Source organism: Pipistrellus hanaki, assembly GCF_964339955.1.
Source record: "Pipistrellus hanaki genome assembly, chromosome: 1".
Classification (NCBI taxonomy): domain Eukaryota; kingdom Metazoa; phylum Chordata; class Mammalia; order Chiroptera; family Vespertilionidae; genus Pipistrellus; species Pipistrellus hanaki.
The window spans coordinates 56,928,487-57,072,665 of NC_140503.1; the positions used below are offsets into that span (position 1 = coordinate 56,928,487).

Consider the following 144,179-nt stretch of genomic DNA (forward strand, 5'->3'; position numbering starts at 1 on the left):
GCAACCATCAAGATAGTCTCTGTATTTATGTGTCTGTTTCTGTTCTGCTTATTCATTTATTCTGAGATATATGTTATCTGCTGTAAGTATTGCTACTCCAATTTTTGTTTGTTTGTTTGTTTCCATTTTCATAAAATGTCTTTTTCCATCACTTTACTTTCAGTTTGTGTCTTTGGATCTGAAATGAGTTTTTGTAGACAGAATATGTAAGGGTTTTGTTTTGTTATCCATTCAGCCTCCTTATGTCTTCCGATTGGAGCATTTAATTCATTTGTGTTTAAAGTAATTGTTGATAGATATGTATTTATTAGCATTTTATTATTCATATTTCCTCCTCCTCCTCCTTCTTCCAGAAGTCCCTTTAATATTTTTTTATGATACTGGTGTGGTGGTGATGAACCACTTTAGCTCTTTCTTATCTAGGAAGTTCTTTATCTGTCCTTTGATTCTAAAGGATAGCTTTGCTGGGTAATATAACTTTTTTTTTCTAATTTATCTTTATTGTTGAAAGTATTACAGATGTCCCTTTTTCTTTCCCCATGTACCACTTTCACCTCCCTGTCCCATTTCACCTACCAGGTCTTCACCACACTTGTCTGTGTCCATGGGTTATGCATATATGCATATAAATTATTTGGTTACTCCCCACCCCCAGTTTGTCTTTGTCTTAAGCAAATCCTGTCCATTGTTCAGTTTAAAATCTTAGAAATGGCTCTTTTTAGACCCCTCAACAGAGCATGGTATCTTGGTAACGATCCTGTAATTCAATCCCCACCTTGCTTCCTGCATCTTCATTTAATCTTTCTTACATTCCTTCCTTAATTCCAAATGCATAAAATAAACTGTAAACTGCTTTATCTGGAGCATTTGTTTCCCAGGAATTTTGTTTGGGCTCAAGTAAACTCTAATAAATATTTTCTACATTTTGGACATTTTTTCTCTGTTTTTATGTTAAAGATCTGATTGGCTTTATTAAACAATTAATGAATCGGGCGACATTCCATCTAATAAATAGAAAGGTGCTCCCCAGATTTGGACATTTCTTATCTGGAGACCACTCAAAGAAGCTATCACCTCTCATTGACTTTGCCATTCCCTCCTCAGTATGACATCCATATATGCTATAAAAGACATACCTGGTAGGTGATTCTAATATACATCTATCATTTTATCTTCATAAGCTGACACACTCATACAATTCAATAGCAAAAAAAAAAAAAAAAAAAAAAATCTGTTTAAAAATAGGCAGAAGACTTGAATAGACATTTTCCCAAAGACATACAAGTAGCTAACAGCTACATGAAATGATACTCAGCATCACTAATCATCAGGGAAATGCAAATCAAAACCACAGTGAGATATCACCTCATCCATGTCAGAATAGCTATTATAAAACATAAGAGACAACAAGTGGTGAAAAGAAGACCCTTGTATGTTGTTGGTGCAGCCACTATGAGAAATGGTATGAAGGTTTCTCAAAATACTAAAATTAGAATATGAATCACCAATTCCACTTCTGGGAATATATCTGAATAAAATGAAATTGCTACCTTGAAGAGATATTTAGACTGCTATGCTCATTACTGTCAAGACAAGGGGACAACCTGTTTCTATTGACAGATGAATGGATAAAGATGTACACACACACACACACACACACACACACACACATTACTCAGGCATAAAAAATAAGGAGCTCCCACTATTTGTGACAAGATGGATGGACCAAGAGAGCATTATGATAAATGAAATAAGTTAGACGAAGAAAGACAAATACTTATATATGGAATCTAAAAAAAAGTCAAACTCATAGAAATAGAGTAGAATGGTGGTTAGAAGAGGTGGAGAGGTGGGGAAAGGAGGAGTTGTTGAAATGAGATATTGTTCAAAGAGAACAAACTTCCAGTTATAAGATGAGTAAGTTCTGAGGATGGGATGTATAGCACAGTGACTGTATTTAACAATACTGTATTATATACTTGAAAGTTGCTAAGAGAGTAAATAGGCCTTAAATGTTCTCACCATGCACAAAGATAGTTATTCTGTGAGGTAATAGATGTGTTACCAATTTTATTTTGCTAATCATTTCATAACATACTAGAGGCCTGATGTACAAAATTCATGCACTCAAGGGAAGGAGGTCCCTCAGTCTGGTCTGAGCCCTCTTTCAATCTGGGAGCCCTCTGGGCATGTCTGACTGATAGGGAGTGGGCCTAAGCCAGCAGCTGGACATCCTTAGAGCTGCTGCCATGGCAGGAGAGGATCCCACCAATGCCACTGAGCTAGCCAGCCATAAGCCCAGCATCTGACCACCTGAAGGCAGGTCCTACATTGAGCGTCTGTCCCCTGGTAGTCAGTGTGCATCATAGCAACTGGCTGTTCCCCCATTTGGTTGATTTGTATACTAGCCTTTTATTATATAAGATATGTGTATTAAGTCATTACATTGTTCACCTTAAACATATACAATATTACATGATAATTATATGAAATTCATGCACCCCAGGGAGGGAGGGGTCCCTCAGCTCAGTCTGCACCTTCTCCAATCTGAGACCCCTTGTGGGATGTCTAACTGCTCGCTTAGGCCTAAACAGGCAGTCAGACATCCCTTTCACAATCTAGGACTTCTGGCTCCCAATCACTCGCCTACCTGCCTTCCTGATTGCCCCTAACTGCTTCTGCCTGCCAGCCTGATCACCCCCTAACTACTCCCCTGCCAGCATGATTGATGCCTAACTGCTCCCCCTGACAGCCTGTTTGTCCCTAACAGCCATCCCCTGCAGGCCTGGGTTCCCCCAACTGCCTCTCCATTTAGGCCTGGTCTCCACCAACTTCCCTCCTTTGTAGTCTGGTCCCTCCCAATTGCCCTCTCCTGCTGGCCATCTTGTGGTAGCCATCTCGTGTCCACATGGAGGCAGGATCTTTGACCACAAGGGGGCAGCCATCTTGTGTGTTGGAGTGATGGTCAATCTGCATATTACTCTTTTATTAGATAGGATAGAGGCCTGGTACATGGTGGGGGCCAGCTGGTTTGCCCTGAAGGGTGTCCCAGATCAAGGTGGGGCTTCCCTTGGGGCATGGGATGGGCTAGGAGAGGGGCCTGTGGTGGTTTGCAGGCTGGCCACACACCCCAGTGACCCAAACAGAGGCCCTGGTATCTGAGATTTATTTATCTTCTACAATTGAAACTTTGTAGCCTAGTGCGCAGCCAAACCTTCTGCTCACTGTGTGTCAGCAGCCATTTCTGTTGGGATTTATTTACCTTCTATAATTGCAACTTTATAGCCTTAAGCTAAGATGACCAGACAGTCCCGATTTTTAACAATTTGTCCCATGTCCCATGGTATTTTAAAAAAGTCCAAAAGATTTAAAAGATTCTTTCCAAAAATTGGGACTTTTTAAAAAATGCTGCGGGATGTGGGACAAATTGTTAAAAATCAGGACTGTCTGGCCAAAAGTGGGACATCTGGTCACCTTACCAAGTGGAGGCCTGGGCCAGCAAGGGCAAGAGGTGGAAAGCTTGGCTTCCTCCATTGCAGGGGAAACCCAAGCCTCCCTCCTACTCTCCGTGGCCTCAGGCATCTTGGTTGGGTTTATTTGCATATTCACTCCTGATTGGCTGGTGGGCATGGCTTGTGGGTGTATCAGAGGTATGATCAATTTGCATATTACTCTCTTATTAGATAGGGTAAATTATTTGGAAATATTCTACATATTCAACTTCTATCTACACAATGACTCATGGTTTCTTATTTTCCTCAGTTTTTATTTTTTTTAAGAGATGAATTAACTTTTAATCATGTTATCTGTGAGATTTAGTTTTATAAAAAGGGTAGTTAAATTGGTTGTTAAGATTTTTCTTTAATATATACACATGGTTGCAGTATCTTTAATATACACACATATTCTCTCTTATATTGGAACATTTAATTAAATGAGATCATTTTTAATTTAAACAATTTATTCTCTTCTTAGCAATGTAGCTGTTTTAAGTTAAAGATCTAATTGGTTTTACTAAACAATTAACAGATGTACTTAAATAGTACATCTAAATATTATAGTTGTGTTTTGTTTTTTTTACTTCTATAAAAAATCATCTTAAAATGGAGTAAGGAAAGAAAACATTAATCAGCGTTTGCTTCAAGTACATTGGAATTTACAACAACTATGATTAAAAGTTTTTACCTCATTAAGGGACATGGAGTTACATTCAATAATGATATAATCTTGTTGGATATACAGTGGCTCATGGTTAAATTCTTCCAAGTTTGTTGTATGCTTAAAACTTCCAGCACAAAAAGTTGAAGAAAAAAAGGAGGAGGGGGAGAAAGAGGTGGAGAATGTAGTAGATCAAATAGCTCTCTTTATTAATTTCTCCCTTTATAAAAGTACCATTTCTTGATTTCTGAGAAGAGGGAAATAGCAAAAGGTGACTGTAAGTGATGCTCCCGTGAATAATTTCCATTCCTTTCAAGTTTCAGGTTCACAATTTGAACACTTACAACCCAAGGGTAAACGGATCCGAGGGGTGCCCAGCCCCAGTTTCCAGCCTGAAGCATGACCATTCTGTGGGGGCCCCAGGGACCGCTGCAAAGGCCTGTAACTGGAGCTCCGGACAGTAAGCACCTCTCCCTCCTGGGATGAAATAGGAGCGGAGCGGTAAGGTGGGTGGAGTGGAATAAAGGAGATTGACTTTTCGTCATTCTTCCATTGTTTTCGGCTTTTCTTTTGCTTAGTCAGGTGACAGTAGCTAGCTGATTTAAATTTGTTCACTGAAAAAGTCCTATCTATGCCATGTGCCCCCTCATGCCTTACCAGCCAGAAAGCACAGATTGAGTTTGAATATCCAAAGCTCCATGACCACCAGTCCCTTACACATTGAAGGGCCTACCCTGCCCCACCCACCCCCAGGGTAGGGGCCTTGTGGCTTATCTCTACTGCTTTCTAAGCGCCTGGAGACTCTGCAGCCCTGCCCTGAGGCGTCTGGGAGAGGCCATTCTGATTCTAGCCTGCTGCACCTGTGTCTGCTGCTGCAGCCTGAATCTTGCAAGAATTGAAGATCATTGGTTGTCCATGTTAGGAAACTGGACCGCTGTCTCCAGCAGGACTGCCCGAGGTCCTTATCACCTTTCCTGCAGAGCCAGAGGGTTAGGGAGACAGGTCTTCCCACAAAAATTCAGCTCCAGGCCTCAAAATGCCACAGCAGCCAGTGAGCTAGCTCTTTCCTCCTTCCTGGATGGGGGCTCTGAGCCTGGATCAGCGGCCTCCGGGCACACAGTTCCTCAGAGACCCAGCTCCCGGGTGGATACCTGCTTGTATCACCACACAATGAGCACGGCTGTTACCTACTGCTGTCGGGGGAAGTGTGGGACGTGCTCAGGGCAACACTTTTGTAAGGAGGGTAGAAAAAACGTTATTTTTATCTTGGAAAGAGAGCCCAGTTCCTAGATTATATCAGCAGCCCTCAGGTATTTAGAGACATGTTCTTAAAAACAGACACACACACACACACACACACACACACACACACACACACACTGCTAGGGTAGCTGGGTGGTAGATTAGAGGATGAAGCAAATTCTTTGACACACTCCCCATGGAGAGGGGGCTGGCCTGTGAGTGACTGAGAGGACAGTAGAGGAGGTGAGTGTTCCCTGGACCTGCCCACAGTGGTTAGAGGACTGGCAGCATCTGCCCTGACCTCCGGGAGCACCACATCACCCAGAGCAAGTCAACTACCTGCTTGAGAAACTGAGGGGAGGCTGCACAGGGGGCGGGGCTCAGCTGAGCTCAGCCTTCCCCTCATCCCTGCCCCAGTCCAGGCCCTGAGTATGGAGCCCATCACCAGCTGAGTGACCTCAGACAACTCCACAGGGTGCAGAGACACCAGCCATCCTGACGGGTGTACAGTGGCTGCTGTTTGCATTTAGTGAGCTAGAGAATGTTCTGCTATGCAGCCATGGATCCATGAAGGCCTATAGGACACATTCTGTAGGAACCCCCACGCCTGTTCAGAGCTCTCATTCTCTCTGAATACCCAGGCCCCATTTCTGTCCGTCCCTCCTTCAGACTTCTTCCCGCTGGTTGCGCACTTCTGCGGCTGTCAGAAATATCACCATCATGGGACCCACCAGGTCCATTCGGCGAGTTTCAGGTTCTTTCTTACTAGAGTTTGTAGGTATAGTGACTATAGGAAAGAGGTACACTCAAAACATCAGATCCGCATTGCTCCCCACCCAGGACACCTGTTACACTTCCTTTACTAGTTGCTAGTTGCCAGGATTGTTATTTTAAAGTTCAAAACTAAGGTTAGGATGTGAAGATTAAGTTGGAGAAAAACTACATAGTTTCCTTTTTTTTTTAAAAAAAATTTTGGTGGGAAGAAAGTGCATAAATAATTACTGTACTTTAATCCTTTTTTTTTTTTCCCCCTCGTTGTAATCGTTCTTTCTCTTTCCCAAGTTTCAGCTCTTAAGTCTGTGTTGCATTTCAGGATATGAATCCAAAAATTGCCCATTATTACTCTCCGTTAGAGCTTATTTTCTCTTTCTCTGCCCTGCTAAAATTAGTGTTCCCAGCTTGGAACCCTAGTTGCTCCAGCTCTGAGTCAGATGCCAAGAACACTTTTTCAATCTGGTTCCTGGGGTGTTGCCATTGGTGTGCAGTACAAGGGCATCAGTACATGCTTAGTGTGGCAGTTCTTTCCATTCTAAGGCTGCATTTGACTGTTTATAGAGCAGCATGGAACAGCTTAGTCTTCCCTGGCTGACAGAAAGAAGGTGGGGGAGATGCTTCTAGATTCAAGGCATCGACACAGTGATCAGCTGAGTTCAGGTGCAGCTGAGAGCTGGTTGATGCTTACTGATGGTCATTAGCTGTGGGCATGAAGAGACCTTTTCTTATCTGGCTAAAGCATGAAAGTTTAAGAATTTGCTGTGTTGCCCTGCAACATTGCTCAGTGGTTGAGCGTTGACCTATGAACCAGGAGGTCATGATTCGATTCACGGTCAGGGCACAAGCCCAGTTGTGGGCTCTATCCCCAATTGGGGGCTTGCAGGAGGCAGCCAGTCAATGATTCTCTCATCATTGATGTTTCTATCTCTCTTTCCCTCTTCTCCATATCTATATCTATATCTATATCTATATCTATATCTATATCTATATCTATATCTATATCCATATCCATATCCATATCCATATCTATATCTATATTTATATCTATATCTATATCTATCATCTATATCTATCATCTATATCTATCTATCTATCTATCTATATCTATCTATCTATCTATCTAAACAACAAGTTGCAGGGTGTTGGGAAAAGCATAAAAATATTTAAACCTGACTGAATTGGAATCGAATGGATTAGTTAGGACTTGTTTCAAGTTATAGAAAAACTAGGGTGGCCATAGGATTTATTATTCAGACTTTGAGAATGAAAGGAGGCATTGCTAATAACTATATCAGGACAACAGGTATACACTTGGACTGTCCTAGGCAAACGGGACATAGTCCACCCTTAAAATACTCCAGTGAAGTTGGTTTAAAAAATAAAAAGCCCACATAAACAGCTCAACCAGTTTCTTCCAGTCTCCATTCTGTTTCTGGGATGGCAGCTTCATCCTGAGACAGGGTCTTCCTGGGCTCACAGGGTGATGTCAGTAGCAATTGGAGCTCCAGGTGGCTTCTTGCCCATTCCGCAGCAGGGAGCAGGGATCTCCCCTTGCCCCAGCATTCCAAGCAAGCATTTCAAGGTTCATACACTGTCCCACGCTCATGCTCACCACTGCATAAATGACATGACCAAGGAATGGAATGACTCGACTGGGTTCAACCAACAAGAGCCCAGCTGTGAGTGGAATCACTTTCTCACAAGAACTGGGGCAGTTTGTGGGAGAGTGGCTTTTTTCAAAATTAAAACCTGGGTAATAATAATGTCGGCAAAAGAATGTCCAACCCAAGAAAAAATGTTGTGTCAGTTTATTTGCGCCAAACTGACCACAATTGCTGGGAAACAAAATCTTATGGATTGTGAAAATGCTCCAAATAATGGCAGTTTTGCAGCTTAATTTATGCATTACAATCAAAGGAGGAGACATCAGATGGTTATGTGATATTCATTTGGTGGTAGATTAGGGAGGTAGGAGAAAGCAAAGCTGGGAAATCTCTGGATTGCTAAACAATAAAAAGGAGAGGCACGTAGTTCTTTAACATAGATGGGTACCGGATAGTTCACATTTACAGCCCATGGAGATGGTATGTGGGTAACAAGATAATCAAATGCTCTGGTGCCTGAGGTTGTTCCTTTAAGGGTTCTGGAAAAAAATATGATGCTATCATTTCAAAGGTATGTTATCTTAGATGCACAAAAGCAATAGACAATCTCTAAGGTAAAGATTCGCGTTCTTGCAGATAGCTAGACACGAGGACGTGACTACTCACCATGACCCACTTTGAGCTGGACATTTTTACATTCAGCCCACCCTGTGGTTATGTTGTCTCTGGGTAAGGTCAGCCATGTGGGCCTCCCCTGACCTTGTCAGGTTTCCTATGAGACCCCTTTTTATCCACTTTAAGAAAGAGGTGAATGCTGCTTAGGTAAACAACAAACATCTGCTCTAACGGAAATAAGCCCAAAATTCAGTAAGTGACTTCCTTTTTGCTGTGGTAGCTAAGGAGGGAACTCCTAGGTGTAAATCCAGGTTTTACCACTTAGTAGCCATGTGACTTTGCACAAGTTATTTAACTTAAGTCTCATTTTTCCAACTTGGGAAAATAAGATAATAGTAACTTCCTTATATGGTTATTATGGGATTAAATGAGATAATATATGCAAACTGCTTATAACATTGTCTGGCATGTAGTAAGTGCTTAATAAATACGTGTCAGACTCTATTGTAATATTTATTTAAGTGCTTGTCAAGGGGAATATTGATGGGAATGTGTAAAGAAATGCTAATGTATTCAGAGAGAGAGAGAAAGGAAGGGAGGAAGAGGGGAGAGAGAAAGAGAGAGTGGTTGTGAGAGAGACACATGGAGTGGTTGCCTCCCCCATAAACCCTGACCTGGAGCGGGGGTAAACCCTCAATCGAGGTATAAGCCCTTGACAGGGAATCAATGTTTGCTAAGTGGTTAGAGCAGGCCACGGCTCTAACCACTTAGCAAACAGGCCAGAGCAAGTCTGCCCTTCTTAAAGATTACAACAGGCTCTTCAGAGCCTTTTCCAGTATTTCATGATCAGGAAGTTCTCCCTTATATTTAAGATAAATCACTCTGGTTGACCCATTAAGCCCGTTTTATGTCTTCACACAGGATGAAACACGGGTAAGGATCTAACAGACATGGAGGGCTGAGGTGGAGTCAGAGATGTTGCAGAGGGAACATGACACGCCTCAGTGATGTCCGTTTCCGAGCCGCAAGGAGGAAGGGCAGTGGCAGTGCTGGTCTGTGACAATGAGCATTAAAGACCGGGCGGGGACCAACAAAGAGGAGTTGGCCTGCTAGAAAGAAGTTGGATTTATAAATATAAGGTATTACCAGGGCTTTGATAATAAAATCAAAATGGTGCCAGAATGGTAAGGAAGACATTTTCCCTTTCTCTCTGTCCCCGGGCAGATAAGTAGGCTGGTAAAAAGAGAGGAGAGGGGAACTTCTAGCAATCTGTACACTTTCTGGCAAGTTTACTCACTAGAAAAACATCCAAGTGGAGATTATCAAGCCCTACTTTTTGGTGAGTGTGGGAGTGGGAGTGGGGGTCAGGAGTTGGCTTTTCTTTGCCTTCCAGGGACTTCGGTAACAAAGTGGTACTTCATTGCAGGAGTGGTCAATCTAGTGATCCTTCTACCTTATAAATACAATCTGAACCATCCATAACCACATGTGCATAGCCATTTTATTATTTTTAAATACATTTTTTATTGATTTTTAAAGAGAGAAGAAGGGGAAGGAGAGAATGAGAAAGAGGGAGAGAGAGAGAAACAGTGTAGGAGAGAAGCATGGATCAACTGCCTCCCTCGCTGCCCTAACCGGGAATCAGACCTGAAACCTGGGCATGTGCCCTGACTTGGAATCAAACAAAGACCTTTTGGTGCACAGGACGAAGCTCGACCAACTGAGCCGCACTGGCCAGGGCATGTGTAGTCATTTTAGTTTTTTATTTTCTGTATTTCCTGTAGATTTTTTGGAAGCCTAGTCTATTGTAGTTAAAGATAAATTATACATTTTTTATATTAGTTTCAAAAAAAGACAAACTAGATTATCCAAATTTTGGTTGTTTATTAATATAATCACATTAAATGTAATTCTACAAAACTTTAAATGCATTATAAAGGTTATCTGAGGTTTAATTTTTTTTCTACACAGAGCACCTGGTAATCATTTTACATAAAAAAGTAATGAATATTAAGGGTCTGCCTCAGAAGTTTGTGCTTGATTTGGGAAGTGGAACTATCAAGTTGCATCAGATAAAAAATTAAAATCCAAAGAGGATGGTGTCCCACAGGAAAAATATCAAAAGGCTTTGCTTTTTTATGTCTGTTCTTGCTCTCCCAGAATATTTTGCTTGTGTCAGAAATTATGGAATTTTCTTATGTAACTATCTCCATGATCAAATTGATGGTAAATAACATGCTTTTCCTCCCTAAATAACAGTTGCTTAAAAGGTAACTGCAAATGAATGAATGCATGAATCTATTATACTTGAAAAAATAATTCAGAATCCTGAATTGGTTCACAAGAAGCATCGAAATAATATGTGGATTGATGCAAATTTAGGGATACAATAAAGTTACATTTCATATTTTAAAATATATCTGACCCTAATTTATTAATATGTCTAAGAACTTAATTCTTGCTTAGCCACTTGACCTACTATTGTCCACTAGTCTGAGTTGTTTAACAACTAAAACTGACACTTAATAAGTATGTAAATGAAAATACCCTAACGTAATACAGGTATCTTCCCAAGTACCAATTATATGCCTCAACATTCCCTTCAATTTGAATGTGTTAGTAAGAATCTAATTACACTGGTTTATAGCTGATGGAATTACAGAAGGAGAAGATTTCTCTCCTCCATACTTATTAGACCTCAATAAGTGTTCCTTTGCAATCTGTTGCTATTCAATTACCAAGTAATAACTGTCTTAATGAATCTAATTGAAATGCTTATTTCAGAACGCTATCACACGCAAAAGGGAGGCTTCTCTTGGAATGCTGCCACTCCATGGGCCTGGCTTATTTACCCAGAAAGAAGTGACTTCCCTAGGAAGGGGTTCACCTTGCAAAAGCTTTTGCAGAGTTTCAGGGCATTCCTTTCTCCATTGTTCAGATATCATAAAACTTAAGCTCCTTCACAAAGCCTTACTACACCAGCCCATATATCTATATAAAGAGCTAGGGACCATCACATCTGAAACAACTGAACGAACCACCGAACAGGCTGAGTGGGGCCACAAGGCCGGCAGGGAGGTTAGTGAGGGAAGACCAAACAACTGAGCAGCAGGCTGAGTGGGGTGACCAGGTTATAGGAGGGGGGGGGGGGGTTCAGTTGGGAGAGACCAGGCCGTTGGGGGCTGGCAGTGAGGGGCAACCAGGCCAGCGGGGGGGGGGGGGGGGCAGTTGGGGGAGACCATACTGGTAGAGGGGGACTGTTGGGGTCAATCATGCTGGCAGGGGACAGTTAGGGGTGGCCAGGCCAGCAAGGAGGGGGGAAGTGGGGGTGACCAGGCCAGTAGGCGTGGCAATTAGGGGCGATCAGGCAGGCAGGCAGGTTAGCAGTTAGGAGCCAGTGGTCCTAGATTGTGAGGAGGTGCAGGCTGGGCTGAGGGGACCTCCCCACCACCACCACCACCTGCATGAATTTCATGCACTGGGTCTCTAGTGTTTAAATATGTTTTTATTGATTTTATTTTTTTTAGAGAGAAAGGAAGGGAGATGGAGAAAGAGAGAGATACATCAATCTGCATGCCCCCTACCATGGATAGAACTAGAAACCCAGGCATGTGCTCTGACCTGGAATTGAACCCAGGACTTCTTGACGTCTGGGTGCCTGGGAGGATGCCCAGCCAACTGGGCCACACCCACCAGTGCACTCCAGCCCATGTTTACATGAACAGTCACACTACCATTTGGCTTGAATTATCCCTTATAATAAAAAACATTGGTTTAGCTTTTCTCAACAAAGACAGAACAATAATAAAAATTAAAATATGTATAATATGTATAGTGTTCTTCCTAGTGCCAATGCTGCCTAAACACTTCACATGTAGAAATGCATTCAGTCTCGACAAACTCCCTAAGAGGGATATATAGTGTGATTGATTGTACCCATTTAACAGATGACTAAACTGAGGATAGTTTATTTTTTGGAGAAGGGCAAACTCATACAGTATATAGGCTAACAAATGATAGAGGCGGGCGCAGCCCAAGGTCAACGGGCTCTCACTGCAAAAACAAGGCTTGGCATGAAGTTTAGTTGATGCAACCTCTGGTTACTCAGGAATTGAGGCTACAAGTTCACACAGCTAAGAAGGGACTAGATTCTGAGCCCTAGCCATGTGTACTTTGAGCTAAACCATGATTCACTGTTTAAAAACAACAACAACAAAATAAAATAGTTGCAAAACAAAATACCAATAAAACTTCTTGAATTATTGTAGGGCTGACTGTACTTGACATTTTTAAGCTTTATAAAGATATTTAACTGTGGTGATATCACATGGTACCATTCCTCTAGAGATCTCTCTTCTTTCCCTGGTAGTGACTAATCTAAAACCAAGAGACACAAATCCAGTTCTGCGATCACTAGTAATTTAAAATTTTCAACAAGGGGGTAATTTTCTCCCATTTGCATCCTAAGCTTATTTTCAGAGAATAAAATCTTTCTCTTGAATTGTCTTGCCTATTGATAGTCTTTTTATCATTGTTGTTGTTACCCTCACCCAAGGATATTTTTTTCCATTGATTTTTAGAGAGTGTGGAAGGGAGGGGGAGAGACAGAGAGAGAGAAACATTGATGTGAGGGACACATCGATTGGTTGCCTCCCTAACCTGGGAGGGATCAAGCCTGCAACCCAGGTATGCGTGGCCTTGACCAGAATTGAACTCTTGACCTTTCAGTCCAAGGCTGAAGCTCCATCTACTGAGCCAAATGGGCTAGGGCTTGACTCTCTTTATGTAAGTTAGAACAGTGGAAACACCAAGGAAAACAGTATGGTGAAAAGCTAGGCCCCTTAATGCCAATTTAGAACTTGAATTCCATTTGGGCTGCCTGGTGGTTATGATTTCCTTAAAAAAACAAAAAAACAAAAAAAAAACACACACAAATTTAATCTCTTCAAGGTGGTATGCAGCTACAACAGAGAGGAGGGCAAAGTCACCTTTTCAAAGGGAAAACTTGTTGAGAAAATTCACTTTTTAAAAAGTGAGAAGAGGGGAGGACCCCTGAGGGAACACTGCAAAGGGGCGTGTTCCTTTCCTGACAGCCTGAACTGGCATGCTGTCAGAGAGGAGAGAATTCTGCTCCACTAGTTATTTCCCACTCTCACACGTTGTCATTACTGTCACAATCTCATTGTATTCAGACCTGCCCGCTCTCCATTCATCGGCTTCCTTGCTTTTTGTTATTTTGGAATCCAGGGACCAGAAGACAAAGGAGAAAATCTGGCTTTGCAGGTTTCCGAGTTCCTGCCCTGTCCCTGCCCTTGGAGACAGGAAGAAGACAGAGTTGACACAGGTCCTCCACTCTGAGTCCCAGCTCTGGACCCTCAGCCGTCTCCTCCACGCCCCGCTCAGCTGCCAGTTGCTGTCCCGGCTATTCTGCGTGGATTGTAGTTCTGCTCTTCAGAAACCTCTCTTCTGCCTTCGCTATTTCTAAAATTGCCGTATTTCATCAGTTGAGTCCTTGGATCTCCAGCAAAACAAAACACATTGTTTACACACTTTAGAAACCTAAAGACTTCAAGGATGATCCTAACCAGTGACATCTCCCTTTTAGCTAAATTAAATCTCTAGGCAGTTCGTTTTCAGCAATGAGCAGACTTCAACTTTTCTTGAGACCATTTAACTGAAATCAAGTCAGGGGCTATTTCTAGGATTTCTTCTTCTTCTTCTTCTTTTTTTTTTTTTTTTTTTTAAACAAACTCAGAATTGATCTCTCTTCTATGTGTATATTGAGATTTAAAATAATTTGAATTCTATTATTTTCTTCAGTTTAGTATTTTTCTATTTTCATTAAGTAATTTTATGATAGTTACGCAAATTAAACATAGTATATCAAAAGTTCAGCTATTTCTTCCTCTCTGGAGGTGAGTTGCATAGGTCATCGGGAATAACAGCTTACTAAACTAAGTTCTGAAATCCAGATGGACTTATTCACAGAGCAGCATTCACTTAGGCTGTCTGAGAAGGCCATCACATCAGGTTTACTCTTAAGTTTTTTTTGTTGTTGTTTTTAAAAAAATATATTTTATTGATTTTTTAAAGAGAGGAAGGAAGAGGGATAGAAAGTTAGAAACATCAGTGAGAGAGAAACATCGATTAGCTGCCTCCTCCCCCCCCCCCCCCCCCACTGGGGATATGCCTGCAACCCAGGTACATGCCCTTGACTGGAATCAAACCTGGGACCCTTGAGTCCACAGGCCGACACTCTATCCATTGAGCCAAACAGGTCTTGGCTACTCTTAAGTTTTGATTTCAATGAGTTGCTGCAGGTACACACTGATCAACAAAGGCCCAGATTGCCTGGACCAGTGAATTGTCCCCTCAACCTGAGATGGCATTGCTTTTTGGAGCCTAATTCAATTTCTAAATGCTCACTAACACCCGAGTTTTCAAATTTGCAGAAGCACCCAAAAGTTCTATTTACTCCTTACACTTCAAAAGCTGTCTCCAACCCATGGAATGCCCCTTTCAGAATGTGGAAAGAATTCTATAATCCTCTTATTTGAGAACCTGATTTGCAAGTGCTAAGAAGAGGGGCATGCTTCTTGTATGCTTATCAGCACCAACAGCTGCAAATATCTGGCCCGGCCCTACCATCAGGACTAAGATAAGACTATGAGAGTCTGTCATCAAATTTACTCTTTCAACAGACATTTTCTCTGTGCATCTGCAGGGCCTCATGAAGACTAGGCAGCTCAAACCACCAGAAAACATTTTCCTCTAAGGTAGTTCCTCTCTTCCCCCCAATAGTAGGGAGCAGTGGGAAAATTACAACTCCCAATCTGTAACCCCAGTTCAACATAAAGAAATTCCAACATAAGAAATAAAGGGAGCTCTTACCAGAGACTCTGACAGCCCACAGATGTAAGTCTGGCAGGATGCCCAGAAACTTACTATAGATGGGTTCAGGTTGGACACATCAGGTTAGCTTCTTCTAACATCACGGAGTCTATCACTTTGGTTGCTTTCAACTTACAAATCAACTCAATTCATAGATCCTGCTCCCCCCCTCCAACCCCACCAAATAATTGACTTGGCATGGTCATTACGATGGCCCAACACATGACTGCTCACTGAAAGTTTCATTTTTTCACTGAATGTTTGGCACATACCCCGGATACTATAACTATTCCACCTTTTTTGTTTCTCCTCATTATACATGAAGTGCTGGACAGGGGCCATCCTTTCTGATTGAATACTGATATTCTCTTTTCCTCTTTCATGGAATGCGTTGGTGTGTGCACAGGACATGAATGTGAGAATAGGTGAATTAGCCCTGAGTCTTGACTTGGCCGCCATCTGCATTTCTATAGTTGTCATAGACTCATGGACCTCAGTTTCTGTACCTTAAAAATGGGGATGACAAAGCTTGTCCCATTCCAACAGAAAACATGTTGAGGATGAACTGAGTAGGCTTCAAAAGCTCAAAAAAAGCATCGGAAAAGCAAAAACTTGTCCACACAACCCAAGTGCTGACCCTCTTTTGGATACCAACTGTGCTCATCAGAGTTTCTAAATCGGAGAACACACACAAAACCTCAGACTAGATCTGTGATTGATTGGTGATCAACTGTGAGCCTAGCTGTTGGTAAGGCACAGGGTACATAAATCAAATGTCCAAATCATGCCTCATATATTAATCAGAGCTACATGCCCCATGGAATTGCCGCATTCAGAGCAGTGGCCAGACCTGACCGTGGGGGCAGGAGCAGCAGTGGCTTTCTAGACCAGCGCTGTCCAATGTACAGTAGCTCAGTGGCTCTTGCTACATTCCAGGTGCTCAGAGCCATCCATGCTAGTGGCTGCCATATTGAACAGTCCAGGAAGAGTGCATTTCCACCAGCACAGATGGTCCACTGGACAGGGCTGCTCAACTCTGAAAAACTTCCCCCTTCTGCTCACTCTAACATCAGGGAGTCCATCTCACACAAGTAAAGAACAGTTACAAGGAATAGTGGATAGGAATAAGTGTTATGTTTTCATACTTTCTTTCACTCAAACCTATCATGAGAGGCTAAGAGGAACCAAATAGTGCATGTTACAGAGACATTGATCAACCAGTAATTAATACCTAATTGACTGGTATTAGGTAAAAGGAATAAGGCCTTTTTAAAAAATAAATATATTTTTATTGATTTTGTACAAAGAGGAAGGGAAAAGAGATAGAGAGTTAGAAACATTGATGAGAGAGTCATTGATCAGCTGCCTCTTGCACACCCCCTACTGGTGATATGCCCGCAACCAAGGTACATGCCCTTGACCAAAATCGAACCCGGGACTCTTCAGTCCTCAAGCCGATGCTCTATCCATTGATCCAAACCAGTCTCGGCCAATACCTAATTTTAAAAAGAATCAAATCATTTCCTGGCTGGTGTGGCTCAGTTGGTTGAGTATCATCCCATGCATTGAAAGGTTGCCCGTTGGATTCAAGATCAGAGCACATTCCTGGGTTGTGGGCTCAATTTCCTGAGAGGGGTCTTGCAGGAAGCAGCTGATTCATGTTTCTCTCTCATGTTCATGTTTCTCTCTCTCCCTCTCCCTCTTTCTTTAAATATCAATAAAAATTTTTAAAATCAAGAGAATCAGATCATGGGACAGTGCCCCAAATATTCTATTTTCCTTTATGTGTGAATTTCAGTTGATTCATGGTTCTGCTTATTCAGGATTTGACCACTCTCCCAACCCCCTCTCATCCCTATTCCCTGTGAATTAAAGGTTGATTTTATTTTAGGTCCAATTCTTCCTTGTTTATAGTATCATATCTAGTAGATAAAAGAATGCAACTTTGACAGATTTGTTTTGCATGTTATATATATACAGGAAAGGGTAAACATCACATAGAGACCCAAGCTAAATGGCTTGAAGTGCATTGTTTATCATGCCTTATTTTATTGCAAATTTCACATATATCTCATATCTAACAGGAGCAAACCTCACACATCCATAAAAAGCCCACAAACCAAGCTATTGAAAGAGTAATATTTAAGCATAGCATTCATAAAGTAGGTAATAGAATTATAGAGTTGGCAGGTTGCATAAAACTGTCAGAGATACGGATGTCAAACCATCACTGTTCAAAAATGAGAAAACTGAAGTTGAGAGAGGTATAGTGCCACGAAGTTGCTTGATGAGTGATGGAGTCAGGATTAGAACCCAGCTCCCAGACCTGGACCCAGGGCTTGTTTTGACCCCTTGTTCTTAGCCCTCCTCTGACAAGGAGGATGAAGATGAGCTGGGAAGGGAGGGGAAAAGGGTCGGTCCTTCTGGTACCTACCGGGCCAGCACCTTGGCCACCAGGACACTGCCTTACATGGGAGACCCCTTTCTTCTTAGCCTGCACCAGCATCTCAAGCGTTCCACCTGGTTCCAAAATTGCCACCCCCAGAGTAACCTCAGTGCCTAATCAATGGGACTTCTGAAGCTAGAGGACAGGTGGTCTGTCCTGGTTAATAAATGTGCGCCTTTACAATGTCTTCCTTATGAAAACTCCTTCTTTCAAATGACACCAAAGTGTTCACCTTGAAGAATCATAGTTTTAGGGGGTCTGTAAATCTCCTGAGAAGTGAAATTCAGCTCAGTCTGTAGCACTCATTAAATTATCAAAGATGTCCACAATGGGAAAAGGTTAAGTCTGTCTATCAGGAGAGAAGAGAAAGAAAAATCAAAGAACTCAGGAAATCTGGTATAATGGCCATCAGGTGCAATAAACACCAACTCAATAGAAATAGAGAATGTAAATGAAAGAGATTATAATGCTCAGGAAGCCCACAAAGAAACAATGTCTCTTTCTTTGTTCATTTGCTTAAATTCTGAGAGTTATAAATGGGCGTCTGCAGGTTGGTGAGAAGGTAGGACACCCCCTCCCCCTTCCCCAGCACTTCAGCAGGGCACAGGCTGACTTCCTGCAATGGGGCAAGGCGCCCAATGCCAGTCGGCTCCATGACTAGTGGCACTGTCTTGCTGCCTACACAGCTGTAGTGGTGGTATCTGTTAAAAGAGGGCAATTCGGCCTTCCAGTAACCGAGGTACGTACCCTTGTACAGGATCCCTGCACTCTTCCTCGTATATCTAAACTATAACGTGCCATGAGAAGAATGAAAAGGGAACTCTGATACAATCAACTACCATGGAAATGCAGGCCCTTCATTAGATGACATGTTAAAACCAGGACCAAGTCAGGAATGTGGCAATTTCTGCTTCTGCAGAGATGCGGCTGGGGCTCTGGGGAAAATGTGGCTATGGAGAGGCACAGGTGGGCTGCAGGCAGGAGCAGCAGCTGGGCCCATGAGAAGTCGCTGCAAACATTATATTGTTTCTCCCAGGAGGGAAGTGACACCCTCCACATCACATGTGTCAAACACAAGGCCCTCGGGCCAAATCCAGCCCGCCAGGCCTTGCAATGTGGCCCGCACCGCACTGTCATCACTGCACTCCGCTGTCAGTTTATGACATTGTCAGTTTATGACTGTTCAGTAAACCATTCGGCCCGTGATTTAGGCTGGATTTTAGATTTTGGCCCCTTCTCTGATTGAGTTCGACACCCCTACTCCACATCCACCAGATCCAGCAGCCACCACCTCATTCCATGCTAAGGCAAGAACTAAATGGAATCGTAACTATACCTCCCATTTCCACATTTGGGGAAGATATCTATGCATATATTCTATTCAGTTAAAACAACAGAATTGAGAAATGCCATATATCAAGTCGCAGAAAATGTTCACGGGAATCCGGGATACCAGCTATAAATTTTGGACTTAAAATGACATTGAAAAATGTGGGAATAGAAATCATGAATTTTAAAAATGTCTGTTGGACCAGATTATGAGGACAAGTGAGCCACTGGTATGTTTGCCCTGTAGCTCCTGACTATTGATGCAACACAGTTCCTCTGGTTTTAAAAATCGTTTCTCAGTGTTTCAGGAGTCTGCCCATCGGCACCAGCCCTCTAAAAAGCGAATGCTGGTGTAACCCTGACTGGGCAGCAAACATTCCCGATTAGAATATTTTGGAAGATTTTTAAAAGAGGAATTCTCAATGGTGTTGACTCAAAACTGTTTTGAAAAAAATGTTGTTAAACCTCTTCAATATCAAAAGGCAGGAGATAATTTATATATTTTATTTTGACTTTACATGCGGTGTTAAAAACCCAAAGTACATATTATTTACACATCCACAATACAAGTTTACAAGGTATCTATACATGTTAAAGTACTCTATAAAACAGTATAGAGCCACTTCACTTTAGGGTTACTTTTTATGCCGTAACATTAAAAAAGATACAATCTGTGTTTACCTTTGCACAAATGGATAAAGCATTTAAAAAAAAATTAAATTAACAGGATAGAGACTAGATTTAATGTTAGAAATCTCAACATAAATACTGAAGGAACTCACATTACAAACGACAAGGCAGCACAATGTTATAACATGTTACCGGGAATCACACAGAGTTACTGCTCTGTTTTCCGCACGCCAGGATTAATATGGGTAAGGTGAACTCAAACACGTTTGTTGGCGGTGGACTGAGTAGTGTTTATCGTTGGTTGGTTTAATTTATTATTAATCTGTAATATTTTAGTTGCAAGGATGAAGTATTTCAACAACAGACGTTTTAGCTTTTGAGCTTCCAGAGATCTCAGGGAATTGGGTTCTTCGTAAAACAATATTCTCAAAGGAAAAGCATAACTGTATCAGTATTCTACATCTTATATAAAAATGCTCTGGTCTTCTGACCCATCCTCCCCCAGGAAATGTGTATCATCAGCATTATCACAAGGAATCAGCTGAACCTATTTGTCTGACTTGGTCAGGAGCCCTCCTCTGCCTTGTTACTAACTAGGTTGGGGGGGTCAATGAACCACCGTGTGACTTGCAGCATCATAACTGAGACAGCCATCGGATTGCCCATCAACAACTGCACGTGGCTTCTGCCAAGCTAGGAATCAATGACTCTGAGGTCTCCACAGGTGTCCCGTGACCCAGGAAACCTCATCTGACTTCACAGTATCACTGTTTCATCCTTAGGAAAGCAGGAGTGGAATGTTTATCACAGCAAAGGACATAATGCTGCAATTTGGGTGGGCTGCTTAATGGTTCTAGGCTGTTTATTTGATTTTTTAAAAAGTCTCTTCAGGTGCTGGTTGGAAAAAACATTTACAACTGGCACTCCGTAAATGATGTGCTATACTGAAAACACTTGACATATTTTAGTACTTCTATCATTCTCATGAATAAGGCACAAAATGCACAGATTCAGGTAAACCACATGTAATATTTACAGTATATTGTCATTACCTGCATGACTTAGGAGGAAATTCTCACACAACACAACATAGACGACATGATTGCACCACTGTTAGGTTTTCATAGACTGTCTGTTAAGCCAATTACAATTCTTTTCACTTTTCCCTCTACTTTTTTTTTTTTTTTTTCAATTTTAAATCTTGGGGGTAGGAGGAGTTAAAGGAAGAGAAATTTTACTACATGGGAAAAACTAAACACAATCAAACTAAAACCTTATTAGTGTGTCAAAGGTTAAATAGCGTGACTCAGGCTCGGATTCACAGTGGACAGGTAAGTTTTACTACTGAATACTGTTGGATAAATCAAGGATACCTCTTAACATCTCTATGTCCTTAAGCTGGCAAGACTGTAATAGAAGTTTCAATGAATAGCAGCACAAAATTACTTAGAACTCTTACAATCTGGCGTTGGGTACCAGGTAAGTCAATCATAGTGATGGTTAAGTCAGCCTTCCTTTTATTTATTTCTCAAAGCCGAACACAATGGACTGCTGTGGGAAGTAGTTATTGTCTCTTGTTCAGTCATGCTCAATGTAAACAACTCCATAGCACAAAAAGATGCAATGGGCCCTTAACCACATCCTCGTGGGTACTGGATGCACCCACACACACACACACACACACACACACACACACACACACGCACACACACAGTTCATTGGTGGCATGAAAAAAATTGCCCCACATGAAAAAAAAATGCTACAGTTTGGGTCAGAGACTGAATTTTTAGCAAATTGTTTGGTAATCTACAAGTTTGTTTCTTTGAGACATTACCATTGTTTTTGACATTTGTGCAAGAGGCAAGGTGAATGCATACATCTTAAAATGTTCACATTGAATGGGAAGACCACCCATAATCATGGCAGTCTAAATTGAACCCATTTTCAAGTATTTGCTCACAGATTCTTCTGTGCACTGTATTAGCTCTTTGCCCCGGGAAGGTAGCCCCTCGGAGCCGGAGCTATACTCCTCTTCAGCTTCAAACAAAAGAAATGGAATGGCCAGCACCTTCCTTTGTTTCCGGGCAAGCACACAGAAGCCTCGCTGCAGTAGCTACATGTGGCAAGTTCCGATGTTGCCAAAGTGAGAGAGTTTCTTTGGCCACTTGGTTCTCTTAAAAGACAAGTGAGCCTCTTATCTTAAAGGTACCCTTACAACATCATCCTCGCAACCATGTGGACAGCAAAAAGCCACACGGGGAACAGCACACTGGAGGCCTAGTACGTGTATTTGTTCAGGGGTCTGACAGAGGTGGTTTGAGGGGCAAACGAAGGCTTTGGTGGCACGTCCGGTTTTAAGGACGGTGTCCTCTTTAGCCCCGTCCTCGGAAGGGTGCCGTTACTGGTGTAGCTGCTCTGTCTGGAGAGGGAAGGCTGCAGGTGAACACTCACCGGTGTGCCCTGAATGTAGTCCACCTTCGCCCCTGTGGGTGTGGGCATGTACCCGCCACGGTTCATGCTAGACTGTCTCGATAACAAAACACCGTTGGGTGAGTTTAAGTTTTTAGGCATGGCAGATATAGAGTGCCTCTGGGAGGAGTTTTTGTGGTAACCTCTCTGTCTTTCCAGAGAAGTCATGGGGACCCCAGGAGTGGTGGGCACGTCCACTCGCTTGGTAGGGCTATTTCTAGGGAGAGTGGAAGGAGGAGAGTAGAGTGATGCCTCCCGGTTGGGGACCTTGGGCGGGACCTCCGACATAGGTCCCACGGGATCCAGCATTAGGGTCTGGTGGGCCATCTGGATGTCTCCCATGATGGCTTTGGGGTTACTATTTGGATCATTCAGATGCTTCAGGAGGTCATTGAGGGTATTCCTGGAATCCACGGAACGCCGGTGATCTCTCTTACTGGATGACTTCGTAAGAGGGTGGTCGATGTGTTGAAGTTTCTTCTCAGCTTTGTGAGCATTGGAGTTTGAGAAGGACGTGTTGTAGTCGTGGGTAGCGTTAGGAAGAACAATGGCACTGGGGATGTGCCCATGACTTAGTGGGGAGTGGGGCGGCGGACTGGAAGGGAAAAACTGGGAGGTTTCTTTCCTCGAAGCACCATGGCCATGGGCCTTGTCCGAGTGGCTCTTCATGGCCTGCAGGGTCTTCTGATGCAGCACAGGGGTGGACTCCGGCGTGGGGAGCGCAGCCAGCTCAGGGGGTTGGCCTCGATGGTCCATGACCATGGATTTGGTATCTCCAGTGGGCGGCAGCTCTTTCCGACTGGTTAGCAGGTTACTATACAATTTGGGAGAATCAATATTCTGCTGATATTCCTTGACTGGGCTGTCAAAGAGACCATTCAGTTTGGCAAAACTTCCACTGGAGTCTGTGCACGACTGGGCAGACTCTGCATCTTTGTGGATCTTCCGGTTCTTCCGAACGAACATATCGCGGTAGCAGTACACAGCCACCCCTGCAATGAATGCACCCAAAACAAAAGCTGCAAAGACACAGGTGATGAGGACATTCATGTGGACCATCTGGTTGGACTCTCCAGACTGAACTTCCCACCGTACACCTGCAACAGACACAGGGGAGGGGTCTGAGTGAGGCGCTCTTGAAACAATACCTGCCAGCAACAGCTTCCATTGAGCCAAAGCTGCCTGCACATGGTCCTTAGGCTTAGCTTGGCGGGTGAGGTAGACTCTACACTTCCATTTATTTTTTTTCTTTAATTGCAATGGGATCCCTGGAGACATCTGATTGCTACAAATGCCAGGATAACTGTAATCTCCCATTGATCTGTATTCTCTGCCTTCTTTCCCCCACCTCCTCTTTAACCATTGTTCTATAACAGAAATTGTAAGACTTCCTACCTAAACATTAGAATTATAAAGCGTACATTTTCTAAATGACCTGTTTTAAACTCACAAAATGTTTTATCTCATGGTTTTCTCCTAATCCATAAATCTGGATTAAAAGGCAACTGCTAGGATTAGAGGCATGTATGAATTGGCATCAATATATATTATGCTAACACAATTATACTACCTTAACTGGCATAAAAACCCATAACTTGATCACAAACTAAAAGCATCTGCTTGATCATTGGTAGCTACAAAGACAGACGTTCGTGTTTGCTTTGATTTTTTCCCCCCCTATCCCATTTTGGGGCGAAGCCCTCTTGGACTGCCTGCTATGAAAGAAATCTAAACAGTCTCAGGAAATACACTTTGCATTTGTTAAGTAATATGATTCCAATATCTTGAAATATTTAGAAATCTTTAAGTTAGACTAGAAGAAGAGTAAATTAGTTTTAATTATTGGGATTTTTAATGCAACCACAGACATCTAACAGTCAACCAAAGAGATGTTAGTTTAAGAGGTATCCAAGTCTGTTACATGCTATCAACACAGCTATCCCAGAATCAGGGAAGTCAGAGGGATTCTGAAGGCTCAGGGGCTTTAGGTTAGTACCAAGGCCTTGGAACGTTAGTCATTTTTAATCATGTCCAGGGTTATGAGATTGAGTGGCGTCTGGAGAGACAAAGAATAAAGGTAGAAATGGCACTACGAAAGAAAACAAAGCAGAAAGAATGATGGTAAAATTGTGTACAGTGAAAATATATAAAACCAAAATAAACAGGTATAAATCATAAATGACAATGTACGGTCATAGAAACTGATTAGAAACCTGATTCCAAAGACGAGTAAGCGCCAAAGAATTGGTTTTTCTTTTCTTTCCGGAGTAAGATACCTCATTAGCCTGCTCCATAGGCAGCTATGTTAAAACTGCTTCTATGATCGGCTGCTGTGTTTTATTGCTTGTAGCATTCAAGCAACTTAGCACCTCAAATGTCCTTTTCCTAATGCATTTTGAATGGTAGCTGAACAAAAGGCTGGGACTGTTTCTTAGGCAAAAATAGAATACCTGGGTATTTGCAATTAATGAGTTTTGGTTTCTGATGTGTCTGAATGACCCTCGAAATTCTGATAGCTAGAAGTCTCCAGCATCTTCAGACAGAAATCAACAGATTAGGTTGTCTGAGTGGCCGTTTCACCACCTTCTCTTTAACAGCTTTCCACCTCTTTCATCTTTTAAGGAATGCACTCCAACGTATCCACTGAAAGCCATGGGGACTGCGGCCAGCAGAGGCAATGGTGACGCGGGCAGCAGTCCCTTTGGCTCCCCTCTGGAGAGCCCTCGGTCCTAGACTCCAGAGCTATTAGGAATCAGGTTTCCACTCAGTGAGCAATGAGTCTCCTGGTGAGGCCTTACCCTTTGGGATACCTGATAAAGGATCAGTAAAATCAGAAGTGTTTGGGTCATCTTGAACTACAAATTTCCGGGAGCTCGTCAGTTTAGGTCTCCAGGTATCAACCACTTTGCGTGTGATTTGTGGGGTACTCGCTACTGTGGTAACAGAAGATGAAGATACCTCCATGTCTGTGGTGGCAAACAGATTTTTTTTTTATTAACATGGGAAGTGTCAGCAGATTTTTCTGACTGACCTGTGGCATTTTTAAGTACAGTTTGAGGTCAATTTTAGGAGAAACCAGCTCTAGGATTTTATCAAAACACATCCACCAAGACTACACCAAATCCTGTTCTTGCAAGGAAAAATTAAAAACTAAAAATGGACAATGAAGCTATAGTAAGCAGATTTAAAAATTAAACATCCTCAAACGCTCCTATGGAAGCCCCTGGGGTGATGAATGACACTCAAGGAAAAGGTAATACAAGTCACGAAGATTAATTGCTACTTTTCTCATCCTTTGGTGAGATAACATCATTCCATTTCTTTCTGTGTATATTTTCCAAGCACCTGCATAGATGGTTGGAGGCTGTCTGTCTGTCCTTCACTGGTGAGCCTAAGTGGAGCTTCATCAGAAAGCAGCTGGGCAGGTCCCTGCAAACACCGGGTGTGGGACCTGATACACCAGCTCTGCCTACGCTGTCCTGCTCTGCCAACGACCCCCATCCTCCTGCAGATTATTCACTGCACTGAGGGGGCTCACTGCCCACTGGGAAGCACTGGAGCAGAGATGAACCTTGCCCGTGAATTCCAAAATGCCCAGGGAGTTTCTTCCAAAGAATTAGCAGCAACTCATGCGTTTACAAGCTGAATTAGGATGTTCTGATGCATAAGAACTGCCATCCCTTCTCCTCCCCCCTTTCCCAAGGAATGAAACCGCTGGCGAGTTTTAGAAGCAGCACTAGGATTGGGAGTGACTTAATCTCAACCTGTCTATTACAGATTCCCACCAAATAGGTTTTCCCTCCCAAATGTAAGCAAATGATTTTAGGTTCCAAGTCCAGAGATCCCAATTCAAGCTGGTGTGATGGTCGCAGATAAAGACTCCAAAAAATAGACACAGGGAGAGGAGCGTGGGAAGCTCACCGAGCACCTTAATCCATAGGAAACCAGCTTCATCCCACCAGGAGCCCTTTTCATACCACTGAGACCCCCCAACATTCAATGCTTCCCAGGATTACTGCAAACCATTCCAAAGAGATCTCTAACGTATCAATACACATTTTGGGGAAATGTGTATTTGTTTTCTAGGTCTGAGGGAAGGTGAGGAGAGAAGGGGGAAAACAATGACATTCTGCCATCCATTCCATCTAGATGGCCAGAGGCAACATTCACGATGCACAGGTGAGAAGAAAGCTTGGTGGTCACGTGCAGCTGGAATGCAATGTACGTGAACTCATTTGATTTTTCCTTAGAGGATGTGCCTCAGCCAATGAGGGACTGTTCACATGCTCCACAGGGTGAAGTACTGAGTCAGAAAAAGTCTTTTGGCACCATCAGGGGGGTTATGAGTCAAAGCACAAAAATGAAGGGCTGCCAAACTGCGCAAAAGGAGGGGAGAAGGGACTGAAAATGCTGAACTGAAGGAAAGAAAAGGCAGTTAATTCAAAAAAATTAAAAAAAACTAACCAGATGTTGGACCGCCAAATATTTTGTAATCTGGTGTAGTTGAAGTAGGCAAAATTTCTAAAAGAATTAAAGGAACAAGTAATCAGTAAAAAAGTAACCGAAAGAAAGCAAAAATGTATGAATTCCAATTAACTAAAAAAGTCCAAAGAAAAGGCTACAAATGAAAAGATTAACCTACTGGTTAGACTACCTTTCTCTAGATTTCCTACAAAATTGTAAATGGTAAAGAAAAAAAAAAAAAAAGTAAGATTCTCTAAGGAAAAAAAAGAAAAGTAAGATTCTTCCCTAATGTATCCCCATGACCAAACAGCTCAGCTTTTGCGAAGTTTAAGTTAAATGCTAGGTGGTATGTGTCCTGAGTCATTAAAAGGCTGGTTGTAAAATAATGTTCACGTGCAAATGTGGTCAAAAAGAAGGGCCGGGAGGGCGAGGGCGAGCAGGCTTACCATCGCAGTCCCCGAGGTGGGCCGTGTGGCCGTATTCCGTGTCCTGCTCGTATCCTCCAGCGCTGTGGTTATGGAAAACAAAGGAGTCTTTGGTTAACGGCCTTCACAGCAACACCAGTGACGATCAGAGCAGAACCAAGAACATATATTGATTAGTAGTAGGAATGGGCCAAAAGGGGGGAAATGGACATTTCAGCAGAGCTTGCTAACAAGTATTTCTGTTAAACATTTGGTGACTGGATGTTTAGGAGAGCAGGATAGAACTGCCTGTTTCCCTCAGGTACTATGCTGTCTATAACCTCGCTTCCCTATCACAGTTACAGTTTTCCTTTTGTAAAAAAAAACCAAAAAACAAACAACAAAAAAACAACTCTCCCCTAAAAATAGAAACGGGGGTAAAGGGAGTACAGTGTTATTGGAAATTTTCTAACATTTCTAGCTGTGCAGACCCTGGGGAAGATCAGAGCAGGTGTGGAGCTCTTGGCTAAGGTGGCAAAGCATACTTACAGCGTCCCTGGGGTGACTCTCCCACAGGTCCCCTGGCTTAACCAGCCACAGTAGGGGTCTCGAGATGCAATACAAGACCTGCACAAAACCAAACAGAAGGATACTTGGATTTTCTTGTCATCAAAGGCCTTCATGCTGCACGACCCCAGGGTAAGAACAGAAAGTCAGCTTACTTTTTACAGGATCCGTAGCGCTCGCAGCGGCTGAGGGGCATGCGGATTACGCAGCTCGAGAATGCCACATACAAAGTGTGGTGATCTTTATCCAGCTGTAATGAGATGACCTTCCTGTCCTCCTCGTTCTCAGGATTACACCTGTAAGTGTGGGATGCGTTTTGAAGCTATACGTTTAGTAAGTCAAAAGCTACATGACCTATACACAGCAAGGGAGGTTTGAGTTTTGCAACTACTGAGAACTGGGGAATATTCTAGGTAGCAAACCAAGCAAGTACATAGTTTAGGAAATATTAATCCTGTGATTCATCTTCTACTGCTATGCATGTTTGGTTACATTTCAGGATTACAAAGTATTGTTTTAAGATTGCTCTCCCGTTCTGATGATGGAAGGGAATTATATTTGTGAAGACCATATTGGACTGTAGAGGAAAAAAAGATAATGTTTTAATGCCCTTAAATCTTCCTGTGATAGATGTTTCTCCTTAGTCTCTTTTGCTCTATTTCTCTCATTTATTTCTTGACTGTTTTAATGGACTAAATAATCTTGTCTATCAGTGATTGGAAAAATTATATTCTGTTTGTGCCTGTGTATGTGTGTGTGCTTGCCTCTGTCTGCTGCATGTAGCATCCTAAAATTGATCTACAAGGTAGGAGGGGTGGTGCTGAAATGCTCTCATCTTCCACAGGTGAAATATAGGGGCTGGGTTATTTTTAAACTCATCAGCTGCCCACCTCCAAGCTCCAGCGGACTCAGGAAGAAAACAGAGCCAGGATTTATTTCAGTGAGAGAGAAAAAACACACACAACAAAACCCGAAACACTAATATGCCAAACCACTGCTAATTTAGAGGGCTGAAAGGAAATGACTAGATGAAATAAAGTCCGGAAATTTTTTGAGCAGTGCTGAAGAGTGTTCTCGTAAAATATACCTACTTTGCATGGTTGTATGCTTCAATCTCTTCCAGTAATACGCTGTCATTCAGAGAGAAAGAACTGGTCTTTGCCAAAATTTTAAGTACCACGCCAGCTTCTGAGCCAACAAAGATGACGGTGTAGTTCTGGTGGGGTCCGGCGGAATGGTCCACGGCGATGGCTGTCAGCCTGTACCTGTGGGAGGAGGTGAGCCGGGTCAGAGGAGGAGGCCAACAGGAAGATCAGGGGGGGAGAGGGAGGGGCTGCCGTGCCTGCATAGCCTTACCTGATCCGAGTCTTTGTGAACCAGGGCTCCTCTGCAATGGGTGGGACGGCAGAGTCCATCAAGGGGTGAGATTTGATGAACAATAGCGTTTCATCTGGGAAACCAATAGAGGTTTCATAATCTTCAGCAAGGCCATGCTTTGCACAACAGCCAGGCCTGAAAGGAAAACAGTGTGTGTGTTCCCCCGCATCATCAATGGTATCTAAGAAGTAAGTGTCCGTTCTGCAAGAAGAGGTCAAGAGAGGAAGAAGAGAGAGGGCACCCAGAAAGCAATGCTATTTTCCGACTCGGTGGGTTCTCCACCTGCTCCAGGGAGTGTAGGCCTGACTCCTGCACAGACCTGCACAGAGACCCCTCCCAGCGGGAAGCTGGCCCCGCTGCTCGCTGAGGACAGATGCTTCCAGTGGCCAGGTGGTTTTCTTAAAGATAAAAATCCCTCCCATCCTTTTTCTTTACCTTGGCGTTGGTACTTTGTCTTCCGGGACTGCTGTCCAAACAGAATCTGGAGTTTTCTGTTCTTTAAATCGTCCTTTGAATACTTTTTCAATGTCATCCATGCTAAACGCACAGACCGCAGACCCAGGAATGCTGCAAAAAAGGAAAACCATCAGAAAACTGTCAGAAAACCACAACGGGCCCGTTCCTGGGTCCCACCGGCAAGGACAGAAGGTCTTTTGAGTTGCCCGCGATCTGTCCTCACCTGTTGAGCTGTGTGGTGAATACCCCGACCACCGTGGGGATGCCATTGATTTGCATTATGTTTGTAATGGACTGCAGGACATCAAAGTAGAAAAAGGAATCCCCGGGGACAGAGCAGTTGAGCCGAGCCTTCAGAAACGAAGTCCAGTGTTTCTCCAGGACCCGCTGGGAGCCGCCCATGTCGTTCTTACATATGCGGGCCACACGGGAATAGACAGCCTGCCCGAGGGACAAAGCAGAGGAAGGGGTTGTGAGCATGGAAGGGAATGAAAACCAAAGCTCCTATGCATGGGAGGAACAAGAAAGGCTAAAGATGTATCTGGTTTGAAGAATCTAGCAGTCTTCTCTCTAGGGAGCCATAGACTAGGGGTATAAACTAGATTCACCTGTGAGAAAGGGGCCATTTACCTGTTCTGACAAAAAAGCTCCCTTAGATATGAGCTACTGAACTGGTGGAATGGAAACCATTCCCGCACTTTGTCTCCCACTTTGCTTCTCACACTGCTAATGAAGTGTGCCCTCCTTAAGCCTGACCCAGGACAGGTGGCAAGACTTTACACTCATATGGACTTTTACAGAAGCACCCAAAATTAAACAAGGGCCTCTATTTTCTTTATTTCTTTGTGTCTTTCTTTGTGTCTTTCTTTCTTTCTTTCTTTCTTTCTTTCTTTCTTTCTTTCTTTCTTTCTTTCTTAACATATTTTATTGATTTTTAACAGAGAGGAGGAGAGAGGGATAGAGAGCTAGAAATGTCAATGAGAGAGAAACATCGACCAGCTGCATCTTGCACACCCCCTACCAGGGATGTGCCCACAACCAATGTACATGCCCCTGACCAGAATCGAACCTGGGACCTTTCAGTCCGCAGACCGACGCTCTACCACTGAGCCAAACCGGTTTCAGCAAGGGCCTCTATTTTCCATACTGCCTCTGGCACAGGGAAACACTACACTATCAATGGATTGCTAAGGAGTTAAAGAAGCTACCACAGCTCAAGGGTGCCTGCAATGCCAGAAAACATGTAGTCTTCTCAGGGCCCGAGGCTGCTGTTCCCATCCCAGCCATTGCTCAGGAGTTATTCTCATGATAAGCTGCCCATCTCTCTTCACTTGGCCCTAAGCATAGTGAGAAGAACATGCAAGGCCATATCTCTACCACTGTGGGCTCAATTCCATGCGCAACAAGTCCACAATACAAGTCAAGCGTATATACTTGCCTTGCCTAAGTTATTATGCTCCACAGCAATCTCTCGAAAGAAGAAATAGACATAGTTTCCATATTCTATGGCATGAAGAAAGTGTGGTTCTGGAAGAAAATGAGAAACAAACTGGTTCTTAAAAGGTAATTCAATTAGTGCCTAACCCTGGCGACTAGACGTGACTGACAGACGTCACGTAGCTACATCCAAGCCAATGGGAACTCAGACACGCCGATGAGTTTGAGGAGCCCCGACATGGGTGAGCTGAAGCTCCAGGGGACGCGGAGTCTTTAATGTCAGCTAATGGACTGTAAAAAGCCTACCGGGAACTGAACCATAGCAAAGGTCTTTGTTTCAACAGATTTATTCATTAACCTATTTCAGTAGGGAAGAAAACCTCTCATGTTAAGAATTTAAAAATCTTGATTTCTAGACTCCAAAGAACAAAATGACTCTGCAGATGTGACCTAATTGACTCTCACTGTTGTTACCTTTCCAGGATAAGTAGGTGAGAGTGGGCAAGGAGTATCATGCACATTGAGAGTTCGGCGAATTGGAACACTGAAATGGGATTTTTTTTTTTTTTAAGTCACTTAAGATAAAATCCTGGATGAGTCTACTTTCTTGCCTTGGCTATGGATCTTTTCATTCCTTGTCAATGCCCCAATTCACAATGAAAGGAGCTCATCCTTGCTCTAAATAAACAATATAAACCCATGCATAGAACCTCCTGATGACCAGAGCTCCTGTTCCCACTCAGCCATCCCATTCCCCTTGGTGATCCCACAACACTGCTCTTCAAAGTTACCTTTTATCCATTTGGAATCGTATTTGATTGTGCGAAGGGCAGACCCATCACCCATGCTTCTGTAAATAACAGCATCGCTGGCCAAGAAGTCAGCCACCGTGGCAGAATATAGCTTCCCATCTGAAACCAAGATTATAATTTGAGTAAAATAACCACAATTACTCTGTAGTGTGTTGCCCTGAGTAGTGTGGTATACTCTTTGCAGCTCTTTCATCTGTTATCCCCATATACAGAAATAGAGCTAAATGTGATGATCATAAGCAAACTGTGACAGGTTGGCCCACCGTGTTACCTAATATTACAGAGGAGGAATATAAGCATCAAAAAGTCAAGCCACCTATTCAGGGTCACTAGCCTTGTTAGCAACAGAACCAAGTGTCAGAATACTATATTATAATATGCCTACTTTTAATTATTTTTTTTTAAAAAAATTACATAGCCTTTAGACTTTGAAACACCTATAACAAGGTAGCTAGCCTAGTTATGAGCTCTTTTTCTTCCGTTAAATTCCTCTGCACCTTCAATGTCATTAATCATTTATATTCATTATGCTAAAGAACCTTACCAGCAAAAAGGGCAACATTGGTTTGTTTGGCATCAAATGGGCATCTTGCCAGACCACTAATGTCTTCCCCATCATACTCTAAGGTATTCAACTACAAAAGAAAAATAAATAGTTGGTGTCAAATCTGTTCAATGTACCTGTTGGAAGGCAATACTGCTTTATTTGTACTGAAATTCTATTTGAAGATTTCTGTCTTTATTCTTCCATAGCATTAGCGATAAAACAAATTACTAGGTTATAGCAGAAAGGATTCAACTTTGACAGCAAACTAGTGAAGAAAGGAAAATTGATTGGGAAAAAAGCACAACATATAAAATGTACTTACCCTATAGAATCTACAAATGGGATTAAATGCGTTGGTACCACATACAAAAACCATCTCATCGTTTCTCGGAACAAATACTTTGATAAAGTTGTGGCATTCATCCTAAAGAAAGCAGCAATTACAGTAATATTAGACATTCCGTACTCTGACATTATGGGGTCAAGACCACAGAAAGACACAATGGAGCAGGCACTTGTCTGCTTTACTTACCTTATGTTTGCCTTTCATAGCACAGTTTTCTCGATCCTGTTGCTTTGACCGCCATGTCAGTTTCTGCATTAACCAAGCAAAACCAAAGCTCAGTTTTGAAGTGTGAACATTCTGGGAGGGGAGGGGCGGGAAGGGGGGCATTAGCCAGGTTCGGCGGGAATGCAAGTAAATTTGCAACTGCACTATCTTACCTTGCTCGGTATTACTTCTGTTTTGGGGATTTCGTTTAAGTTTACAGTATAAACTTGATCCCTGTTGGAAACAAGGCAGTAAGTCATAGCATGTGCATGCATAAAAATGTTAAGCCGCTTCTTATTTTATTTTTACAGATCTGCCTTTATTGTGTTTTGGAGATCATTTGGATTTTCTCTGTCTCCAGCAAAGTCAACCAAGGGTACTTTTTCATTAGTGGGAAGCTTTTATATATCACTGTGGTTAGGGAGCAAAGAAAGCTCGTCTCCTCAGGCGTGGGTCAGACTGCGACTAGCATTAGCATAGACATACTTCTAATATTTGCTCGAATAATTCCAAGTTAAAAAAGAATAAAGAAAGATTTTTTTCCCCCCTGCTGCTTTAGGAATAAAGAACGATGTATGATTTCTTGATGGCAGTAATAAAACAGCACCGCTGAAGGTTGCTGCTCTGTATTTTGTTCCTGGCACACAGCACTGGCTCTTCTCGGTGAATATTTTTGGCTACTTGCAATTTTTGATCACAATCACATATTAGTTTTTCATGAACTAGACACATTAATGCAAGCACCACGAGAGAAAAGAATTTTAATCTAATAAACCAACGAGAGGAAAATTACCTGCCAGCAATATAAAGTGTGTCTCGAATTTTCAACATCAGCTGAAAGTCCAGCCGGTGCTGCGATTCATTGCCTGAAGGGCGTCCTCTAAAAACCGGATATTGCCTTGAATCTGCAAGTAAAAATGGGCTAAACCATCAGTCAGGATTACAGAGCTGAAGAATCAATAGACAGCATTGATTAGCTGTATATACTAGTTGTAGAAGGGTTTTAACTAAATTCCTCTCTTCGGGTCTTGAATATAAATGAATCAAAGACGATGGTAAATGTCAGCAAATGGTCTTTTTCTTTTAACAGAAAATATATAACCTGTATATGGGCTGTTTTAGAAAAGCACCCAACAACACTGTCCCATTTTTCCGAACACAACTGAGGATAAATGAATAGACAAAACATGCTTAAGGCATATAAAACTCTCTTTCTAAAAGCGAATAAAACATTTAGGAAAATCAAAACCAAGAAAGCTTCCTTCTTAGAAAAGGAGAATGCTCTGTAGATTACTTACAGTGATAGTCAACAGTATTAAGGGGCTCATCATCCTCAGGAAAGCTGACTGCCCTCAGCTGGGAAATCATCAGGAGCAGCATGTAGGCACAAAGCAGGAAGAACCTCATGGTGGGCCAAGGTCAAGTCAGAGCAGCCCCTCCTCAGAAATCCCACTTAGCTACCTGGAAAACAGGAAGAGTTTGGGAAGACCTCGATGCTGTGATGAACCTGTTTTCTTATTTGTAATCAGCTCAGTTTTCACCACCAGCTCCCTGGATGCCCTCCTCCCTCCAGGAGGCCTGGCCGTGGTGAAGGAGATATCTCTAAAAACGCAGGCAAAAGATGGCAGCGCGCCAGGCCTGATGAAAGCATCTGGTGAGCATATGGAAGTTTTAGGTACATTTGCAAGAGTTTTTGAGGTAACTATGTATGGCATCACAGCAAAATCCCCGGAACCACCAACAGAAATGCTAGCTGCTGACTTGGCAAGAGGATGGGCGATGTTGGGATTAGAATTTTAATTAAACTCCAATCTGCTTCCCTGCCCCCAGCCCTGAAATGAATCCAGTACAGCTTGCCTCTGCCCCTCGTAAGAGACACAGGCTGTTCCACAAAGATCTGGAGAGCTGCTGGTCCCGTCCCCTCATCTGATCACTGCTGAAGACATTGCCAAATTCCCAGCATTGTTCAAGCCTTAGCCTAAAATTCTCAAGTAGAACAGTTCCTCAAGCTTAGTAACACCAACAAGAAGCAATGGCAAGAATGACCTTGAATCAGGGTGAAAGAGAATGAAAAGAAATTAAATGATTTCGCGATCAATCAATCAAGCAAAGCAGGGCAGGGATGAAACAGCACAGCTGCCGCCAGACCACTGGGGATGGCTACATATTTACATAAAACCATTTGGACACAAACCAATACCCTAAGTACATCTGTCCTCTTAGCTTTATTGAACTTGAGAACCATAGGGGGCCTTAGGGACCATCTAGTCCAACCTCCTCATTTTTCAGATGAGAAAACTAAGGGCTGGAAAAATTAAGGGACCCACGGAATTTCATGGAGCTATTTAGGAAATGAGTAGAGTCCAGTTCAGACTCACATCACCTGAGTCCCCTCTAGGGTCTTTTCATCAAATTCGATGATTTTTTTTTCCCATTATAGCATTACAAAACATCTTTTGGGGATAATAAATACATTCATTATTTTTATTGGAGTGGTGTTCACAGGTGTATGCATATGTTATGTGTTATCAAATTGTTCATTTACATATGTGTAATATCTTGTATGTCAATATCTCAACTAAAATTATAGCATAGTATAATATTAGTTGTCAATTTTTAAAAAAATCTTTAAATGGTATCCATTTATTAAAAATATAAATTAGGACCCTGGTGGGCTCACAGGATGGGTATTTTTGTGAAACTGTCAATGCTCCACTTTGCAATAATAATACTTCTTCCTTGACCAAAACTGGCACAACTCTTGTACTAAACAGTAAAGCATTAAGACTTATCTTCAGTTTTATATATCCAAGAACTTTAGGGGAGAGGATGCGAATCACTTCAAATTCGGGGGAGTCCAAACACTCAACCAGGTACTCACTATGCCTCTTTTATCCTCTTAATGTCTAACACACTGATGCACATCTATGCTATGCAATGCTTTCAATATTTCTCTTTCCCTAAAGTCAAAAGCCAAGTCTATGTGAATTTTGGAATCCTACTTTTACACAAAAATAGAAAAATATTGCAATACAATTTTCTTAATGAATAATTAATCCAGCAGTAAGTCAGCAGGATCTGGGCAGGATCATTTTGTACTCAGTTAAAAGAGTGTGCACTTTGCTGGCATTCTCACTTGTTGCAACTCCATCACTTACTAGCTGATTGACACAGGAAAGGTTCTTTGATCTCTTTGAACATTAGTTTCCTGATCTCTAACGTGTGGATAATACCACCTTCTCCACAGAATAAAAAAGAACTAAATGCCATGCATAAACAGATTCTGAGCAGTTAGTCCTTCTTAACCATTTAAAATATATATATTCTTATTGATTTCAGAGAGGAAGGGAGAGGGAGAAAGAGAGAGAGAGAAACATCTATGGTGAGAAAGAATCATTGATCGGCAGCCTCCTACATGACCCACACTGGGGATTGAGCTCACAACCTGGGCATGTTCTCTGATCTGGATGGAACCATGACCTCCTAGTTCATAGGTCAACGCTCAACCACTGAGCGATGCCAGCTGAGTGTTCTTACCCATATTTTACTGGACACCATGCATATGACCAAGATGACCCTAAAAGTCCGAGAAGGGTCTGGGAAAAAGATATTAAAGCTGTTTGGCCATTTCTGCCGGTGCCCCCCCCCCCCCCCACACACACACACAATGAATAGTTATTTTAAAATACTAAAGGGTTATTTTTAGAATAAATTTTACAATTTGAGCCCTTATCAAACTTGGAAAGGCAAGTAAAAACTAAAGACCAATAATCCTATCATCCTAACCTAACAACTATGCTGACTTGGTTCTAGTCTTCTTGCCACATGCACCTATTTTCACGACCTCTTTCAACCTACCACTTCTCCTGAAGCAGCGACTTCCCGTCTGGCTTTTCCACGGTGTCTTGCCATTTATAAAGACCCCAGAGAGTTGAAGCAGTGCAAAAATACAAAAGTGTTGCCCTAAGAACCAAATTCGGTTATGACATTAATCTCAAGCGTCATTCTCTGAAGTCAAGTCACTGGATGGTTTTTTGCAGGGTATTGGGAAAATTAAGAAACAACAATCATTCCTGAAGTAACTTAGAAATAACTGCGTGAAGACAAGAAGACAGTTCTGTGAGTCTTTCCTCACCAGGACGGGTAACTTCAAGTGGGCAGAGCCAGGCAGCCCGGCAGGGGAGCCTTACCTGGAGCAGAGTGGGTCACAGCTTGATCCCAGCATTGAGATTGAGGGTGGACTCACTGCTGACTCATTGGCAAGTGCCAACTGCAGACTGAGTCCCATTTCCTATAACTCATTCATGTGACACACAGAAAACAATTTCTCCTCAGGCCCCGCCCCCCACCAATCTCATCCTCCAAAAATAAAGCCCCATAGCTAATTGCTTCCTTTATCCAAAAAAAAAAAAAAAGCCTTACTTTTAAAAAAGAATTACATTTAGACTTGCCATAGAAATTATAAGTGGAAGCATTTAGTGTAAAATGCATATCTAAGTAAGGTTGATTTGGGGAGGAAAGGACCTGGAAATACCTGAAAAAAGGGTACCAGTTAGGAGATTTATTGCAAGCAAACCCCTCAGAAGACAGAGTTCTTACTTTATTTAAGGAAGTATCTCAGAATTCTAGGACTCAGTAAAATCATGAAACTATGCTATGTTGAAAGAGGGCCAGCTGAGGCAGGACAAAATGTGGGAAAAGATCATAGACTTTGAGATTAGAATAATCTGTGTTTAAACTTCCTTGTGCCATTTACTTCCCAGCTCTGGGACTTGGTTTAATACACTTAACCTCTTTAAGCTTTAGTTTCCTCAAGTGTGAAATAGAAATAATTATGTTTTTCTACCTCATAGGCTCTTCCAAGGATTAAATGATATTATATATATATATATATATATATATATATATATATATATATATATATATATATATATGATATCTAACATAGAACCTGGTCCACAGTAAACCTCTAGTAAAGTTTTGTGAATATTATCATGACTATTATTGTTATATTTTACTGGGAAAAAATGCAAAGAAAGGGGGGGGGAGAAATGTTTACTCTATCATCTTGTACAACCATTTGCAAAACTGTTTACATACACCATCATAACAATGCTAGGGGTGTTCCAGGAGGATAAGGTACAGCTTCATAGATGTAAATGCCTCCAAGGAGGAGGAGGGAACAACATAACAACACCATCTATGTTATTCCTTTCAGTCAGAGAACAGCGAAACCTCAGTACATTTTGTAACATGGAGTATTCTATGAGCTCCTCCCATAAAATCCCGATGGTTAAAGCCACATTATAATGTGAAAAGTTCTTAAAAGGAGTTCATAGCTACCAAGGCAGCCAGGGTTTGAGGGGCAGGATCCTTGTGGTGGAAGAAAATGAGCCCCACACCTAGTACTTGACTTCACATTAAGGAAATTGCTAATTCTGAAACTGCATAAACATGAAAGGATAGCTATAAAGAAAAGCCCAAATCTTTGCAGTCTCAAGTTCAGCACCCCCACAAGAAGGAGGGGTTTTAGCAAATGTCTAAAGCTCCCATTTTGGCCTCTGAAGATCTATACCCCCAGGAGAGGAGGCAAACACGTGCAAGACCAAACCTTACAAAAACTCCAACTTGATCTCCGATAAGCTCTGTGCTGGAATGGATAGATGTTATCTCCTCGTACTCTAGCTACTTGCAGAAAAGATAACGTGAATCTTATGTAGAGAAAAATAACATCCAGAGACTATAATTTTTTATAAGATGCTCAACATTCAAGCAGCAATTACTAGACAGTTCAAGAACCAGGACTTAAGAAAGAAAGAAAAAAGATAATAGAAATAGGCCCATAGGAAACTCAGCTTTTAGAATTATTTGACATAGATTTAAAAAATAACTTTACTTTGTTTAAGAAAAAAAGATGATAAGACAAGGAATTTACCAGAGAAATGGAACCTATTTTAAAATAATTAAGTAAAAATCATACAACTAAAAAACTCAATAATTAAAGCTTCTCAATAATTTTTTTAAGCAACATATTTCTTGTAGCTAAAGAGAGGAACTGTCAACTGGAAACTGACAGTTTAGTAGAAAATATCAGACAGAAACATGGAGAACAAAGAAAAAACAAAACAAAACCCAAAACAGATAAGAAACTAAGAGACACATAAGATCATGTGAAAAGACACAACATACTGGAATCCCTGAGATCAGAGAAAGAGAAAGAGAAAGAGAAAGGGACAGAGAGAGAGAGAGAGAGAGAGAGAGAGAGAGAGAGAGAGAGAGAGAATTTGACAAGATAATGGCTGCATTCTTTTTCAAAACTGACAAAACACCACAAGTCAAATATTTAAGAAACGCTAAGAACTTCTAAAGACAAAGAAAAATACATTTAAACACATCATAGTCAAGATGCTAAACACAAGGACAAAAACAATTGTGAAAGCTGAAACATATATTACCTTCAGAGAAGAACAATACTGATAGCTGACTTATCAAGACACGCAATGGAATCCAGTAAACCACATAGTGACATTTTTAAAGTGCTGAAAGAAAATAAATTTCCAGCCTAGAATTCTATCAGTGAATATATTCTTCAAAAATGAAGGCAAAATAAAGATAGATGTCTTAGACAAACAAAACCGGAGAAATTTGTGGTTAGCAGGCCCAAACTAAAAGAAATACTTAACAGAATTCTTTAAGCAAGAGAATTTATAGGATGGGTTAATGCAAGATCTTTTCATCATTATAGCACAGTGGCTGCATTTGAAATCAATGAATCCCAGATAGAGAGATTGGTATATAGTCTTTACCTCCCTGAAAGCTATATTTGTCCAAAGGAAATGAAAATTCAGAAATGGAGTAGACCTATTTTATCCATACACCAAAAAGAATCCTGGAAGAGACCTTGCTGTTTGTATAGCTTTTGCCTAGTTCTCTTCTGGAGAGGTCACTTCTCAAAAAGGGGCTGTTTAGACTCTCATCTTCCATCAGACTCAGGACCTGAAACTGGAGTCAGCCCTCCCAGTTTCCCAATGATTCTTTCAGACCTCAGACTCCCATGATTTTACCAAAAAGTAAAAAAATTAAATAAAAAATTGCTTGACCTTCTGCCTCTCCTCCTGTTCATTAACTGATAACACCCCAGTCACTTTCTTTAAGAAAGACATTTCAAAGACTTTAGTGCATAGTTTCACTCTGGGACTTGTTATCAGCTATATCTTATTCACCTTAGAAATCATAAAATCCTGCATTGTATGCTTTGATTCCCATCTCTTGTTTGTTCAGCCTGCTTGTACGACCACTTTTACCATGACTGCCTGTCTTTCTCCTCAGGGCCTTCTGTTCCACTAACTGTTCTCCCTTCTTCCAATTCAACAGCCTTCCCCAATCTTGACATACAACTTTATCTATCTTATAGGTAATAGCCCATAGTCATTCATTTGAATAATATCCTTGCCTATACTCTGGATTCCCTCATCTTTTGTCTCTGTGTCAGACTTTTTGGCAAAGTTCTTACCTTGGATGAACTCGGCCATTCACTTTCCTGCACCTGTCCCATAGCAGCTAAACGCTGGTGAAGACATCCATACTCTGGAGCAATCTGGTAGTAATATCACGGAATTCTTGATCACCAACTACAGCGAGCACTCCTGAAACTCCCTGGGGATCCTATGCTTCTCCACTAGATGTGCTCACTCCCCAAATCAGTTAAGTCTAACTTTCTCTCACTTTCCTCAAGGCCCTTATAAGCTCTCTCCCCTTACTCTACAGCAATATTTCCCTCCAGTCTCCGCCCCAGCCCCGCCCCTGTCCTGCCCCAGCCAGCCACTCCACATAGAAAAAAAAAAAAAAAAAAAAAAAAAAAAAAAAAGCAAAAGGAACTTCCTCCATATCCCCTTCTCATTAGCAAATCCATCAATTTATCTGCACCATCGTCTAGTGTTTCCTCCTTCTCTCCTGTTTAAGAGGATATTTTACTCCCCAACTCCTCTCCAAGTGTTTAAACCTAACCCCTTCTGTCTTTTCTGAAACAGAAAACAACATCGATTTTTTTACCTCTAAATATTCTATAATTTTGTATTGATTAAATACTATACATCTGCATTTAAATTTTCCAAGCCTTTCTCATCTAAAAAAAAAAAAAAGGGGGGGGGGGTGGGAGGAAGCTCCAGAAACCCCAGATTCTCTTCCGGTCACCACTTCTCTTTTCCCTTCCCTTCGCAGGCAGAGAAAAGCTGTTTTATTATTGTCAACTGTTGTCATTTCCTTACCTCTTGCTCATTCTTTCTCTTCTTGTGTTTAGTTCCTCTCTCAGTATTGCCTTTTCAGGAGTGTCACTGATGGCCTGCAGGTAACTAAATGCAACAGTTCTGTCTCATGTAATTGCTCAATGGCTCTAGACACAACGTGAGTGCCTACAGGTTTTTAAAAACACTTCCATTCCTGGCCTTCAGTTATATCACATTTTTCTGCCCTTTTGCCTACCTTTCTGTCTTTCCCTTGTTTGTCTCCCATTCACTTTTTAGGTGAAGCACACATTACCTTTCTTAGAATATGAGTGTCATCATATAGCCTCATAGTCCTTCAGTAACTTCCTAGTACTCTTAGGAGAAAGCCCTGATCTCTGTGATGTGGCCTTATGTGTTCTGAGCCCTGCCTCCCTCTCCAGTCTTATCATGAGCATCTCTCTCTCTTTAGTTGTGCTTCTAGCATCTGGCTATTTTTATGGCCCTGGAATGTGTCATGCCATCCATTTCCACTAAGCCTTTTCTCTTATTATACTTCTGGGTAGTTCTCTCTCTCTCTCTCTCTCTCTCTCTCTCTCTAATTGATTTTATTGATTTTTTACAGAGAGGAAGGAAGAGGGATAGAGAGTTAGAAACATCAATGAGAGAAAAACACCAATCAGCTCTCCCTCTATTGGGGATGTGCCCGCAACCAAAGTGCATGCCCTTGACCGGAATTGAACTTGGGACCTTTCAGTCAGCAGGCCGACACTCTATCCACTGAGCCAAACTGGTTTCTGCTCTCTCTTTTTAATTTAAATTCTTTATTGTTTAAAGTATTACATAAGTCTCCTTTTCCCCCCATTGACCTCTCCTTGGCTGTCCTCACCCCCCAGTACATACCGCACCCCCTCCCAGCCCTGTCTGTGTCCATTGGTTATGCTCATATGCATACAAGTCCTTTGGTTGATCTCTTACTCCCTCACTCCCCCACGGGAAAGCAGGGGGTGGGTGATTCTCCTTCTCTCCCATCCTTAGCCTGCTTACGATCCTAATTTTTCAAAGCCTAGGAAAGCTTCTTCTCAGTGTCCCTTGGGGCAAGAATGTCTCACAGTTTTTAATATTTGAGACAACTGTGAATAAACTCTAGAGGAAGGAGAAAACAAAAGAACTAGTCATGTGCCCTAAATTGCCAAAACCCTGAAGAATCTCTCAGGGCAAGATTAGATTTTGGAATCTTGTCTAATTTAGAATTATTTAATACCATTAAACAAACAAAACAACAACAGATCTTGAAATTCCACCTTTGACATTTATAGTTATCGCATCTCTCTAGCTGCTCCTTCCCAGCAACCTTCCCAAACTCGTCCGGACACGCATGTCCTTACATATGGTTCTTCATGGTTCCATCCTGGCTCTTTTGAGATTCACCCAACATTACATCCAACTTCTTTACCACCACCAGTTAATTGAGAAATCCCAATTCCACATGCCTAGCACGGACCACATGCTGCAGTTCCAGACCCAGCTGTCCAACTCTCTGCTAGATATGTTGACCTCAGTAAAAGAGGCAATTTGAATTTGGTATGAGCAAAATGTAACTTAAAATGCTTGGCCTTGACTTGCCCTCCTGCTAAATTCCCCACAGAGCATAGGTTCTGAGCTCAGAGCACATGGGTTCAAATTCATGCACTATCACTTACCAGCCATGAAGCTTTGGCCATGCCTGCCACTTCACTTCTCAAATTCTCAAGTTTTCCTGCCTAAAGTGAAGATGATTATAGCACTAATATTATTATGATTTTTCAGTGAAATAGTCTATGAAAAGCATGTAGCCAGACCCTTTTGGCCTGATATGGATCCACTAATCACAGCCATTATTAATACTGTTGTTGACATTTTTGATATACTGAGTCACTTAGGCCTTCAATCTAGGAGTCTTCTTAGATCTCTCCCTTTCCATTATCCTCTTTTCAAACCCTCAGTATACTCGATTCTTTCTTGTGATTGTGTTAGAGTCCACTCTTTTTAAAAAATATATATATATTTTTATTGATTTCAGAGAGGATTGGAGAGAGGGGCAGAGAGATAGAAATATCAATAATGAGAGTGAGTCATCGATCTGCTGCCTCCAGCATGCCCCACAATGAGGACTGAAACCTGCAACCAGGCATGTGCCCTGATGGGGAATCAAATCCTGACCTTCTGGTTTATATGTCAACGCTCAACCACCAAGCCACTCCAGCTGGGCTAGAGTCCACTCTTAACTGATTTCTGCTTTCCTAAATTTTGACCTTATTCTCCACGAAGCCACAGAATGATCTTTCCAAGCACCAATAGTATCATGTTACTTCCCTGTCTAAAAACAGTTTCACGGCTCCTGAAGATCTCTATGATAAAATCCAAATTCATTTCCAAGACTTACAAGCTCTTCCACCATCTGATTCTTGCCAGCTTCTGTCTCAGCTACCAATACTAGCCCATCTCAAAGCAATATCTTCTGTATAAACTATTCTCTCTAAAATGCCCTTCCTGGAAATTGTCTACTCACCAACTCAAACATGCCTGAACTTTCCCCCTTTCTCATTCTTCCTCCTACCTCAAATCCCTCTTCCTCACCCATGCTGTTCTGGTCCCCTCAGGATGTCTGATCACACTGTGATGCCATGTAAATACTTCTATTACAGAACTAATCGCTTCCTAGCGATGTAACTTGTTTTCACAATTGCTCTATCAAACTAGACTGCTCCAGGAAGAGAGTGCATCTCACTCTCTTTATCTCCAGCATCAGGCACAGGGCCTGGCACCTAGGAGGTTCTTAGTTAGTATTTAATGAACAGAGGATAAATAAATGAAGGAAGTAGTACATGGGACCAGACTCAACCATAGCACAGGTGCCACACCATGAGCACCTCTTCACCATCGCTCCAAACACTTGGAATCTTGAGTCTACCATTGTTTTCCTACAGCATTGGCACACAATCCTCATTAGCTCCCAGTCCATGAGTTTCCAGCTGCTGTAAAACCAAGAGGTTCTTACAATCAGCCACAGATGCCTCTTTTCACACAGACCCATCATGGGCAAAGTGCTCTTTGATGCAGGACAGATGGGCAACACGGGCCAAAGGAGTAAGTGATTTCTGTCACCTCCCACTGGTATTCCTGCCCATTTTGCAGCTTTCCCAGAACAAAGGAAAGTAGAGCCATTGCTGAGATTAAAAAGCAGGACGCGAGAGACTGGCAGCGTAGGAAGCCTACTCGACTCCCACAACCAACAAACAAAAATAAAATAAAAATCAGCTTGCCTAATGGCTGGCTGATGCCGAGATTCTGCAATGGGAAATTCATTTCTTTGGCTGATAGCCTTCTTTTTCCAGTTATAGAGTAAGTAGTGTTAGAGTGTAATATAAGCCAAAAGTCAGTATGAATGCATTTATATGATTTTCCCCCCAGCTAGATTCTGATAGAAGAAAGGTAGCAATAAGTACCAAGGAAGAGAGATAAGGGCACACAGTGGGGTCCAGAGCTTGTTGTGTTCTTTATTCATGCCTTGCTTCTATAACCAATGTTTTCCAAAAAGTTGGGTCACATGTGCTTATTTTAATTATATTTTACACGCATGAGGAAAGCTGGCTATTTAATGGAGTTTCCTTGAAAATTAAAGCAGCTCTTATTGAAAAATTTCCCTTTAAGTCTGAATTTTCAATGCTTCTGACAAGTACCAATAATTCAAAGAGGAATTAACTTAGAAGGAACTGGGCAGGAAGGGACACAGAACAGGATCTAACCTGTCTTTGCTGAATTCTATGCAAATCTGAACGGAGATCCCAGAATCTGCCCTCTGCTCAGAGCCATGGCTCTGGCAGCAAAACCCTAGTGACTCCTCGTCTACAAGTTTTTGTCTATCCCCTCTTACTCAAAGCAGGTAACATTTCAAAACTAAATCGTCCTACTAGAAACAGTCTTCATTGGAAGTGAAAATAACAGGAGACCAATGAGAGGATGAGCCCTGTATCTAAGCAGAGGGAATCGACTATGTGGGTAGATGACAAATACATCAACTTTGTAAGAGATAAAGATGAAGACCAGCTTTGTGAAAATATAAAACATAGGAACCTTGTACACTCACAGAAGGAAAACAATAGATAGCAGAAGACGGCTATGGCTATGGCAGCAATGAGACAGCCACGTGTCATTTTTTTCAGGGGGCACGACAGGGCTCTCAAGGCTAACTAGTGACAAGTCTTTTCCTTTGTCTTTTCCTCCACATGGTGGTCCCAGCGGGCAGGGCTGCTCCCCTCCGGCCTCCAGGAAAGGAACCGTCCCAGACAAAGGAAGAGCTCAGGGTTCCAGGGGATGAGTGAGAAGCCAAAGGACTCAGCCTGTCTTTGGAACACTGGCTTTTTCTACCAGATGACCTGCTGGGGCTGCCATATGGCCTGCGCGTGACATTCTGTTCAGGATAACAGGGCCTGGGTCCATGCCTGGCTCTGCCCTCGGGGCAGGGATGACAGAAGTAGAGCCTGTTTGTTCTGATTCTCCTGACTTGTCTGATGCCACCACTCTGGAGCCTTAGCTCTCCGTAGCCTCCCCGGTGCCTTTACAGGAAGGTTTTCAAAGAACATGACTAATACCCAGGCTGAGGGTGGGCTGCTGGGACTTATGATTCCAGAGTGGGTAAGCCAGCACAGAATCCGAAGTCATGGGAGTCCAGTGATCTATGTTTATCATCATGGCCAACTACAACAGGAATTTGCTCTATACCAAGGAGCTCATGTCTTCATGGTTTATATTCTGCAAACCACCTCACCACAGGTTTCCAGGTGATGTCATAATTTAAAACAGTGATTGAAAGGTTCACAGAAGGGGTAAACAATTCTGAGAAAGAAAAATGGCCTTTGAACAGCTTTTTAAAGCCCAGAATTCCTGGTCCAAGTCCTGTGGTTTTCGGTTGCCAAAAATATGGCCTTTGTATTTGCCCCCTGCATTTGAAAACATGGTAACAGTTGTTTGTCGATGGCAATGTGCAGAATGATCACTGATAGCTGTGAAGGATCTAGAGCACTGCCATGATCCATGTTCCCTTAGACCAGTGGTTCTCAACCTTTCTAATGCAGTGACCCTTTAATGCAGTTCCTTATGTGGTGGTGACCCCCAACCATAAAATTATTTTTATTGCTACTTCATAACTGTAATTTTGCTACTGTTAATGAATCGTAACATTACAATCACAACATGAGGAACTGTATTAAAGTGTAGAGGCATTAGAAAGGTTGAGAACCACAACCTTTGACAATTATGTTGACTAGTTTTTAAAAATGTACTTCCTGAGTTAAGAGGACATGTGACTCTATTATTGTTACATATGAGTTTATATATGTATATGTATATATGTACACACACACACAAAACAAACAAACAAAAAACCCACACACACTTTGGAGCCCTACTCTATATCTGATGTCTATAGCACCAAACCTCTGGGTCCACAGAGGCAAATGGGAGTTTAGGTGCCTTGAAGTCAATTGCTGATTTCTCCTAAGTTGACTAAATGCCTTGAGGGTCTGAGAAACACTGGGCCCTCCCTACCAGGAGGGGCGGAGTCTGCCTGATGGCCCAGCAGTGGAGTACCTACGTGGTCATAAACACGAACTCTGGAGCCTGTGTGTCTAGATAGGAGTAGTTCCGGCTTTTGCACTTAACTAGCTGTGATCCTATCTGTGGATCTGTAACCACAAAGTGGAATCGTGTAGATAAAAATAAAGACTAGGCTCTACAGTGCCATTCAGAAGTGATCTTACAAATCTGGGCCTTGGCAGGACCAGAAGCTGGTAATGCTTCTCTTATCGCCCATGTTCTGGGGGTATGGACTCACCTCATTCCCCAACAGATCAACTTCTCCCGCCTCTCTGCCCTTGCATGTGATGTGCCCACCACCTGGAAAGCCCTTCTGGTCCTTTCCTTTCTTCACCTGCCCCTGAGCAAGCATTAAACTGCTCTGTACCTGTTATCTGCAAACTGGGCTAATACGAGCAGCTGTCTCACAGAGCTGCTGTGAGGATTAGGTGAATTCTCTCAGGAGGGTATCAGGGTTCCCGGCACCTGTTCTGTGATCAGGTGAGTGCCTGGAAGCCTGTTCAAGGCTAAAGGCATTGAGGAAGGGTTGTGTGGTTCCCGTGTTATTGTTGGAGATAATTATGCTTCAAACGTCCTATGGCCCTTATCTACATGTATTCTTCCTTCCATTTGTGAAACACCAGAGGGGGTGTTAATCTTTCCTCAGACTAGCAAACACACCTGGAGATAATAGAGAGTTAGGAAATCTGGATTATATTATTGACTGGGCTTCTGAGAAGCCGAGAGGCCCCGAGAAGAATGAGCCACCGCCTCTGACTCAGTTTCCTCATCTACGCAACCAGGAGAGGCTGGGCTAGGATCTCAGTCCACAAGGCCCCCTCCAAGTCAGGAGATTCTGTGATTCTGAATTTGATGTCTGGGCCGCAAAAAATTCTTTACCAAGAGTAAAATGACTCCCATTTCACACTCCTAATTTTTTCCTATAGCTTAGGATACAATACAGGAGACGGGTTGGTGCTAGGATTCTGTTTCCGATCTGAACTCACTAGTGGGCTTTGTAGTACAAACTGGCTGATGGAATGAATGCCGAATGCGTCTCTGCTGGCATCTATGAGTGTGGATTTGGCATTCTCGCGGGGTCCCAGATGGGGTGAGACAGGATGCATTTTCCGCCCTCACAATCACGTGGCCTTGGGAAATACTGCCTTTATGTGCCAACTCTAGCTTCCCGGGACCTTGGGTTACCATATTTTCCGGCGTATAAGACGACCCCCTAATTTTACAGTTAAAACATAGGTTTAGCCTATATTCGCCGTAAAAGACTACCCCCCACTTCAAAGAAAAGACTTACTTTGCCGTCAAGATCTGCAGGTAATTTTTGTGCAATTTTGGTCTTTTGCCCCCGATTTTCGGTTGACTTTTTTTCGTTTCAAAGGTCGTCTTATACGCCGGAAAATACGGGTAAGTGGTACAGGCCCTCCCTCAGGTCAATAGATAGATCACTTCCAATTTTTTCTTTAAATTGTGCATCAATATGCTTCTGGGAAGCTCAGGTCAGACAAACCTAGGAGCTCTAGGGTTCATGGCCTCCCCAAATGTACTTTGTAGCTGATGGAGGCATTTCATTAGCTTCTGTGTGTAAGGGTGGCAACCAGGATGCCCAGATCTCCGTGAGATCCATTGTAGACCAGGGATTGGGCAATGGGCTTTCACTTTTACAGCATCTTATGCTTTCCAAAGCACATATGCCTTATCTATTTTGGTCCTTAAAGGTTTAGGGTAGAAATTATTATCTCTACTGACCTTCATGTTAGCTTCATGAGACATCTGCTCTATTCTCTATTCTCTTCTTTATCTTTATCACCCACCATGGTGTCGGGTAGCTGGCATCTACTTGGAGAATGTCTGCTGAGTTGGTCAATGAATCTCCATTGTACAAAAGAATTAAAGAACTGGTTGCAGTTAGGCTATGAATAAGAGGCTTCTGGGACACCTGTCTCCAGGTCCACTGCTCTGTCACCTCCCAGGCTAATCTCATAAAGGTTCAAAGTGGACTTGGGGAGATAAAAATAAAAACTAGGCTCCACAGGGACATTTAGAAGCGATCTTACAAACCTAAGGCCCAAGCGGAAGCAGAGGACGGCACTCGGATGATGCTTCTCTTAGCAGCCATGTTCCAGGTGCATGGATTCACCTCCTTCCCTAACAGACCAGCTTCTCCCTCTGCCTCTGCATGTGCTGTGCCCACCACCTGGAATGCCCTTCTAGCCCTTTCCATGGCCAATTCCTAATCAGAAACCACTTCCCACCAGGCCTTTCCCTTTTTCCTCCTGCTGCCACCAAAATCCAGGATCATTTTTTTGTTTTTTTTTAAATCAGAGCACATACCAAACAATATTACATTTCCTTACTTTGTCAACTTCCTCTCCCCTTCTCCTATTCCAGACTGTGAGTTCCCTGAGAGTGGAGACGGTGTCTTTTATAGTCATAAATTCCTTTACAAGTGGTTGGTACACAGGTTTTTAATCATTGTTTGCTGAATGAATTGTTACATGTTTCTTGTACCTTATCAAGAAAAAAAAAAAAAAAAAGAAAAATTTCCAAAGAGTCCTTTTCCCATTAATGGTGACTGGTGACTCACGGTCTGCAGTAGTGATCACAGACACACACCAACATGAAAGTATGCCACAGGGCGTGTAGAAGGCGTCCCCTCTGACAGCGGCTGCTCTGACCACAGTCGGACTTGGGCTTCCGCTGATTTTGCAATTGCTCGGATGGACATAAAGGACTGACAACGCCCCATTGTTATTCTCTGGCCCATTCCCTATAATGACCAATGCTTTGAGCCTGGGGGGTCACAAGTTCTACCCCAGTCCCCACAAGCGTCTTGGGGAGGTATGGAGAAGAGTGTTGCTTTGGGCATACAAATAGGCTGAACACAAATGAAAAGACTGAGCAAAATTAGCTTAATGGCCTTTGGAGAAAAAAGTGTGGCTGGCTCTCCTTTCACTGCCTACCCTCTTTACAGACTTGTGGCTCCTGGATAGAAAGAAAGAAAAAAACGAAAGAAAGAAAGAAAGGAAGAAAGGAAGGAAGGAAGGAAGGAAGGAAGGAAGGAAGGAAGGAAGGAAGGAAGGAAGGAAGGAAGGAAAAAAGGAAAGAAGGAAGATAAACCTAGGAAGGCGTAGTGTTTGGGGTTTTTTGTATGAAGGATACCATGAGAGTAAGCAAAGACTTTTGTAAGGATGTGGAGAGAAAACACAGAGGCTCCTCTGGGTTTCTTACCAAGTGGTTGTGTACCAAGCTGGGGAGAGAGGGGAGCTGCTTTCGCGTTGTTCATGCTAAGAGTTCCAGAGTGCCACCTTGGTAAACTTAGAATCCAAATGGATGGAGTTTTGCTAAAAGAAACCAAAGAGACAGAGACAGAGAGAGAGAGAGAGAGAGAGAGAGAGAGAGAGAGAGAGAGAGAGATGGAAAGGGGCTCAAATCAGTGATGGGTCCTAAAAGACAATTAGGAACTTGCCAGTCACAGAAGCCTGGGAAGGCGGTCCAGGCCCGGAGAACAGCAGGCGCCCGGGCAGGAGGCGCAGTGGAGCAGAGGAGGGGAAGCTGGTTGTTGGGGAAGGAGGTGAATCCAGGCACCCAGAACACAGGCGCTAACCGAAGCATCGCCCGAGTGCCCTCCCCAGCTCCCGCTTGGGCCTCAGGTTGGTAAGATGGCTTCTGAATGTCACTGTGGAGCCCTGTTGTTTTTTAATCTACTCAAAGCCACTTTGAGCCTCTCTGAGATTAGCCTGGGAGGTGACTGAGCAGTGGACCTGGAGACAGATGTTCCAGAAGCCACTTATCAACAGTCTAACCTTGACCATCATTAATTTTTAATATATTTTTATATGATTTTAGAGAGGAAGAGAGAGAGAGAGAGAGAGAGAGAGAGAGAGAGAGAGAGAGAGAGAGAGAGAGAGAGAGAGAGAGTCTGATTGGCCGCCTCTTGCACACCTCCCTCTGGGGACCGAGCCCAAAACCCAGGCATTTGCCCTTGACTGGAATTGAGCTTAGGACCCTTCAGTCCGCAGGCCAATGCTCCATCCACTGAGCCAAATCAGCTAGGACCCTCAAACAGTTCTTTAATTCTTCTTTGGTACAATCGAGATTCACTGACTAACTCAGCAGACATCTTCCAAGTAGATGCCAGCTTCCTGTTTTATCACAGGAACCATCCTCAACCCTATAAGCCGAGGAGGCACTGCTTACAGGGTGTTCTAATCAGAGGTTCCCAGGCCCTACGCTTTATCCCAGACCAGCCAGTCACACCCTCTCTGCTTACTGCGTCTTCCTGCAGCATCCCACCTGCCTGGGGGGAGGGAGAAGCAGAGGCCGCTGACAAGCAGGGAAGGGATCCCTCTGCCAGGGCTGGCTTCTGTGGCCTCCCACACACTGTCACCTCTTTCCAGGTGAGATAAGGGAGCATTGCTGCTGACTCCCTCAACATGGCTTTTTAAAGGGACAAGTGAGAAAATGTGAATAAAAATACTTTGTAAACTGTAGAGGTGCCATGCAAGTGTGAAGAAGTAGTATTATTATCACGGCTTTATTCAGTCGCAGTTTGTATCAGCACGGGTACTGGTATCACCTATGCTTTGGCCCAGATAAACAGCGACATTCCTATCCCCATGGAAGCAGCTACTCTGCAAGTCTCCGGCCCCACCGAGCCTCCTGCCCTGCTGTTCTCTGGACCTGAACTGCTCTCTGAGGCTTCTCTGACTGGCAGGATCCTCACTGTCCTGTAGGGCCCATCACCGATTTGAGGCCCTGTCCATCTCTCTCTCTCTGGTCTCTTTTAGCAAAACTCCATCCATGTGGACTCCAGGTTTACTATGGTGGGTAGCACCGGCCATCTACTTGCTTATCTTTCTGATCAGAATGTGAGTTTCTGGAAGGCAGGACCTATGACATATTCCTGGATATAGGTTCAAGCACCAATACACGGAATAGTCCCTGTGCTCGCTCCACTAAAGCGAGCAGTTTGCCCAACAACATACTCATTTTTGTTTTCACGCGACACACCTGGAGCTACGTGTAATAAGCGCATGCTGGAGACGGGAAAGAAGAGACAATAATGATCATAACAAGCCATGGTTGACTGCTAAGCAAGCACTAGGCATTGCGATAAGCACCCCCTCGGAGGCTGGTGCTATCTTTCCAAATCTGCAGATGAGGAGATAAAGAGGCAAACTGCCTTTAGTCACAAAACAGGATCTCGGCTCCAGTGTCTGGGGTCTTAATCGCTGCATCAGAAAAGGTAATGCAGAAGAAACGGGGAAGAGAAAGAGGACTCTGTAGTTTATTAAGGTAGGAATATTATCATATTTATAGCTTCACTTTCTTAGTCCTTATTTTTTGTTAATCCTCACCCAAGGATACATTTTCCATTGAATTGTTTTGTTGTTGTTGAGAATGCAGAAGGGACGGAGAGAGGCTGAGAGGGAGAGAGAGAGACCAGCGCTGGGAAACAAACCTGCAACCAAGGTACATGCCCTTGACTGGGAATCGACTCTTTGGTGGGCTGGCCAATGCTCTAACCACTTATCAACACCAGCCAGGACTTCTTAGTGTTATTTGAAGATGCAGACAGCACAATTCCCCCCACTTCCTCCTTCTTCTAATCTATGTTTATCCAACAAATAAATAATGTTTCTATGAAACAATAAAATAAATGAGAGGAGTTTGATGTGGGAAATGAGCTAAGATCCTGCCTTCCTAGGTCTTGAGAATTGGTTTCTACCTCTTCTCCTACTTCCCCTTTGAAGTGGACTTATTTAAATAGAAAATAACTGAACTTATTGTAAAGGGTTGTTTTGGGGTTATAGATTTACTGCACAGAAACCCTTTAAAACTGCCTGGCAAATAAGTGCAAAATGTATTATTATTGTTATTGCTGTTAGTACTACAATATGATTAGCATCACCGTGCTTTCTCTCTGCCACATCCTTCCTCCCCGTGATCATCGAATCTTTCCTGAAGACCACCTCTGGTGATTTCAGGGTCCTCGTCTATGTCCCAAATTCTCTCTTGGAATATTCTTTGAAAGGCTGTACAAAGCTGCTGCCTTCAAATAATTTCCTTTTCCTGGCACTAGTAATAGGAACGCCTGAATCAACACTTAGCAATCAGATGAGATTCTCAACTATATGGCTGTCGGCAAATGAGAAGCTAAGCATTGTGCCCGCATGAAAAGACCAAATACTTTAATGTCATTATTTTTCTTGAGCTGCACCACCCACAGGCCCCCCCTGATACCTGTCTCACTAGAGAAGAGTCCTGACAAGAATGGTTGAAAGCCCCGAGCCCTGGCTTCCTGGAAAAGGCCTGGGGTGCAAGGAGCGCGCTAGATTCCCAGGAGTGGAAACATACAGCCCGGAGACACCAGGCGGAATTCCTGTGGGAAAGGTGAATCAGGTGAACTCTCTGCTGGAGTATTCTGGAAAGCAGGGTGAAGGTCAGTGCTACAATACCCCTGGGCCTGATGTTCTGGATATCGAGACTTTCTGTCTTTCAATGAGCTAAATATACTCTATGGCAGTTTAAAAACATCACCCCCAAATATTTTTATCTTGTTCCTATTAAGAAGTGGGTAGATATATCCTTCCTTTGAATCTGAACTTAATAAATGGGCCGCTTTCAGAACCCAGCCGCCATTGCACGAGGAAGCCTGAGTCACGCAGAGCCTGTGTGGGAAGGAACACGGCCGTGGCTCTGAGCCTTGGCTGAGCCCCAGGGGACAGGCGACACCCACTGGCCCCCATGCGAGTGGGCCTTCTGAGAAGTAGGTCCTCCAGCCCCAGCTGAGCCACCCCAGTTGACAGGATGTGGAGCAGAGATGAGTCTCTCTGCTGAGCTCTGCCCAAGGTGTAGACTCATTTCATGAGTGAAATAAATGATTTTATTTTTACACACTTCATTTTGCGACGGTTTCTAATGCAACCAGATAATTAATATATTCCAGGCGTTGGGAAGAATCCTTTCCTGGGTTCTTTCAGGCATTCTCTCTATCCTGAAATATTGCTTTCTTTGCTCTTTCCTCCTAGACCAGCTGAGGGCTGAAATTAGCTATCAAAGCTGGATATATTGCAGAAACACAGGGAGTCTTTGGTCAGAATGCAGATGCTGTGACAATTCCCCAGTGATAATCTTCAGATGGGCTTTCTGTGAGTCAAGTGGTACAAAACTCATCCCTAAAAGGACTTATCGCAGTCTCCTGAAATCAGGCATCTCCTTATTAGCTATAGAAATACAAATTATATCAACAAGGTACAATTTCACACTGGTCAAATTAGCTGGCTATTTTTTTTTTTATTATTATCCTATATAATAAAAGCTAAGTGTTTGGTCATCTGGTGATCGGTTGACTATTCAACCAATCAAAGTGTAATATGCTAATGATATGTTAAGGCTGTTTAACCACTCACTATGATGTTCACTGACTACCAGATGGTTAGCTTGCTGCTGGGGTCCAGCCAATTGGGACTGAGCAAGATGGGCCAGACATGCCCTGAAGCCCTCCTGTGGCCCCTCCCTAGCCCCAATGATGCACTGGTGGGGTCCCTCGGCCTGGCCTGTTCCCTCTCACATTCCGGGACCCCTTGGGAGATGTTGCAGAGCTGGTTTTGGCCAAATCCTGCAGGCTACTCCCCTTGGAAGAGCACCTAACACAGGGGGCTCATGGCTGAAAGTGCTGCTGAAGCAGTGCGAGCCTCTCCAGATCAGGACTGATTGAGCACGAGCCCGCAGCAGGTGCAGTGGGACCAGAATAGTAGGAGCTGCAGCTTTGGACTATGGGTTTCAGCAGGATCCCCACAGGCCAACCCAAGGGACCCCCACCTATGCATGAATGCATGCACCGGGCCTCTAGTTAAATATATTTTATTGACTTCAGAGAGGAAGAGAGAGGGAGAGAGGGATAGAAACATCAATGATGAGAGAAAATCATTGATGGGCTACCTCTTGCATGCCCCCTACAAGAGATCGAGCTACCAACCCAGGCATGTGCCCTTGAACCTTAAGTCTGTAGACCCATGCTCTATCCACTGAGCAAAACTGGCTAGGGCTGCTGGCTATTTTTTTTAAGGATAATATTTAACAGCAGTGAAGTTGAGATGAAATCATACATTGCCCATGACAGGATAAATTAGTACAACCATTTAGAAAATAATTTGGCAATGTGTAACACATGCTTCCATCCAAGCACATGAACAATACTAACTTTTGCTTCAGTAATTTCAGTTCTCATAATTCATCCTAAGCGAAAAATCTAAAATAAGAAAGGGAAAAAAAGAACCTTATTAAAGGAAGATGTTTATTGCAGCCTTATTTATCACTAGAGACCCAGTGCATGAAATTCGTGCACCGGGGGGTGAGGGGGTCCCAATCTGGCCTGTGCCCTCTCACAGCGCAGGAGGCCTGAGATCGATCGCCTCAAAGAGGTAAGTCCCGCCCACCCACCCAGGGCTCCTAGATGAATTGCCCCAAAGAGGTAGGCGGGAGCTGTGGGACCCACATCCATGCTGCGCAAGCAGCATCAAGCCCCCACCCACCTGTGCACGGTTGCTGTGCATGCAGCCTCCTAGTGATCGCTTGTTACAGCGGAATGAGGGTGTCACAACCGCATAGGCTTTTATTAATAGGATGGTTAAAAAATTGGAAACAAATTAAATTTCTAGATGTGGAGAAATAGTTCAAATAAAAGTATATTATACCAGCCTCTTGGAATGTTATGCATTCATAGGATGATAATAATGAAGTCCAGTAATCCCCAGCTCATCATGTAATACTAAGTGGGGGGTAAAATCAGAATAAGTATAAAACTATATGTTCACTGATTACAATTTTATACAAACAGAGGTACACATAAATAAGTATTAAAATGGAACAGATATGCCCAGCCAGTGTGCCTCAGTGGTTGAGCATTGACCTATGAACCAGGAAGTCATAGTTGGACTCTCCATCAGGGTACATGCTCAGATTGCTGCTTGATCCCCAGTAGGGGGCATACAGAAGGCGGCCAATCAATGACTCAATGATTCTCTCTCATCAATGATGTTTCTATCTCTCTCCTTCTCTCTTCCTCTCTGATATCAATAAAAGTATAATTAACAAAAGGGAACATATAAAGACAAAACAAGTTATTTTTTTTATAGTAGTTCATATTAGGTAGTTTTCCCTTTTAAATATCAAAACTTTGTAATTTTAAAAAGACGGGACAGAGATGATCTATTAAAAACAATAAAATCAATGGGCTGAGCATTTTCTTGGTGAAAACAGTTATTGCCCTTCTGTTGAACAAAATAAAAAACTAATACTCGGATCCCATGGAATATTTCTTGGCATAGACAACTTAATACTAAGTTATTGTGGTAACTTCCTAGAGAGTAAGTCCTCTATCATTTTATGTGTACTCTGTGTGTTCAGTAAGAGAAAATAGAGGTAATTCAGAGATTGTTAAATTAGCATGTTATAATTTTGGCTTTGTTTCTCTCCCCTCCCAACCTCCTACTTTTTTTCTTGCTGGCCTTCTAAAATATAAAGTGTTAAAATCAAACCAGCAACAAAAGTGAACTTGAATCTGATTTTCACAAAGATTCCCGCCAATTCAAAATCACTGCTTTTCTCTAGGTGGCAATAATACAGTGACTGTCTTTTAAATTAAAATGTAAGAATGACAGTCACATAGGAGAAAAAACCTGCCTGAGACTTCTCCGTGGTCAAACCGGCACCAGCTAAAGCCAAGGGGAAACCGACTGCAATTGTGTACTTGGATATGTAAAGCCCAAACAAACCATTTTCACCCCCCGTTGTTCAAATACTGGCATTAGGGTCTCTAAAGACACGCCCAGGAAAATGGAGAAGGAACCCTGGTTCCTGCAAATCCCAAGCTTCCTCTGAAAGCCCTGTGAGCGCAGGGGCAGGCACGGGGATGCTCTCTCCTCCAGCGCCTGGCTGTTTGCTGGAGTGCCACCCAGAGTCCCTGGGATCCACATACCAAACGCCTGCCAACCTAAGGCGCTCAGTAAACTTCTTGTCTGAATGTGCAGCCAAACATTAAGTACATGTTTTCCTAAACTAATTCCCAAGTGGAACTGTTTACATGTTACCTTATAGATAAATGGCTGCTTGGAACACTGAATCTATTTCAGAATTCCAGTTACACTGAGCCATTTTTCTTAGTCATAAAATAAATACCATAGCAGGTTAGGATACTTCTGTAATTCTGCCTCTCGAAACCAGACTCCAGCTCTCCCTGAAGCCCATTTCAAATCAGCCCACTCAATGCTCATATAAATATAAACATGTCAGTCAATCAACCATTAGAGCTGAAGGAATATCTTGGGAGCTAAAATGTAAACACCTATTTGTTTTCAAGGCTTCTAAGCTAAGCATCCTGTTGCAAGTAATAAAACAGGCAGAAGTCAAGATGTTCTCTACCATGATAAAATTAAATAACATTAAATAGGTTAAATTAAATTAAGGAAATAAACCCCTCAACTGAATAACTTTCGGGAGACCCAAAGACATGATACTTTTAGCTCTTGAGAGAAGAAAACATTATCATGCTCACTCTTTCTCTCTAAAATTATTTGAGTTGTTTAAAAGAATCTACATTAGCGGGGAGGATGGGAACGAGGTGGAAGAAGTTAATGGGGAGAAAGGAGGGCCTATGTAATACTTTCAACAATGAAGATTAAAAGAAAAAGATACTCCAGAAAAAAATAAAATAAAAATGAAAGAATCTACATTAATACCTCTTGATCAATGTCAAAGAAAAAATTGCTTAATATTTAAGTGATAATATTGGTAGCACTAAGCATCCTGGCTTTGGTTTTAATTGGCTCCTGGTACTGTGACATCCACTGGAGTTGTTTCTGGGCTTTTAACACCACAGAAGTCCCTATCTCTCCTTTGCTCAGACTGGCCCACAGCATGCTTGTAAAGTGGAAACACCCGCTTAATGATGCAGATGTTTAGGTAATGATTAGAGACACCTTGAGCTGCAAATTCTCTTGTGATCTAAAATTTGCTCAAGTAGAAGGTGGCTTCAGGCAGAACTGAAGGTGTATCTGCAAATGATGATTGCTGAATCTGTTAATTTAGAGTAATTTTTCTTTGAAATGTCTTTATTCATTACAATTTGCTGGTGACCTCAACTTGATGATGAAGAAGGAGAAGGAGAAGGAGAAGGAGAAGGAGAAGGAGAAGGAGAAGGAGAAGGAGAAGGAGAAGGAGAAGGAGAAGGAGAAGGAGAAGGAGAAGGAGAAGGAGAAGGAGAAGGAGAAGGAGAAGGAGAAGGAGAAGGAGAAGGAGAAGGAGAAGGAGAAGGAGAAGGAGAAGGAGAAGGAGAAGGAGAAGGAGAAGGAGAAGGAGAAGGAGAAGGAGAAGGAGAAGAAGAAGAAGAAGAAGAAGAAGAAGAAGAAGAAGAAGAAGAAGAAGAAGAAGAAGGAGAAGAAGAAGGAGAAGAAGAAGGAGAAGAAGAAGGAGAAGAAGAAGAAGAAGAAAGTAAAACCTGCGAACATGTTTGTAGGGGAAGTCTATGGTTGCCATTAAACAGTGCTCCCAGAGGGATCAGAATGACTAAACCAGATAAGACCATGGTTCTCACGCTGAGTAAACAGTTACACCTCGGAGAGATTGGTCTCTGTGGAAGTAGATATTTGGGCCACCGTGAGTACAGTGGCACTTATTGTAAAAGTTAACAGTGAAGTGTAAACTCCCTGGAATACACCCAGCCCTGGCATCCACTGGCACCACACTGTGAGGTATGCTTTCATTGATCAGCGCCCACGACAGAGAGCTGGCTAAATATTTTGATTATCATCTTGCAAAATACAAAACTTCTTGGATTGGAAATTAGAAAATTCTCAAGGTTGTCAATATTTATGTATTAGATTTTTATGTTCTCGTGTATAGATTTTTTTTCGTTTTAACTGTGGCAAAAGTATTGAAGTGAGTTAAGTCTCCTCTGGGATATTAGTATATAATCTATAGAGAGGTTCAGATCCAAATGAAATGAGAATAATGCCGATGCTCAATCACTTTGCCTTCGAGCTGTAAAATCACCACACAGCATGGTCATGCAGGCCTCGTCTAGAGGCCAAAGGTTTCAACTACACAGCTCAACTTCTGAGTTCTACTTTTGTTCCTTTGACCCCAAAATCCCCGCATCCCAATTCTGAGTTCGGAGACACCACAGTTACCATCCAGATTCAGGCCTGGTGTCTTACTGTCCTGAGGTGTGAAGGTGTTCAGCAGGCACCCTGGAGCTCAGTCTGCTCAGCCTTAGTTTACAGCTGAGAGGAGGCCCAGGGAAATGAGGCGGCTTGCCTGAGTACGTGATACAGTGGGAACCTGTTAGAGCCAGACTGTGACTCCAAAATCTCACGTCTGTCCCCTCAGATCAACACAGAATAAATGTCACTGGGGAAGAGGAGCAGTCAGAACAGGCTCCATCATTAGCCAGGGCCAATGCAAAATGAACTGTGGGGCTCCTTATGCAAAAAGCATTGGAAATTTCAAGACGGCCACAGCAGAATGCCCTTGGCACAGGGCCACGTGTGGTGGCACAGGTCAACAGACCCAGGACACTGACCATCAGTGCAGTTTCATTAGTGACTAGGCTTTGATTCCGTGAAGGCAAAGGGGAAGAAAAGCTCTCTGATCACGAAATGCCCAAACATTATCTGTTGCATAGGTAAACGAATGAATAAGTGTGCGAAGGCACCTATAAAATCACTAAGACCCAGGGTCAGGTTGAGTTAATACAGTAAGTCATCCAAAATACTTGGTCCATTATGTAAGTGTCACAATTCACAATCTGAAAATACTTCACAATATAATACACTTTGCAAGCCCAAACACAAATAAGTTGCCAGAATCATGTCCAAAACATTGAGTGGCAATGTATACATGTGATAGCAATTCTGTCCTTTTTTTATACTCAAGAAATGCCAACTTCTTACCAAAATTGTTTTATATGTTTTCTGTCTCTGCATTTAGAAGTAGCCATCAGATGCTTTAAGGAGCCTATTTGTATGCAAAATCTACGTGCACTTCAGGTATGAATATTTCATACATTGCTAGGCATCTTTGATTTGAAAACAATAGTATTAATAACAAAATGAGTATATTGAGTTTTTATTATGTCAGGTACCACGCTAAGTACTTTGCATACATTTCCTCCTGAAGAAAGACATCATAACATCTCTATGGGTCCACAGAGTATCCTGATTTTCCACAAGGAAAACAAGGCTCCGCGAGGTGGCATGGCAGGGTCAGATTTGGGCGTAGGGCCATTTGGATTCCTGGAGAGACTAAGAACTTTTGGAAGAAGGATAGTGCAGGTAGGATGTACCGAGAACACACTGCAAAGGCTGTGACTTGTCTTTATATATATATACATATATTTTTTAATTGATTTTTCACAGAGAGGAAGAGAGGGATAGAGAGTCAGAAACATTGATGAGAGAGAATCATCAATCAGCTGCATCTTGCACACCTCCTACTGGGGATGTGCCCGCAATCAAGGAACATGCCCTTGACCGGAATCGAACCTGGGATCCTTGAATCCACAGGCCGACGCTCTATCCACTGAGCCAAACCGATTTCGGCTGTGGCTTGCCTTAAGGAATGTGACTTACATGTGATCCAGCCTGGGTGAAGGTTCACTTTGGTGAACAAAAACACAACCATAAAGCTCTGAAAGTAAACATTTCTGATATTGAAAATCTATGGTTCATTTTACAGCATGCTGCAAAGGCTGGTGTACAAAGACAGGTACAAAGTTGAACGAAGTTAGGGCCCCTCACCCATCTTTTATGAGGCTTCTGGGGTGATTTATTGCATGACTGTGCCAAGGTTAAACAGTCTGGAGTGAAGGGAGAACCAGGCCAAGATTTCCAGTCAGGGAACCTGCAATGTATTTCACTGAAGGGCAAGAAAGAAAAAAAGTGGGCGCGTTTTCTGTGTACATACAGGATGTACCATAGGTAGCCAAAACTCATGAAACTTTAACTTTAGAGCTTTGTGGGTTAACAGTTGTTTTGAGGTAGGAACCATGAGAAAATATGAATTTATAAGCATGAAATATCTCAGGAGTTGAAGAGAATAGTGTTTCTGTCTCTACTAAGGAGATAAAAATGCCTTCATTATGATAGCTCATATTTATTATGATGTTTCAAAGTGTTAACATGGCAGGGGCATCTTATTTCTCATTTAAAACAAGCCACGGGGAAAAAATTAAAGAAAAAACTATGGAAGCATAATTGAAGCACATTCATTTTATATATTCTGTCCACTTCTTTGTAGAACTGACCTCCAGGGTCGTGTCTTTTATAGTTTTTAATTGCTTCATTGCATGAAAATTCTGTTCTGGGTATGCAAAATTTTTGAATAATGGCACAAAGATATTTCTGGCCAAACACATGAATATGTTTATGTAATATACACTGTGTGTAAACAATATGCATATGTAACGATGTCAAATTCGAACACTTCATAACAAAACGCTGATTTGGTTCCAGTACCCATTGGTGAGTCTCCTCCATCAAGTGGACTGCTCTGGTGGTGGTCCCACTCTCCTGCCAGGACTACCGTAGGCTGCGTGCATGGATTCTATCCACAGAGATGGAGGAGAGTCTATTGCTAGGAATGGTTTCTCAGGAAGACTTGGTCTCCTGATTTGCTTTATTCTCACCTGGCCCCTGAAAAGTGCCAGTCTTAAAGGGACTGTGGAAAGAAGGAGCCACGGAGAGGCTGACAGGCTGAGAAGAGCGGAGAAGAATACAGAAAGTGTGCGATGACACTGTTGAGCTACCTCATCTCACGACTTCTTATTATGTGACATAACATGTCTTCATTGTTTAAGCCAGTGGTCGGCAAACTCATTAGTCAGCAGAGCCAAATATCAACAGTACGACAATTGAAATTTCTTTTGAGAGCCAACTTTTTTAAACTTAAACTTCTTCTAATGCCACTTCTTCAAAATAGACTTGCCCAGGCCATGGTATTTTGTGGAAGAGCCACACTCAAGGGGCCAAAGAGCCACATGTTGCTTGCGAGCCGCAGTTTTCCGACCATGGGTGTTAAGCAACTTTGAGTTGGGTTTTCTGTTACTTGCAGACAAAACTTACTTGACTGAGCACCTATTGTGTTCTAAGGACTATGCTGGCCAATTTGCACACATTCTCTCTAAGAAAGTTATCATCTCTTTAAGGACAGTTTTCTCTACTCAACAGACAGGGAACTAAGGCTGTTGGAGAAACTAGGGATATGCCCGATTTCTCACATCCTGTTAGCTGACAGGGCAGGATTCCATCCTAGCCTATTTGCCTTCGAAAGCTACCATTTAAAATCTCTGAGTTTGTGTATATGTTTGGGGTGTTGTATTTTGACATATGTCCGCATTTATACACCGGTGATGGTGTTATTTGTAAAAGCACAGTCATTTATCTCATTCTTGTCTCTTTGATAAAATGTTAAAAACAGCAGGGGATAATTGAGGGACTGTGCAACAAAACAAAGCAAATGGTAAGAACTGGGAAAAGTAATCATTGCCAAATGGTCTTATCCATTAGGAGGTACTTACTTTCCTTCTCATGGGTCAGATCATTCAAAACTCTAAGAAATGGTGCCAGATAACATGCGCATTAAGTACTTACCATTAAGACCATTTCGGAGTGTTTTAAGGGAGATATTTGTCTCTAAAGAAAAGACTGAATCAAAGGTGGCACACTTTCTGGGCAGAGCTTACCATGCACTCTCCCCTCTTCACAGGAGAATCTGCTAATCAGTTCAGGCATTATTTTTCTCCTTGACCTTGGATGTGGCCCCACGAATTTCTACAACACAAGCTCAGGCAGTCACTACCGAGCGGTCAGATTTGGCTTTCTACTTTGAAACTCATGTGCCCGTCTTTCCTACATCCATATTCAGTGGGGGATGGCTCTTCAGGGATGTAATTGAAAATTACAGGGAAATTGCACAGTGGTACCATATCCACCCCCGAGAGCTGAAAGAGGTGCAATTACTACTAACTGAAAACATTATCTAGGTATGTCTGAAAATTGAGTCTAAAAACTGTATTAGCAGCAATGAAGTTTAAGTGATCCCGTAAGAAAAGGGCAAAGTGTTGTAAAATGTAAATGGCAATAATAAATTTTAGAATCCAACTATTTTTGTGTCTCTCTTTTCTTTTCTTTTTTTTAAAATATATTTTATTGATTTTTTACAGAGAGGAAGGGAGAGAGAGATAGAGAGCTAGAAATGTCGATGAGAAACCTCAACCAGCTGCCTCTTGCACACCCCCTACCAGGAATGTGCCCACAACCAACGTACATGCCCTTGACTGGAATCGAACCCGGGACCTTTCAGTCCGCAGACCGACGCTCTACCACCGAGCCAAACTGGTTTCGGCATGTCTGTCTCTTTTTACAGATAGATATATGCTCATTCATGAAGTGGATTCATACTTTTTAAATCACCATTAGATTTGATCTGACTACCTAGGTAATTAAAATATGAAAATAAACATAGCGTTAAGGAATCCTACTATACTGAAAAGAACCATGGAGATCTTCTAGATACTTTCTGTTGCCCATCCCCACCTCACTTCGTTCTAATCAGAAAACTGAGGCTAGCAAGGCCAGGGGCTTATCCATAGGGATTGGGTTGGCTAAGAGTGGAGCCAGGCTCGGTTTCAGTTCCCAGCTGTGTTCTCTTGCTTCTTGTTCGAACTGCTCTGACAGCCCTGTCTGTAATGGGTGCACAATGTGAACTCTACAATTACATTAAGCCTTAGCTATTAGCTAAGTGTATGGCAAAGAGAAAGGCGGGGGGGGGGGGGGGGGGGGATAGAGGGAGAGAAGGGGCGGGGGAAGAGACTGAGGGAGAGATTTCAGATAGTATTTTACAGTTATTTAGAGGCTTGGCAGAACAAAGGCTCCTGACTTTTTCATTGGCCTCTGAGGACATCAAGCCCCACGAGCTGGAGATGGCCTTGGCTTTCAGTGAAGGGGGTGGGCTGGTTTTACCTTCGAGACCCCATCCAATTAGCCAAGAGACCAGCAAAGCCAGAGCCAATGGCACAGCCAACAAAGGATGACCAGCTTATTGCCATAGCCTTTTGTCAACAGTCTTTGCTGAAGTGGTAGCTCATTTAGTTCCCAAGGTCTCCCAAAGGGGTCCCCAGGTTCCCAAAATGCTCCTTTATTCAGTCACCTTATGAAAGACAACTAGATTCTGGGACTCTGTCAATTCAATGAACTAGGTAAGTAATATTCACCCTCACACACACACACACACACACACAAAAATGATTATATATAGTATGCTTAGTACAAAGTGAAACATGAAGCTCAATAAGGTTAATTTTTATTGCCTGTCCACACCTCACTTGTAATAGTAGTTGTTACTACTATAATGACTACATTTAAAAGCCCCCGATTAATTATTCTAAAAGTAACAGGGTCCTCACTGCTCCTTATGTTCTATAATTTTATGGTTTCCCCACTGATTGAATCGAAAGGGTTTTTATAGTAAGTGGTTGAGATTATGAGCTTTGAAGTCAGACAGGCTGAGGCATGAATTCTGACTCCGCACTGTGTGTTCCTAAGGCACTTAACTGTGGTAGACAGAATAATGTTTCCCGCCCTCCCCAGGAGTCTGTGCCCTGATCCCTGACCTGTCAATATACTGCTCTAAATGGCAAGAGGGACTTTGCATAAGTGATTAAATAAAGGCTCTTCAAATAGGAACCGCTGCTTGGATTATCTGTGTGGGCCCAATGTAATCACAGGCTTCGTAAAAAATGGACTAGGGGAAGCAGGAGTCCAAGGAGATGAGATGATGGAAGCAGAAGCCACAGCTCTGGGAGGGTTGACTCTGAAGACAGAGGAAGGTACCATGAGTGGAGAAATAAAGGCGATTTCTAGAAACTGCAAAACATGAAAATGGACCTTCCCCTTGAGCCTCAGGAAGGGCCACTGACTTTACTTCCGGGAAACCCACTTGGGCCTTCTGACCAGAACTGTGAGGTACAAAATCTATGCTGCTTTAGGCCTTTGTGTTTGTGGTGATTTGTTACAACAGCAATAGCGAATGGAAGCTCTTTCAGCATCTGTGTCTTCATCTATAAAATGGTAAAACAATGGATCTGGCCCAAAGGGCTGATACGAGGATTATATAAGAGAAATGTAAATAAAACATGTCGGTGCTTGGCAGAGGTGAAGGACTCACTATCATTATGCATATGATATCATCGCAGAGTAGGGATTTATACATTGCTGGCTGTAATAAAGGGTGGTTTCATAAAGCGTCACTTATTGTATCATAATAACACCTTACATTGGACCAGCACTTATCTGGGTTTTACAAAGCAATTTCGCCTTCCCTGTTTTAGCCGATGCTCATGATCATTGCGAGTCCACAGAGGAGGGGGCGGTGCCTTCCTGAGGTCACTCAGAGAATGCTGTTGGCCAAAGTCGGGATCTAGGTCACCTGATTCTAAATACAGGAAGCTTCCGGTGTCATCATGTGGCTTACTGAAATACTCACTGTAAGCAGAATCTTCCTCGGAAACAAAGAGGATAAGCCAAGTGATGAAGGGCTTGCTCATCCCACATCTGACCATTTCCTGTGTGATCTTACCCCGGAGGTTTTCCGCCAGAGCCTCCAGGCCCGTTCCCTCTGCACGCAGCCCGAGCCCTCTCGGTAATGCATCTAGTCAATTGTTCAAAACACTAGGGGAAAGATCCCATCCCTACCGTGGCAGGCAATCACCTGATGCCCTGAAGCATGAAGTTTGATTACCTTTATCTCAGTTTATCATTAAACCAAGAAATGTTGCTACAAATACTGGCCCGGGACTCCATTTATGAAATGATACAGGCCAGTCAGCAGAAATAAGCGATGCCCTTTTTCTTTCTTAATTCCTGCTCACTGTAAAGATCCTGCAACCTGGAGGGAAGCCTCTTTAGCTTTGAGCAGATTTTATGACTTATTTTGCTCTTTCATGAGCTGGCCGGGAAGCCTTCAGCTCATCACCATTCTCCCGGTGCTGTAGGCAAAAGGTTTCAGACTGACTACCAGCAGCCCGCCAACACTAGTTCTGGAGTGCAGAGCCTTGCTTGGATGGGATTCTGCGCCCGGCTATCCTAGAGCAATGTTTCTCAGTGGCCAAGGGACAAAACAGGACACAAGTCACCTGACATGCTTGTTTAAAATGCAGACTCTGGGGGTCCTATTCCAGACCAATGCATGTACCCTAAAATTTGCATTTCAACCCTATGTGATTCAGATAAATTTTAAAGTTTTAGGACCTGTGGTAGTGATCAAAGATCACTGTGTGTGATGGCAGGGATGGTCTAGGGGTGTGCCTGAATTTCCATGGTCTTATTCAGGTTTTCGTCTGCCCGGAGACTACCGACATAGAACACATGCCGAACATCTACGTTTGTCTTTGAACACCACCGCCAAGTGGCAGCCATATTCTTACATCATGAATCTGAAACAGCTAACATCTGGGTCAGGGATATGCAAGTAAGCATCAAGGTCTGGGGTAAATCTGCAGGCCACTGAACATCTCCTACCAAGTTCCCCTTATCAATCTGGCTAAACCTGTGACAGGTGTAAGTGGGTGGGATGGAAGGTAGCTGGTTGTGAAACTGACTTCAAGGTACATGCATCAGTTAAAGGGATTCGATCAATGTGGAACAATGTCACAGTGTAAGGGGTAAGCACACGGGCTCTGGAGCCAGCCTGTGCTTCTGTTTATTCAATAGACACTGAGATATATACAGCACTCGAAGCATGCCAAGCGCTGCTCTAAGTGCTGTTCAAATATTAATCTATTTATGTCTCACACCAACCCTACCTGGTGAATGCAAGCATCATCATCCATCTTTTATGTGGTGGAACTGAGGCTCAGAGATTGTAGGTACTTTGCTCCAGGTCACACAGCTATCAGTCACACAGCCAGGACTCACGCTGAGGAAAGCTGACTTCAGAGTTCATGTTCTGAAGCCCCCTGCTAGGGCTGCTTCTATTGATCCAAGTCCCCTGGTTCCACTACTCATTAGCCCTTCAGCCCCGGGGGAATTACTTGAATCTCATAGCCTTCAGTCTCTCTTGGTTTAAAATGAAGATATTATTAATAACAGTATCCACCTCATAGAATGCTGATCAAACAATCTAATATATTCACTTAAATGAGTATCATGCACCTAGTAAGCACTTAATAAATGTTAGCTCTTAGCTATTAGTCCACACGCTAAGGGATAGCATAAGGCTTAATTTAGGCAACGTATTTAAAGTGCTAGGCCCTGTGCCATGGCACACGGTGAGCACACAGTAAGCGCTGGCTGTTATTCTTAGTTGAGTTGAGCCAGGCCAGGTTATTTTAGGTCCTGTCTGGAAGGCAATTGTGCTCTAGGTAGGGGGAGGTAATATGCCCTTCGCTTCAAAAAGTAACTGGTGGGAGCCGGACAATTACTAGACTCAACAGGTTCTCTGCTGTACATCACTGGAATATGCCTGAAAAGTTCCCGATATTGAATTTATGTAGGCTTAATCCATTTTCCCCATTGATCTATTTTTATAATTTCTGATTGATCTTTCATTGGCAGCGATTCTTCTTCTCCCAGACTGTCTGACATGTAACTATTAACTTCTAAAAGACTTAAACATACCAAGAAAAATTGAACTACTGTCGCAATTCTTGGCAAAGCAATTGCCTTAATCATTCTGTAACTCGAATGTTTTCATTCTGTTTTTCTTTTATTATGTGTTCTGATAAGCATACTTATACTACAAAGAACCTCCAGTCTTTTCCTCCCACAAAGCTTATCAGTTCCACTATTAACCTTAATAGCAGGTCGATTACAATGTATGCTAACTCCAGAGGTTAATCATGGCTTGGAAACAACCCCCTTACACAAGCAGCAGGATGGACACTCCCTATTCCATGGAGGGGAGGAAGGAGAAGGTAAGGACGTTGGGCAGGTAGGGTCTTGGGGAGCCACTAATGGGAGATGAGTTTATCCTGGAAGCTCAGACCCAGAAAGGGGTGCTGAATCCCCAGGAACTCTCACGAATGGGTTTCTCAAAGAAGTATTAGTAACTTTCCAAGCCATTTACTGCTTTTCCCCATCCCTGTTATGGAAAGATAGGCAATAGCTCCAACCCCATTTCTTGCACAGTTTACCAGCCACCATAAGCTACAACTGCAATGTAATAAAAAGTAGAACTCAATGAAAATATTCACTGAAATATTTGCTGCATATCCACTGCGTGTCACTCACTGTTAACTTACAGGGGTGAACAGGCAATCTAGTCTCTTGGGGCTGCAGTCTAAATGAGCATCTAGATTCCAATTCTTTTCTTAAAAAAAAAAATATATATATATATATAGTAGATTTCAGAAAGGAAGGGAGAAGAATACAGGAATAGAAATGTCAATGATGAGAGAGAATCATTGATTGGCTGCTTCCTGCACGCCTCACACTGGAAATCTAGCCATGTCCCACCCACGTACCCTGACCGGGAATTGAACCATGACCTCCTAGGTTGACGCTCAACCACTGAGTCACTCCTACCTGGCTAGAGTCCAACTCTTTTCATTCTCATAGTTTCAACAAGTATCTTATGCCTCTTCTACTTCTTATCTCCCCTTCCCTTCTCCTACCACCAAAAATTCCCATATAAGTAAGCAATTTTACTCTTTATTTTAGAGTCTATGTCTAGAATCTTTTTAAATAAATAAATTTTAAAAAAAGATGTAGTTTGGTTCTGCCAAACAACACCGTCTGTGGGAGAAACCATCTTGCCAGGAAATTTGAGGCAATTACACCAGGCCCCGCCACATCCACGTGTTAACATTGAACCATTTGGCAGTTGACATGATAAGGGGTTTTCTGATCATGGAGCAATGACTACATCATCACAAGATTGATTCCATTCATTCTGATAGCTTAAGCAGCAGGGCCATCTGCTGAGTGGCTAAGCACCGTAGACCAGAGACACTGAATAAATATTTGTGGATTGCATGGCAAACTGCCTCTTCACACCTGAAATGCAAGTCTGTCCTAGGTTAGGACTCAACGTGGACAACTGATCTAGACCCCCCACCCCTACCCTAGGGCCTTTGCCTAAGCTGTTCTCTATGCCTGGAATGCCCTCCTCACCACCTCCCCCTCTGCCCCTCACTCTCCACCTGTCCAAATCCTACCTAGTTCAAGGACCAGCTCAAATATCAGTGGCTCCACAAAGCCTCCTCTGACCACCCTCGCCAGAAATAACCTCTCACTCCTCTCAGTTTCCACAGGTCTGTGTGTATGCTTTCTGACACGTAAAGCACTTGCCATTTGATTTTGGCAATGTGTTGGCCTTGTCTTTTCCATATACCACTCAGCAAGACCCTTGAGCTCTGGAACTGTGTCACGTTCCTCTCTAAACCCTCTCCCTACCCTGGCACCCACTTGTACAGCACAGACACTTGGTAAAAGTTAGCTAGATGAACACACGGTTACCCCAGCAATAGCAAAACCAGAAATATTCTTTATGTAGCATTCTTTATTTATACTGCAAAAGCAGTAGCATTCTTTATTCCTCCTTCTGCCTCCCCCCCCTCCTTCTATAGCTTTGAAAATATATTTACTCCACACATTTACTCCATCCATCAATTACCCAGGAGAACTTTGGGGATCTACAAACTCTGTAGACCAGTGATTCTCAACCTTTCTAATGCCGCGACCCTTTAATACAGTTCCTCGTGTTGTGGTGATCCCCAACCATAAAATTATTTTTGTTGCTACTTCATAACTGCAATTTTGCTACTGTTATGAATCATAATGTAAATATCTGTGTGTCTCGACCCACAGGTTGAGAACCGCTAGCAGGGTCGCCTAAAACCATCGGAATACACAGATATTTACATTACGATTCTTAACAGTAGCAAAATTACAGTTATGAAGTAGCAACGAAAATAATTTTTTGGTTGGGGTCACCACAACATGAGAAACTGTATTAAAGAGTTGCAGCATTAGAAAGGTTGAGAACCACTGCTGTAGACCCAAAGAGCTCCCTGAAGCCATCAGAATGACAAGGAAGGCCTAAGCCAGCACAGGCACTGGGCGAGTCCGAGTCCCTGGCCTGCTGACAGCAGACACTTGGGGAATGGAAGTGTTATTTTCTCAAATAGCTTTATCCGCTCTGCTTCACATACACCCCGGTTCCTCAGCTGAGTAGAAACTCCAGTCTTTATTTTTAAATACAGACTCCAATAATAGGCTAAGTAATTGCAGATCATCCTGAGGCCTTATTATGCTTGTACCAACATATTAGACTTTTCAAAACCCATATTTCCTTCCCGTAAATATATGTTGAAAACCTCAAATTTTAGCATTATTGTAGCGGTAACGTGGATTTGTTTTTCTTCCCTCCCCTAGGAATCCTGAATAAAACAGATCAACAAGGAAAAATGCTGATGCATGGGTGACATTTCTCAACAATGTGTCTGATGACTCACAGAGACAAAGGGATTCTCTCACAATCATAACTAAGAAAAATGTCTATTCCCATACAGGGCACAGTCCAACTTCAGTAATAACAGTTTTCCTCCCGGTGCCACTGATGCCTGAACAGCTGCAGCTCACTGTCATAGCTGATGGGGCCCATAAATACTCCTGGGAAATGGGACAAGGATACATAATGGATCTTCACCTGCCAAGATCAGGGGAATGAATGTCGGGCACACCCTGATGCAGAAGCACTCTTTGGTTGGAGAGTGATGAATATTGTCATTTGTCCTCTGCCACCGTGATTTTGGACAGGGGAGCCTAACCAGGAGAAAAATGATGGGAGGAGAGAACTGTTCTAGGACACTTGAGAAGAGAGGAAGTGTCATAATTATTGGGCCAACAGGAATAAAAATGAGAGTAAAATGATACGATTCAGTTGAGAGAGAGGTAAACTTTAAGAGCATACCCATTGTGTAACTTATAATTTCCTTCACCAGAAAAATGTCCCTCAAAAGCTGACTCTTTTCTTGAAAAACAAATGTTAGAATTACCAGGGACTCAGAAAACTGCAGAACAGCCCCCATTTCTGAAAGCAATTTGGTGCGGTGGTGAAGACATGGGCTGGGAGGTATGGCAGACCTGGTTTGAATTCTGATTCACACGCCTTCCTGCCCTGTGACCTTAGAAAAATAACTTGGCTTCTCTGGTGCCTGGGCTTCATTTTGATAATCGCTGATGCTAACAGAACCTACAGCAGGCAGGTTTTGGGAGGTAACATGATATGACAAAGATAAAGATCTTAGATGGTGCCTAGAATTTAGTAAGCAGACCAACTATAAGTGGCTGCCCTTTACTTCTCTTCCTCTTCTTCATCATCATCATCATCATCACCATCATCGTCATAGTCATCATCAATCGTCATGGAAGGGGACCAAAGTTTTGCCACCCTGAAGCAGCCTTTTGGGATACTGATTTTCAGCTGTTTAAAAGACTCAAAGAACCTTTGACCCTCCCCCTTTCCTGCCCTAGAGACTCTGACAGATAAACCTGGCTTTAGGAAGCGGATTTTAGGCTATTCACCTTAGCCTAATTTGAATTGAGTATGGTAAATAAGCAGCTTTCAGGCGGGGGCCTCTTAGCCAGATCCCCCTGTGTCCCATTGTTTCTGAGTCCCCTAGCAAGGATTCTCCTGCCAGGTGTGTTCCTCCTCAACTCACTGCCCATTCTCACTTCTGAAATCGAATACCCCATTCCACTGGTTTATCCTTTGTCTAAATATGTCTTATATACCCAATGTTGTCTCTGTCTTTGAGACTTTCATGCATATATGAATTACCCATGCACATGTATTAACATTTAATTTTCTCCTGTTAATCTGTCTGTTAATTTGGTTATTAGCCCAAAGGAGAACTTAGAAGGCAGGAGGAAAAGCGTTACTATTTTTCTCTCAGTCCCCAAAATATCATCCCAACTGTTTTGTGCCAATTTCATTAGTAGATATCAGGGAAAGGACCAAGGTCGCCTGCCAGAACGTGGGGCACATCCAACTCCAAGAGCAGCACTTCTAACTATAGAAGTTCTTTTTACGGTTGGCAGCATAACCTAACAAATATATCCACCTAATTCATGTCATTCTTGCTTTAATAAACAAAGACTGCGGCTGATCTCTTATTGAGTAAAAAGAAGAAGAAAAAAGTGATAGAAGTCATTGGATGCTATTAGCCATGGATCCCGATGGAGGCACAGCCCATGTTCTTTGTGAAAAGGGATGAAGCAGTAACCTGTTCAATTCTCCAAAGAATTAGACAAGGTCTTTTCTGTTTTCAGGTTTTTTTGGGGGGATCACGAGCTAAAGGATACTTCTTTTTTTTTTCTTCCTCTTTTCAAACAGAGTGAATTCTGAAGGTCGAGGATTGAGTGGTGTCTGAATGGCTCCTTCTCCTGCTGCAGTCCCGGTGGTTTAATTGAACCAAAGGCTAAGGATGCTTTCCTGTGGGTCGTGGAAGGTGGGGACAAGTCCCCTCTTAAGAGGAACACACCAGTCCCAGCCAGCCTTCCTGCAGGTGGGCCCCCAGCACTGGAAGAGGGGCCGGCCCTGGTTGCCAGACAATGGAAACTTCCCGTTCTGGGTGTTAACTTTAGTTACCACAGCCAGACAATGCTGCCAGTGGCGTGGAAGAGAGAATCGCTGTAGCCAGCTGTGCTGTTCACAGTCGGATGGCCTCTGTGTAGCTCCAAATGGTGATGAAGCCAGCAGCCTGTTGTAACCAAGGACAGGATGATGGATGACCTGCACACTGTGTCCAAGCAGAGAGAGTGGCAGAAGTTCACTTCAGGGTTGTTAAAATGCTAATCTGGGTGAGTTAACAGAAGCTTCACAGAAGGGAGAAGTTTGAGAACTCAGTATAGCTCATGTGATACCGATGTGGACCACTCATGTGGTTGCCCCTGGTTACATAAACAGTTGCTTAGTAAAGTAGCAAGTTGCCTCCTTTTCCTGTTGGGATGAATGACTGCAGCTTCCGTTATCAGCTGCGCTGCCTCTGCCAATCGGGGACTGGAGAGGAAAAGTCACCCAGACGACAGCCACCTCAACTAACAAGAATTATGATATGCTCAGTACAGTTGTACTCTTTTCATTCCCTCCGCATGTCATGGGAATAAATCAAAACACGATCTTTTCCCCAACTGGAAGTTGGCAGCAGTTCGCAAAATAAGCGGCAACCTAAGACACAAGCTTTGCTAGATGGTAAAGTGCTATGTCTCCATTCACAGGAGCCACGGAAAGTGAGACCTCCCACTCTAATGACACTTTCAATATGTAAATTATGCTAATAGGACATTGGGTCATCAGTGTTAAAAGCCGGAAGACTGGACCACTGTCCATATTTGGTATAATCAATCTCACTTTAAAATCTCTAAGATAACATACTAAACTTCACGAAAAGAGAAGAAATTTACATTTCTTGCCCAATGGTATGTTTTGCCATTCTCTGTGTTGTTTTTTTTTCTTTTCATTCTTATTTATATTGGACAGAAACCTGCCTGCCTAGCCTGCTGCTGGAACACTAGCTAGCGCAGCTCCTTGCAAATGACAACACTCAATAAGCACTGAGTGGTTGGCGTGCCCCAGGTGCCTACTGCTTCCTCTAGAAAGGAATCTAGAATGTGCAGGTTAAAGAATATTAATTGAAGTAAAATGTAATATTTTAGCCTGCAATATGCTAAGGAAGGAGTTCACCTCCTATGGTTACACCAATAACGGTTAGGCAGTCGGCCAGGCTCTTAACTCTGCACAAAATGCATCAGGGGGGTGAAAAATGACCCTGTTTCAGATGCATTTTTCACTCCTTGTATCTTAGTGAAATTCACACGCGAGAACAATGACTAAGCTAATTACCAAGGTTCATTAGGATGGAGCAGCAAGAAGGGAAGAACGTCTCCAGTTTCAGTAAGTCCTCACAACTGTGGGCATCTTTTGTGAATCGGAGCTCTATTCCTGCCGACTTGCCCGGGTGCCTTTCAAGCGGCAGAAACCGCCACTGCACGGGGGTCAGCCGCCCACTTACCCAGAGCAGTCACTGGACAGATCCCTCCCTCGCAGCCAGCAGCCAGTGAACTGAAGTCCACAGAACTGCTCAGCTGTCCTCCCTCTGAGGGCTAATAGGTTTACGTCACAGCCATCTTTCAATCCATCAAACCAGGGAGGAGACAGGACAAAACAACAACACACAACAACAACAACAACAAATGAACACACACACACACACACACACACACACACACACACACACCACAACAGGGAAGAGGGCAGAACGTCCACAAATCTAAATCAAACTCAAGTTAACCAGCTTTCTGGTGATGGGGAAAGTAGTAACCATATTCCCGGCACACTGCCCTGCCTCACAGACACGTTCCTCACAGAAGCTTACCTATGCAGCCCCTGGGAGAAAGGACAGGTAGCATCATTCTGCGGGAACCAGAAAGAGACAGTGGCTGGTTGTTGATCTGACTAAATGTGCCAATGGAGGAAAATGGTCTGCTGAACAACATATTTCGGAAATTGAGGCTTACTTCTTGAACTGTCTTTCTGAGAGCACATTCTAGAGACCTAAATCAAAGCAAAGACACTAAACAAAACAAGACCCAGTAAGAGCTGAGCTGTTACGGATCATTTGCCTTCAGATGTTTAAGTTCGTGATAACATAGGCCCAAATCTCAGAGCTTATGTGGCCGGTTCTATTTAGCTAAGCCAGGGCAAATGTTTGTGTGCTATTTATTTGCCAGGCTGACAGAATATGCCTGTCACTCACTACATTAAACATGTACACACAACTTAATTTCCTGAGTTAGACAGCTAAGAGAGCCCGGGGAAGTGGGACTGGGAGGGGAGATTTAATAACATGAATAAACCGACCTCAAAACCTATTATAACCTATTGTTTAAACCACCAACAAGGACAGTAAAATCATCACCTTGAGCTGTCTAAGATTAGATTTCTCAGTTCAACCGGGAAGAAACCCTGAAAGAAAATCTCCAAACAAGATATGCCTCCTATTCTGAGAAACAGAGACAATCCGATCTAGGAAAAAAAAAAAAATGTTAAACCTTTCCCAAGGATTTCATCCTTGAAATAAACAAAAACAATCCACTCCTTTGCCCCAAAGGTAGATCCTGCAGACAAAATTCTTAGTAGCCGCAAGTTCTCGGAAAAATTTTCCATAGAAATTGGAAACCCTACCTTATTTTTAGGGAAAAGTAGAGGTGGACCTAGGTCCAATTACTGTTTACCAAGTCTGTATCTCTACAGCATGATTCACTGTCCCTTCTGGGCGCAGCCTAGAGGGGCGAGGGGGTGGGATGCTGGAACTTGGGTTGCTGACTGGTCCCCTCAGCACTGGAGCTCCCGGCTGACTTCCTCTAAGGCTGTGATTAACACCGCTACTTCGTTCCGCTTTGGCTCCTTGACACTTAGCCTTCCACAAGTTCAGGAGGATTTACACCATCACCCGACAAGCACTGATCCCGAGAGTCGATGTTGCAGACAATTTTTAAAACCAGTTTTCATGCACACCTTTAAGTCCTTAATGACTTTTTCCCCCCAATCCAAGCGTTAGACTGAGGAAGCATGGAGCCCCTCCGAATCCCCCCCAGGCGGCATGCCAGGAGCAAACAGACTGGAGATAAAAGTTTCCCTACCTTCCTCCTCACCATCGCCCTGCGGAGGCTGCCGCCCGGCGCGGCGGCTCTCTCCCGGCGGCAGGACGCCTCTGGCCGCGGGAGCGGGGGCTCCTGCAGAATTGACTCTCCCTTATTTGTTTCCATCCATCATTGATGGGCAGATGGGGACGTCACTCGTCTCCGCGCCGGGCTCTGGCCGCCTGGCGGAGACCCTGTCCAAGACGCTTCCGTAAATCATTTCCAGCCGGAGAACAAAGCGCGGAAAGTTGCGGGGGAGAGTGGCCGGGAGGAGGGACGCGGGCGCCGGGCGGGAGCGGGGCGGGCGGCGGGCAGCTCCGGGTCCGGGCTCCTCCGCCGCGCGCTCCGCCCGCAGGGGGAGAGGGGAGGGAGGTGGGCAGCGGCCCCCTCCCGGCAGAAGCCCCAGCAGGAGCCCCAGCAGGAGCCTGCAGGGTGGGGGTGGCCGCGCCCCCCGATTCCCGCCCCTCGCCTCCCTGCGCACGATCGGGGCGCACTGACAGGTAGCCAGAGCGCCCCGGGAGCGAGCGGCTCGGTCTGGGCTGCGGCGCTGCGCCCCTTCCCCGGGCGAGGCCGGTGCTCGCCCGTCCGCTCCCTGCCGGGCCCGGAGCTGCCCGATCCCAGCGGTCCCGGGGGCGCTGGCTGCGGGGCCCGCGGGCAGAAGGGGCGGCCGGGCCGGCAGCCGGCTCCCGCGGCTTTGCCTCGGCTCCTCGGCTGCTGACTGCAGACGCCGTGCCCAGCCCCGGAACAGCCTGGGCTGCCCCTGATGATAATGCGCCGGGCAGCACGGAGCTGGCGCCGCCTGGCAAGAAACTTTTCCTCGCCCCCTTCTTCCGCTAATCCCCCCCTCCCACCGAGGGGGTGCTCCGTGCTGGGGGGCCTCCAGGCCACATGACCCACCCCCCAAGCCCCCAGCTCGGCCAGTTTGGACGGGTCCGCCAGCCCTCTCCAGCCCTCGGCGCGCCCCTCGCATGCCAAGAGGAGAGAACTGGTTCGCAAGCAACCAACTCTCCGGTGGCCGCGCACCCCCGCGCGCAGCCGGCTGCGGTGCAGGCTCGGAGGGTCCGGGTCCGATCCCCACCAGGCGCCCCGAGCATGAACCACATTTGCACGAGAGGGTCTCTTACCTCATGAGGGGAGGCTGGTAAAAATAAAGCTTGTCGCGTGCAAGGAAGAAAAAAAAAGAAAAGAAAGGGAAAAAATAGGAAATAGACATCTAGATCCCTCCGTGTCTTTAGGTCTTGGCTCCCTCGATATAATCCTGAAACTCGCCACCTCCAGTCCTTGCAGCGGCGTCAGCAGCAGCAGCAGCCGCAGCGGCAGCAGCAGCGGGACGAGGCTGGAGCAAAACAAACCGAGGCTCGGCAAATGGTGTAATTCGATCCATCTCCGAGTCAGTCCTGCGAGCGGCGCGGGCCCACCCCCGGGCGCGGACGGTAGGAGGCGCGGGGGGACCGGGCGCGCTCGCCCAGCCCGAGCCCCGCGGCCAGCGCCGCCTGCAGGCCCCCCCAGCCCGGCGCCGCGGCCCCGCTGACCCCGCGGTGGCCTCCGCGGCCCCCGCCCGGCGCCCGGCCGCGCCCCGCCCGCTCCCACCTCCTTCCAGCAACTCCCCGCGCCGCGCTCCTCCAGCTGGCGGTGGCCGCCGCAGCCCGCCAGCAGCCTTTTGCTCTCCTCCCTCTGTCCCTCTTTTTCTCGCTCCCTCCTTCCTCAGGCTATCCAGAGGACAGATTATGGCAGCCCTGAGGAGGAGCTGCAGGCGCAGTTCCTCCGTAAAGTTCTGCCTTAGTTTCCTAAGCGAAACCTTTTTTTTTTTTTTCTAAGCACATCTTGACAAACCGCCCCCGTGTTACCTTTCTCGCTCCCCCTTTCCCTTTATAATGTCTCTTTATAACCACTAACTAAAACAGCTGGGAAGAAGCAATCAAACATTGCTTTATCCTTATAAAAATACAGAAATTGCTTACTAAAAAATCCCATTTTTCGCTTTGAATGAAAGCCATTCAGTACAGTATAATTTTGCAAGCTAATGAGCCGGTATTACAGGCGAGTGTTTCGTGTAATATGTTGTGGGAGAAATAAAAATGTCCTTGAAGTGACATCATTTAAAATTGACTTGTCGCATATGAAAGAGAAAAAAAGAAGTCATCTATTTCAAAACAAGAGGATCTGAACCCAAACTTCATTTTCATGAACGGGCTGTGTTTTATTAATTTGCAGTTGAATTATGAATCACGGGGGGCTTTAAATGGCTGGAATGAACCACGATGCCCTAGTTAAAGAAAAAGAAAGCCTCCCCCCCTTCTTTTTTTTGCCAAACTTTTAATTTTCATTGGAGTATGGTTAATTACCGCGGCAGAGAGAAGAAGGAATCAGAGAAAGGATTTTCCTTTCCTGGAAGGTTCCCGCTTTCTCCTCAGCACCGTTACACGTTTACATTTAGGAAAATACCCTTTTCTGAATTGATTCTGACCAGCTGACAGCCTTGACAGGAACTAAAAAAAAAGATACCCCAGGGAACTGCTTCAGGACAGTTTCCTGGGTAGTTAACACTTTGTTACCAAAATGAAGAAGGAGGGAGGAGGAGAGGTTGTCTTTTAAAACATAAACTCTTCCTGCTGTCCTTCCTACTGGAAGAAAGGGGTAAGGGGCAGAAAGAACAACTTTGGCAACAGAGCCCTTTGATTTTTCTATTGTCCTTAAGGCTTTTGTTGGCTAGCTGGCTGGTGCGTTTTTTTGGTTGTGCTGGGTTCTGACATCATTGCAAGTTACTTGGCAGTCAGGGCCCTTCCCAGGCCAACTTCTGACCCAGAAAGCTGTGCCTGTGTTACTGGCATCCAGTCGCTCCGTATTTTCTCCACCCAGGGAGCAAGCCCTGCTGCAGGCAGAGGGCTCTGTGCGCTGAATGAAGATGCAAGAAGGCGACCAGTGGTTTGATGAGGAGTCACATTGCCGCCCACCTCTCCAGAAAGCTCAGGAGTTGTCCTGTGCTGCTGCAGCAGCAAATAGACAAAGTTCAACCCTCCAGGTTGCTGAATTCTTTGCTGAAATTCAGGGACGGACAGCTCTCGGGAGTGCCACCCCAGAGCCCTAGACTGAGTTCCTAAACCCAGGAATGAAAACCTTTCAGGTTGCAGAAGGATATGGTGATAAGTCACTTGGAGCCAAAAATGAGACCAGTTTCAGTGTCAGTCTGGACCGTAGAGCCAGTCCCTGTGTTGGGTGTGCTGGGGGAACAGAGTTCAGGAAGAGGACAAGTCACTGGCGTCCAAGAATGACCCTTCACCTTTGGTCAGGATCGAAATAATTTTAATTTATTAAGGATTCATCAGGAAAAGGACACTCTTTTTATTCCGATTTTAGTGGCAAGAATGCTAAGGAAACACTCTTTATGCCGTTTATTAGTATCTGGCCCTTTCGGTTGATTTTAGACACTTTTAACTTGCTCTCCCTGTTTACTTCTTTAATCAGCTGCCCCTCCACAGCCATCATCTTATGGTAAGGTGACCAGACGTCCCACTTTTGGTGGGACAGTCCCGATTTTAACAATTTGTCCTGAGTCCCTCGGCGTTTTAAAAAAGTCCCGATTTCGGGACTTTTTAAAAATGCCACGGGAAGCAGGACAAATTGTTAAAAAAAAAAAAAAAAAAAAAAAAAAAAAAAAAAAAAAGGGACATCTCGTCACCTTTTCTTATGGTCCAGGTAATTTCCTGCCAAGTTGCATGTTTCATGTCTCCATGTCTTCACCTGAGTTACGATTTCTGGGATTCTCCTTCAACAACACTTGATGCTTTTAAATTCTGCTTTTCTTCAATTTTAACAAAAATGTTGCCAAGGTGACAACAGTTCCCCATCCCACTACCTTTGGAATGAGTTTAAGCACCTCTCTTCTGTACCCTTATGAAACTTACCATATCTGTTTAGGATGTCTTCCCTACTGGCTGCTTCTTACCTGGCGGGATCATGCCCTCTTCACCTGGACAGCACCAGTGCCTCGCCCAGTGCCCGGTATTTAATGGGCACTCAATAAATGCTTGTTTAAGAGATCTGGTCATGGGGCCCACAACTACTTTACATTCCTTTATGTGCCAAACCAGAGAGTATAGTCTCTCTATTGCATACTCCTTCGGAGTAGGGCTTTATTCATTTGCAGCCCCAGAGCAAGCATAGTACCTGTGTAAGGATGTTTACTGAGTGAGTGAATAATGAAGGGGGGGAGGTATTTGGCTCTTTCTGTACTCAAAAAGAATACTTAAAGGGTTCAATGATGTAAATGATTAATAACTATGCTTTATAGTGTTTTCTGCATACATCTCTCATCACTGATAAGTAGCAACCTAATTTATAATCTCTTTTTTTTTGAAATTTACTTTAGGAGCAAAGTTCAAAAGTTTATTTCTATGTTTTAGTTCCAATCTAGTTTTTGATTTTTGTTTTTAAAATTAATTTTAGAATGAGGAAAGAAGAGAGAGAAAGAGAGAGAGAAAGAGAGAGAGAGAAAGAGAGAGAGAGAGAGAGAGAGAGAGAGAGAGAGAGATCCTCCTGGCCCTTTTGGTGCATGGTACGATGCTACAACCAACTGAGCAAGGGCTCTAACCTAGCTTTAAGAATAAAATCTATCTGAAAGTTATACAAAAGATGTGTGTAATAATCAATGAAAGCTTATCAATCACCAGAGAGTATCACTCTAACTATTACAGTTATCAAACAAAGCACCTAATGCTAAATATGTGCTATACTCTATCCTAAACATTTTACCTAGTACAAATATTAACTCATAATAAGTCTGCGAGGTAAGTACTATTATTATCTTCATTTTACAGAAGAGGAAACTGAAGGTTATCGAGTTTAAATGACTTGCCTAAGGCCACGGAGGTAGTAACTAAGCAGGATCTAAACCCTACTCTTATTTAGTTGTAATAATATTTTTAATAGTGAGGTCACAGTTATTGGCAGAAGGTTTTGGAACATTAGGCAGTTGGATTCAAATTCAGACACCTCCTCTCAGGCAATTTATTTAACTACACTGCACTTCAGTCTTCTCATCTGTGAAACAGGGGCAATACCAATACTTCAGATGTCTTTCATGAAGACTGAATGTGATAACGCATGTAAAGTGTTTAGCATCTTACCAAGAACACAGAAAGCACTGAATCCATACTAGCCAACATTCTTACATATGCCCTTAAGGCAGTGCAATCTGGGAATTCTGCAGAATTGGATTAAAAACTTAATCCAACCTCTCACTAAATGTGAGATTTAAAATAAAAGTACACAGTGTGTTTGCAATACATTTTTGTTCCATTCCATCTCCTTCATGTCCTCATCTATGTGCATGTGTTTATTAATTCAGATATGCTATTCACTATCCAGTTGTTGATATAAAATAACACTTGTCTGAATTTTAATGAATAATACAGCTTAGGATGCAGAATTTCATGTTTTAAAATAAGAAGATAGAGGTATTGAAATCATAAAGGTAGCTACAGCTTCTGTGGTTACTTTAATTTGAAGAGCACATATAGCATTCCTTGCATTTGCACATTATAGCAAGTGCTTTTGTGGCAAGGGATTGCTTTAAAAACTAATCTAAGCTCTCCGTGACATGATAAATCATTAATAATATAGACCCAAATCTCGGCATCTGCATGGGCACAGCTGGCCTCCTTGTGTCAATAGTCTACATATGAAAGTGACTCTGCCAAGATATTTCACTTTAATGAAAAATATTTATCATGGTAAATCTTCAACCTCAAGAGTTTACTGACATAATTCATTTCTATTATTATGCACTGTGATAGTATACCACCACAGCTAGGTTTATGTTTGGAATGATAAAAATGTGCTTTTTTAGTCATTTTGATTACTCTCCTTTAGCATGAATAATTTTTGCTGTACTCTCTGAGTAAAGGGAATGCACCATGCATTTACAGAAATAATAAATCAGTTACTTGTCTAATTTTGCTAATGATTCTGCAGGTGCCACTCTGTGGAAGGACCCTGAATGCTGAAGCCCAATAAAAAGAGGTGATCTCCCCCACACTCCTTCAACAACACCGGCTCTTTTGAAAACAGACAAGAGATAGGAATGCTATCACCATTTTATCAAAGATCTTCTGAACAAACAGAAGCCAAATAAAATTTTTTGGGGGAGGATCAAATAAAAAGATGGTAACTCAGCTGGATTGCTTAATTGTACTTCAATGTACTTGGGGGAGAAATACTTATGATTCAGGGATGCCAGCTTACATCCCAACAGATGTACATTCCTCAGGCTTCTCTCCACAACTTTCCAGTAACCAAGCCTCTGACCTTGAGGAACTGGGGCTGAACAGTATTTATTAAATGTTAGAAAGTCTTAACAAAGAAGAAAGAGAAATAAAATAACCAAAGTGGTAGAGAATTACAACTTTTTATCTGTTTTTTAAAAAATGCTTTAAAATTTGTTTTTAAAAACAAACCTCCTTGCCTAATCTTATTTTTCTTTCTTTCTTAAGCCAATGATAAAATTCAAATCAACAAAGGGAGAAGAAACTAACTGGGTACCTATTGCATCCAGATACTGATTCACCACAATAGTGTCACTTCATTTTTACCACAGCTCATGGAGGCAGGCATTGTTCAGAGACAAAGAAACCAGCTTTACGTTAACCATCTTAGCAGGGATTTCAGCCCTAGTATATGATGGAGTCGAGGGTCTAATACAGGCCTGTTTGGCTCTCAAGCCTAATTTTCTAACTACGACACCATGTTATGAAAAACAAAGAGTATAGGTTTGAAAAAGATATTTTGTATAACACGGAAAATAAAAACATTAAAAAGAAAACACACACACACACAAGTAGATTCGTAAAACTATGTTAAAAATGTGCTTTGATTTCAAATCTTTGATAATTTTTGCTTGTCGCATACAGAGTAGTGTCAGGAACTCTGCAATGGCAGTTATAGCCTAGTTTAAATCCCTGTACGTTATATGCATTCTATTATGCATCTCTGAATCACTTATAAATAATGAGAGAAAGGAGCCAGTTAACAGCATGCACATTTTTTTTTATTAAAATGAACTTTATCAGTTAAGCCATAAATGTTGCAATTAATGTTGAGGGCCACACAACTGCACCTTTCACAAAAAATAAAACAAAAACACCCGAATCATTGAATGCTTTTAAAATACAAGAACAACTGAACTGTGGTTATAGAGCCAAATTCATTGCCAGGAACCACTAGTGCCACCAATTGGTTAAAAAAAAAGAGAGAAAGTACCATATTTTCCGGCTTATAAGACAACCCCCCTAATTTTACAGTTAAAACATAGGTTTAGGCCTATATTCGCTGTATAAGACTACCCCCCCCCCCCCCCCCCCCCCACTTCTGAGGCAACACCAGTTCTTTTTTAAATAGACCGCCTCTCTGACTCTGGCCAATCTGAGCAAGCTTTTTTTCGTTTAAAAAGTCGTCTTATACGCCAGAAAATACGGTAAGATTCTGGGTAATTTATGTCTTTCCAAATAAAGGAACACAAAGGATATATATTTTTTTCTTCCCTGTGTCTTTTTCAGGTAGGATGTTTACTATTATAGACATCTTATTAATATTCAATATATTAGATTCATCTAAAAAAACTACACTGCGAATATGCAAGGAATTGGAGAGTGGTATGGGGGCAGGAAGAAGTTGACATTCTGGGATAAAAATCAGTAGCAAACGCTTTAATTATAGGACTGGCCTAACATACTAAGTGCCCTATGGAGCTGTGATGAAGCGGCAAGGCCCAGCACTGAGTCAGCAACATCACAAATGAGGTGACAGATGGTAATGCTCCCTCTTCCAGCCCCAGTTACAGGGGTTTCATTTATGCCCTAGGCTCAGGAGGAATCTACAGTTGGTCTAACCTTTGGCTGGTTCCACGAAGGGACCTGCTCAAGTTCTCCTTGTCCCCAGATCTCTTTGGCCTTTGAACCAAGAACCTACCATCAGTTGACAATCAACAAATAGAAACACGTAAGGCCTATACATTTTCATAACAGACTTTCTTACCAGGTTGGCCCTCATGACCAAGTTAGCTTTAAACAGTATCTGAGCCACTAAACTGTCTTCCAGAAACAACCCCTCCTCCATGACTGTCTCCGAAAGCGTGAATTGTGATGAGTGTTGAACAATCTCTTCAAACTCATCTTCTTAAGGAGAGCTTTAAAAAGGAGCTTTGCAGAGTTTGCCATTGTCTGTAATTTGTATTTCAATTACAAAGCTAAAGCGAGAGCCTTCCTGCAAAATCCAGAAAGGTCCAGAATGACTGTCTAGAGGTTTTTAACAGCATCACATGTCCATTAAATTGGAGCATTTCCATGTAATAGTTGCATTATACTTTTAAAGTCGTATTGCACCTGTACACATACACAGTGTGTGTGTGTGTGTGTGTGTGTGTGTGTGTAAGCACACATATTTTCCTCTTGTTTAAAAGCTTTGTGGCTTCTTTGCTATATTAAAATCTTAGAAATTGTGCTCATAAAGTACCCAAATATGTTCTGGATTCCTGGGTTATAATTACAGGATAAACAAACTCATTTCTCATCAAAATTTTTAATTAAGAATTCCAGTTATGCAATTATTTGCTAATGAGTAATATCTACTCAATACCAAAGCATATTATTAAAGGTATTTACTCAAAAGTGTGTTTTATAAAGATAGTTTCTATGGGTCAATTTCTCATTTTTAAGTTATCAACTTTATATTAAAACTAGAGGCCCGGTGCATGAAATTCATGCATTGGGGAGGGGATGTCCCGGAGTCCAGCCTGCACCTCTCCAATCTGTGGCCCCTCAGGGGATGTCCGACTGCCGGTTTAGGCCCAATCCCTGTAGGAATGGACCTAAACCGGCAGTCAGATATCCCTCTCACAATCTGGGACTGCTGGCTCCTAATCATTTACCTGTCTGACTGCCTGATTGCCCCTAACCTCTCTGCATGCTGGCCTTCTCACCCAACTGCCTGCCCCCTTGCTGGCTTGATCACCCCCAACTGCACCCCCCTGCCAGCCTGCTTGTCCCCAACTGCCCCTCCTGCCAGCCTGCTCACCCCTAACTGCCCCCCTGCCAGCCTGCTTGCCCCCAACTGGCCCCCCTGCCAGTTTGATTGCCCCTAACAGCCCCTCACTGCCAGCCTGATAGCCCCCAACTTCCCTCCCCTCCTGGCCTGATAACCCCTAACTGCCTCTGCCTCGGCCCAGGCACCATGGCTTTGTTTGGAAGGATATCTGGAAGGTCTCCTGGTCTAATTAGCATATTACCCTTTTATTAGTTTAGATAAGAGGAAACTGTGTATCCCATTTTATTGATATGTGTGAGGATTCAGGAGAGAAGGATAGTCTATAATTTCTGAAAATAAATTTAATATTAAAGTCTAATTAATATTATGATTTCAGCTCCTCATAAATATTAAGCTACTGAATTGGGTGATTTAACTGTGCTTAGGTCATTTGGTGAGGCTACCTGGCTGTCCATTCATTGGCGAGGCTTCCCCTGAAAAAAGGGGGCAGTGGAAGCAGTGATTTGTGGTTTTCCTGTGCCTTTAAAAAACTACTGCTGTCTAAGCTACTGGTTCCTTAAATATATGCATGGTGTCCCCATGTAATAAGGGAATAATCCATTTGCCTGCTTCTGATTTATTTGCCATCTTTTATGTTGATGAACAACAGATATAAATGAACAAATATGTAATCAATTTCTGCTATCAGGTAATTGTGCTGCCTATGGAAGGAGGGTATTTCTAGAAACTGCAAACAAAGTTAACCCTTTCAAGCTTAACCACTAGAAACATATGAAGGCTGAGAGAGACTATCTGCAGAAATGTTTTCTCCGGGAGACAGTGAGTTCCAAGGGAACAGACCTTCCAGATCGAACCAGGCATTACAAAATCCAATCAAGGTGATGAGGAGGTATTCCCCCACAGGAATGCAGCTAAAGTGGAAGTGAGCAGGATCATTCACTCATTCATCCTAGCATGCATTCACTTCACTGTTTGTTATTAATAGCAGTAATCTGCTTTGTGTAAAGCACTGTGCAAAGATAAATGAGAAATACCTTGCATTTGGACAGCAACTGAAAGTCTGAAAGGCAGTTTTATCAATCAGAGTCCTGGCAGGGAACAGATGGCACATTTGACTTTGGTAATTTTCAGAGCCCTTAATAAAGGGGCTGTTTGCTGAGGTGTGGACAGAGTGCAGGGAAGCCACAAAGGAGAGTTACCCTGGGGCCTGACTACCCCTGGGAGTAAAGGAGCCAGAGGAGAAAGCAATTAGAACCTGGAGATGTAGAGGTGATGTGGAGAGGACCCCCTTGCTTAGAGGTCAACTTCTAGAGGCACCGAGTAGAGGGAAGGGACAGAGAGTGGATCTGGTGAAGTAAGTGAAAACTCACTATGTAATTTGAGTTTGATCCTTATTGAACACTAGAGGCCCGTTGCACGATATTCGTGCAAGAGTAGGCCTTCCTTCCCCTGGCTTCACTCCCACCCACCAGCCGCCCAGGAGCTGGCACATCCCCCACTCCCTGCCAGCCTGGGAGCCAGCAAATCCTTGCTTCTGTCCAGAGCACCACTCCTGTAGCTCCCTCTGCCACCCCCTCCCCCTCATAGCAGGCATATGCAAATTAACCACACCTGTATATTCAAATTAACCCGCCATCTTTGTTGGGTTAATTTTCATACTCACTCTGATTGGCTGTGTGTAGCAAAGGTACAGTCAATTTACATGTTTGTCTATTATTAGGTAAAACTAGGTAGTAGGGATCCTAATTTTGCAAATGAGAAAAGTGCAACTAGGAGATTTGCTTATTATGATTTAGCTACATAGCAGAACCAGACCTTGAACACCTGAAACTTTTGAATTTAGGCCCCGTGCTTATCACACTGTCTCCCTATGCCCTCTCCTTTGGACTTCCTTATGACGCTTATCTTATCATATTGCATTATTAACATGTTATCATCTATCAGACTGAACTTCATGAAACAGAGAACTAGGTCTTTGTATCATTAGTGGCTAGAATAGCAGCTGAGACAGGAACGCTGGAGAGACCTGATGGGTGGAATGATGAGTGAGAGAGTGTGCAACCTCTGACAGATCTGCCAGAAGCTAACTTCATAAGCGGCAAAATGCTGCAGATGCTAAATTCAGAAATGGAAGAGAAAGGGCTAGAGACAGAAAGGAAGGAAGGAATAATAGTGTGGGCTGTAAAAGACTTTGTGACAAAGGGGTCACACGAGCTGAGCCAAGCACACTGCAAGACGAGTGTCCAAGGTGGAGGAATACAAGGTAGAGGGGACAGCAAAGGCAGGAGAGGGTGGGAGGGCCTGGTGTAGTCGGGGATTGATTGACATTCCTGGGGGCAAGTAGTAGGAAATGTGACAGGAAGAACAGGATATGATCACTGTATGGAATTTCTGAATTTACATTGGCTGGATTTTGAATGTTTTTCTTGGTGTTTAGAAGCCATAGACTTTTGAGAGAAAGATGATCATAAACTAGGCTGTGCTTTTGAGAAGCGCTACTCATGCTGGAGGGAGGAATTGGTTGGAGAAGCAGGAAGTTTCAGAAGTAAGAATGCAGGAGTCAGGGCAGAAGACAGCTCCCGGGGTGGTGGAATCGATAGAAACAGGAATATACAGCAGAGATGAGCCAAGTGGGCTGGTGTTTGAATGCCAGCGGGGGCAGCGGAGATTTTTCCATTTCTTAGTCTGGCAGAGTTTGAGGAGAGTTGAATCATTATAAGAGATGGAGGCACAGGAGGCAGGGCAGGTCTGCAGGGGGCACAATTGAGTTTGGTTTTGGGTAAGTGGAGCTAAAGTGCTGGTATGGTGTCCACGGGGGGATGACTCACAGCCAACTAGGGAATCGTTATTATAATTACAGCCAGCGGACAGGAAAAACTCTCTATCTTCCAGAGGAACATCCAACTCTAAATGAGCCAAATACACACAAGAAAGTAAGAGGAAGCTAGCTTTCATCAAGTGGCCGGGGTGAGCCTACCTGACTCTGAAGCCTCATGTGTTTGGAAACAGTCACCCGAGAAGCTTTAACCCTTCCCACTCCTGGACGGTTTCATCCAACACGGAAACCATACAGTAGAGGAGTATGGAGTTATTCCATTCCTCGCTCATGTCTCACAAACAAGGAAACATTAAGTAAATCTGGCAAATCATCACAATTTACTTAATTCCTGTTTTAAAAGAATATTTTTATTGATTTCAGAGCGGTAGGGAGAGTGAGAGAGCGAGAAAAACATCAATGATGATAGAGAATTCTTGATCAGCTGCCTCCTGCAGGCCCCACACTGCGGATGGAGCTCGAAACCCTAGCATGTGCCCTCACTGGGAATTGAACCATGACCTCCTAGTTCATCATTTGAAGTTCAACCACTGAGCCACGCCAGCCAGACTATCTAATTCTTTTTTAAGCCAGGGGGTTCAGTGATACCTTTTCAGACTGATACTTTTCAGAAAATGCTGATGATGGCGTTTAAAATGTTTTGTGAAAAACTATGCAAAATCATTGTTTTAGAAGTGTTAAGAAAACCTTCGTCTTAGCGTGGTGTTGATGAGAAAAATGCTGGAAAATAATTTACTTAAGCCATTATCACTCCATGTAAAATTAGGCATCCTTCCACTCTGATTATCAATCTTTGCTGCTAAAGTCTAGATGAACTTCGAGAAATACAGTTCAGTGCTTCTCCTCCCAATTATCTTAAGCAACATGAACTGCACCATTTTTCTTGATTTGAAATGTTAACATGAAATATAATAGAGAGTGGATCATTTCAGAGCAAGAAATCACATCCTGACAGCCAGATGATAAAATGTTATAACAATAAAGATTAGATCACTTCCAATTTTCTTTATAAAATTTCTGGGGAGAAAGCAGAGTTTGATTTTAATCCTTTAAGCATAGTTTTCCTTTTTATTTAGAAAAAGAAAGTATATGAAAAGAGTGTCAAAACCATGTGCATGATGATGTTATTTAATGGTCAGGTGAGCTTTGAAGTAGCGATAATTTAATATGGAATAGGTATAGGGTTAGAAAAATGGCCACTTTGTTATTTCTTATGGTGGTTCCTTTCTTCGTTTATATTGTGTAGACCATTTAGAAACATAGAGTGTTCTCCTGGTATTTAAGGGAGAAAGAGAGGAGGGATAAAGAGGCAGAAAAAAAAAGAATGACAGTGAAAGGGAAAGAGGACAAATGAGAAACCTAATTAAACTTAATGGCACATTTCCAAGAAGAAGATAAAGTCTTTAACAACATCTGCAGTTTCAATTTTCAAACTGTAGGTACTTAGATTGGTAGGAACATACTCCTCCCCTTTTTGTTTTATTATTTGCCATTAATGGAGAGAGAAATAAAATAAATATAAGTATTTGTTAATTCCTTGCAAACCATTTCAAATTACACAAAATGCCATAGAATTTATGCTTAATTACATGAGCAACCTTTGTATTAAAAACATCATTTTATTACCCTCTATAAACATTTTATGGATCCGTTTAGTTTATGGTTAAATTAAGAGGAAATGAAAGGCAGGGATAAACTACAAAGGATTCTTTCCTCATCTTTTAAACTGACTTCATTAGAACCATAATTCAGTGCTACATATATCTGAGCAATTCAAGAGTAGCGATGAGGCAACTCCACACTTGTATTATTCAGTCAAATGTTGAAAAAGTGGTGTTTAGCTTTTGATGAATATTTAATATGCCGGAGAGCTCTCAAGGCTCCACTTTAGCAGTGAGATCTGGAGCAGTTTTCAGCAGAGACTGAACTGCTGATCTGGCCTCCAGAGCTCTCTCTACCACTTTTCTCCCTCTGATATTCCTCAGGCTGCAGAGAAGTGGAAAAACACAGCATCCTGTTGCTCAAACAGTCTGCTATGTGTGCTCGGTGAAGGAAGAGGATGAGGAAAAGGACTCTGGGATAGAGGCAGTCCCAGCACTGGAGGAGGCAAAGGAGTTCCCTGGGTGTGAGGCCACAGGAGTTTGGCTGTCCAGCAAGGGTTTCTGACTCCCCGGTGACGGCTGTAAGCCCTGAGGACTTGACAGAAAGCCAACATTTTTCAAGCCACAGCACAGAATTTGGCCTTGATGTGAGCACCTCCTCCTTTGCCTCTTGGTCAGCACAAGTCAACATTGGACAAGAAAACAAGGCTTTCACAGAGGACTGGTCTTAGGTGTTCCTGCAATTCAGAGGCACCGGAAAAGTACTGGTTGAGATGGCCTGGTGTGATTATCTAGTGATTTCCTGATTGAATTGGGAAAGGGGGAACTCTGGGGTAAAAAAAATTATGGAAGGATGAATTTTAGAATTCTATGCTAAAGAGAATGATGTTATTAAGTCATATGTTACTCAATTGTTTTATTAGAGTAAGTGCAAAGAGCACAATTTTTCTTTTCTTCTTTTTTTTTTTTTTTTTTTTTTTTTTTGCTTAGCTTTGGTATTCTAACAATTCTAAGTTTCAGTTTTGTCTTCTGTAATGTTGACATAATATTTAACTGAGATTATTGCTAGGAGCAAAGCAATTCATATTTATGAAGACATTACATAAAATTTACAGTATAAAACCCTATATTGAGTTTAGATATTACTAAAGCCCAGTGATCAACCTGCTGGCCATTTCATAACCACTTGGAGTGCTTTGTTAAATGGTAAGAGCCACATCTGCCTCTTTCCCTTCACTGCTAGTGTGCTTCTCCTCCTCTTAACGAGTACCATTGCTTTAGTAATCCATTGCTATTCTGTGTCCCATAAGTTCTTCAGAGTAATACAAATGGTTAAAGTAACTGCCTTCCAACAGTGAGTGCTAGAAAGCTGGGGCCATATTTGTATCCCTGGTGCTTGGGACAGTGTCCAGCTAAATACATATTTATTGAGTAGACAGGGTGAGTGATAGATAACAGATTACCAATGTATTTCTGTTATTATAATACATCTCTTAACACAAAGTTAAAATAAGATAATTCTTTAACATGATCAAAATGTAAACTGCTCGTATCAAAATCCAATATAATTCTTGGTGGTGAAATATAGAATTCTTCTTTAAAAAAAAAAAAAGCCATGGATAACAGTCATCAATTTCCACTATTATATACCATGATTTTGAATTTGCTGGTCAAAACAATAATTCAAGAAAGTAAAATTTAGTCAGAAATAATAGGGGAAAAAAGAGGCCCACATTATACATTTTTATTTTTTTAGAAAGAATGAAAGTTTACCAAGGTTAATAGTTTATTTTTAAAAAATGCAAAAATTACTAGCTTTTCTATATGCCAGATACCACACTAATATGATTGCAACATATAACGGGGAAAATATCACAAAGGCAAATTAAACATAGATCACTTGAGGATAAACTTGAGAGAAACATGCTAGATAGGCTAGAAGAGGTCAATGGGGGTAGAGGGGGATACATGTAATACTTTCAACAATAAACATTAATAAAAAAGAATGCCTATAAAAATGTGCTTGACATTTATGTAGAAAACTATAGTGCTCCTTAGAGGAACATAAAAGAAGACAAATGAAGAACCAGATTTCATTCTTATATGAGAAGTTTCAATGTGATAAATATGTCCATAATCTCTAAATTATTTTTTAAATAGCGTAACTGTAATTAAGTTCTCAATGCTTTTTTTCCTTGTGAGAGTATTTATGACTGTTTTACAAAACCATTTAGAACTGTAATTGTAATATATGACTAGTTTGAATAGTTCTGGACAGAGAAGGTAACGTATTTTTAAGCTACAACAAATAAGTGATGTAGAAAGAAGCATCCAAGCCAATGGAACAGAATACAGAAATAGACAAAAATTTTAATATAAAGTTAAAGTCCTCTTCATAGGCAAATTATAATATAAATATGGTAGCAATTCAAACAACTTGGAAAAGACAAATACTTAAATACCCAAGTTGAAACAACTGGTTATCCATCTTAGAAAAAAAGCTAGAATCCTATTTCATACTTCATTGTCCACGGAAAGGTAAATTTCTAATGAATCAAACACCTACATTTTCAAAAGAGATTATGAGTACAAGTGATTATTTCCACAAACCTAAAATAGGGGAAGAATTTCTAAATATGACACAAAACCAAAAATAACAGAGAGAAAGACTGATATATTTACTCTAAAAATGTAAAATTTATAAATAGTGAAAAATAATAAAAATTGAAAACACCAATTTAAAACCATTTGCAATATAAGAACAAAAAGCTTATTCTTTAAAAAAAATAACAGTATGCAACTCAGGGGCTTTTAGTATGTTGGTAGAATTGTGCTTCCATCAGAATATAATTCCATTATGTTCTCATCATCCCCAAAGAAACCTTATACACATAGCATCCTTCCCTTGCTCCTGGCAACCACTAATCTCCTGTTTCTTGTTTGTCTTTGTAAATTTGTCTATTCTGGACATTTCATAAAAATGGAAAGTTTTCAAGATTCATAAATATTGTATCATGCATCAGTACCTTATTCTTTTTATGGCTGAATAATATTCCTTTGTATGAATATACATTTTATTTATTCATGCATCAGCTTACAGACATTTGGGTTGCTTTAACTTTTGGCTACTTTGAATGATACCGCTATGAACATTTATACAGAAAATTTTGTGTGGACATATGTTTTCTTTTCTCTTGGGTATATACCTAGGGATAGAATTGCTATGATAACCCTTTGCTTATTTTGTTGAGGGCGTGCCAAACTATTTTCCAAATGGCTGCACAATTTTATATTTCCACCAGCAATGTTCTAATTTCTTTATATTCTCGCCAAAACTTGCTATGACCTGCTTTTTGAATATGTCCATTTTAGTGGGTGTGCAATAATATCCCATTGTGGTATTACTTTACATTTTTCTAGTGAGTAAAAATATTGAACATCTTTTAATGTGCTGACTAGGCATTTGTATATTTTCTTTGGAGAAATGTCCATTCAAATTCTTTGCCTATTTTAAAATTGGGTTATTTGCCTTTTTACTAATGCGTCATAAGAAGACTTTATATACTATGGATAAAAGTCGCTTATAAACCCAGCCTGTGTAGCTCAGTGGTAGAGCATCGACTCAGTTTGATGAGGTCACAGTTCAATTCCTGGTCAGGGCATATGCCTGAGGTGGGGACTCCATGCCCAGGAGGGGTGTGTAGGAGGCAGCTGATTGAAGATTCTCTCTCATCACTGATGTTTCTATCTCTCTCTACATTTCCCTTTCTTTCTTTGAAAAAAAACAAATAAAATGTATTTTTTGAAAGTTATCTTTTACGAATTCAAGTTTAAAAGAATAAATAAAAATTTTAAAATAAAATTAAAAAGTCCCTTACCAGATCTATAATTTGCAAATGTTTCCTCTCATTCCATGGATTGTCTTTTCACTTCCTTGATGTTGTCCTCTGAAGCACAAAATTTTCAAAATTAAATGAAGACTAATTTATTTTGTATTTTGTTGCTTGTACTTTTAGTATCGTATCTAAGAAACTATTGCCTAATCCAAGGTCACAGGGCTTTACTCCCATGTGTTCTTCTAAGAATATAATAATTTTTGCTTTTGCAAATAGGGCTAGGATCCATTTTGAGTTAATTTTATATTTTTTCCTAATTCACCCTTTTACATATATAAGGACTAATATCCTTAATATACTAAGTGTACATCAATAAGAAAAAGTACAGATCTATCAATAATAAAATTGGGCAAATGATACTGAGTAGATAATTTCAACCAATCAATCTATAAAAATACATCAACTTCAAATAGTGTAACTGTAATTAAGTTCTCCATGTTTATTTACTATTTACATTCAGTAAGGTTGGCATTAGTTTAAAAGATTAGTAAAATCCAGTGTTGAGGATGTATGGGGACATGAGCATCCTTGAACATCAGTGGGAGCAATTTGGGACTATGTGTCTGAATGTAAGATGTCCTTATGCTTGTAACTAGAAGGTCCATCTCTGTGAATTAATTCTTCAAACAAGAATTAAGCAAATGCCCATAATATATGAATATTTAGGGATATATATAATAAGTTTTAAACAATCTAAAGATCTATTAATAAGGAAATATTTAAATTATGGTGTATTCAGTCAGTGGAATACTAGACAACTACCTAAAGTAAGGGAGCATATTAATATTGTATGCATAGAAATACATGTACCACATATATTAAGAGATAAGGGTACGCTCTATAAAAAGCTTATTTCATATGCTTCTATTTTTGGAAACCAAAACCAAAATGAGGGGGTGTATCAATATATAAATAAACATGTTAAAACATACCAAAGACTTGGAAACAGATAATTTTCTTTCTTTTACATCATCCATATACTAGCAGAAATTTTTCCTCTGTCATCAAGCAAAAATTAATTTTATTAGCAGAAAAAAACTTAATCTTTATTAAGAAAATCTAAAACCTTGTAAAACTTTTTAATATGTTCCTAAATATGATACACATGCACACAAAAACCTGTCCCATCTTCTCTCCTCTCAAAAAATTATTTAATGTTAAACCCAAACATTGTTTTTAATCTCTATTATTAGTTTGGATATTTCAGGAAAAGTTGTGTGGATTTTATTTTTTTTTACCAGAATTATTTAACTAATTATATTAATTTTCTACTTTGCTTTATAAAAACCTAAGTTCAAAGAGTAGAAGCCATATTTCACAGGCATCATTTTTCTCTGCAAGAAGTTTCTGGAAATTGTCACAAAGTACATTGATTCATAATAGGTTCTTTTCTCTTTTTCCATAGGAATAATGATATACCTGAAAGTGTACATAGCTGACTAAAAATGTGTTATGTTATTGATATTTATGACATAAATAACAGCTGTAGCCAATCTAATAAATATGACTATGCAAATGTGGACCTTGATATTTACTTTAAACAGCAAAATTATATTTCATATCCTATTTAAAAAAGCATAAAATACTTTTATTGATTAGATAAAAGGCCCTAAAGTACTATAAAAGGAATGTATAGCCTATAAAAATACAATTCCACCAATGCCATAAATTACAGTTAGCTCAAGCTAATGGGCTAGTTATAGTAAATATTAAACACTTGATTAACAACATCTGCTTTAGAATTTAGGAATCCTTTTGGAGGATTATGTTAATAGACATGCTTTTGTTGGTAATAGTTGTACATGGAAGTTTGAAATAAGAATGATTTTACTCTTATTAATATATTCATGGAGCTGAATTCAAAATCCTTCCATCTATCCTTTTTAAAAAAACATACATGCACACATTGCATCATAATTAGCTTTCAGAAGTGTTGACAAACATTCTGCTTTAAGAGTGTGATTGGAAAGTGGGACTAACTTTAATTTTCAGGCTTTTCCTCTGTTTCTGTCTTTCCCAAACATTTCCCTTCCTTTCCTACAGAACTGATGCCAAATGTGAGAGAGCAATTTAAGCTACATGCTTAGGCATAGCTGGAAGGGACAGCCACTACTCTGTGTTGCTGGTAGCTTAGATTTCCAGGATTCATTTTGCTTACCTGTTATCTGTTATCTGTTAACAAAAAGAGTGCCAAAATGCCCTAGCCCTTTTGGCTCAGTGGTTAGAGTGAAGAATCTCAAGTTAGATTTTGGTCAAGGGTCTGAGGTAGGCAACCAATCCATTTGTCTCCCATGTGTCTTTCCCACATCGATCTTGATCTTTCTCTTTCTGTCTCTCCCACTCCTCCCACCCCTCTACTCTCTTTCTCTCAAAAAAAAAAAAAAAAAAAAAAAAGGGAAAAATTCTCAAAAAAAGAATATATTCAGGCAGGATTAAAAAAAACAAAAAAAGCACCAAATGTCTACAATTTCTTTTTAATCCTCATCCAAGGATATGTTTGTTATTGATTTTAGAGAAAGAAACATTGATAAGTTACCACCCATAAGCGAACCCACAACCTAGGTATGTGCCCTGACTGGGAATTGAACCCACAGCCTTTTGGTGTACGGATGACACTCAAACTAACTGAAATACCTGGCCAGGGACTAAGGTCTTTTATTTATTTATTTATTTATTTTTAAGGTAATTTGGTGTAGTAGAAAGAACACTGCATAGAGATGAATAAAGTGAGGTTTATATTCCAATTCCACCTCTTAATAGCTATTTGACCTTGGAAAAGTTACTTTAATCTGATGAGTTTTAAAGTCCTCATGCATACAATAGGAATAATATCAATCCTCATAGGATTCTTAAAGACTTATATGAGATAGCATTGACAAAGCACTTAGCATAGCGCTTGGCACTTAGTAGGCTTGCAATAAATATTAGGTCTCATGCTCTTTTACCTAAAACCCATAATTATATAGAGGTTAAATTCAGAGATGAAATATAGATGCTAATTGAACCAAGTTAAATAAAAGGAGTAGTGAAGTACAGGCCTTTGAAAGCCTGGCAGAGGTTCATCCTTCTCATCTTCACTGGGATGTGTATAGAATAGATGTTCAATAAATTGTGTATATCATTAGGATAAAAAGCCATTTAGAAATTATTCTTTGTTAATGTTCTCTGTCTTTTATAATCGTAGTCACTTCCATTAAGTCTGCCTTTGCTTTCACAGCCATTTTTATATTTAAGTTTATTGAATGATACAATGGGGAATGTTATAGCTATTGCTTTTGGGCTATAACTGGGCCTGGAAACCCATATTATTAGGAACCTAGTTTGCTTCTACTTTATGGGAGGCCAGTAAGTGTGATATATTATGTCAACTTTGATAGATAGTGATCGCATGGGGTGTTACATTGACAAAGATGCTGTGGCATCAGGAGGATGCCTTGAGTAAGAAAGGCTGTGATTGATTAGTCATGCCTGCCATGGGTACAGCAAGGGAGACTAGAAGCCTGTGCACCATGCATTTCTATTTCATATGTGTGAATCAGCTATACCAGAAAAGAAACGGAGGAAGGGAAAAAGTAACAGGTGATTTCCAGACAGGAAGGAAATAATCAAGTTTATAAACATTCCTCATTTAGTAGATTCATACTTTTAGATTTCATCTATATAAAAAAAATTTTTTTTCATTTCCCTCTTGAGAAGTTTTCCCTGGTAGGAAGATTTTAGTAGCCATGCTTGCTGTAAAGAAGTCTTAAGAGAGTTTTATTTTTACTGCTAGAAGTTTTGCAGTAGAAGCAAAAAACATTCATAAAATTTTGTTCTTGCCATTAGAGAGTTTGGTCATTTTGTGTGTTAAATAACACCTAAGATTACACTGGCCTCCTTTTTCTCATTTCTCATCTCTTGCATTGGTTACATAAAGAGAAAGGGAGAACATCTAAAATAGCTTGCATTTAAATGTTTATTGACCACTCCCCTCTCCACATGAGCACCATTCAAACTCAAAATTTCATGGATTATGCAAAAATATATTCAATCCCAAAGAGATCTCACTAACCCCATATTTTAATAATGGGGAATGGCTATTTTGAGGGAAAATTAAAAAGTGCACATAGTTCCTACCAACATATTAAAGATCAAGTGACATCTGATGAAACAGGCTCAATATTAAACAGATTCCAGAGACCATCTATCACTAAGTCCTCTATTTTACTGATAGGAAAACTGAGGCCCCATGAGTTGAATGATTCTTTTGCCTTAGTGAGTTATGTAGACACCATGTTGGAATGGAATCCAAGTCTCTTGAGACTCAGTCATAGCATTTTCTACTAAATGTTGCCTCTGAAAAGAGCTGTCAGAAATGAGATGATAAGTGTATGTATTAAGGATGCTAAGAGGCTATCTAAAAGAAAGGGTGAGCATGTTGAAGTGGAAAAATATAGAAGGTTTAGTTAGCAATTAACATAAAATTAATTATTTAGAATTCATCTCAAATCAGCAGAGCTTCTCAGAACAAGAAAGAGATATTTTGAAAGAGATTAAGTGACGATTGAAAAATAAACAATAGACTAAAGGAGATTTGGAATCTGAATACTTATAAATATAGTTTATCTGATTATTCTCTGAAAATAAATAGAAGTTAGAGGTAAAATAGGATCAACCTTGAAATCCAATGAATATTAGTCAATAATCAACCAATGAGAAAAGATTCCCAGAACCTTTGCTAGTAGGAAAGGAAAAAACACTAGAGATGATAACAAGCCATCACTGAGGGCTCTCAGAATGTCCTGGGAAGTTCTTTTGGGAAGTTCAGAGGGCAAAGCACAGCAGTATTTGCTCCTTTTAGGAGAGCAGGGTAACTGCCAGCCCTCAGAATGCACACCAGGATTCCCCTGTGAACAGACTGCCCTTCCTGTGCTTCTCTGCTCCCATGGTGAGGAGAGATTCAGGCCCCTCCATCCCATTCCCATGGTTTCAGGAGGCTCACAGATACGCATGGTCCTTGCCTTTCCTGTGACAGGAAACAGAAGCCGACGTATCCTACTATGCTCCTCAAAACCCGGCTCTCTACAGTGAGATGAGCAGTAAATATGTCCTTACCTCAAGATGATAATTTTGCAAAGATGTATCATACACCTACGAATTGCAAGCAAAGTGTACCATGCCATGGTAATTGGGGCTTGGGTAGGACTTATAAGATGGTGATGATGATTACCATGATAGTAATAATAATAGTGATAATAATAATAACAGTTTTCATCATTGAGTTCCTATGGTGTCAAGTACTTAATTACTTTACAAATGTTTATTTTTATAACAAATCTGTGAGACATGCATTATTATTACCAGTTTTATATGTATATTGTATGCATAGGCAGTCCCTACACCACTGGTTCAAACACCAGGTCTCTCACTACCTATGTGTCTTGAAAAAATTAACTAAACTGAGTCTCAGTTTCTTATGTCCAAAACGCGAGTATTACTAGTAAGCCCACCTCGTTGGGCTAATTGGTAAAATGTCTTTCACAGAACTTCACCTCCAAGAAGCTGCAGAGCAGATGTCAGATCCTTATCCCTGCCTCTGTCCTTTCTCTTCATTTTGGCAGCAGGAAGTCACTAGGAGCTTTTGCCAAGGTTTCTCACCACTCCGAGCCCCTCTTGCTTCCCCCTCCCATCCCTACTTCTAAAAATAACCACTGAGCATTGCAATCCCTGAGAGAAATATATAAAGTGTGTTGTTCAGGCTGAGAGAAAGCCCTAAAAGTCCCTCCTCCCCCTTGAACTTAACAGAACACCTTGTTGCTCAGGGCCTTTTAGAATTTTAGAAGAAGACAACTTAGGCTTCCGGGGATGGGTGGAGATTGCCTAACTTCCAACCAGCACTTACAGCAGATAATATGACCTGTTGAATTTGACAGCTGAGTCATCTAAAGAGATTTCTGACTGCAGACAAATTGTTAAGTTCCTAATAAAATTGGATTCTGGGTCATCTTCTTAACCTGTCAGTTGATGTCAGGAAAGCACGCTGGAGGCATGTGAAGAGAAGACTGTATTAAGGAAAATGTATGTCTTAGTGCAGAGAGGAAAGAATTAAACACTTAGAGGTGCATGCCCTGTTGCAGATATACATGTTCGTTATGTGCTCTAAATTACCAAAGACCTGATTATAACATTACTGCAACCTTTGCTTACTGGATATACAGAGGGCTTAGTGGTGACAAAATGTCAGCTTAGTTTATCACAGATCAATAACTCATTACATGCTCCAAAATATACAAAATCCAATACGAGCCAACTTGTTGTCACATCCAGGCATTCAAATCCCACACCAATATGGACCTTCAGTCACATGACTTAATTTTTCCTTCCCATGCTAGCTTTGGGGATTAAAATACATTTTATATTCTGCTCGACAGAAAAATAATACATACTAAAGTTTAGATTTCATTTGGAAATCTTGACAGGTGAAGGGAAGGCTTTGGATGAAGATAAGAATTAAGAACTTCATTTAAGAAGACCTATAAATTTGTGTGTGTGTGTGTGTTGGCAATTGCCAGTGCACACAACTCCTCTCTTTCCTGGTTAGAAGTTATCGGGGCTTCCATAATTCAAATTACCAAATCTTTTCCAGCTGATCTTAGCTGAGACCATTCTTGGCATCTGTCAGGGGAATGAAGATATCCAAATTGTTCCTAGATTGTTTACCCCATAAATTAACCATGGGAAGCTGAAATACAGCTTCATTGAAGGGAACATAATTTACATGGCTATGCTAACAACATTCTTAAAGGCAAACAGGAACACATTACCATTTTTAAAAAATCATTTCTGCATCTGAAAAAGTAGAATTTGGCATTGGTATTACCAATCAGCTTGAGTCCACAGAAGTTTGATTGACATTTGGGTACAGATGAGGAACTTCATTTAGCGTGCCCACCAAACAGGCATTGACCACCCAGTGGCTCAGCAATCTGCTTGTCTGGATGACTTAGGTTTTAAGCCCTGAGTGCATATGCCAGGCACAGTGTTGTCGTTTAATGAATAAATAATCTTCATCAATATTAACTTTATTTTTTTGCCTAAGGCTATGCCCTGCTCAAAAGTCTATCATGTTTGGAGCTCTGGATCCTCTCCCTGTTACTGACACACGTTACTACTATGTGGGTAATTGGATACGGATGTATTTTAATTGCCAACTTTCTCTGCCATGACTTTTCTGTCTTTGTCACTTGCATATGAAAATAATTCTGACTTGAGAAAAGCTGCCCTACTCTTCTCAGGCCCTGCTGCAAAACATAACTTGCAGTTGACTGGCCACAGCAGACACATGCATTGATCTTTTCACAGCTGGGTTGTTTGTATTCATGTGAGCTTAGGGAAAATATTGCCATTTGTATCAGGTGAGTGAATGCACCGCTCCACCTCAGGCCTGTAAACCTCAACAGGGAAATTGATGGCGACAGCAGGTGGCTTAGTCTTTCCCCGAGCAGCCCCTGGCTTCGCTGAAGAGGGCATGTGAGCAGGAGAAGCAAGAGGGCATGTGAGCAGGAGAAGTCTGTTTATTTTATAGCTAAGAAAGTGCAAAAAGCTCTCTTCTAAATGCATGGTTTCTTGGGTTGGAGGTAGAGAGGAGTATCAGGTTCTAAAACTGGGATCTTTATTTATTTATTTGTTTGTTTGTTTATTTATTTATTTATTTTAATAATTCTTTATTGTTGTAAGTATTATTACATTTGTCCCCCCTTTTCCCTCATTGACCCCCTTTAGCCCATTTCCCCCAGGTCCCCCCCCCCCCAGGCCAATAGTCTGTGGCCATGAGCCATGCATATATGCATATAAGGTTCTTGGTTAAACTGGGGTCTTTAGACCCTTATGTCTATGGACATGGACACCAGTAGAACTTGAACTCTCTGGTAGTAAGTATAATATTTTGTGCACATATACATTTTTTTTTCAGGTTCTGTCAGCTGCCATCATGTAAAACATCAATGTACTAGACCAGTCTTTTCAAACATGAGCATGCATCAGCGCCTCTGGAGGGTTGTTCAGACCCTGATTCTTAGATCCAGCCCAGAGTGTCTGATTCAGCAGGGTTGGTGTGGGGCCTGAGCATGTGCATTTCCAACACCCTCCCACGTAACTCAGGTGCAGCTGGTCTGGGACCACCTGTGAGGATCAGGGAACTGAACTAATGCAAGACTTCCAAACCTACTTTCGCAATGGAATCACTTGAACTTTAAAAAAAATTACCATTTGTTCTAGGTCTTTCTCCTTGGCTTGTAAATGGCAGTCTTCTTCCTGTGTCTATTCACATTGTCTTCTCTCTGTGGAAATTCCCCCCTGTGCACATGTCCATGTCCAAATTTCCCTTTCTTAGAAGGACAGCAGTCATATTGGATTAAGGCCCACTGTAAATACCTCATTTAAATGTGGTTACCTCTACAGAGATCCTGTCTCCATATAAATCACATTCTGAGGTACTGGAGACTAGGACTTTAACATATGAATGGATGAGGTGTGCAGAATGCAACCTATATCATTAAGGCTAATCTTTTTAATGCTGAAAACATCTGGGGTAGGGGAGGGATAGTTTCTACTCCTTTTTGCAGATTTCTTATTTAAACCAAAGTCTTTTATAATTGCAATGAATCAATCTTTTGAAAATATTGTCTTCTCAGCCTGTGATTGCATACAATGCTTTGAGGCAGAGCAGCAAGACACCAGAATGAATCCCCAGGGTCATTGCTACACAACTAGAAAATAAATGGTCATGGGTATGCATTGTGATAAGCTCATCCAGGTGACACCATGGATTGCATCGCAAACAGACCCCAAGAAAATTAGAGTACCCTTTCCAGTTCAGCCAGCCAAGAATTTTCCAACAGGTTTACATGACTGCTTTGCCCTGAGCATTGGAGAATCAGGAATAACGTGTTTTTAATATAACATGACAATATTTAAGGTGCTAGACAACCTTGTTTTCACAGTTTAACTCTGTGCTGAAGGGGTGCTATGTTTCCAGCATGCCTAGGGATTCTTAAAAACAAAGCAAATTGTGTTGTCAGCAAGTGACGCTTAGCAAGATCATTACCAGGGTGGCAGAACAATAGTTGGCATGGAAGAGTGGGAAAGCAAAGACAGTAAGTGGGTGCACATTCAATATCATCCTGATATTTTCATAGTGGAGGAAGAAAAATGTTGAGGAATAAATAACACTTTCAACTATGAGCAGAATTAAGATAAGGGCTCACAGGGTCAGCAGAGCAATACATTTCTAACAACATCAGTGGCTTAGAAAAATGCCTAAAACTGAGCAAAACTCTAGATGATCATTAACCAAGAGAAGAAAAAATATGGAAATAATTTTTCTCTGAAGAGTTTTGAGTACGAGCTCCAGCTAGCTCTTCAATTTTTCTCTGTGTTCCAGCCATTCCTGCCATCTTCCATTGCCTCAAGCATCCGAGCTCTTTCCCATCTTAGAGTCTTTGTCTTGCTGTTCCTTCTAGAAACACTTTTCCTGTAGTTCTTTATATTGAGCAATCCTTGCCATCCTTTGACTTTCATTGTGAATGTTACCTTTTCAGTAAAATTTTCTTTTACCATTCCATCTAAATATGTTCCTTCTCCCAATTTTCTTTCATAAGAATTCCACATTGTCTGCCACATTTATTTGTTGGCTTTTCTTTTACTGAAGCATAAATCCATAAAGGCAGGGACTATATAACCAGTAACTGGCCTCTGTCAGGTACTCAAGATAGAATTTTTGAATGAATGAATAAAAAAACAAACTAGGCTAATAAAGGTTTCACAAATATGGACAGTTGATCAATGTTACAGTGGAACAGAAATACCTACCCATCACACAGGGTTAACACTTTTTATGAAATACCAACTATGAGCCCTACATGGGAACCTTTTATTTATCATCTAAAATATTCAAATCAATATGGTAAAATAGATACTATTATCATTACTTTGTAGGAAAGCAGGTTAGTAACTTGTCCAGAACCACAGACTTCTGATTCAAACTGAGGATGATTTGACTATACATGTCATTCTCATTTTATCACGAGAACAGTTGTCCCTTAAGTCACTATAGTCCCCTGTAGCTGTACATTAAAGTACCTGGTGACAGTGGCAAAGATGGCAGAAGTATTTACACTGCCTATCACCTCAGTAAAAATAGATACAGATGAGACTGAGCATGTTTCAGCTTTCCTGACTTCCCTTCAGTTTAAGCACCCCGAGGCACTCAGCGATAACTATAATGGGTTATGTCTGCATTTGAGTATCATCCTGAAGCCTTATCTTTTAAAAATAATAGTTTCAAAGGGAAAACAGTAGCTTTTACCATGGAAAAACCTGGAAGACACCATCATCAGTAATAAGACATTTACATCAACCTTCTGATATGATGCTCTGAGATGGGCTCAATATTGTTTCTTGGTTACTTTTGAAAAAATGCCTAGAAAGCCTAATTTTAATCACAAGATGACACAGGTAACTCCAAATTGAGGTAAACTCTAACAAATACCCAATACTCTTCAAAAGTGTCCCATGGTTATGAGAAACAGCTCCCACTTAGGGAGCACTATAAATACATGACAACTAAATGAAAGGTGGATCTTGGATTGACTCCTGAGCCAGAAGCAGGAAGTTGGTGAGACAAATGGTAACATTCAAATGAAGCCTACAAATTAGTTGATGTTATTATGTTGATGTCTATTATTATTCTATGGTTATGCAAAATGTTGACATGAGGGAGAAAAGTTGGGCAAAGACTATAAGAGAATTCAATATATTTTTGTAACTACTTTAAAACATTATTACAAACTAAAATTAAAACCTAAGTACCAAAGTGTATTTAGAAAAATATTTTCTTATAAGTTGAGGAATCTAAGCATGGTGCCACTGGGAACCACTGTGCAAAGCCAAGGCTGATTAGTGGATTCTAAAGGTATTGTGTCTCCTAGAAGAGGAATCAAGAAAAACTTGTGGAGAGTGGCTGTGCAACTTAACCTCAACTCTGTGGTCCCATGTGGGTGTCTGTTTCCAATGGCGCAGGAGTTGGTCTCCTGCCAACACAGGACGGCTGTGCAACCCAGCCCCCCAAGCAGATCAGGGATCCTAATTCTCCACAAGAGAGTCAGCACTGAACATCAGTGACTTGACTCTCAGCACGCACATGTGGGGACTCTGTTTCTCATTGTGCATGCTTGGGACCCCTGATTCTCAGTGCATGCATACTGGGCTCCTGTGACTCCAATTCTCAGTGCACACACACACACACAGGGACCTTGATTCATAGTGTGAGACCACACCAAGTGACAGAGACTTTGATACTCTATTTTCAGCATGTGCACATGGAGTCTTTGACTCCTGGCATGCACTAGGTGACTCTGATTTTGGCGTAGGCCCATGGGATGTTTTTTCAGCATAGCGCATGTGGTGTCCCTGATTCTAGGTACACAGATGAGGCCTCACTGAGTGCTGGTGACTCTGATTATTGGCATGTGTGGCTCCTACTGACCCATAGCAGCCACATGTTTCAGAGTCCAGGCTCTTCATTTACACTTGGGTGGTGTGATGCTTCCACTGCACATGGCTCAGACTCCCAAACTCAGCATTTGGACCTTCTGGTGATAGAATGGAGAGACAACGAAACAATCCCCAGAGAAGAGAAAAAGAGGAATCACTAAGAAAGGAAATAAGTGAAATGGTGGCATGCAATATGACAGAAAAAAAATCAGAGTAATGGTCATACAGGTCATAAACCTGTTGGATGAGAAAATTAACAACCTATGCAAAAATCAGGAAGAAATCAAAAGTGATAGTTACAATCAAAAACACTATGGAAGGTTTCAACAGTAGACTAGGAAAAGTGGAGGACTGAATTATTGAGTTAGAAGATAAGACAGAGAAACAAGCCCAATCTGAACTCCAACTGGAGAAAAAAAAATTTAAAAAGCAGGAGAAGAGCCTAAGGGAGCTTTGGAACAACATGAAACAAAGTAATATATATATATATATATATATATATATATATATATATATATATATATATATATATATATATATAATAGGAGTACCAGAAAAACAAGAAGAGCACAGGGATTAGAGAATCCATTTGAAGAAATAATGACAGAAAAGTTTCCTGTTGTGGGGAAGAAAAAAGTCACACAAATACAGAGAGTCCTGAGTAAGATGAATCCCAAAAGACACACACCAAGGCACATCATAATTACAATGGCAAATGTTAATGATAAAGAGAGAATCTTAAAAGCTGCAAGAGAGACAGAGAGTTATCTACAAAGGACACTCCCCTCCCCCAATCAGATATCAAATGATTTCTTGACAAAAACATCCCAAGTTAGAAAGGAATGGAATGAAGTATACAAAGTGATGCAAAATAAAGGATTGAATCCAAGAATATTCTATCCAGCAAGACTATCAATCAAAATTGAAGGGGAGGATCAGGAACTTCAAAAAAAAAAAAAAAAATTGGTAAGGGAGTTTATCACTACCAAGGCAGCAATGCAAGAAATGCTAAATGGGCCGAAACTGGTTTGGCTCAATGGATAGAGCCTCGGCCTGCTGACTGAAAGGTCCCGGGTTCAATTCTGGTCAAGGGCATGTACCTTGGTTGCGGGCACATCCCCAGTAGCGGGTGTGCAAGAGGCAGCTGGTCAACGATTCTCTCTATTGATGTTTTTAACTCTCTATCTCTCTCTCTTCCTCTTTGTAAAAAATCAATAAAATATATTTTAAAAAAGAAAAGGAAAAAAAGAAAAAGAAATGCTAAACGGAATGGTATAAAAAGAAGAAATAGAAAGGGAGAAAGGAACACAGGCATAAAGCACAGAAATGGCTACAAACAAGTATCTATCAGTAATAACATTAAAAATAAATTGATTAAATGTTCTAATCAAAATACATTGAGTAACTGAATGGATAAGAAAACATGACCAATATATATGCTGTATATAAGAGACCTACCTCAGAAAAGGTACTCACATAGACTGAAAGTGAATGGATGGAAAAATAACTTTCAGGCAAATGGAAATGGGAAAAAAAAAAAGCTGGGATAGCAATACTTATAACTGATGAAATAGACCTCAAAGTGAAGTCCATAACAAGAGACAAGGAAGGACACTTCATAATTCTAAAAGGATCTGTACAACAAGAGGATTTAACTCTGGTAAACATATATGCATCCAATGCAGGAGCACCCAAATACATTAAAAAAACAAAACAAAACCTGGAAGATATCAGGGGAGATATTGACAGAAATACGATCATAGTAGGAAACTTTAATACCGCATTAACATCATTGGATAAATCATCTCCACAAAATATTAGCAAAGAAACAGCAATCCTAAATGACTCACTAGATCAGATGGATTTAATCAATATCTTTAGAACATTCCACCCCAAAACTACAGAATATACATTTTTCTCAAGTGCACATGAGACATTTTCAAAGATAGACCACATATTGGGTCACAGGAAAAGTTTCTCCAAATTCAAGAAGATTGAAATCATATCAAGAATCTTCTCAGATCACAATGGCATAAAATTAGAAATCAACTACATTAAAAACAATCACAAAAATTCAAGAACTTGGAGGCTGAATACCATACTATTAAACAATGAGTGGGTTACCAAAGAGATCAAAGAAGAAATAAAAAAACATCCTGGAAACAAATGACAATGAAAACACAGTAATGCAAAAATCTTTGGGACACAGTAAAAGCAGCCCTGAGAGGGAAGTTCATAGCATTACAGGCCTACCTCAAAAAATAAGAAAAACTGGTAATAAACCATCTAAATCTAAAACTTGAAGAATTAGCAAAAGAGCAACAAGAAAAGCCCAGAGTGAGAAGAAGGAAGGAAATAATAAAGATCTGAGTGGAAATAAATGACATAGAGACAAAATAAAAAAAAACCCAAAAGATCAATGAAACTAAGAGCTGGTTCTTTGAAAGGATAAATAAGATCGATGAACCTCTAGCTAGGCTCACTAAGAAGCAAAGAGAGAGGGCTCAAATAAAATCAGAAATGAAAGGGGTGAAATAACAGACCCCATAGAAATGCAAAGAATAATTAAAAAAATGCTATGAGCAACTCTATTCCAACAAACTAGTCAACCTAGAAGAAATGGATGTATTCCTAGGAAAATACGACCTTCCAAAACTCAACCAGGAGGAATCAAAAAACTGAATAGGTTGATATCTATGAAAGACATTGAAGCAGTAATAAAGAAAACTTCCAACAAACAAAAGCCCTGCACCAGATGGCTGCACAGTGGAGTTTTATCAAACATTCAAAGAAGAAATAAAACTTATCTTCCTCCATCCAAAAAAATCAAGAGGGAGAAACACTTTCAAGTTCTTTCTAGGAAGCCAGCATTACCCTAATCCCCAAACAAGATAAAGACAATAAAAGGAAGATAATTACAGGCCAATATCCCTCATGAACATAGATGCCAAAATTCTCAACAAATTTCTAGCAAATTGAATCTAGTATTACATTAGAAAGATCACACCCCATGATCAAGTGGAATTTATTCTGGGCATGCAAGAATGGTACAATATCCACAAATCAATAAATGTGATACACCACATAAACAAACTGATAGATAAAAACCATATAATGATATCCATTGATGCAAAAAAAAAGCATTTGACAAAATCCAACACCCTTTCTTGACAAAAACTCTCCGGAAGGTGGGAATAGAAGGATCATATCTCAACATAATAAAAACCATATATGACAAACCCATAGTCAACATCATACTCAATGGGCAAAAACTAAAACCATTTCCCCTAAGAACAGAAGCAAGACAGGTATGCCCACCTGCACCACTCCTATTTGACATAGTACTAATATTAGCCATTGCAATCAGACAACAACAAGAAATAAAAGGCAGTCAAATTGGAAAAGAAGAAGTAAAACTGTCTTTATTCGCAGATGACATGATACTGTACATAGAAAATCTTAAAGACTCTATCAAAAAACAACCAGTCTTAATAAGAGAGTTCAGCAATGTAGCAGGATACAAAATTAACACCCAGAAGTCTATGGCTTTTCTATACACCAATAATGAACTCACAGAAAGAGAAACTAAAAAAGCAATTCCATTTACCATTGCAACAAAAAAAATTAAGTATGAATAAACTTACCCAAGGAGATAAAGGACCTGTACTCAGAAAATTTCAAGACGCTGAAAAAAAAGAGCTAGAAGAAGACGAATAAATGGAAGAATATACATGTTCATGGATTGGTAGAATCAATATCATTAAAATATCCATACTACCCAAAGCAATCAATAAATTCAATGCAATACCCATTAAAATACAATCTGCATACTTCAAAGACCTAGAACAAACACTCAAAAATTAAATGAAACTAGACCACCAACTCACACCATACATAAAAATAAACTCAAAATGGATAAAGATTTAAATGTAAGATGGAAAACCATCAAAATCTTAGAAGAAGCTATAGGTACAAAAATAGCAGACATTTGTCATAGCAATATCTTTACAGATATAGCTCCTAAGGTAATGGAAACTAAGGAGAAAATAAACAAATGGGATTACGTCAAAATAAAAAGTTCTGCACAGCAAAAGAAACCATCAACAAAACAACAAGAAAGCCCACTGCATGGGATAACATATTTGCAAATGTTATCTCTGATAAGGGTTTAATCTACAAAATGTACAGAGAATCATACAAGTTAACAAAATGAAGATAAAAAATCAAATTAAAAAAGTGGACAAAGAACCTAAATAGACACTTTTCAAAAGAGGACATTCAGAAAGCCAACAGACATATGAAAACATGCTCAAAGTCACTAATCATCCAAGAGATGCAAATCAAAACTACAATGAGGAACCATCTCACATCTGTCAGAATGGTTATCATCAACAAATCAACAAATCAACAAAGTACAAGTGTTGGAGAGGATGCTGAGAAAAAGGAACCTTTCTTCACTGCTGATGGGAATGCAGACTTGGTGCAGCCACTGTGAAAAACAGTATGGCGTTTCCTCAAGAAATTAAAAATGGAACTGCCATTTAACCCGGTAATCCTACTTCTAGGAATATATCCTAAGAAAATGGAAACACAGAAGGGATATATGCACCTCTATGCTCATAGAAGCACAATTTACAATAGCTAAAATTTTTGAAACAGCCTAAATGCCCATAAGTAGATGAGTGGATTAGAAAACTGTGGTACATCTACACAATGGAATACTACACTGCTGTAAAAAAGAAGGAATTCTTACCATTTGCAACAGCATGGATGGAACTGGAGAGCATTATGCTAAGTGAAATAAGCCAGTCAGTGAAAGAAAAATACCACATGATCTCACTCATTTGTGGAGTATAAAGAACATTATAAATTGATGAACAAAAGTAGATACAGAGGCAAAGAAGCATGGAACTACAGTCGAACTACAGTGGGAAGACTGGGGAGAGTTGGGGAGGGGGAAGTAAGAGATCAATTGAAGGACTTGTATGCATGCATGTAAGCATAACCAATGGACCCAAGACACTGGGGGTGGGGTGGTGGTGAGGACATGTGCCAGGGATAAGGGAGACTGGGGGAAGTCAAAGGGGGCAAGAGGGAGACATGTGCACTATTTATAATACTTTAAATAATAAAATAAAATTTAAAAAAAAAAGAAAAAATCTTGTGGTGTCTATAGGCTACACTCCCAACCCTATTTCTTGGAACATTGAAGAATTTATTATGGGCAATATTTATATAAAATCTGAAATCAATAAAGGAAATAGAGCCCTAGACAGTTTAGCTCAGTGGATAGAGAGTCAGCCAGTGGACTGGAGGGTCCCGGGTTCATTTTAGGTCAAGGGCATATGCCAAGTTGCTGGCTTGATTCCCAGTAGGGGGAGTGGAGAATGCAGCTAATCAATGATTCTCTCTCATCATTAATGTTTCTATTTCTCTCTTCTCTTCCCTTCCTCTCTGAAATCAGCAAAAATGTATTTTAAAAAGAAAGGAAGAAAGTGGATACTAATTGTCTATGTAATAGCTATAACATCTCTTAAGATTTGTGGTTCTTTTTTCTATCTATCATGAAAGATTAATTCAAATGTTACCCCTTCCCTGACTTTGCCATACATACCACACCTAAAACAGACCAGGAAAATGTGCACACTAATTTAATTATGAGCCAGCCTCTGGGAGCCGTGACTTCTCAAAGCCACAAGGGAGACTCACCCAGGGTTTGAGGCTTCTGAGCTTCGCAGTTGCTGCAAGTTGTTTTCTATTGTAGCTAACTTTTAACTTCAGAAATGGGCAAAACGCCATGCCTGCAGATGGATGGCACAGGGTGTAATTGATGGATGGAGCCAGAGCCTCCGTCTTTATGACAGCAGCACTCCACTTAATAAAGGGATGGAGACATACAGCCATGGAGGAGCTTTCTCACAGGGGAACCAGCCTGCCCAGGCAGTGTGTTTCAGGGAAACACTGTGCTCTAAATCCCTGCTTTCCCCGCCCCATGGCAAACCTGCCTCTGCCCAGGAAACCACCGAGGAGCTGTGAATGGGAGCGGTGATGATGAGCAAACTCATGCATGCAGGAAGGCTGTGTGCCAGGCAAGCTCATTGCATCAGACTATTGTGAAAGCTGATGCTTTGAGGACAGGCATGCCAAGGAGAGGGACAGGAGTGGAGTCAGGACCTTGCTCTAAAACATACAGGCCAGTTCATTTCCTAACTAAAGTTGGCAGTACAGCCACAGGAGGTGGTAGCGCCAGAGAAAATTAGGCTTCTCAGAAGCCAAATCTCCCCTTTTGCCAGAACTTTTAGGGACTCTTCATTGAAGGCTCTGAAGGGAGGGCAGGGCTTTTTCATTGTATCCAAAGCCCAGGGCTGGCCCTGACTTGATGACATTCTGGGAATGGCACTGTGCAAAACAATGCAAGAGGCTATTTTCTCATGTTCTTTCCTGGCTAAACTAGAAGCCGACTTTACAAGGCTAGGATCCCTGCTCTAAGATATAACCAACTGGCTAAGCATGACAACATTCTCTGGCAATTCCCATCTGATTGATGTAATTTCACCAGACCAACTTTTACTGAGGAATTCAGTTACATGTTGAGACTGCCTTCCTAGAGCAACTTTTAGGTCTTTAGCCCTTTCTGAACAGGTCATCATCACCTAGAGATGTCTAGCTATTCATATAAAATTGAAATTCACGGGAGTTACTAAAATTAGAAGAATACATGTTAGCCACCTAAGTGTAATTGTTGAGGGTGATGAGTATCACTGCAATGTAAGCTCGAAGCTAATATCTGCCACTGGCCTCTGGACCCTCCTTTTCCTGGGTGGGTCTTTGAGCAATACTAACTCCAGTAAATCCATCATGATTCAAAATGGCTTATCTGTGACTCAAAATTGGTTCACACTGTCTCTGCCAACGTGCACAATGAGCCAAGACTTATTTCCTTTGCCTCCCCAGACCTCTTTAGAGTCCTTCCAGCTAACCAAAGTAGGCATGTGATAAATTTGCATAATTAAAGTTTATTTGTTATATGTGGGAAATGTGGGAAGAAAGTCTAGCCAAAAAAACAAAACAAAACAAAAAACAAACAAACAAACAAAAAAAACCCAAATAGCTCAAGTGTATGAATTTACTCAGAATTTAAAGAATTCAGCAAACATTCTGTCAATCCTCATCTTTCAGAAAGGAAATGGAAGCAGGTGAGAATGGTCAGCTCAAAACTGAAAAAAAATAAAAAAGTCCTCTTGTAGGTAGTCCACCAAAATTATGTTGCCTCATATTACTACATGTTCCTTTCGCGTTCCCAGTCAGTGTGAACCATAGAATCTCATGGTTGGCAAGTACACTAAAGGTTTGTTAATCTACCCATCTGTCTGGTCTTGTCATTCTCTCCACAAAAATTTTACCAGCTTATGCTTAAATAACCCTGTGACAAGGGATGTACTACCTCCACAACTTTCATAAATAATTGTGGAGTAAGTGTATACATACTAATTTTAATACAGCTTCTATCTGGTTGCTTTTTTACTTTTTGAAGAAGAATCATCTCTTATTTAGACTGAGCATACACACTTGCTTTAGCAATTATCAGCTTTCATCTTGGTTTTCAGTCTCTTCATCACCTGGACGCTCTCTTCTGAATCTGCTTCTAGTGTTGTGCCCAACATGATGCTTAGCGTGATCTGGTCAGCTCCAGGGAGAAGGGGACTCTCTGCTACCTTATATAGAGCCAAATAGTATATCAATACACACTACCATCACTTTGTCTTTTGGGGAGCCACATCGTGCTGCTGATTTTACAAACTTAGTGCATATTTAAACCCTATTTCCTTTATGTTCTATCTCTAGTTCTCTGGTTTTATTTATTCCAATGGCTTTAATTATCATATTTATGTTGACGCTCAAATATGTACCTCAAAAAACTTAGATCTCATTCATGAGTTCCAGATTCTTATATCCAACTGCAACCTGATCACCTGTACTTGGATAGCCCATAGTAAGCATGTCAAACTCGTGGCCCTCATGCGGCCCACAACAAATATTTTTGTGCCCAGTTAATATAACGGTATGTAAGAAACATTTTAGTAAAATTTTTAACTTAATTTTTACAATCTCCTGTGATACATAATTATTAATAACTAACTACAACATTCTCTAATGACTGATTACTATAACCTTGTTGCATTCATTTTCCTTACACATCTCACACGCAGGCACACCATTTCTCTCCACTAACACCAGCAGCGAATATTTTAGCAGCCAATTGCCATGACTTGTTTGGTGTGCACAACAGGAAATATTTCACTTTCTTAGAACAAGAAAAATAGGCTTATTTGTGTTATGCTTATTAATTTGTGCAGTTATTCAGTGTCTGGTAAGTTAATGTTCAAGAAAAATATATTAATTTTTATTAAAATGTTCTATTATTTTATCTTAATGATTACTCATTTATTTTAGCCCTTGTATTCAGCATGTCTCTATCAAAATAAACCTACGTTTCTATGAAAAATGAACCTTTTTTTTTGCAGCCCACATAAGCTTAAACCTTATTTATTTGGCCTGTGTTAGCCTTTGCGTTTGACACGTTTGGCCTATAGATAGGTCAAATTCCAAAGGCCCCAAATTTTAGACCTTCCTCTCTCTCCTTAAACTGCTGTCCCTCAATATTTTCATCTCAATGAATGACACAATCAGTTACTCAACTGGAAATCTTGGAATCATCAATGAGTTTCCCCATCCCCTCACCTCTCATATCCAATAACCCACCACAGCCAGTTGCTTCAACCTCATAAATCTCTCTGTACTGCCCTCCATTCTTGCTGTTACTGGCCACCAGCCTGGATTTCTCCTACACATGCCTATATTCCAGGTTTATAGTTCTAAGACTCATATTTAATCATGTTACTTTCCTGCTTAACACTGTTCAGTGGGCTCCTGTTGCTTTAATGATAAAACCTAATCACTTAATGTGGCTTTCATGATCTGGCTTTTGCTACATTTCCCAATTCTTTGAATACGCCATGCCACACACTGTTCCATCTCAAACAGTCTACAACTGTGCCTCACCTAGCTAACTTCTAATCTTCCTTTAGATTTCAGCCTAAAGGTCACTTCTTGGGGCTTAGAAGAAGTTAGGTGCCCTAACACTATTTCTAATATAACACATGGCCACACATTTTTCATGCTGCTAGTTAATGACCTTCCTTCTCTGCTTAGACTCCCTGCTGAATTCTAAGTGCTTGGAGGGCAGGCCAGCATTTCAAGCTTGCCCCTGACTGTGTTCCCAGTGCCTGGCACAGCAGCATGTATACAGCAGATGCTCAAAATTATTTGTAGAAGGAAGAAAGTGCAGGAACGTCTACTTTATCTCTGTAAAAGCTTCAAATTCCTAGCTCTGTGCCATTGTTCAAATTCATTTAGGGTATTCTATCATAATTAACACCACTTTAATTTTAAGTCATCTAGAATATTGGTAAGACCAGTTTTTGTGTGTTTATTCAAGGAATTCGACACACAAGTTGAAGTGGTGATGAGCTTGTATGCTGAGAGATGGCTGAGGTTAGAGGCTCCGAGGGTGGCTGACCAGAAGAAGGATTGGGAAAAAAGGACAGTGAAGCTACCCTATGGCCTCACCAGGTTTGGCAACAGTGATTTTTTATGATGCCTTTTGACAAGTTTGTTTGTCCAAAATATCAGCAACTTAGATAAATGTATTATCATTATTATTGAGAATGTCCTAATCTCGTAGAGATAGCTCATCTTGCAGAATCTCATTCCATGAAGCATATGTATCTTTCACATTTTTTTTATTCCTTCTAACCATGGTGATATGCCTAACCCTTCATGTCCAGGGATAAAACTGTTATGGAAGTACTTTAAGGAAGTTTGAGAAGGCTGGAACTTAGTTCAATAACCCTTCCAAGATGTCTAAGTGCTGAGAAATTTTCCTTTTTGCCCCCAATTCATGATTTAATTTTAATTTGACTTTTGAACCATTTCAAACGATTTTATAATATGGTTTATCCTCCTGGAAACAAGGTAATTTATAAAAGACTGAAACCTTCCTAATAATCTTGCCCCTGTGCAAGAAGGCATCATTCAATTCTATCTGGACAGTAACTGGGAATAAATATACACATACTCATTTAAATAAATTATACCCAATATTTCCTTTTTCATTTTTATTTCTCTCTGAAAGTCCAGAACCATCTACTCTCAAGTGAACTCTCTGTGTTCGGAATCATACAGTCCTCCACTGGTTCATTTCTCAGATATGTTTTTGTTTTGCAGGAACAAAGGAGTTCTAATTCTGTAAACCATATATTCAAGTAGTCAACAACAGAGCATTACCCATAGAGAATTGGAGCCTGGGCTGAGACCTAAAACTTGTCTTTTCCCAAATGCAAGATCATGCTGCGCTTCCATGTCTATAGAGGGAACTGGGTCCTTCGGGAGGAGGACTCGCTGGTAAAAACTCCTGCTCAGCTGCTCCTGGGGCATCTGCAGGAGGTGGGCAAGGTCAAGGGCCCAGCAGGTTGCTCAACAGCCTGGGGGAGCATTTGCCTCAGAACAACTTTCTGAAAGTGAGAGTGGCTTTGCCATGGCTGTGTTGTCATCTTCCTGGTCCCCCAAAGAGGAGCTGGAATGGGGAGCTTTGAAATACCAGAAGGGGTGGTTAAGAGCTGACTCACTGGCTTCTGGGGAAGTGGGATATCATGGCTACTTTTTGCCACAACCACGTGACAGGCTTCATAAAATCAGGCTGTGTCTTCCTGTGTTACAAGGTCTCCAGCAGGTGTTGAGTGGAGTCTAAAGGAGGTGTAAAGCCACTACAGGAATGTGGCACGTCTTCCTGTGGTCAGTTTTACTTGCAGGTGGTATTTAGACTCCTCATGTGGTCAACCCCAGACCCTCTGGGCCTCACCTGTCTCCGGTGCCCTTGGCCAAAAGCCCTACCATAGTTGTATTGGTTTAGGGCTCTTTTTAAGGGCCTCATGACTCCCCCCACCCCTCAGTTCTGGTCTCTGAAAAAGTACCGCCTCATCTGTGGGAGGTGTGACTTGCTCTTGGAAGGGGCATGCGGTCTAAGCTGGAGTGTAGGGGAGATAACTCCCTGGGGGGAAATTTTGATAAATATGGAAGAGAATCAGCAGATCAGTTTGCTGCATGTCTTTAACCATCCTCTCCAATGAAGTATTCAGCAACACAGTACTCCCTACATGTTCTTTTAAAAGATATTCAGCCAGACCAGACAATTAGCTGTGTTTGCTATCTTGGCGACATCCCTCCCAGTCACTGTCCTCTCTGCCTCATCCCCTTTCTTCTTCCCTCCTCCCTTCCTGGGATTGCACTGAAGTGTTGGCATGAAAGCAGAGACTCAGGCTGTGTTTTCTAGGAAATCTAGGAAAAGTTATTGGGTGGTATTGCACAAGAATTTCATGAATGTTATGATAAAACATGACTCTCCAAAGTTAGTTAATGCTTGCAGCGGGCCCTTTGTGATATACAACCGGCTCCTTTGGAAAGACTGGCTTGTTCTCATCTGCTCATAGGGGTTCTTCAGTGGGAACATTTGAGCAGGACTGGAATAAGGTGTGAGTTTTTCAACACATCATTTAATCTTACGTTTTAATCCCCTCTATCTTCCTCCTTTTCCTTCTTTCTTTATGCATCATTATATTACTTTTTTATCACTGGTTTTATATTAAGTTTCCTTATATCTATGATTTTGGCATTGAGCTGGCATAGAATCCATCTAATGAATATTTTAAAGTTCAATATTTAAGTGATGAATGTATGAATAAATGGATGAATGGAATAACATTCATTTCTCTATCATAATTATTAGGTTGAATAATTGAAACTGATTGTAGATGGAATAAATCTGCCAATACAAATTTTCAAAAAATGAAATTCCCATATTAAAAAGTCTCACATTTTACTAAATATTTAACTTTCAATTATAATTGAATAACTGCTGGCATAGTAACCTTAGACAAGTCAGTCATTCATACAATCACCAGATAATTATAGAGCCCCTGGTATGTGCTCAGCATTATTATTGACTCAGGAAAATGTGGCAGTGTTCTAAAACAACTCCTGCATCTGTGGAGCTTACATTCTATGCCATGTCTCTGTGCTTTAATATTCATTGTAAAGAGCACATAGTTCTTATCTCAACATTTTTAAAAGAGAAAATGATGATATATGATATGGTTCTAAATATATATGTTTTTAAGGCAGTACTAAACATGTAGTCAACTGTCAATAAATGCTAATTTGTTGTTATTGTTTTTATTATTAGACTTGAGAATGTTTCATAAATCTGCACAAGCCATATATAGATAATGCAAGCAGGAGCCCCTTTTAGTGTAGGCAATGTTCAGTGTGGCCTTAGGAACACATCAGCATCATTTAGGGATAAGGTCACGGGACCTATAATGCTTTTCTTTCTGCTAAAACTGCTTAGAAATGAAGACCAATGCCTCTGCCGTTCTGAAGATGGCTCCACAGTGACACACAGCATATCCATTCCTTTAAAGAATCCTGCTTCTTTACAGTCTGTTTTCATCATGTCTTGGATTTTGCTATCACTAGGTATTCAACTAGAGGAGGGTCACTAAATGCATGTTGCTAGAGAGAGAAGTAAGCTTCATTATACTTTACCAGGACTGAACTCAATGAAGATGCAATGCATTTCCTTTGTGCAGCCAATGTTTCATTCAGCCACAGCTTCAACCACTAAACTCCCAGAGAAGAATGAATCATTCATGTGCTACTATTAGTACAGTAGTACTAATACTTTAATACTTAGATATGTGATACTAAGGCTAGCAATACTTAAGTAAACATTTGGGGCATGCTCAGACGCATGATGTCAGTTTATAAAAACAGAGCAAATAAATTACAAAACAAAAATAAAAACAAAGCAAAATTTAAAAATAATTAAAATATTCAAGGTTGATTTTTTTTTTCCTGAAAAGAATGCAGACAAGATATACAGCTAAACATGTCACATTTTGATAAGCAATGTGTAGGTATAAACACAAAAAGTGCTGTGCTTTCTAAGTGCAGAGTTCATAATAGAATTCACATGTAAGGATTCTGAAATTTTTATAAGCTACTAACCTTTCTATTTTCAGAACTTGGATATCACTGCTTTTAGGTAATGATTCTGACGTAAAAATATGCGCACAGATGAAATTCTCTTCCTGGTGCTGTTAGGAGTCTCGGCGCAGCCACGGAAACTGTGCATTCCCTGTGTGCGGGAAATCAATCCACAGCGTTTAATGCTCTTTTGCCCCTTCTCTCAAACCATGTTTGTGTGGTGTCCAGGGTTCCCATCTTTATTTTTCTCAGTGGACATTTGTGAGGAGAGTTTTAAGTACTGTTCAGGCCAAATGAACTCACATACTTAACTAGAATGTTACATTATCACGTGGCAGAGTTGTGTTAGTCTTAGACTAAAATACCAATTGATTTACAATATAGTTCAACTCATCTTTTAGTTGTGTAGGATGACATGGTCAAGCCATCCTGGTAGAGAACCACCCAAGACTTGGTCTGCAGGGTGGGTAAACTCACCCCTGGAACTGGGGGAATTAAGAGAAAAGCCAGTCACTGGAAGGCACCTGTTTTTTGACTTGTTTTCTTTTGTGATTTGAAGACATGGTTTAGAATGATGTAAACATTGCAGACATAACTGACACAAAAGTGGCAGGTTAGGGTCAGGCTGTGGCACCTGTGCCTCCTGACATCTTAATTGGTCCGAAGAGAACTAAGAGCTAACTTTACCCTTTAAGGCCTATCTATGATCCCTAAATCACACCTTCCTCAGTGACAGTAAGATTAATGTTGGCTGTCATAAAAATTGAATATTATTTGAAACAACTATGCCATTAGACCCAGGAGCTTTTATTAGAGAGTAATTTTATGACAAATACTTTTATTACTGATTACACTTGAGAAATGCTGCCAACACCAAGCACATATCCCCATGATAACCTCTGCTCCAAGGGGAGAAATACTAACACAATTTATGATAACAATTATAAACCCACTTTTCATTTCACATGCTTTTCAATTAATAATCATTATATATGCTTTAAAATGTTTTGCAATTAATAATCATTCATTATATATACATTGCCACTGTATATGAGCCATTACTTCCTAAAGACTGGAGAGGTAAATATCATGTCCAATGTCATACAGTGATTGAATGACAAAGATTGGTCTGAAGCAGGCACTTATTCATCCATTTGTTCACTCATTCAAATCTTTTTTTGTTATTGTGATAAAGAAAACATAACAGATCTGCCCCCTTAACAAAGTTTAAGTATAATATTGTTATCTATAAGCATAATGTATAACAGATCCTTAGAATCTTTTCATTTTGCATGACTAAAACTCTATATCCATTGATCAGTAATATCCCATTCCTCTCTCCCCAACCACTGATAACCACCATTCTACCTTTTGCTTCTATGAATTTTGTTGCTTTAGATACGTAAGTGGAATAATTCAGTATTTATTCATCTGTGACTGGCTTACTTCACTGCGACCTCCTGGCTCATGGATCAACGCTCAACCACCAAGACACCCTGGTTGGGCATAATTTCATTTGTTTTAAAAGCTGAATAATATTCTACTGCATGTATATACCACATTTTAAAAATTCATTTGTTTGTCATTGGGGGCTTAGAGTTCTTTTGTTTGTTTTTTACTTCTTGGCTAATGTGAGTAATGCTACAATAAATATGAAAATGCAGATATCTTTCTGAGAAGCTGATTTCTATTATTTGGGATAAATATTCATAATATGGATTGCTGGCTCATATGTTTGTTCTATTTTTTATTTTCTTAGGAGCTTTCATAGTATTTTTTATAGATACTGCACTATTTTACATTCTCACCAATATTATTCAATGGTTCCAATTTCTCTACATCCTTGCCAACACTTGTTATTTTCCTGTGTGTGTGTGTTTTGGTGTGTGTGTTTTTTAAATAATGGTCATTTTAACAGATGCATGGTGATATTTCATTGTAGTTTTGATTTGCATTTTCATGATAATTAGTGGTGTTAAGCATCTTTTCATACATATGTTGGCCATTTGCATGCCCTCTTTGGAGAAATGTCTATCAAATCCATTGCCTAATTTTTAATCATTAGGTTATTTGTTTCTTGGCTACTGTGTCATAGGAGCTCTGTATATATTTTAGATATTAACTTTTTATTAGATGTATGGTTGGCATTGATTTTCGCTTTATATTATACCATCAGGTAACTATCTATATTGAGTCATTTGAGCAGTGGGCAAGGCTCCACTTTGCTGATAGATATCTGGTTTTTGATGTGTCCAGGTAACTACATTTATGTCAGTGACCTCATTTCTTTAAATCTAAGGACAGAAAGTCCTTTAAATGGACACATGTTATCTGGAAGAAGCAACACATTAATTAGTACCCATGCTTTTATATGAAAATGAATTTATTGCTTACATTTCCACCCTGTTCTTTGGTTCACAACAGAATTTATAAATGATATGACAACAAATAAAAGAACTGCAATGAGTAAAGAGTATCAATCCAGTTGAAGAGATGAGATATACCTAGGAGAACAGATTTTGGCACGTGGGATGCATTTCAAGGGGCACCTCTGAATGATGAGAATCGGTACGAAGAACAAACAGTGTGAAGATTCTGGGTGAGTGTTAATTGCTGCCATGGGCATGTGACGAAAGGATGTCAGAAGCAAATTTTTGCTGTTCTGTCATGGAGGGGCAACACAGGGAAGACCTATTTACACTCTGGTGCATTCTCTTCAAGCTCTTGTGCAGGTAAGTGGGGTAATTCCATGTTGGGGAATAGCTGGGATTCTTGGACCCTGGATCCTTCCCATGAACTGAAGCTGGATTCAGTGATGCTTCAAGGCCCATTTCTGCCATTCAATAGCTTGGAGATATGAGATTTACAATTCAAGTAAACCACTTAAACATTCTGGGTTCCCAGGTTTCTCCTCTGGGAAAACCAGGATTTGTTTGAGGCCCACATGAGCCAAGAATTGGGAAAATGATTTAATATCTGCAGAATGCTACAGACTTATTTATAATTATTACAATTTTTTTTTCTTCTTCAGGTATTTTAACATTTGCAAAATTTGCCAAGAGGAAACTGATTTTAATTTCTATAAATTAAAAAAATAATGTCTGTAATATTCTCAACAATAAAGATTTAGAAAATATAACAAGACACTTTGAGGGGAGGTTGTGGAACTAAAACAAAAAACACAGGGTGTTGCCTCCCTGGTAAGGTTGAGAATCAACAGGATTCCTATGAGGGCTTCATTCCCTCAGTTATAAAATGTGGGCAATAGTATTTAGCAGTATTGTAGAGTTGATATAAGGTCCAAGTGAAATAACTTATATATAGCACTTTCTGATATATAACCTATCAATATGATAGGATTGAGAAAAACAGGAAGATTGGGAAGAAGAAAGATGGAAGGAAGGAAGGAAGGGAGGAAGGAAAAAAGGAAGGAAGGAAGGAAGAAAGAAAGGAAGGAAGGAAGGAAGGAAGGAAGGAAGGAAGAAAGGAAGGAAAGATATGAAAACATTTGAAAATCATAAAGCATTTTTTGACTCTCTGGAACTGAAAAGAGAGCTTTGCTAGTCTGTGGCTGAAAAATGGAGACCTTTACCTCCTTGCCACAGCTCAGCACTAACTCATTGTTTGATGCTGGGAAAATCATTTAATCTCTAGATTACGATCTCAGTGGGTGTATATAATTTGTACTCTTCTGCCCTGTATCATTGCATTGGATAAGATGACCTTGAGGTCCCCTCAGCTCTAACTTTCTATGATAAAATTATGTTCTCTGTGCCAGTTGTACCTCTCCAATAAAGAGAAACTAGTTAAACCGTAGGCTAGTGAATGTGTCACATGCTTTGAGATTTGCAGGAGAAAATTAATGCTCACAGGGTGGTTTTCATTGAAAAGGGATACTTCCTATTTTCACACTCCTTTTTTTCTATTGAGGCTTTTTAATTTAGTGGAATTACAATGCTTCCTTGCTGCTCTACAGCTTTCAAACATAGTGTGCTTTTGGTGAGAGACTTTAATCATCTAATTTCTTACAGTCTCTGTCTAAAAGCTACATCATGAGAATTGCTGGCAATTCAAGCTTTTCTTTTTCTACTACTTCTTGGTTTTCAAAACCTGTGGCTAGATAAATACTGATGTCATTGTTCACAAAAGGCCAAACACTGGATGTTTTCAGTGTGAATGAACTGTAAAAAGGCATCTTGTTCAATTCTCTCATATAAGAATTGAAGATCTGATGGCTAAGAGAGGGAAGGCCTATTCACCAGGGGCACACAGGAATGGACCCCACTTTCCTGGTTCTTGGTAACCATGACAAATTGCATTTTCTAAAGATGGTTATAATATTATTTACTATTCCCATGTTTGTCTGTAATGAGATTTCTGCCACTCTCCCATTAAGATATGGAGGCCAATTCGTCTCCCTTTGAATCTGTTTGACCAATAGAATGTGACAAAGTGACATCAGAAAATTGTAAGGCTAGGCCATGAGGGGTCTTAGCAGCTTTGGCCTGGACCTCTTGGGATGCTCTCTTTTAGAACCCAGTCCCACTACTGTGAGAGGCCCAAACTGCATGGAGAAGCTGTGTATAGGTAATATAGTCAACAGTCCCAGCTGAGCTGCCAGCCCATAACCAGCTGGGACTGTTGACTATATTACCTATACACAGCTTCTCCATGCAGTTTGGAGAAGCTGTGTATAACCAGCACCTACCCCTGCCCAGGAGTGTGTTTTCTTGGACATCCAGGTCAGCAAAACCTTAGGAAGACTGAAGCCCAGCCACTGTCCGTGACATCATGGGACACCCTAAGACAGAATTCCCCATCTGAGATCAGTTTACTTCAGAACCATGAGAAATAATAAATGAGTTTTAAAACATAAGTTTTGGGATGCTTTGGAATAAGTAACCTGAAGAGTACATGATGCTTCATTGGCTGTCAGATTCTACAGTATTTCTTTTTGATATCACACTACATCTCAAACTATTTGGTGTTAGGAGAATAATGTAATTAGTACTCTGTTCTCAATTGTTGCGCAGCATTGAAAGTGAGAGCCATTAATCTGAGTTTGACAAAGAAAATTATTTAATGCCATAATTCCTGAAGTTGCACAAATAGTAACTTGCCATCATATGCCTGGGTAGAAAACTTGCCTTGGTCCTCAGATTGCCCACACTGGACTAGCTGTCTCTAAATGTATCAGACCCCACAGAGTTTAATGGGAAAGGAGTCAAGCATAGAGATATGAAAGTACTTTTTTAAAGACCAAGAGGCATCAACAGCTATTTGTCCTCCAGTGTCCTCTTTCCCTATCCTATTTGAATCCTAATTTATTTACATCCTTGGACTCAATTAATAGACCATGATTCTCAGGTTCCTTTGTTGCTAGGAATAGTTATTCCTAGCAACAAATTTTGGCCAATGATGTATAAGCAGAAATGTTGGATGACATTTTCAGAGAGGTTACTTAAAAGAGCTGATTTAGCCAAGAGGCAATACTTTTCATTCTTCTTTAGTTTCCCTCGTCTTCTTTTCTAGAACCAGACATGATGGGACAAGACCCAGCAGCTAACTTGGACAATGAGGTGACATTGAGAATAGAAATTTCATCAGGCAGGGTCTAACTAGGAAAACAAAACCACACTTTGTATTTAGCACTGGTTGAATTCAAAGCAGGGAGTGAGATGCAGAGATATTGGAATAGATGAGAAGCCAAACAGAATGGTGGAACCTACAGATTAGCCCCAGTAGTTAGTCAGTATCATGCTGGAAGGCAAAGGAAGGGGGTCGTGTTGCTGGACCCAGAGTGCAGAGTCTCCCAATACAAACTGTACACAGTGGACTGTCCTGCTGGCGCTGGAGCCCAGAGAGGCACAGCTGCTCCAGAGTGAGGACCAAGGTGGACGAGCTCCTTCCTTCCTCCTGTCCCTGAACTCTAGCCAATGCCTTCTACTGGTTAAACTCAGGTGGAAGCCAATGATTTCAGGAACCAGGGAAATATTAACTGCAGAAGCCAGTTTCCCTGCATACAAGGCAGATTGGGGAAAAGGTTAACAGAATGATTCTGAGGAGCTAACAAACCAAGGACCACCACACAAGCCAGTGCTGGGATGGTGAACCGGAAAGGTAGGAGGAGGATGAGCCCTGATGATCATTGAGTTGCCTCACAAGATAAATGGTGATCATCTGTAAGTTATTGCTATTTTGCATTTTCCCTTATATACAACAAAGCACAATGCTAATTGATACTAATGCCTTTTAGGAAGGAGAGTGTAATAGTTTGCTAAGGTTTCCATAACAAAACACCACAGCCTGGAGTGGGTGATGAGGGGGAGGAGATGGGAGGAGGAGCTTAAACAACAGAAATTGAATTTTCCACATTTCTGGAGGCTGGAAATCCAAGATGAGGTAGAATCAGGTTTCATTTCTTCTCTGCCTCTCTCCTTGGCTTGCAGATGGCCACCTTCCTGCCATGTCCTCACAGTCTTTCCTGTATGTGTGCCTGCCCCAGTGCTCTGTGTGTCCAAATTTCCTCCTCCACTAAGGACACCAGTCAGATCAGATGAGGGCCCAATCCAATGGCCTCATTTTAACTTAATTATCCCTGCAAGGCCCTAGCTCCAAAAATGGTCACAGTCTAAGGTATGGTGGGTTAGGGCTTAAATATGCATTTTGGGGAAACAATTCAGCCTATAACACACTATAAAAAGAAAAATCAGAAAATTGGAGAGTTGAGTCAGTCAAAATTGTATATGCTAACACTAAGGAAGAAATACTAATGTTAGTAATACCAAAAAGCAGATGCTCTAAGAGACATGGCTTTATAATACCGTGGTCACTCCTTGATTAGACACCTCCTAATCCTGCTCTGTATTTGGCATTGTTGATATGCTGTGGTGTAACCCAGCCTGTTTTATTTGCTCATGTGGAGGCCCCACCATTAGTTTTCACTTAGATCATGGAGCCAAGTATCTTCCAAGAGACCTCAAATTTGGCAGGTGCTAATTATTCGCTAACTCCTCAACTAATAAGAATTCCCACTTCTGCTGGGGAAGAGAGGCAGATGCTCTAAGAATCCTCAATCAGGGGGCAGCTGTGGAAAAACGGTGTTACTTCCATAGTTCAGCCCTCTAATTAGCTCCACCTTAATCCTCATGTACACATTGCCTTCTGAGACTACAAAGCCCCAGCCTTGTCCAGCTGCCGTCCCTCTCCCCTGAGCTGGCTTTTGGCTGGACCGGGCTGCTTCTAAAGGTGTAATTTCGTATTTAAAAAGCCAGGTCTAGTAAGTGATCTTGGGTGGTGATCAACAGACTTCTCATCCTTCTCTCCACAATGGCTACCAACAGGGTAAGAGAAAGCAGAGGTGGCAGTGAAGGGGTCAAAAGTGAGCCAGTGGGTGGGAATTTCAAGTTACCCTCTTAATCAAAGAATAGCTGATTGACGTTTTCAACAGGAATCCAGCTTTCTCAAAACTGTGCTTTCTTCAAGTTGAATTACAAAGGTTTGACGTGGCCCCGGTGACTTCTGATGACAATGGTGATGGTAGCTGAAGAATCGGACGCTCTTTCCACAATCTGCTTCTTTCCTTCTACCTTTTCCTTCCCAGTCCCTATTCTACTAGGAGAAAAGGCCAGGCTTGAGGATATTTCAGAGATTTGAAAACTATCCAAAAAATTATTTTTCAAATAGAGACTGAGTTCTTATTTGGAAACGTTTCTGCTACCAACAGCATATTTTCCATATTTCACTTTATACAGGTTCAAACCAATAGGCCTCCAGGGCACTTTACCCCATGGGGTCCCAGGAACGGGGGTTGGTTTTGCATTGAAGTGGGGCTGCCCCATAATTTGCACAGAGTGAAGGGGGATCCACTGAGAGCCTTTGCAGACAAAGAGAGAGATAACTGCTGATAGGAGAGGATGCAAGCAGATGGAGGTGATGAGATAAGCAGAGGTTTCAAGACACAGAAAAACTAGCTTGAGAAAGGTCTGGACAGAGAGCACAGCCTGAAGACACATCCTAAGGAATGGGGGCTTAACATTACTGCCCCCATGTAATAAGGTCTCCTTTATTACGTATATCTCCAAGTCCCCTCTGCGGGCAGAAGGCACTGCTGCAGGCATCAGGCTAGTTTGAAAATTAACTCCTTGGTTTCTTTTTTATTATCTTTTTTTCTTTCCTGATCTCGGTACACATCTGGCCTTCCCATTCCCACATAACAGATTCCTCCTTCTTCCTCACTGCCAGTTTCAGAGCAGAGCTGGCTTTGCCCCATAGACTGGGCTGGTTTTCAGCTGATTAGGAAGCTTACAGCCCTGCCACTGCATTAAAACAACAAGCTTTCCCTGCAAACCTTATGCCTGGATTGAACATGACATTTCCCATGAATACCTTCTGGACCAGCCCAGTCGCTATGTGACAGGCGTGCAGGCAGCGCTCCCAGACACGGATTCTGGGAGACAGCCATGTGAAAGCAGGGGTTAAGCTAGAGAGGAAAAGGGGAGGGGAAGAGTGTTCTGGGCTCATGTTGATTTCTGTCAGATTTCAGTTGCGGTTTTGTGAAGAGATAATTGTGTTATATTTTCTCATCCTTCACAGCCTGGTGGTTCCTGTATAATTATATATGCTTGAGCTTAATATTATTTCAGAAAGAAAAGTATACAACAGATTTTTAGCCTCAGGCTCCTTAGGATTGGGTACAGATTTTACGCTTGCAAATAATTTAGTTCTTTTTCCCTTTGCAAAGAGTAATTGTAGGGAGGTGGCTCAAGTGGGTAGTTGGTCTCTGGGGGGTTTCCTGGGGGTGAGGGGAGATTGCCTGGCTAGGGGCGTGTGTCACTCAGGACCTAGTGACACGTGCAGAAGTGGTCCTCCTGCGTTTTCGACAGCAACCCCGGAGATGACGGATCTTTCCGCCTCTGGTCTCAGAAGCTAAGGAAGATGGCTGGCAATAAAAATCCCATTTGAAAAAGTTCCTTGCCATTCTGATAAGCCAACTAATTTGTTAAAATTGGAGGAACATTCCTGAATGTCACTTAGTTTTTTTGCAATCTACATTATTAATGTGATTAAGTATTATTAGGCCATATTTATTAGGTTGCACTGAATTATTCTGATAATTATTAACACATTGCCTAGAGTGGAAAAATAAGAAGCAACTCAAGTTGAGTGAAATTTTCATATTGCTTGTTATGTAATTATCATATTTAACCAGAAAGAGAAGCTGATGCAATTAGGAAAATAAAACCTCGTACCAACATTTTTATTGATATCGTTAATACATGTACTCAGGCTTGCCAATAAACATTTTAATATAACTTGGTGATAGGGTAAATTACATCAGTGATATAATTATTTCAAGTTAATTAAAATATTATTGGCATATATTTTTCTTAAAACTCGGGATTTAAACCTATGTTTAAACCACTGTCAGAGTTTGTTCCCACGACTCTTACTAGTACAAAACACTTTGGTTTGCCATTTTTCATAAGCTTGTATTATCTATCATCAAAAGAGCATTTCCCCCAATATTTCAGATTTTAGGAGCCAGTTTTCGATATCTAAAGTGAGGATAAGCAGGAGAGTCACTCTCAGGATTGGTCGCTCTGCTGCGCTGTGGTTAGTGAAGGTATGGAGCATGCTCAGTAGCATGGCACAGAGGTGAGAGGTCAGACTCTGGAGCCAGGCTGCCTGGTTTGGAACCCTGGCTCTGAGAGGGACCTTTGGCGAGGCACTTAGCCTCTGTGTGCTGCAGCTCCTGCCTATGTAAAACGGAAATGAGGACTCAATCACATCATAAGGATTACAGTAAGGATTATAGGTGGTGATAATATTACCCAAGGATGTTAGAAGTCTTCTATGGTTCATATAGGCAGTGTTTTTAGAACAGTGTTTGGCTCATCGTACTCACAATGCAAATGTTTGCTCTTATTATAGCGGATTAACAGGCATGCAGTTCCTGATCAATAAACAGTAGTGGTTGTCATTTTCGCAAACAAAGCTACGCACCCTCGTCCTCATAGCAGAACAGCCCAACTTCCTGTTCTATTGTGCGCACTGGTACCCTATGCCTCTGTCAATTAAGCTTTTTCTCTCTTGCTTGCCCTTATATCGACCCATCCACTAAGCCCTACAGCTTCTTCTTTCACATCCTTTGATTCCATTTTACTGCTACCACTACCACGTTTTCCAACGGAAAATGCTGTGACAGCCTCTGCACTGCTGTTCCTGCCTCTAGTCTTCTCTCATCCAATCCATCTCTGCGGTACTAAAAGGCATACTTTCCCTGCTTAGCCACTGCTTGGATCCCCCCTCTCCAGACTCCCTCCTTTGTCAACCTAAGCTTTCCATCTCTGGGCCCAAATATGTTATTGCTCCCATTACCGGGTCCCGCAGGCAGGCTGATTTATTCCCGGTGCTTCCAAAAAGCTATGGTCACAATCACTTTTCCTTTGGCTGAAGTCCTCCTACCTAGTCAAACCCTACCTGCTTTCCTGCTGAAGTTTCTCTTCCTAGCTCCCCAGACATTTCTCATCATGTCAATTCCTGTAGGTCTCATCTATACTTCTTATGCACTTGCCACAAGGACAAATATTCTAATACATTATTTTATCATTTGAACGGTGCCCACACATTCTAGATACCTTTGTGGGCCCGGCTACGTCTAACAGTCTTCGCTCATACCCTACGTTGCTTTGTACAGGGACAAGCAAAGGATAGGTATTTCAAAAATTCTCAGAACAACTGCTGTATTTAGCCAAAACGACTCAGTTTCATTTTTTCAACTCAATTCAGCATCATTTTCTGGTTCGCATGCACTGTGTATAATGAGATTTGCTTCGAGTTATCAACACTGCAGGGAAATGTTTAAATTAAAAGGAAAAAAACCCACCACCAATTTCTTTGAAAATAGAATAAAAGCACAGAGATATTTTTTCTATATTCCATTATCAAAATATAATCTAAATCGAACACTGTCGTCTCAACAATGCCACTGTTTTCCCTGGAACACAAACTTGGTTTACAAAACGTTCTTATTGAAAGTAATTAAACGGAAACCAAAATCCTTATGAAACACTACTACGGTGTAATATTTCTTGCTACTGAAAATGGGATTGGCTAACACCTCGTTACCCACAGAGCAGAAGGGAAATGCAGATGCCAACGAGAACATCACTGGTCTCGGGAATTTAACTGCAGCCCTTTACAATGAGTGAGGAAAGAGGGAGGTGAGGGGGTCATAAGTATTGAAGTGTGTGTGTGCGTACAGGAAAGAGACACCGGGAATTCCATTTGTTCTTTAAACTTCAATTTATTAACTATTTCAATCCCTCAGGAGATTTTTTTCTTGCACTTATGAAAAGAGAAAACTTACTAAGCCTTATTTCAAGGGCGTCTCAAATGCTAGAAGGTATCATTAAGGCAACGCTTTCCTATGGGCACTAGTCCCCAGGTCTCCTTGGCTTCCTGCTATGAAATGACCAAGACTCCCTAGAGTCTTGGTCCTGTTTCTTCAATCCAGCACACGGCTAAGCAAGCAAGGACAGACACACATCACCATGCCCTTCTCACTCGAGACACCTGTGAGGAGAACTGATTCTCAGGTAATGTACTACGCCCTTGGTGGTGGGACTGACACATGTGTGTGAGACGAATGAAGACACGACAGCTCTGGTGCAGTGATTATGGCAGACCCTCAGGTATTCACCATGTACCGCAATGAATATTTTGTCATAGTGTTTATTGAAGGCTAAGGGAGCGTGGACAAAGGATTGACCGATTCTGTTTTTTTGTTCGTGGGTGTTCAAGCGGAGAGGGTGAGACTGCAGAAATGCTTCGCAGTGCAGTGAATATGTCATTTGAACAAGATCTTAAAAGACGTGCACAATTTCTCTAACTGGAGAGGTGCTAGGGACACTTCAGGCAGGGGCAACGTGCCCAGAGGTATAGAATGAGTGAAAGAACTTGATTTGCTTTGGGGAACTGAACAGGGATGGGAACAAATGCAAACTAACTATCATATGCCAGGTAGTTATTTCACAAAGGTTGTTGAAACTTACAATTACCTATGAGAACAATACATTTCCCATGTTCTGGAAGAAGAGAGGCTGGTAACAGTGGCACAATTTTAGAGCAAAGATTCAAGTTTAGGTAAGATTGTTTTACACCTGATAGAACAGGATGTGATGAATTACTAATGCAAAGGAAGAAATAACCAAGAAGGAGATGACAGAGAATACGCTGAAGAGAAGGAAGTTGATGGAGAAAGTAATAGATAAGGTTGAAGAGACAGGTGGGTTATCTTTGGATAGTAAAAGCAGCAAGGCTGGGATAAGAGAGGGATAACAGTTCTGAATAGTAGTCCTGAAGAATGAAAAAGGAAGTCTTTGAATTGTTAAGGCAGGTGTGGCAGATGACCAAGGAGATGAGGGGTTTCCGTGTTCTGGGACAGGAAACCGGAAAAGGACTCATCTTGTTCAATGATTCATTTATTTGATTAACATGCATCATATGCCAGGCACTAGGCCAGGCACTTGTGATGCAGAGAAAAATAAGCAAAGGAGCCCTACCCTTGGATGCTTACAGCTGATCAAGAAGATAGAGCCTTATAAACATTTTCATTCACACATCAGTTACGGATGTGTCTATGTGAGAAACAGCGGGGGAGGGGGGAAGGGAGGGAGAGGGGACAGGCTCAAAGAAGAGGTGAGGATTTCATCTGTGTGAGGGGGAAGATTGCCAGGAATGAGTTCAAAAGTGGTGCTTTAAAAACGTCCCTGTTTCCCTAATCAGTTTGGCTCAGTGGAGAGAGCGTCAGCCTATGGACTGAAAGGTCCCAGGTTCGATTCCGGTCAAGGGCATGTACCTTGGTTGCGGACACATCCCCAGTATGCACAGGAGGCAGCTGATCAGTGTTTCTAACTCTCTATCCTTCTCCCTTCCTCTCTGTAAAAAAAAAAATCAATAAAATGTATGTTTTAAAAATAAAAATAATAAAAAATAAAAACATCCCTGTTCTGAGGAGCTCTGTGCCCAACTAGACTGGGTGAAGCAACCTGCTGGCTCTGCCTAACTTACTTTCAAAACATTCAGCAAAAGGAAAGGAAAGAGAGATGAAAAGGTATGGATAAAGCCAAAGGCAGCAAAGTGATAATTGTTGAACCTATACAGGTATTCATTGTAATATTTCCCAACTTTTTTGTAACCTTAAAGTTTAAAAAAATAAAAGGTGATGGAGAGCAAAAGAAAATTCTCTGCAATGAGAACTGAACCTTAATTTACTTCCTTCTAGTGGACGAGGGCTGTGGTGGAGGGAGGGCTGGAAGATGGAGGCTACCATAGAATGAAGGCAGGACAGCCCGAGTGGGATTGGCCAGCAAGGATGTTCAGAAAGGTTAGAGCCTCATGGCAAAGGGTGCTGGGGAGGGACAGTGGCAGAGAGGCCAATCATGGGCAGGAGAAGGAAGTGATTCCTTAGGTCCAGAAACAATGATATTAAGGGGTTGAGAGACTGCTCCATCCCAATCTGCAGAGGGTCTCACTCTATGGGTTCAAACAAGCTTTCGGTTTCCAGAAGTGGAGCCCGCATAGAGAGGTGGGTGGAAGGCAGGGTGGAAGGCATTTATCTCATTGATTTTGTAATTTCTGAGATGTATGAAACCAGAGCAAGCAGCGAGGAGCAGAATAGAGCCCATATATTACCCAGCTCTTTATACAGAAGATGTTGAAACAGTGTAAATGTTATACACAGCTGTGTGGAAATTAGTTGGCTAAGACCAGGTTGGAATAGGTCAGATTTCATTTCAGTCTTAATGCTTGCCAGAGTTAGATCAACAAGATGCTTAGAGTATGACACTGGACAAACTGAATTAAGTTCTTTCAGAGCCCTTACTACTGAGCACTGTTGTAGATTATTGTCATAATGGAGTATATTAGAGGCTACAAGGTACATTAGAGAGGAAATAAAGTCAGTGAGTTCAGTATCAGCGATACTCTTGAGTAATCTTGGAGATAAAGAAATACACCACAGTTGTACTGCTAAAATATTAACTTCTAAAATTTTTGTGAACTTAGTCATATTTGCTTAAGATTTTAAAACTAAGAATTTAAGCCCTCTTATATAACAACAGAAACAGAGAATAAGCAATGAAGGGAATAAATGCAGAAGAAAACATCATCCTTATTTTGGTACCTGACCTGGGCCCTGGACACCCCCGTCAGCATCATATCTTTGGTGCTGCCTAGAGGCCATGGGGATTCCCAGTCTGAGGAATTAGCCCTCTTCATGATGCTTTTTAGCACATGTGAGAGTTGATGTGCTCAAGAATGCTTTACTCCACAGAAAATTAGACTGCATTGTGCTTGAATTGTGTTTTTAAATACCCTTAACATTCGGCACAACCATTTAGGGCTTCAGAAAATCAAAACTTCAGAATGACTAGTTCATGAATGATGATGATGGGATTGTTCACTTATTCTCGCTTTGTAACAAACCACCCCTAAATATAGTGTGGCGTAAAGGGGCTGATTAAGCTCAGAGACTGTGGGTCAAGAATTTGGACAGGGCACAGTGAGGCTGGCTTGGCTGTTCACCACGATTTTAGGGTCTTCAGTTGGAAAAACCTGAAGGCTGAGGGTGACTAGATAGTTGGGTGCTGGAATCATCTGGAAGCTTCTTCACTCCTATGTTGGATGGCTGAGCTGCAAGACTCCAAGGCTGAGCTGGGCCAGGACTGATGATTGGATGTCGATAGTGGCCCCTCCATGTGGCCTGGGCTCTCTTCCAGCATAACAGCCTCAGAGTAGCTGGACATCCTATATTGAACCTTGCTTAGGGCCATATAAGAGCCATGATGACAATGATAATGATTTAGCAAACACCCCTCCCCCCACCAAACACTTACAATGCATCACATTGAGAAGCTTCGTTTGCCGCTCATGATGTGATGTACTCACATTTCCTAAATGTGGAGAATAGGAACAAGAGCTAAAGGGCAGGGAATCTTCACAGGTGGATCATGCTGGGAGCAATTTAGCTGTATTTCAATAATTATATGAAAAAAGAATGCTATAAGGGCAGGAAAAATTCAGCCTTGTACTCTGCACCCTAGGGAGTGTTTGTATACCTACGGCCTTTGTCTCTGTTTTGCTCCGCCCACACAGTTTTGGTTTGGGAAGGATGCCACTTACCTTGCTCAAAAGCATTCTCTTAGGTGTGGCCTCTCCCTTCTCTTTATAAATGAAAATAAAGGACTGATGGCTAAGCACGGGATTATCCCATAAATGTCACAATTTTGCCCCAGCCAGACTGGTGTTAAATGCAATTGCTAGTACAGTTACTCAACAGGGATAAAGTAGGGATTGCTCTTAGGGCACTGGCCTTGCCATGACTTATACAGACATGTCTGAGCCCAGCTTTCTGAAGCAGGAAGGCAGGTCTAGCTGTTGTTTTCTCTCGCAGCATTCTTCCAGCACAGTGAAGATGCAAATGCTGTGCGTGAAGGACATCGGAGTAGGAATTTGTAAACAAAAGCATTCTTGTAAGTTCAGAGAAAGGTGTCACACAAAACGTAACTGTGAGTGTATCAGAGATCTGGATTCTCATGCTGCTGGGATCATCCATATATTGTTGACAAGTTCCTCATTTAAGGAGAGCAATCGTTTATATTCTAAGAGTTGGGACACATGGTCCAACGATAGGAAGAACCCTGGAACTCTAAGGTTACTCTGGAAACTCTTTGTTCTATTGTAGCCAAACATAATTCCCTGGGGTTGTTTCTTCATCTGTAAAAATGTCAGTGCTTCGAGTAGCCGTTTCTTAAACGCCATTAAGGGTAGCGGTTCTTAAAAGGGGACTGAATGCAATTACCATAGACAGCACCTGTCCACACCCTCTCTCTGACCAGAATCTTACTCTTTGTCCACTGACTGTTCTGGCTTTCTGAAAAATGTAGAGGGCGGACAAACACTAGAAGAAAAACGCAGAAAATAAAGACAAAAATTGGAATAAAGACAGACAAGGGAAGAAAAAACAGGAAGAATGAAAGGGGTAGATGAAAATCTTCCTTCAATAGTTTATAGCACTTAAAAGGAGAGGAGATGATCTAAAGCTGCAGCAAGAATGAAGAATAGTTTTCCTTTGTCCCTCTCTTCTTCCTACTCAAGGACTGAGACTAGCAAAAATTATGCATAACCATGTTTTAAATAAAAAAAAGTTAAATAACATATCTGACCAAGTCAACGCATGTTTACTATGGCTGAGGATTGCGGCTACTTGACACAGAAAGACATTAAATTATGAAGCATAACAGGCTTCTGTGATGAGAAAGGATCATCTAGGTGATACTCTGGGAGTTTTCATATACTTCCCCACACCCATTAGACCCAGCAAGGTGACCACAGCCCTTCCACCACATAGCAGCAGTTCTGTAGCTGCCATGGTCACTGAAGTTGTCTATGGGTCGGGTCATGCCCACCATGTGCATCTGTCTTTCTAATTAGTGCAAATGATTAGTGCCAACAGCATAGAGTTGATTGGTGGAATTCAACTCCAAGCGTGTGATTTGAACAACTGTTAAGAGAATGCTTGCAGACTTTGTGATTAGATGTTTAAATCTGATACCAGGGAGTGGCTAATCAGCCCAGACTGGTGTGATTTGAGAAGAGGTGCACACTGAGCTCAGAGGAAAAGGGATACCAAAAGCATACTAATAACATGTTTGCAGAGGAAAGTGTCTTCAGAGATGCCAAGTGATCTGCCCAGGGTCACATGCCAGTGATGAGGGACTGACAGTTCTGTGCTACACATTGTAGTTATGCCTACAGTTGAATGCTACTTGTTTTTGAACATTTTAAAGCTGTCATACATGATAAGTGGCTCATTTTCCATCACAGTACAGACGTGTCAAATAATTATTTTATCACTTTTTTTACACTTAGAAGACTTCTTAAATGGAATTTCTAATACTTAGAATTTTGCCTGGCACATGTGGTAAGAGTTCACAAAATATTGTATAATATGAATAGTAGTTGGCTCTTATAAAGGTGAGAAATGTTAAAAAATAACCCAATCAGAGCAAATTCACTTATAGTGCCTACATTTGTAAGGCATAAGGTAGACATCTATAAATGTAAAAGTAGTGTCATCATTTTATGTATGTGCATATGTGGGTATGAATGTATGTAAGCAATAACAATAAATAAGTAATATCTGTTGTAGATAACGTACTGCAGGCTATAAATTGTTTTGCTCTGGGGCTCTATTAATTTATCTAGTGTTATTTGTTCCAGATTTGTTCTAAAACTTATTTCTTGATTTTTTTTTATCCATAAGAAACATATCTACTCTGTCAAGATGCAGATGTCAGACAGAGTAAGGTACAAACAGCTCAAGAAGTCAAAAGACTCAAGTTAAATGGGTTCTCCTTGTAGTTTGGGCATCCATGGGAACCACTTGGCATTTCTGGGGCTGCAGTTCTGCACCCCCAAACAAGAGAGCTGGGCTAGAGAAGTTTGAGTATCAGACCCGACTGCTTGGGTTTCCTAAAGGACAGTTGCATTTTGAAACATTCCTTCTCTTCTCCCATCCAAACCACTAGACTATCTTGGAAATTCCAGCGGTTCAGTTTTCAAGGTGCATTACACAGGGTGCCTTGAATTTGAGGAAGCACTGAAATCTTTGTTCAATTTTGTTTCCAGAATTGTGGTAAAGCGTTACGATCACTATAGTCTAGGTGTTCCCTTCCTAGGCCACTACGTTTCACAGGTTTTTATTTCGTTACACCAGAAGGTCTAGTGCCAGTTCGCACAACAATGTCTCTTTCCAAAGCTCCCAACCCCATTCCTGCTGTAAAAACAAAACAAAGCCAAATCCTGAATCTGTAACTTCAGATCAATTGGGGATTAATTGAGGATCAGGAAGTAAGGTAATTCAGTGCTAGTGACAGAATAAGCAATTTAATAGCCAAGATGAGTGAAACATTTCAACTATCTTACTAGTTGGAACAAATAATTTTTCATTGCTGAACGTGACTGACCTTTTTCACAGTGAGCAATGTTCTTGGAGCATTCTTTCTGGAAGTTATTGATGTCTGAGTAATCTTTAAGGACACTCTCTGCTCGCAGAATGAAAAGACTTGATGTTTTCTGGGCACCTATATTGTACCAGACACATTAAATGCCTTATGTATGTTATTTCATGTAACGATCAAAATTGCTTTAAAATATAGTACAGGTACTTTACCCTAATCTTCAGTGGTTTCTGGGATGTGGTCTGTGTGAGATCCTCCCTCCCCTTCCCAACTGGTGGGTGGAGTTATGACATTACTGGCATCTGCCATCCAGACATCTTCAAGACATTGAACCACCAATCGGCACCTGCCCAGTGCCCTGGGGCCCATCCCTTCCTGTTCCGGCCTGGGTCCAACCCTCTCCTGTTCCTCCCCTCAGAAGGCTCCAGTACCCCTCAACGTGTTGCTGCTCTCCATTTCCTTCTGTGGAGTCAGCCTGGTTGGGTCCCTCCTTTCTCCTCTCCCTGCTCCTTTAATTCTGATTTCTCTACCTCCGTAATGAGTCCTGCTCATTACTGGGGAATAAACCTTCCTTTAATATGTTTTGTGGTCTCCAACTCGTTTCCTGCGCCTCAAACCTTACAGTCTGAACTGACCTTCTAACCTACTTCTCCCAACATGTAGCATAGTGCCCGTCATCCCAACTAAATTATTGGCTGTTCCAAAACCCACGCTTGAGCTGCCATGGCTGTAACTTTCATTATTCCAAATAAGCCAATACTTACTTTGTGTGAACAATAACTACCTATTTTGAGCTCTAGGTAAAATGCTATCTGCTTTAAAAAAAAAAAAAAAGTCTTTTGTGTCCTACTCAACTTAAAGTTGGCACAGAGTGAGTGATACTTGAAATATATGTATTGTATTGAATTCACTTATTCTTTGATTAAAATACAAGTTCTAAAGAAATTAAGTGCAAGAAGTGTTGTAGATATCTGTATAAGGAACAAGCCTAATGAGGCAGGTTATTGCTCAAATATATTTAGACACATTGGGGGCTCAAATAGAGTCAGAGGAAGATAAATTCTAAGAAGGATACACAGAGAGTGATGAGCTAATAACTGAATTGCCTGGCCTTTCTGATTTTACAACATTGTCATTAGCGGATGAAACTGAGATGAATGCGATTTCATAGGGATGCAGCTAATTTTAGGTTTCAGTGGTGCGCTCCGTGGGAGCTGCAGAATCACAGAAATGGATCACTGTCCTGCTGCTGCTCCTGCATATGGCTCTCAAAGCCAGTGAGGCCACATGCACCCACATGCACCCTGACTTGTGTGTGTGCGGCAATACTCCTGTTCCAATGCTGTCTCTTTTGTATGCATAGCATGTTGGGAGCATTGCAAGCTGTCACATTCCCAAACACTCTGTGCAGACTCACACTGAGGCACCCTAACACACAACCCCGCTAGCTCTTGAGGGGAAGTCACCCCAAAATGTATGTTTGAGGATATTGATTTTTAAGCTATTTATTAATGTGGGTGGGGAGGAGAAGAAACATTCGAAACATTCCTCTACCCTCAAGGTTTTTCCTTTGGTATAATAAGAAAAAATTGACATGAGATAAATTAACAAGAGAAAGCCAGCATTTAATACATCTGTTGAACCCCGAGTATATGGGAGAATCAGCCCCCCCCCCCCCCCCCACACACACACACACACATGCAGGAGGCGTTCAGAGACTGGGAGGGAAATTGAGGAATATGGGACCTTCTGAGCTGGGGGTGAGGTATCGCACCTCAAGCTTCAGAAGGTAGTTGGGGAGAGCACGTGTTCGATAATTATCAGTTTCCCTGCCACCTGGATAGTGAAAAAGTCATTTCTGTTTGAAACTCTTCTCCTGGGCCAGACTCCTAATTTACATTCTTCTAGGTAGTTCAGAAGAAAAGCACAGGTTTCTCTTCAGCCCGCAGGGTCTCGGTTGCCTTCAGCTCAAAATAACCCACACACCACTGAGGTGTATCTTGGGGTGAGTCGTTCTGAACCTCCAGATTAAGAAACAAAAGACTGGCCCCTTTACTTCCTGAGATTTCCAGGCTTCCGGAAGGGAACCTTAGCATCTTCCCCCTTGCACATATGCTTTTGTGACCTGACCAGGAGAAATCCCGCCCAGCCTGCTCCCCTGGAGCCACGAACCACGCTGCTCCTGGATGCCCACAAGGGTTTACACCCCATGGTTGCCTGGCCCATGACTGTCTACTTTCTGTTGGGACTCCCCGAACTTTGTCCCCTTTTCCTTTGTCTCCTTTGTCTGGGCAGTGGAGGGCATGTACACCTCCACTGCCCAGTGCATTTCAGGTCTGCATCCTTCTGGCACTCTGGAATGCACATTCACATAATTCAGTTGGGACATTTTCTCCTGTGAGTCTGTTCCTGTTAATTTGGCTATTCGCTCATCTAGAATTGAGAAGGTGGGATGGAGGTCAATAATTTGCATCCCCACACTCTACTCGTGTTCCCAAGGTGAGGCGCATCCCATGCAAGCCTGGGCTTTGTGTGCCACCTCCAAAGTCTGCAGACTGTCAAATTACAGTGGGGAGGGGAGGAAGATCTGGGGGAGATAATAGATCAACCGAAGGACTTTTGTACATGCATATAAGTACAACCAATGGACATAAAACTCTGGAGAGGGAGGGTATGTATGAGAGGGAGGGAGGGGGGCAAAAAAAAACAAAAACAAAAAAAACACACAAAGTCTGCAGTGCTCGAGGTGGGGGAGGGGGGCAGGGGGGAGGGGGACGGTGTCCAGGGGTCTTCCGAGCTGGTGTCAGGAACACCAGGAATGAAATGAGGCCGCTGAGCCATTTTCACTGTGATTTACGCCAGAGATCTGGGCTGTCTGATGGGGACAAAATGTGTGCTTGAATACCCACTTTTGGTATTAACATCCCTTTTAAAAATGCTGCTTTATTTTAGAGGCATGGGTTCTAATTCTCCTGCCTGCACTTTGGGCATTTAGAGCAAAATCTCTCTGTAACCAGGCAACGTGGTTTCGCTTTGGACAAAAGCACTCCAGCATCACCTCCTTGGGACACGCTGTTCATTATTCTCCTTGGAAGCACTAAGGCCATTACCGTCTGAGTCTCCATTTTCCCACAGAGCAGCTCCTCTGTCCACTTCCTGGAATGAGCTTTGCGTGAACACTGTTTGTCTCCGAGTTCCTCCCTTCAGGAGAGAATGTGAGAAGCCAGCTCCCCATGCAGTTTCCATAGCTTCACCTCTCACCCAGAAAATCTTAAGGGCTGTAGAGTTAGCTGGGCAGTGCCAAGGTGTCTGCGCCAAATAGATTAAATTTCTTTTTTTTTTAATTCAGCCTGGTAGGCGAGATTATATCATCAGTATTTCCATCACCATTTTTCTTTCTTTTTTTTTGTTGCTGAGCAAGTAGGAAAAAATAAAAAGATGTAAGAAGAAGGGATTAAATAGGCCATCTCAAAAATTAAGTTTAGTCTCCATTCACATCTCTCCTGAGACAGTTTCCGAGGGGAAGTGTGTCCTGGAAGGTTCCTGGCGGAGGGAAGCGAGGAAGGGGCTCCCAGGGAAATGCTCCTGAAGAAATGCTCACGGATGAGGGCGGTGCCTAAAGGTGATCAAGAAAGAAAATCTCCTCTGCTTTTCCTTGGCTTCCTAAGCAAAGTAAGTGATTATGAAAAAGAGCTGCTCTCTGGGACAGAGAGTCCAAAACCGGCAGGATCTTTTTAGCTCTAAAAAGATATTTGGCAAATGACACTCTTTCTTTATCCCAACCTAACTTTATTCGCAGATGAAAGCAGCAGGCTATGCTTGCTTCTCAAATGATTTAAATCTGCATTTGAAAACATGATTATCATAAACTATCCAAACAAGTGTAAAGAAATACAGCGAAGAATCAACTCTTTAAGTTCATCAGGAAGTTTGTGAGTCATTCTGGAAACAGAAAAATATCACTGGAAAAGTCAAAACTGTTTTTTGTGTTTTTGTTTTGTTTTTGTTTTTGTTTTTTTAAGTAAGCAAGCAACTTCCATTTAAAAAGCAATACTGTAATTTTTTTATAAAATAAAAAAAATAAGAAAACAATACACATCTCTGGAAAAATTCAAATAGTTCCAAAAAAAAAAAATTGTTCACCAAAAGGTACAGTTTCCCCTTACCCTGGTTACTGGGTCAACTTCCTCAGAGCAACTCCTATTATTAGTCAGTTACCTATTTATCCAGATATAAGCAAATAGAGCCTATGTAAGCATGCGAGTCCACATTACTTATGCCCACATAAAACATACATTGTTTGTACCTTGCTCCTTATATTTTAAGCTTAGGACATACAAGAGGCCTCTCTATATGTTTATGTACAGATACACCTGATTAAAATAACATACTATATATATATATATATATATATATATATATATATATATATATATATATATTTTATTTATTTATTTATTTATTTATTTATTTATTTTTTGCCTGTTATTCATACACATGTAGATTATTTCCAGACTAGAGGCCCAGTGCCCAAAATTCGTGCATGAGGGGAGGGGGGTCCCCCTCAGCCCAGCCTGTCTGTTACCCTCTCCAATACAGGGCCCCTTAGAGTATGTCTGAGTGCCAGTTTAGGCTTGATCCTGGGGATTGGGCCTAAACCGGCAGTTGGACATCCCTCTCACAATCCTGGACTCCTGGTTCCTAATTGTTCAACTGCCTGCCTGCCTGGTTGCCCCTAACTGCCCAACCCCTACAGGTCTGATCATCCCTCACTGCCTCTGTGTGCCAGTCTGATCACCCATAACTGACCCCGCCCCCCCACCCCAACCCCCCCCAGCCAGCCTGGTCACCCCTTACTGCCACTCCCCTGCTGGCCTGGTCACTTCCATTTACCCCCCTCTGCTGGCCTGGTTGCCCCCAACTTCCCTCCTTCCCCATTCTCCCCCCACCAGCCTGGTCGCCCCATGCAGCCTTTGTTCAGTCGTTTGGTCGTCCCTCACTAATCCCTTTGCCGGCCTGGTGGTAGGCAGCCAAGTTGTGAGGGTATGAGAGTTAATTTGCATATTACCTCTTTATTATATAGGATGTTTTACTTCAACATTTCAAAAATAGTTTATGTCTCTTACAAGAAGCATGACCTCAGGTAAGTTATTTAAGCTACATCTTGATTTCCTTATTTATCAATTGGAGACAACAATTAGTAACTGATCTACATCAGACAGTTTTGATTGCCTACCCAGCAGCTATTTCCTCCTTATCTAAGTTTAAAATGGTGACTTTGTCTTGGTGGCCATATAACTTGCTTAGTTAGGCAAGTTGAGTTCCCTTCCCCACCCTTCCCATCCAGTCCTAGAGGATAAAAAATGATTTGTTTTCGTAAGACTGGCATTGACATTCCCCTATGTTAGTGAGCAGTTTAAGCATAGGCCCGAGATCTGGCAATATAGTAAATTGTTTAAATGTGTGACTATGGAGTCAGCTGCCTGGGTAAGAATCCTGGGTGCAGCATTTTTCCACTGTATACATTTGGGCAAGTTACTTAAACTCTACTTCTCAGAGATCATAACAGTACCTACTGTATGAAGGACATTTTGAAGACTAAATGAGTGAATGGATATAAAGAACTTAGAGCAATGGCTGGTGATTATTAAGTGCAGAATTAATTTACTATCAATGTTATCTATCCAATGGAACCTAAGAGGAAGTTTGTGCTGGGTGAGGCTTCTAGTAAGATTTTTGATCCTGATCAAGATATGGACTAAGGACGCATTGGCTCACTTCCTGATTTGAGGCTCCCATGTGAATTGTTTGAAACTGTGATCATCAGCGCTGCTGCAGCCACCTTGCCACCACCAGGAAGCTAAGAGAGCTGCCAGGCATCAACCAGCACCACCAATATACACCACAGATCTCTTACCTCCAAACTTCTGATTTAGTTAGATAACATACTTCCAAGTTGTTGCAGCTTACAGCACTCCTAATTGATAGATAGTTTATAAGGTGTTTGTGTGGATTAAATACATTGATATTATATGTAAAGCACTTAGAATAATGCTTGGTCTATAAAGAATGTTCAATAAGTGATGATGGTCATATCAATTTTTATTATATTTGAGTACATATGTAATTACATACAGGAGTGGGCAAAAGTAGGGTTATTGTTGTTCATGTGGAAATAACACAATAATTAATACATAATAATATAAGAATAAACTGTTTCACTTACTCACAACTGTAAATCTACTTCTGTGCACCCCTATATTTTACATAAATTGCTAAAAAAGCATATTCTGGATTACAGAGTATGTACATTTCAGACATTAATATGTATCATCAAGTTACTCTTTAGAGAAGCACATAAAATTAAAATCCAATATCTAATTTATAGGTTAAAATTTTAATTTATGTAGTTTTAACTGTTGGTGAGGTTAAGCATTTTTCATGCATTTATAAGCCATTTTATTTCTTTTTCTGTGACCCATGTATTCATAATATTTACCCTTTCCTTTAGCAAATTTTAAGAACTTTATATATATAAAGTAAACCATCATTTTATCATAGGATACAAATATAAATTTGTTCCTTAAAATATACTTTTGTTTCCCTAGCCAGAATGGCTCAGTTGGTTGGAGTGTTGTCCTGTTCACTGAAAGGTTGTGGGTTTGATTCCTAGTCAGGACTCAAACACAGCTTTTGGGTTCAGACCCTTGTTGGGATGTGGGCAGGAGGCGACATTGATACCCCCCACTTCTCCCTTCTTGTCTCTTTATCTCTTTCTCACTTCTTCTTTCTCTAAAATCAATGAAAGCATGTCCTCAGATGAAGATTTAAAAAAACACAAAAACTTCTGTCATGCAAAACCTTAATTTTGCAATAAGATTTATATAATCATTTTCTTGCTTACAAAAACCTTTTCTGCTTCAAGTTTGCAAACAACACAATTATGGTTCCATATAAATTCTTTTATACTTTCATCTAAAAAAAAAACCAAAACAAAAAAAAAAACCAAAACATTTGATTGATGGGTCCTTTTATATTTGGTAACAGACATAGCTTTATTCTTTTGCAGAAGGCTGGCCACTTTCCCAATACCATCTTATTGATCAATTCCTGTTTTTCCATTGATTTTAAAATGACATATATTAAATGCTAAATTTTCTGTATATATTTTGATCTGGACTCTTTATCTTATTGCTCTATTTATATATAATGTGCTAGTACCAAATTTCTTACTGTAAAATGCATTAATGCACTTACATAGCAATTAAGTTACATCTCACTTCTTATTTCTATTTTTCTGAAAATATCTGGCTATTCTCTTGTATTCATTTTTCTATAAGGACTTTAGATTCTGTTTTTCTATTTTAAATAAAAATATTAGTATTTTAATTTGGATTCCATCAAATTCATTAATTTAAAAACTGACATCTTAACAATGTTGAGACTGAATGTTCAAGGGTAAGGTAGAACCTTTTTGTTCCTCAATAATTTCTTCATAAAAGTCATCCCAACTTCTCATTCAGTGTAATCCTTAATCCTAGATTTTATTGTTGTTGTTATTTAAAATGGTATATTTTCTTTTATTATATACTAGAGGCCTGGTACACAAAATGGGGGGAAGAATTGAGGGGGGAGGGGTGTCCCTCAGCCCAGCCTGAACCCTCTCCAACCTGGGACCCCTCCAGAGATGTCTTACTGCCAGTGGGATCAGGCCTAAATTGGCAGTCAGAGATCCCTCCCATACTCCAGGACTGCTGGCTCCTAACCACTTGTCTGCCTGCCTGCCTGATTGACACCTAACTGCTCCCCTGCTGGCCTGGTCACCCCCAAGTGCTCTCCCTTGCCAGCCTGATCAACACCAACTGCCCTTCCCTGTAGGTCTGGTCATCCCCAACTGCCCTCCCCTGCTGGCCTGGTCGCCCCCAACTGCCCTCCCCTGTTGGCCATCTTGTATCGATGTGGGGGTAGCCATCTTGTGATGACATGGGGGAAGCCATTTTGTGAGGGCATGGAGATAAATTTCCATATTCTTTATTATATAGGATTCTAAACTATTATGCTGTCAACTTAGGGAAATTGAATGATAGTCTCTATGCCTTCTTAAACAGAATGTGCCTAATATAATTCAACATTTTTAGCATAACTTGATACTATTAGATTATTGTGATTAATGTGAAAAAAACATTACATATAGCTATGTCAGATATCATAACAGATGCTAGAAAATAATGGGTCAAGTATTTAGAAGTATGGGGGTAAAGATTGCAGATCCAACACCAAAATTGGACAAAATTTTGTCCAGTGTCATTTAGGAATGGCACTGCTAAAGTTAAAAATAAATCTTTGAAATATAAGTCCAGGAGTCTTCTATCTTATTTCTTATTTATCTTATTTCTTTAAATTTTTTTAATTCTAAGCTATATATTTTTCACACTTTGATGTTTTTGCAATAGAGAAGCACATCACAATTCACATGTATTTTTTACATAGTAATGTTTATTTTTTTCATTGAAAAGTTATTTACCATAATAATTGATGGTATCTAAGAATTGAGAAAATACAATAACACATTATAACCATGTAGATTCCCCCAGTCATTCCAGAAAAGCAAAGAAGGTTTAGTATTATTATTTAGCATTTATGATTAATTATATTTAGTATTATGATTAATTATATCTGATGAGTAAAGGATAAACTACATGAACTTTTTCAGAGATGTTGAAAGATTTGAATAAGATTTCACAATGAATTTTTCAAAAAGTCAATAACATTTTAGGTAAAAATTATAAAATTTTAGCATTATAAAAATATCTT

The 144,179-nt window shown here is 41.4% G+C and overlaps 1 protein-coding gene and 1 long non-coding RNA gene across 8 annotated transcripts; one reads left to right on the forward strand and one right to left on the reverse strand.

Annotated features, from left to right (window-relative positions):
• Positions 1 to 19,548: 19,548 nt before the first annotated feature.
• On the reverse strand, positions 19,549 to 76,665 carry SEMA6D (semaphorin 6D). Of its 7 annotated transcripts, none has more exons than XM_084871888.1 (19): positions 76,456 to 76,665; positions 34,071 to 34,233; positions 33,566 to 33,677; positions 32,946 to 33,006; positions 32,755 to 32,817; positions 32,545 to 32,646; positions 32,220 to 32,310; positions 31,655 to 31,774; positions 30,865 to 30,953; positions 29,650 to 29,867; positions 29,406 to 29,537; positions 28,950 to 29,105; positions 28,685 to 28,858; positions 27,749 to 27,889; positions 27,576 to 27,653; positions 27,069 to 27,130; positions 26,623 to 26,679; positions 24,969 to 25,124; positions 19,549 to 23,255 (listed from the first exon to the last, which is right to left on the reverse strand). In XM_084871888.1, exons 2-19 carry the CDS (start codon positions 34,177 to 34,179, stop codon positions 21,967 to 21,969), a joined length of 3,210 nt encoding a protein of 1,069 aa, XP_084728014.1. In that variant the 5' UTR covers positions 34,180 to 34,233; positions 76,456 to 76,665; the 3' UTR covers positions 19,549 to 21,966. The 7 variants fall into 7 exon arrangements, with proteins under 7 accessions (XP_084728014.1, XP_084728012.1, XP_084728013.1 ...); XM_084871886.1 differs by having other exon boundaries at positions 24,957 to 25,124; XM_084871887.1 differs by lacking the exon at positions 76,456 to 76,665 and adding an exon at positions 75,332 to 75,809 and having other exon boundaries at positions 24,957 to 25,124.
• LOC311616522 lies at positions 76,658 to 89,572 on the forward strand. The gene is made up of 3 exons (XR_014793907.1): positions 76,658 to 76,764; positions 81,305 to 81,352; positions 89,192 to 89,572. It is a non-coding gene; the product is annotated as an uncharacterized lncRNA (long non-coding RNA).
• Positions 89,573 to 144,179: the final 54,607 nt, after the last annotated feature.

Excerpts from the sequence above, each read along its gene's own strand:
- SEMA6D (XM_084871886.1), bottom strand. The coding sequence starts at position 34,179 with ATGAGGTTCTTCCTGCTTTGTGCCTACATGCTGCTCCTGATGATTTCC. Across the intron at positions 29,538-29,649 it reads TTCACCACACAGCTCAACAG|CATTCCTGGGTCTGCGGTCT; the intron begins GTGAGGACAGAT and ends CCTTTTTTGCAG. Across the intron at positions 28,859-28,949 it reads TTCACAAAGACTCGGATCAG|GTACAGGCTGACAGCCATCG; the intron begins GTAAGGCTATGC and ends CTCCTCCCACAG.